Source organism: Amblyomma maculatum, chromosome 10, assembly GCF_055883805.1.
Source record: "Amblyomma maculatum isolate TAMU_Amacu chromosome 10, ASM5588380v1, whole genome shotgun sequence".
Classification (NCBI taxonomy): domain Eukaryota; kingdom Metazoa; phylum Arthropoda; class Arachnida; order Ixodida; family Ixodidae; genus Amblyomma; species Amblyomma maculatum.
In genome coordinates this window covers 27973603-28103471 of record NC_139353.1, presented here as the reverse complement: position 1 = coordinate 28103471, position 129869 = coordinate 27973603, and the positions used below count along the sequence as shown (strand labels likewise).

The 129869-nt window shown below is 44.5% G+C and overlaps 3 protein-coding genes across 3 annotated transcripts; all 3 read left to right on the top strand.

The window, feature by feature from the left end:
• The first annotated feature begins 11250 nt into the window (after positions 1–11250).
• Positions 11251–26227, top strand: LOC146175978 (uncharacterized). The gene is made up of 5 exons (XM_084580892.1): positions 11251–11302; positions 20362–20500; positions 20744–20889; positions 24124–24253; positions 24912–26227. The coding sequence occupies exons 1-5, from the start codon at positions 11251–11253 to the stop codon at positions 25162–25164; spliced, it is 720 nt and encodes a 239-aa protein (XP_084437018.1). The 3' UTR covers positions 25165–26227.
• Positions 26228–29913: 3686 nt separating this feature from the next.
• On the top strand, positions 29914–76910 carry LOC146175977 (protein arginine N-methyltransferase 5-like). Its single transcript, XM_084582334.1, has 17 exons — positions 29914–30054; positions 34409–34527; positions 38112–38197; positions 39131–39262; positions 48848–49002; positions 49889–50102; positions 51121–51204; positions 53871–53942; positions 57940–58017; positions 60147–60202; positions 63880–64002; positions 66880–67055; positions 67525–67634; positions 69303–69396; positions 72977–73093; positions 74234–74298; positions 76630–76910. The coding sequence occupies exons 1-17, from the start codon at positions 29966–29968 to the stop codon at positions 76780–76782; spliced, it is 1923 nt and encodes a 640-aa protein (XP_084438460.1). The 5' UTR covers positions 29914–29965; the 3' UTR covers positions 76783–76910.
• Positions 76911–108497: 31587 nt separating this feature from the next.
• Positions 108498–117778, top strand: LOC146175976 (uncharacterized). Its single transcript, XM_084582333.1, has 5 exons — positions 108498–108708; positions 110370–110499; positions 111896–112041; positions 114462–114594; positions 116240–117778. The coding sequence occupies exons 1-5, from the start codon at positions 108660–108662 to the stop codon at positions 116496–116498; spliced, it is 717 nt and encodes a 238-aa protein (XP_084438459.1). The 5' UTR covers positions 108498–108659; the 3' UTR covers positions 116499–117778.
• Positions 117779–129869: the final 12091 nt, after the last annotated feature.

Genomic DNA, 129869 nt, shown 5'->3' with positions numbered 1-129869 from the left:
AAATGAGAATGGAAAGAAGTAACAAGTTTTAATGAATGTTTAGAAGTTAACAAAAGGGTGTCTTGGTGGAGGTCATACAACTCATAAGAAACTCGTATACATTGATTTCTCGGGTATGTTCTTAGATGCTTGCTTGGAAAGAGCAATAAGGTCGATAAGGAGGCAATAGACCTAATCGGTCAGCGGAATCTCCAAACAAGTAATTCTCCGGATGCACCACCACAAAGTAGAGAGATAATGATCCTGGAATTACAATTCACCTTGTGATGTGCACACTGGTATGGTTTCTGCCCTGAACTGCATTAGTAATGATTTGGGCGCAGAAGTTTGGAGCCCAATAGCTCCATCGATAGCTCGCCCAGCCATGGCAATAACAAAATGTTAAATACTCGTACTCCGCCGTTTCAAGGAGGAGCTCATGGTTGAGATAGGGAACATTTTGACAACTGTCTAAATCAACAACTGTCAACAGAAGCGTTTGATATGAATGGTGTCCATTGAGGCATTTATTTTCTGAATAACAAGCCACTACTAATGGCAGATATAATAATGGCCGATATAAGGAAGTATAACATGGAGACAATTGAGCATGCTGTAAAGAACGGGGGAAGCCTTAAAGCGGTAAAGAAGGAATTGGGCATAGGCAAAAACCAGATGTATGCGATAAGTGACAAGGAGGGCAACGTCATCACGAATGTGGACAAGATAGTAACAGTAGCCGAGGAGTTCTATACAGATCTCTACAGTAGCCAAAGTAGTCAGGACCGTAAGGTGATTGGCGGTAAGGAAAAACAGTCAGACGTTCCACCAGTGACGAAGGACGAGGTCAAGAAAGCACTAGAAACTATGAAAAGGGGGAAATCAGCTGGAGAGGATCAGATAACTACAGATTTGCTGAAGGACGGGGGGGGGGGGGGGGGATATCGTGCTAAAAAAACTTGCCACCCTGTATACGCAGTGCCTGGTGTCATCGACGGTACCGGAACCATGGAAGAATGCAAACATTATCCTCATTTTCTAAGGACCTTAAAAATTACAGACCGATCAGCTTACTGTCTGTTACGTATAAGGTATTTACTAAGGTAATCGCTCATAGAATCAGGACAATCTTAGACTGCAATCAAGCAAAGGATCAAGCATGTTTTCGGAAACGGTACACTACTATCGATCATATCCATATCAGTCATCAATCAGGTGATAGAAAAATGCTCGGAATATAACCAGCCCTTATACATAGCATTCATTGATTACGAAAAAGCATTTGACTCAGTTGAAACCTCGGTGGTGATTCAGGCATTGCGAAATCAGGGGGTACACGAGCCGTACGTGAAAGTGCTGGAAGATATATATAGTGGCTGCACAGCAACCATAGTTCTACATAAAGAAAGTAACAAAATTCCCATAAAGAAAGGTGTTAGGCAAGGACACACAATCTCCCCAGTACTATTCACAACTTGCTTAGAGGAAGTATTCGGAGACTTGGAATGGGAGCAGTTAGGGATAAGGGTAGATGGAGGATACCTCAGTAATCTGCGATTTGCTGATGACATTGCCTTGCTAAGGAACTCGGGGGATGAACTGCATATAATGATTGGTGACATAGGCAGGAAAAGTAGAAAGGTAGGCTTGAAAATCAATATGCAGAAGACTAATGTAATGTTCAACAGCCTCGGAAAAGAACAGCAGTTTACATTAGGTAGCGAAGTACTGGAAGTAGTAGGCGAATATGTCTACATAGGACAGGTAGTAACCGCAGATCCGGACCATGAAAAGGAAATAACAAGAAGAATAAGATTGGGATGGAGCGCATTTGGCAAGCACTCACAGATTATGATTAGCAGCTTACCGGTATCGCTAAAGAGGAAAGTATATAACAGTTGCATCTTACCTGTACTCACCTATGGGGCTGAAACGTGGAGGCTAACCAAGAGAGTTCTACATAAGTTAAGGACAACCCAGAGGGCTATGGAACGAATAATGGTAGGGGTAACATTAAGAGATAGGAAGCGTGCAGAGTGAGTCAGAGAAATAACTCAGGTTACCGAAATTCTAGTGGAAATTAAGAAGAAGAAACGGGCATGGGCAGGACATGTAGTGCGAAGAGAGGATAACCGATAGTCGCTTAGGGTAACAAACTGGATTCCAAGGGAAGGAAAGCGTAGCAGGGGGCGGCAGAAAGTTAGGTGGGCGGATGAGGTTAAGAAGTTCACAGGGGTCAAGTGGATGCAGCTAGCCCAGAACCGGGTTAAGTGGAGAAATATGGGAGAGGCCTTCGCCCTGCAGTGGCTATAGTCAGGCTGATGATGATGATGATGATGATGATGACTAATGGCAGGGGTTGCCAAACTGGTATATGGAACGAATAGAAAATAATCGTTTTAACTCACTATCACAGTAAAATGGAAGTGTGCCAAATTCTCATTAAGCATAAAACAAGCTTGATGGACAAAGCAAATGCCACTCATGTAGTGACTGCTCATTATGCCTCTGCTCTGCACTTGCCCACTGATAGAGCGCGAACTAGATTTTTGGATCGCATCTTTTATTGAACATTATTAAAAGTTGTGTTAAGAGGCACAAATATAACGGAGGAGAGGAGGGGTGACATAGACGTGCCCGACATTCGCTAACCGCACTTGAATCTGCCAGGAGCTGAAATTTGGCTACCCCTGGCTTGACAGTAAATGCCTCCAGGACCTGATATCCACAACCCTTCCTAAACATGTACGGAAAGAACACTCAGTAGACATCAGCGTAAAAGGCGGTTTCTTCAGGCTCTTATCACTCTCAAATAAGCTAGGAAGCACAAGGATATCATCACATTAGGGTCATTGTCTGGAATCTGTTCCAGGGCCAAATAAATCCCGAAGTAGTTCATATAATCTCCGAGTAGTCTGCTCTCGCACGGGTTTTATAAAGTTGTTCTCCTACAAGTACTAACGCCTCTGTGACGAGTTTGACGTTCTGAACGAGGAAAAAAGGATTCTAATCGTCTACTGCACAATGTGGACTTCACATTTTAAGATTCAAAACGGGGAACTGAAAACGCATGCAACAGAGGTGGAAGAAAAAGAAAAGGGAGAAACTTTATTGTCATGGTAAAGTAGCTCCGCCGCTTTAGAGCGCTACCATCAGTCCAATGTCCCACCAGGCTGTAAATTCAGCAAGTTTTTGATATTATGCTGCGGCTAATTGCAGGGTTATATGGTACTCAGTTCGAGAGAATGTGCTGTGCTGTTGCCATGTGTTCAAGGTTTTATTTTTAGACAGAAATTTACGAAGATAGCATCTTATACCGCTTGTCCTATCCATTACTGTACATAAATTAAGAGACGGAAAATTCATCTCCTCAGCCAAAAATCTCACTACTTCCCCCAAATTCGGGAGCGCCCATTCAGGGGCAGAATGTTGGGCGCTAGCAGAATGATGCAGAATGTTGGGCGCTATTTTTTTCCACTGGAGCGAAAGGCGCTAGCGACTCATCGAAGATCATGTGGCTCATATTGCTGAGTGCTGTAGAAGATCCTTGATAGAACTTCTACATTTTAAAGGACACTCGGCTGCGTTACTCTGTTTATTTCTCTCTCTTAGCGACAACCTGCGTTGTACTGTGGGGCCATGTATCGTTTTGGCACAGTGACAACGGAATATTCTGTCACAGTGCTTACTGAGTGTCTCGAGGACAGAGGTATGCTTTAGTGCTGCTTGCAAGCTCAAATTTTCATTCGGAACATGACAAGCTTTGAGGATTACGATTAGTTGCGCTATGGAATGGACCAAGAAGCGAGTTCACTAGGCCATGTGTGTAGCACAACAGTGTGTAACAACGGCTATATTAATGAATTGCCGCTATGCTGCGTAGTATCAATTAGAGACCGACGCCAGTGGAGCGGCTGCAAGTAACACACCTCCACAGTTCAAGCCCTTAGTGATTGCTTCATGTCGTCTAAGGCTTGACACCGTCGATATTGTCCGATAGCTTACTCTGAAAAAATTACAGGACTACGCTTAAGTCTGCTTAAGAGTATAAATGGCCAAGGACTGTTTTTCATAACTGCATCGCCATTGTCATCCTTACTATCATCATCACTATCTCTGCTGTCATTATTATCAACTAAATACAGCGTCATTGTCATCACTATCACTATCATTATCATTATCTGTTTTGATTCCCGGTGGAGACAGATTTTTTAAAAGGCGAAATGGCTCATACACTGTCGGCGTCCGTCCGGTCACACTATAGCTGTCAATCAAATGGCATCATCATTTGAAACCGTAACTTACCTCCTTTTCTACAGTGAGGAAGATAGTTTTGGTTTGGTTTGGTTTAGTTTGTGGGGTTTAACGTTCCAAAGCGACTCAGGCTATGAGAGACGCCGTAGTGGAGGACTCTGGAAATTTCGACCACCTGGCCTGCCTCCAGCGGAAATCGGACCTCTATCTCTTGGATCCTCAGCCGAGCGCTTTAACCAACTCCGCCAAACACGGGATCGTGAAACACACATCAGAATTATCCTTGTCTACCGTGAGGCTGATGTAGCGATGACAATGACGCTGTAGTTAGTGATAATGACAATGACGACATTAGGAGTGATAATGACGGTGCATTTACTTGATAGTGATAATGAGAGCTAAATGATGCACCGTGTGCGCCAGCAACGCTTAGATTTTCACATTTCTGCACTGTAGATTCCACACTGGTCACGAATTTTTTTTTTTAAATTGTAAATTCCACAGCACATGCCGTGAACAAAGGCTGATGTGTATACGATGCAGTCGATTTAGCGGCGGCTTCAGTTCTTGGCGTTATTCTGCGGTGAGCTGATTAGCTACCAAAATAGTAGGACTAACGTCTTAAAAGGACTGTAAACATAGCGTCAAAGCCGCACGCACGAGAACAGAATGTAATGCGAGTCACTGCGAAGGAGAGTTTCATAAGCGATTTCCAGTCTCCCATTATACGTTGGCTCCCTCGAGGTACGGGACCGTGATGTGCCCTCCCGTTCAGCAAAGATCATCATGTATTCCTCTATTTAGTCTGAGACGGGCAACGCAACAAGCCTTCCGTGCACGCGTTTGAATATGTGCATGGCTCACAAATCTTCTTAATTGGTCATGCATATCTTAAAGATGCACCGCTCTAGGAAGCTTCTTCAGAAATACGCCATATCGCGGCCTTGTTCGCTGCCTATCGCATACATTGCACTCATCGTAGCGCGCTGGTTGCATCACCATAGTAAATTGCGTCTTTCTACTCAATTGCACAACGTTGGAAAATTGCCAGTAATGGTCGGTGAAGGAGAAACAACTGTAATACCCGTAGTTTACAGAGTTGATTGGATATTGCGTTCACATCCGGAAGCAACGCGCGCGCGCACGCGCGCGCGCGCACACACACACACACACACACACACACACACACACACACACACACACACACACACACACACACACACACACACACACACACACACACACACACACACACACACACACACACACACACACACACACACACACACACACACACACACACACACACACACACACACACACACACACACACACACACACACACACACACACACACACGCGCACGCACGCACATGCATCCCACAGATTTCAATGGAACAGTTTACTGCATAAACTTAAACGTTACGACAAACAACTGTTCGTTTTTTAAGTTTATTTCTATGACAGTTTCGGGAATGGTATCCCCTTCGTCAGGCCAGCTTACAATAATGAAGTTTTGAGGACATGGCTGAAAGAACGAGGGAGTGTGACTCCGCCCACTCTCGAGTGAGCTGCGCGAGTGGGGTCACACCTCTTGATTGTTCTTCCAGCCATGACCTCGAAACGTCATTATTGTAAAGCTGCCCTGACGAAGGGAATACTATTGCCAAAACTGTCGGCGAAATAAACTTTGAAAACGAACATATATATATATATATATATATATATATATATATATATATATATATATATATATATATGGCACTAAGGAGACAGGCACGGACATGCACAGGCACACCACCAGCCTCATCGTTGTTCTTTTCTTTCTCATTCAGGCGCTCGCGCCTCACCCTTGCATTTTTTTTTATTTCGAAAGCAATAATACTCACACTTTCAAGCCTTCGCATGACCCGGAAGTAGTTACGTTTGACCTTAAGCGGAGTGACGTCACACCAGCTGCTAGATATGGAGGACCTACTCGCTCCTTCAGATCTTTTTTTGCGAACACCTGATGGATATCGCACAACAGGAAACATGCCATTAATTTATTCACAATCATTACGTCACCAGCTTCGCCTTTAAATTTCCATTCCCTCGCCTTGTCCGCCTCATTGTGATCAAGGAACCCGTAGGGGTTCCGAAACGTCTTCTTTTTTCATATTGACTTGGTCAGTGACTGAAACTCTTTTTATTCACCTGATGGATATGTAATAAGCGCGCTTGCATCAGCTGACCTTGAACCTTCATGCGCATGCGCAAATCTTTTCCAGCCTGCCCATAGCGTCAGTTGCTAGGACGCAGCGTTTGAGTGAGGTATATAGTGCGCAGTGCTCTCGTTGTTTTTTTTATTGCAAGTAAAATGGCGGAGCGACCGGAATAGCGCTACTGCATCAAATTTTGTCAGAAACTGGGCGACGGCCAAGTGGAAATCATTCGGAAGATTCAGGTGGCTTTCGGTGACGATGCTATGAGCAGCACACAGATTAAGCTGCGGTGCAACCGGTTTAACGACGGTCGCACATCGGTGCATGGAGAGTGAGCCACGCTCCGATCGGCCATCAGCATGCCGAAATGACCAGGTCATTGCCGAAGTGAACGCTGTGATGATGTGGAACAGTCGTGTGAGTATCCGGGAAATTGCGGAAGAGGTGGGCATCAGCACTTTTTCTGCTCATTCATTATCACCGAAGATTTGGCCATGAAAAGAGTTGCGGCGATATTCGTGCCGAAGTTGCTCACAGTGGAGCAAGAACAACTTCGTGTTGAAGTCCCACAGGACATGCTGGATTCCACAAACTGTGACCCCCCACTTCATGAATAGCATAATCACTGGTGACGAGTCTTGGGTGTACGGTTACGATCCGGAAACCGAATCGCAACCGTCACAGTGAAAGCATTCCACGTCACCAAGACCAAAGAAGGCCCACCAAGTGGGCAGCAAGTCACTGTGATGCTGACTGCTTTCTTTGACCCTCGTTGTGGGGTACGCCACGAGTCCGCACCACGGGGTCAAACAATCACCAAATAGTACTACAGGGATGTCCTCCGTCGCCTACGTGATGCTGTGCGGCGCAAGAGACTGAAGTTGTGGTCAACAGGAAATTGGCGCATCCATCCCGGCAATGCTCCTGCACATTGCTCTCCCTTGATTCAGTCTTCTTTGGGTGAAAAAGGCTGTAGTTCAAAAGGCTCCTTACTCTCCTGATATGGTAACCCTGCGACCTCTGGCTGTTTCCCAAAATCAAGAGGCCATTGAAAGGAGCGCGATTTCAGACAAGAGAGGACATTATGGCTGCAACGACAGCTGAGCTTAACTCGATTCCGAAATAGGCCTTCTCGGAATACTTTCAACAATGGCAGCACCGCTGGGAGAAATGTGTGTAGTCCCAAGGAGACTACTTTGAGGGTGATTAGGTTTCCAATGCTCCAGATATGCCTGCATTTTTTCTTCGCGCCAAAGGTCGGATACTTTTCTAACAGGCCTCGCATTCTGCAATGGCATCAGGAAGCAAGAAAAAATAAATATATTTCACATAAAACATTTATTTCACTTCACAATCAGAATCTCATTTTTACTGATGGAAATGTTTACTCAATACAAAATTTCGATCGCGCATAAATTGTATATTACCTGTCCAATAAACGATCTCTTATGCGCGGCATTGACTGTAATCGAATTTCTCACCATGCACCGTGGTTATATTATGACAATGCGAACTAATGTTTGCTTTTCTTGAGCGATTACAATGTAGCTGGTCGATGGATTCGAGTCTACGGACTGGTTTCTGAGAACCCTGGCAGCTCTTTCAGGATGCTTAACTCACTCTATGCAACCCTTACACAGGAAAGATGTAGAAAACCATAAAATTATTACCAGGTGGAAGCTTTTATAGTAAAGAGGTAAGACGCAAAAAAGCGGTGACCTGCATGTAGGACGGTAGCCGTGAATTGGCTAACGTGCGTACGTTGAAAAGGGAAGAAATGTTCCTCACATGGGGATAAAGCGATTCATTTTCACTAGAATGCACATTAGGCAGGATAGAAAAAAAAGAAGTTAAAAAGAAAGATGTGCTTAAAAGTATCGAGCTATATATAGTACGATTCCCTAGTGAAAAAACCCCTATGAGTCACAATAACCTCATACAAATTCTCATACTAAACTCGTACAAATCTCATATCATCTCATACAAATCTCATTCAACCGATGAGAAATATGAGAATGTATGACATTTGTATGAGTTTAGTATGAGAAATCTGTATGAGGTTATTGCGACTCATACGGCTTTTTTTCACTAGGGAAGTTTTTGGGGTTCGCAGCCCCACTGGAGTTAAATAGTTTATGGATATAATACTTCAGTGGAGGATTTTTACGGTCGTAATGCATCGCGACTGCGTATGCGGTATGTCAAAGCAGACGGCTCCTAAATATCTTTGTCCACGTCTGTTGCATCATAATAAACCCGCTTGAAATCTAAATCCGTAAACTTTTTTCTGCACGCTACCTGAATCGCAACATGGCTGCTGTAGAGATCATGTCGGTAACTAGAGGTTCAGCTTTAAGATCAGTTTTATAGAACATTTGATTTTTAAATACGTCAATGTTTTCTTTGAGTATTTGCACGTATGTGGTCATTGTGTATGCGAAGAATTCCTAGCAAGATCTCTTCTATGAGCTGTAAATGGCATATTAAACTTATTTTGCCCAACCACCCGAACATACAGTACAACATTATTTTCTACATGCAGCAGATCGTTATAGATCCGAGCAGAGGCGAAAAAAATCAACCAAAAGAGAGAGACAGAGCGAAAGAGAGATAAACTTTTATTTTGAGTAAGCAATAGGTCTTCGCTCGAGGTGGGCAGCCTTGTCAGTCCAGGAAGCCATGGACTCGAGCCATCTCCTAAAGATGGTAATCCAGGTTGAGGCCTTACAGCTGAGCCTCCCACTGCTAATGAGTTGGGTATTTGGCGCTGGTGGTTCGATATATATCCGTTCCATTCCCAAACCATATGGGGTGGGGCGTTCACTTTGTAGAATGTGCATTCTCAGCTGTACGCAACAATGCAGTAAATAATGCACTAATACTGTATTCCATGTAGGGGGATGTCTATTTCTTGCGCTTGGAAAGAAATAGTTGCATTAGTCATAGCTAACACGATTGACGAACAGGAACGATAAAAACTTTATTTGTTTATTTAATCATACTGCAGGCCAATATGTTGGCCCAAGCAGGAGGGGCAATACAACAAAAATATTGGAATATAAATTAATACAGAGCAGAAAGGACAAAAAACTGAGGACAAAAGTTCAAACTCTGAGTACTGTAATGAAATGGGCAAAATTCAAGAACACAGTTCAACTTTAGGAGCCTTTGTTCTGAAAAGACATTCCAGTTCTTTTAGGAAGTCGTTTGATTCATAAATATTTGGTGGCAGTTCATTCCAATCGTTCACAGTTTTAGGGAAAAAAACTGTTCTTATAAGAGTTTGTTTTTGCGAAAATGCAGTGTAGTATGTCTTGTTCTTCTAGTAGTAGCTTTCTGAACGCATCTTGGAAGGTTTAGGGGAATTTTTTCTGAACGACATTTATGAAGAAATAGAAGTCGACTTATTTTCCTGCGTATGTCTAGCCTGGGAATCTGATGTTCTTGCATATGATGAACTTACAGTCATGTGAATAATCATAGGAGGATTACGCGCTTAAGGTTACTGCAGAACTTCTCTTAGAATCCGTAAAGAGGAGAGAAATGCCCGACAAGAAATTTTGTTCCATGCCTTAAATGAAGGCCAAATAACGAGGGAATAAAAGGAATCTAAGGATGAAAACTCAGAACAAATATTTTACGCTATTTCTATCACAGTTTCCATTTTAAATAATATTGTTTTTCCACAGGCCACATACTGGACATACTAGGCATTTGCGAGTCTTTACCTTTTAAGTCTCGAGGTGAATAAAATTAGTCCAAATCCTGGACCATAATTATTAATTTCCCTGTTCATGCGGCAACGCGCGAACGTTCAAGTAAAAATTCCTTCGCACGCGGCACATGTTGCATGCTTTATAGGCATTCATAAAAGGCGCTAAGCGCTCGCGCATAAATCCTGGGCCGGTCATTATTCCTCGACACGTGCACAAATTCTGCCTGCAGCAAACCAAACGCTGACCTTCAATTAGCAGACACCGCATAACACGTACACATTCTGCGCGATTCAAGGCAGTCGCGCTAAGAGCCACCAAGAATGCAAGTATAAAATAAAGAAGAAAAAAACGAGAAAAGCGCGACTCAAGTGCAGCGCATCAGCCTTACGATTTGTTTTTCTTTGGCGGCGACCTTGCTACTGTATCCACGCAAAAAAAGTCTGGAGACGCTCCTCCGCGAACCGTACAGAATGACTTTGTGGCAGTTGATGGTCATTGGACGCGTAGCGCTGGCGACGGAGACTGAAGGAAATGAGGAAGGAGAGGAAGAGTGGTTAGTATTTTGAAGTGACGGGGGGAGGAGTTCTAGGCGTTACGGTGCTGGCAGTAAAACTACTACATGCTTCTTCCACAGTAGCGGGAACAGCAGCCGTTGCCTCCAGAGTGCTGTCCTCAAGGCAAACATGTTTCAAAGCCACGAACGCGGAGGGGCGTGGGGGGTGAAGGTAAGGGGGGGGGGACCCATAAGCATCCAAAATATTATACTCTCGCATCTTTTCCCGTCGGTCGCATTGGCTCCTCGCTTAATTCTCCTTTCCCTTCTCTTTACGCTCTTGGGAGGAGATGCGTGTGTGTGTGTGCGTGAGGGATTGGAGAGGCTGGCTTGTTTGTGCAGAATTCGTCTCAGCGGTTTGTGAGTGCGAGTGAGATCTTTTTCAGTGTGCGTTTGTGCGTGCGTGCTTGTGCGTGCGTGCGTTCGTGGGGCAGGCAGCGTTGGCGGCGGTTTACCGGCATGGCGGGCGGCCAATCCAATAAATGGCAAGCGCCGACCACGCCGGCAGTCGAGCGACTTCTATTCCACACTCGGAAGCGTCAAGATGAACCGTGCGATCGCGATCCTGTGCTTTGGCTTGGCATGCGCTGCTGGAGGTGAGTGATGCTTGCTTGAATTGTAGAGGAATGCGATCCGAAGCTTTAGGAACTGTACCCTGGCAGGCATAAGGGTAGTTTAAACGCTTTTCCTTTGAATATGAAGGTTGGGATTCGGGAGAATCGAAGGCTGTCGTCAGGACGACGTTATAAGGGTGTGCGATGGCTGATCAGATCAAACTTTAGCAATCACACACAGCACTTCGAAAAATTGCTGCCACTGATTCGGGCCCTCGTTGACCACAGCTAGTTTCAGCTTTCATTGATATGAGAAACTTCCTCTTGGTTAATTCCATTCAGTTAAAGTTGATAATTCTGAAAATATCGTTAGCGAAAGAGGTACGTGGCCACACGAAATCAGTCTATACCTACAGAAGCACCTAAACATGTTAAAACTCGAAGGCCCCTTTGCCACAAGGAACTCCGAGGAAGTTATTTCGCTTCTGTAGACCAATCAGACCATTGGGTTTGGGTTGTTAGTTGATGTAGAAGACTTATTCTACGCTATTCCACATCAGCCACTTTTTGAAGCTGTGCGTAGTTGTATTGAAGCTAACGGGACAGTAGGCTTTCAAAATTCAGCGGGAATCTCGGTTGACAGTTTGCGCTCGTTCCGCTCTGTCTCCTCTTCGCTCGTGACCGTCTTTTTTTTTTTTCTTGCGCACATACCTTCCCATCGTCATGAACCAACTCACCCAACAACGTATCCTGCTGATCAGAACATGGCCGCCGGACCTGATAATGCACCTTTTCTCTCGGTCTAGGCAGCCCAGAGCTCTAACCGCTTAGCAATCATGGCCGGTCTCATGCTGTTACTGAAACATTTGAGGCAAATCTTATTAGCATGGAAATCAAGAGGATTCTTTTTATCGGTTGGCAAGACCCCCTTCTAAAGATCCAAGTCCTCTTTCTCTAATTTGTCTCGCAAACACGGCTCTGTCGACTCAGTGTAGCTTCACTTTCAGCTTATAGTTAATTCCTGTCATGACACAAAAGCGGGACCGACATGGAAATATCACGCCACTCCTTCATCGGAAGCATTTTAAACCATCTGATCATAGATGCTTTTTTTTTTAGGTAATAATTGCGCCCATAGTCCTAAATTGCGGCTACCTCGACATTCCTACTACAGCAAGTTACCGTTACCAGAGCAGTCCGTGGGATCAGTTGTAACAGTGTGAAGAAAGTTTTACAAATATATATGTAACAATTAACGCTTTAACAAGCTTAGTAAACTGATTTTTTAGAAAGATGCGGAAATCCATTGTGTAAACAATATTTTTCATCCACGCACGCACAAAACAAGAAGCATTGAGGAAATGCAGGAATATAAATATTGAATATTGGGCTGGAATTTTTCAAGGCTAGTTCCGGCATTAAAGGCTGCTGTGCCGATAAATAGGACATACGACATCGTTTACGCCACAGCATAGAACTGGATTTCTTAAATCTTAGAGCAGACTGCCCGCTAGAGGCCGGCAGCCCATTTTAAAGACTGCCAGGTATGCCCTAGCCTGCCGCTGGTGTGATCTAAGTTTCATGCCTGTTATGGCTCCGAAATTCTCCCCTGTAACATCACCTGGGCGTGGTCCTGCATTTTCAGTGTCGCCTGTATCTACGCAGGCAGCAAGTTGTTTCGATTAGAGCAATGTGCGCTTTTTTTTTCTTAGCGAATAAGAAGAAAACGAAAACAGTTCATTTTTGTAACGTCGCATTTTCATGCACTTCCGGCGGTATGGTCCAGCGAAGGCTTTCATTAAGAAGCCGGTGGCCTTGAGAGAAGGTGCGCAGCGGTGTTTCCACTGCGCTCGTGAGTTTCCGTGCTCAGCTGCTTTGATAGGTGTATTTCCATATTACGGACTCGTGCGCGGGAACCTATTTCCTTGATTACTAGCGTGATTTTTTTTTTTTTGTCTTTAGTTGCGTACACTTGGGAAAAACAAAAATCAGAAACTGCGTCCCTTCACCGGTGCTGGTAACGGCTTGTCGAAAAGCACAGGGAAACAAGGACAGGAGCTTATCCCTGAGGTCATATATTTCGACCGAGAGACAGGAAACGAATAGCCGAATTAGCCCCCGCTTGCGTGCAGGAAAAAGGGCATTTGCATAAGCTTGTCTTATTACGTCAGTATGGTCACATAAAGGCTGCTCACGGCGCTTGTTCAGCTTGCGACTACATTCGAAAATGCTAGAAACGAGTGAAGACCTTGCGGTTTTCGTACTTTATTGGTATAAGTGGAATTTGGCTTCATTTTTTATATTTAAGGCGTAACTTAAGAGATGAATCCTTTAGAGGGACTTCAGCTGCTACGTTTTCAATTTCGTAACAAATATAGGAATTGATAAAGGGGATTGTGCACAAAGGATGTGTATCATGTGATGTTTAGCGTTACGAAGCTATACCAGGGCTGGAGCGGCTTCTGCTGTGGGTGACTAAGAAATAATTTCCATTACCCCCGGTGTTCTTAAACGAGCACTGACAGTGCATATGACATGGACGTCTCTTGCGTTTCGCCTACATCGAAATGCAGCTGCCGTGGTCAGGACTTGACTCAGTGGCCATGGCTTAATAAGCAGAAAGACACAATCATTGCGCTAACTCGGCGGTTGATGGTTAAGTGGGAGGATTGGTGCTGCCGCAAAGTTTAGTTTTCTTAGTTGCCAGAATAATGCAGAAAATTCTTAACACCCAAAAGAGAAGTTCTGACTACGAATTTTTAATTCCTTTACCAGTTAATTCTATAGTTTTTTTGTCCCTGTAGTATATGATTCTGTTCTAGCTTTTGTGTGAGTTATGTTATATTTATTGGAGATACTATCGGCGCTGTGAGTACCGAGACCGCAGTGGTATGAAAGACGAAGCAAATATATTATATTAATAACATTCCTCCCCGTTAAAATTGCAGTAGGCTGAGAAAGCTCCGAAAGCAGCTGAAACATATGTTTGGGCGCATGACTTCACCGCAGAGGTATTCAGAAAATCGCGGAGCAATTATGATTAAAAAAGAAAGTAGTGAAATTGATATGTGGGAGGATTACGAAAATAGATATGTATATCAATAGCCAGTGCGAGCGGAGGACATTTGACTGTCATTTTTCAATGCGGAGCAGTAGTTCATGGTAATTGCCTTTAATGTAATGTTCGGTTCACAAACACATTCAATGTTTACATATACAGGACCATGTACTAAACATAAAATAACACATATCGAACATGGTTTTTGTGCTCAACTGCGACACGTTAATGACAAAATGACATCCATGTATGCCATTTTTAGATGGCATACATGGATGTATAGATACCATTTTTTTTTCTTTGAAGACGTTACAGATTACTATTTTAAAACTTACGAGAGATATATCGGTCGGTCTGTGTAGGTATATTGTGCACCGAGACGTTTGTTTTGTGTGTGGCAAAGTATAAGAATTAGACAAAGACCTAATTAGACTACCTAATATAATTCTTACTTTCGATTTTAAGGACAAACATAGTAATGCGATATTCAAAGCCGCCTAAGTAAGAAGAAAATATGCGCCCAGTTCTTAGATGTTTTGAATCGCAACCTAACTAAAAATGTAAAAAAAAATGTCAAAAATGCGAGTTTCAAAGCTTGTTCGGTTGGCATTCCGGTAATGCATTTTTCTAAAATTATGCCTTTAACATGTTTTACGCACCAAACACAGGCGCTGGTAGCCCATTTAATAACGCAGTCATTATTCAGGTGACGAAACAACGTGGAGACATGATATTATAATCCACACTGTGTGAAAGCCGATCAACGAACTTTCAATAGCGCATGCTTTTTTCATCACATACATCGAACTCGCCGCCGACTCAGAAAATTTGAAAACTAGGCTCACCTTCGATAATGACGGTTTTCAGTTTTGCAGTGTAAAACTGCTCCTTAAAATGAGAAATAAGAAAGCTTTAAGTTGAATTTAGGCAATTAGGTGTCTAAGCATTGTGCTCTGCTCCATCGCGGACATAATTTTCGCCTTGCTAAGCAATCCACCTGCGCAAACCACATCGGCGCATCTTTCTTCGGTTCAAAAATACAAAAACTAACAAAAACGACATCAGGCATTCATACACATACACATATCGTGCGTAACACATGCAAACGAATGCACATGTTTGTAAGTATACGCACAAGAAAGACTGTAATCAAGCTATTTTTGACAAATACGATCGCATGGACTGAAGAAGGAGTTGCCCAAGAAACACTAGCTCCTAGCCTTTATGCATTTGACAGTGCGGCTACACGCAGCCTGGTTGCGTCAGACGCTCGTTAAACGTGCTTTTGTGCGCGCCAGGTGACGCAAGGCAGAACAGCGAAGCATCGGGAAGGCGAAAAACAGTGTTTCACTTTTGCCTTTGTGCGTTGTCTCGTACACAGGGCAGCCAGATAAGGACGCTCACAGTGCAGAGAGTAACATTTCTCCTATTGCACCATCGCAGCATCTATTCTGATCGCGCACACCTGATTATTTCGTCTCCGTGGCATTTTCTTGCAGCCGCTTCGACGATATGCTGAGCTTCAGCAATGAATACCTGCTTTTTATTTATTATGAAATCGCTGCCTTCAGCATTGCGGCATGCTTCTTGGAATAGTGTATTGACGGAAGTGGTACTAAATATAGCCATGCAACATCGAAGCGTCCAGAAAACCTGTTGCTCTGTGGCCCCTCCTTGCGACAGAGAAGCTATTCGTGAATGGCTTCTACGATTAGCGTAAGCAACAAATCGCCCGTGATTAGAAACGTTTTCATGTTTGTACAATTACTACAAATTGTGGACGGTCTCCAAAATTTGGCATTCAGAACTTTGTACGTGGAAAAAAAAAAAAAACGCAGACAACGGTTAAACTTAATCGCGCTTCGATGGAAACATCAGAAATAAGATTTAAAGCAAGATATGAGGTCTACCTCTGTAAGTGCATCGGAATAATCTCGCGCCTTACACCACAAAAGCAAAGTGTGTAAAATAGGTTTACGTTTTACATGAGACATTAGGAGGCGCAGCCGTAAGAAAGTAAAAGTGGCAGAAAGTGCAACTGTAACCGTGAGTCTTACTGTATGAGTATGCCGGGCAGAGAAATATTTCATTTATTTAATTTTAGGCAGGCCCGATGGAACCAGTGTAAGTCTATGCCAAATGACAAAGCTTGCCTGAAGATAAAAACAAAGCGTTTACCTTTTTCCGCTACTGCGTACAAGGCAGAAAGATCGAATGCAAATATCGAATAAAGTACGAATCAGCGCGCAGGGAAGGGAAAGTGAAAAAAAAATGCAAGCAGTTATAAAATACATCCAAATAGCAAGAAAAGAAAGTAAAGTAAGGAGTAAGAAGAGTGTAACAATAGTAAAACATCGTTTCATTTAATGGCAATATTCCAGTCCTCTTCATCTTATACGAAGTCGCGAACGAGCAGCCCCAATTCTCGACACTATTGATAAGAATCGGTGTTGGCTCCATCACGAACCCTTCAGGCAGTTTCGCCACGTGCCGGGCTTCTTTCTTGTGACCTCGGTAGGGTTTCTGAATTGCACTCCGTCGGTTGGCTGCTTGCCAAGCTGGTAAGGCATCCACGTTTAACGAATACTCCCGAACTGTGCACTATAGATTATTTGTTTTGTCTTTGGCGTTGAAAAGTGTGTTTTTAGATTCGTCTTAGCACCACCCTGTGCTCTGAAAGTGAGCCTCTCTCTAAGCCCATATAAATAGACGCGCTATCAGCAACGCCGCCTTAAACTATTCCCACGGTTCATACCCTAATCCATCCGATGGACGCTTTTCAAGGTCAGGATACTGCCGTCTTTTAACCCTTGACTTCTTGACTGAGCGCTTAATTGTGGACTTGACTGGTGTTAAAAACAAACAAACAAACAAACAAACAAACAAACAGAAAGCCGTCTTAATGCGGGGCACGAAGGTTACTCATATCACAGAACGCAAAGGTTTTTCTTTCCGATGAGAGCGTACCTGCCGCATACAAGAATACTACATTGTACCATCGAAAAGGAGGCTTGAAACAAATTTACCGCCGATTTAAATGCATCGCCTTTCCAGTGGTGTTACAACGTTTTCACCCCTTAGATATAAATTTCGTTTGCTAAACGGATACCTAGAACAAATTTAAGGTGGCTGCCCAGTTGAGAAAAAACAATGTCGTATTTTGGGCATTGTGCAGAAATTACGGCAAAATGTTTTGTGGTTTTCTCATAACCCCAGAGTATTGTTCAGTACTTTCCTATATACATTTGCACCGATAAAAGACAGTACATTTTTGCGAACACTTCCGCTGATTTTTCAGTTCATATCCAAAACTCCTACATAAACCTGATGCGACTGCCAAAAAATCTTTGTTGTGTTTCGCGACCCGGCTGCACCGACAATTTACAACATCTTAGCGACAAAGGCGGAATTTGCCTACAGACAGACTAAATTCGGAAAAACTTAAAAAACGACGCTGCCACTATCGGCCTGTTTCACAAATAACTGCGATGTGTACATGAAGCGCAGATGCTGGGATGTACTGCCATTGAATTTAAAACAAGGATCACACAATCCTTTTATTTATTTATTTATTTATTTATTTATTTATTTATTTATTTATTTATTTATTTATTTATTTATTTATTTATTTATTTATTTATTTATTTATTTATTTATTTATTTATTTATTATTCAAATACCTCACGGGCTCCGATTGGAGTATTATGTGAGGGGGTTACATAACTGGGGTGCGAAACAGAAGCATGTAGAAGATGGTTATTTTAACATCGTTATTTTAACCTCCTTCTTGGTGTGCACGCCACTAGTTTTAATCTAATTATTTGAAAATTGTTTAATAATACATCAGCAGCAATAAAATAGACTTTTGTGACCTGAACAACATCAACACGCCCTGAAAGAGCCGTACACTGAAGTTTTACTGTCAAGAAACGTTGAAAGAAGTTGCCCTTTAGGACAATCCTTTAGTGTGTTTCTATAGGACAGTGAGGGAAAATCCGTTATTCTTGCTGAACATTAACTAAAAACGATGTTGGAGGTAGCTCCGATGCTATTCTACCAATTAGTATCTATGCTGTTTCTTTTTATAACATGCGGTATATCGTGCAAGTTAGTCCGGCGTAGTTGGTCGGCCAACAGGGTGTTCTCAGAATGACGGCAGCACTTATCTGGGGCCTTCCTTATTGGCTGTAGCAATGCACCGATTGTATTTATAACTTTTCATCATGGCATGCAGCAGCAGCAGTAAGGGAGGAGAAGCTTTGGCGGGGCGACTAAATAAAAACTCTATGGCCAAACAAGCAGATGTCGTGAACGGAAGCCAGTGATGACGGCTGTTATCGACAAGAAAAAGCAGGCTCTTTGTCGACGCACTTTCTTCGAGCCAAGAGGAACGCGACTGACTACGCTATGCGTGGTTCAACCTTGGACGGCCGCTCCTACATGCGAGGCTCGACGCTCGAATATCCGCCTCAATTACGCCGTCCTACCCGTGTTTTCATCAGACACGTGACCGCCCTCGGGCCAAGATCATAAAGGAAAAGCAAGGAGATGAAAGAAAGGGATCGCGCCCACCGGTCTTTGAAGGCTTGTGCGTCCAACCCGACAGGATGCGAACAGCTTTGGCTCATTTTTATCCGGAAGGAAGGTTTAATTCCTTCCTGCCGAAAGCAAATTGTGTACAAAACGATGTTTCGATGCCACCGCCATGGTAGACATTATGTTGCGGCCGCGCAGGAGACAAATAATTAGCGGACGTGAACCGCAGATAGAAAGAAGAAGCAACGATGTGTGTTCTTTGTGTCGAAACACCCGTACAAGAACCTGTACATCTGTGTAAGTAGGTTGAGTACTGTTTTTTCCGGGAACGAAACAATGTCTTTTATGAAGAGCGATGTCCAACACCCCTATTTTGCTTTCAGCATCCGCAGAGTGGCTGCTCACATGTGACAAGTGCTTTTCTGATGCCGCTACCATCTTCAGAAAATAATTCCGCTGCTGGCTTTGTAAAGCATGTGTTGTGAGGTCCCACACCTAAACAAATCGCTTACGCCCGCGCGCATTCTCAGCAGTCTACGGTTCTGTCTGATAACGCGTAATGAATTCTACTAGAAAAACACCCACTGATAACTAAAGATACTAAGAAAGGTTAAGAACCAGATGGTGCCACGAAATGTGTATGATAAAGGTCATTAATGTACTAGTGGACGGCATGTACTTGTAACATGATGATCTAAAACGTGCATTCACACTGTTCATCACAATTTTATTCGCGTAAATGCTCTATTTGGCGAAGCGTACTCAACTCGTTCGTCGAAAAGCTATCGGGCATAGTAGTACTAGTAGTAGTGTTCGATCAGCACATCGGAAATAGTTGTGCGAAAAAATCATGATTGGTCGACAGCGCTATGATGTCACAACCGCATGACTTCATGCGGGCCATTTCAAACATATTCAAAATATAGCTGTATAGCGAATTTAAAAAGGATCCAAATAAAGGTAAAATTAGCGAGGACGGTCTTGTAATTTAAGTATATCATAAATTAGAAGTAATGCAATTAAATAAACTTGTCGCCATTCGGATTCTAACCGAGGTCTTCTGCATCCCGATAGACAAGCAACGAAGCGTCGTTAGTAGCAATCGTGCTAGAAGGGCACCAGGTGAACACGTTGCGGTGCCTATGACGTAATAGCATGTGTTTCCGTTGTGTACTTATATTACAGGAGTAATAAATATAAAATCCAAATGATTTATTCAAGAAAAATAAAAAATGCGCAATAAAAAGGCGATGTTAAAAGCGCTTCGCGTCAACTCTTATCTATTTTATTTAATTTTATTTGGGAGGCCGCATAGGGCCATATCTGCTGAATTCTTCCCTTTACTGCAAACTGCAAAACGTTGGATGGGTAACGGCTGTCGGCAGTAAAATTCTCCAACAGTATCAATTACGGCATCATCCATAACGATATCGAAACAAAAATGTGCATTTCACCAAAGGATTGTATTTTGATCTGAGAAGTTGACGTGTTGTCATCTTCTGTGCAGGTGTATCCGGTTCTGCCATCTACAAGGACGTGAAAGGGTGCAGTTCGGCTGAGGCTGAAAAATGCGGTTATGACTTTGTCCCCTTCTTCCTCCAGCCAAAACTCGCTGATGATGCCAAAAGTCTTGCAACTCAGTGCACGTAAGTGTGATCGTCCATATTATCCATAACATGCAGAAAGCGAAAAAACTAAACTAACTATAAAAAATTGGGCCCGTTCTCGAGCATTGATGGGACATCAATATAGTTATACTTGCTAATGGTCCGACGCTGGTTGATTAAAACCACTCAAAATTTGGCTCTAGTGATTTCGTTTAGCGCTAAAATGAAATAAGTTTTACGTTTCCCTGTTCATTAAGACAACAATTCTCGTTTCTGTTGCAGGCTTTTCAAGGGCCAGCTGAAATGCGGCGAAAACTTTGCGGTCAAATGTCTGGACGGCCTCCCGAAAGGCGTCATCTTGCTCATGCTGAGAGCAGCCGTTGACGAATACGACACCTTCTGCAACACCACTCACCCCAAGCATAAGGGTCAGTATGTCGGTGGACGTTGCTGCATTGTCTGCAGCTTGGGCACATCTACTCTCGACCGGCATGTTGCAACCGCAGTAGTTGCTTGCAGTCGTACGCCTATCCATCATGCATCGTTTGAATGCGCCTCCGGGAGCATCCGTGACCTTACTGACCTCTAACGAGCTCAAGCAGAATTACTAAGATCCCTACTGACAACCAGATTTTCATTCGTTTAGCATCTTTGAGAGAATAGAACATTGCTACTTAATTTATAGTTGTCTATTGTATAGCAGCACAAGAGCAAAATGTATTACAATATATATCTCAAGTTTCAAGATGTATTTGAATGCCAGCAAGCAGTAACTCTCCAGAAAGATATTTAAATGACAGTTAGAAAATAATAGCGACAAGAAAAGACAAAACAGATCAGCATGCGAATCCGAGAATAACAGAAATTCCATGATGAATAAACAGCGCTACAGACAAGGACGAAGGTCAAGAAGCAAACAGGACGGGCGCTGCCCGTCCTGTTTGCTTCTTGACCTTCGTCCTAGTCTGTAGCGCTGTTTATTCATCATGTCACCGTACCAACTCGCCCATATGTCTCTTCTATTACAGACATTCCATCAGCAGCTGCCAATAGAACTGCTTTTGTTCCCTCGGCATTTAACGCATAAAGCACTGTTAAACTCTCCTTTTTATTCGGCATTCTAGAGGTGAAGAAATTAAGCCATAGGGTACTTCACGCTTTCAAGAGTATCTTTAATTCCAGCGTTCGGTTCAGGTCCCGACTGAATGCACGCGGGCATGCCTGCCAAAAAATGAGGCACTTTTCATGAGGCCTTCTGTGTGTGTGTGTAAAACCTTTATTGGGAGGAAGCTTGAGGTAGCCGGAGCAACCTCACGCAAACACTAGGTGGGCTCCTCATTACAGGAGCCCATTGGCGACCGCTGCGGCTAGGGCTCGGTGAACCAGGGCCTTCTGGCTTGCCAGATCGGAGCAGCCGAGCAGGGCTGCCTCCCAGTCCTCCCGGGTGGGGTTGGGGTTGGGGGTGAGGTTCGGGGTTGACTGACATGCCCACACCATATGGAAGATGTCCGAAGACTTCTCCGCACAGTGCGGGCACTTTCCTGTACAGGCAGGATCAAAATGTTTTAAAACTGCCGGGCACAGCAGCGTTTTGGTGTAAAGGCGGAGGAGTGTGCGTTCCTCCACCTTTGTAAGACCCTTACAAGGCTTAGGATAAATTGCATGGCCGAATTGAAATAATTCAATAATTTCTCGAAAAGTGAGAGCCGGATTGGGTTCGAGATCCGTATCATAAGGGTCTGAAGGCGTTGCCCGGAGAGTGAGCGCGCGGGCGGCGGCGTCGGCCGTTTCATTGCCTTCGAGGCCCATGTGAGCTGGAGCCCATACAATCGTTCGAGACGCGGGGGCCCCGAGGTAGTCACTGTTTTGAAGGATGCGGTGCGCAAAGAGAGGAATGTACCCCTGTTTAATATTTCTGCAGGCCCTCTCGAGTCGGTGATGATGACTCGTGAGTCCTTGTCTGCGGCGGCTAACGCGATGGCAACTTCTTCCGCATGTGTTATGTCTTGAGCTCGGAACGTTAGGCCATTCACCGTGATTTTTTGATGGACGACTGCGGCTGTGTACCAACCCCCATGGTGAGGGCCGGAGGCGTCCACGTAGAAAATTCCGTGTTTGTTCCCATAGTGACGGGCCAGTGCCTCCGCCCGCGCAAGGCGCCTGCCACTGTGGTCGTCACGTGTCATGTTGGCCGGAAGAGGGCGTACGTGCAGGGCGTATCTCCAGATTTCAGGAATGCGTACGCGCTCTTCCGTAAATGTTGGGTGGTGGATGTGTAGTCGGGCTAATAGGCGGCGTCCCGACGGCGTTTTTGAAAGTCTTGTGTATTGATTAGTCAAGTGCGCCTCTCGGAGCTCCGCGAATGTGTTTATCATCCCCAGACCCATAAGACGCTGGTTGGATGTGTTGATCGGGAGATCGAGGGCACGCTTGTACATCTTTCTGAGAATCACTTCGAGAGCGTTCTCATCAAATCTGCGCAGGTGGAGGTAAGGAGTCGAGTAGAGTACTCGACTGGTCACGAATGCATGCGCCAGCCGCAAAGCGTCTGTGCACCGTAACCCCCCGCGTTTTTTGGAAACCCGGCGCACCATCCGGCCCACCTGGTCCCCCACCTTGCGCAGTTTTGCTAGTGTTGTATCAGCCCGTCGATGTTTGTGGATAAGGAGACCAAGTACTCTAATCTCATCGTGTTCGGGTATTGGACCGCTGGCCAGGGATAGTTCCATTTTTGTGGTGCACTTAGGCGACGGGCGAATGTGCACAAATTCGGATTTGGACGGTGAGCATTGAAGGCCGCAGCGGCGGGCGTAAGCCTCTACGATCTGCGCCGCTTGCTGCAGGTTGGCCTCAATGTCTCCAACCGATCCGTGTTTGGCCCAGATGGTTATGTCGTCGGCGTACAGCGCGTGCTGGATGCCTTCGACCGTCGCCAACTGAGCCGGGAGTTTCATCATGGCCAGATTGAAAAGTAATGGCGAGAGGACCGCGCCCTGTGGGGTGCCTCTCGTTCCCAGTTTATATGGGCCGTGTTCTTCGTCTTGTATTCGGATGAAAGATTGCCGATCTGAGAGAAATTGCTTGATGTACTGAAATGTGTTATGTCCACAGTTCGTCTGGGAGAGATGTTGCAGTACGATTTCGTGTGTGACATTGTCGAAAGCCCCCTTCAAGTCAAGGGCGAGTACTGCCTTATCGTTGAAGGGATATTCGACAGGGTTGAGAATTTCTCGATCGAGTTGAAGCAGAACATCCTGAGCGGACCTTTGCGGGCGGAAACCGAACATGGTGTCTGCGCCATTGAAAACAGTCTGTACCGCCTCGTCTACATGTTTGCAAACGTGTGCGCATGCCAAATATCCCAGATTCAACTCCATAATCACAATCGGCAAAGTAATTGTACTTGCACTGCAAGAAAAACGTCTCTCGAACATGCCTTCATTAGAATTGTCACATATATATATAAGTTGTGGCCACGCTATTCCCGCAAGCTTAATCTCTTCCGACCACCTGATCCTTTACCACCCTATTAGGTTTGCTTTCTTTTCCCCTTGAGTTCACTCCCTCTCCTCAAAGAACCGCCCAATGCCTGCCTTGAGCATTACATACCCTGCCACTGCCCATGTCGATTGATTGTGTCTAACGCTTCGCATCCACTGCAGAATACCTGGAAAGCATCAAGTGCATCAACCAGGCCGGTCCAGGCATCCAGAAGTGCATGAGCGATATGTTCGTGGCCCTCCATCGTGCTTCCAAGGCCCCTGACCGTCAGCAGATTCCTTACTCGTGCTGGTAAGTCTGTTGAACTGGTGCGTAATTCACATCAGTGGGATAAAATAGCCCAAAGAGCCAAGCGTGCTGCGTTAAGACAGTGCTTGTTGGATTCGTGGCTTCCAGGCAGCGTACGTAGAACATACCGACTGGTTATGGCGCGGAGAATGACAGACGTTCGTACTGCTATCAAAGCAGTGCGTGAAGATAGACAAGCATTCTGAATATCCCATGGCTGTTACGTTACGTGACTTCGCTTCAACAAACGTGATGTGAAAGACATGCAAACGCGAATCACAGCTTTGGTTACAAGCAGTTGTGGTTCGCCAGGTTTTAGTTAGCCAGCAAAGTCCAGGCGTCCAGAGATGCTAAAGCAAGGTTTAATATGCATTACAAAGCAACTGTAGTGCGCATTTCACCTTATATCAGGCTCACATTCGGAGACCTGACAATTGTTGGCAACGGTGTCTTTCTGGTAATATGCTTATAGGCTCTTATAGCATACCACCGAAGAAAAAAAAATTGCTTATTACCAAGTCACTAGCTCTGTCTCTGGTGGGGACAGCTGCCTGTGAAGACTAGTATGATTTAAACCTCCAAGCCTTGCAATGCTTACAGTAAGACGATGGGCCGGCGTTTTATTAATCCGTTTTGATTAATTAATGTGCTCTTTGCGCAGCTACTATCACGACTTCGTCGAGTGTGCCGAAGGTGCTCTCAGCAGCAAATGCAAGCTGCCAGCAGCAAAGAAGTTTTTCAACGACATCATCGAGCACGTATTCGGCGAGGTGCTCAATCTGGCCTGCAGCAAGTATAAGAAGGGCACTGGCGCCTGCGAAGCCCTGCCCGTGCTGCCGACAAAGGATGACAACAAGGCCCGCGACAAGGGGTTCATCGACCCTCTGGCCGTTATCGCCAGCAAACTGGGCTAGACATGTCCCTTCAAGTTTCTAGTGACCTTCGCGGAATTCTAGGACACGCGCTGCTGTGTTAGTATGCTGGTCTTAAGATATAGGCGCACCTACGCCCACGAAGGAGGAGACGCACACTGCGCACATGTGTTGGTAGGTGTCCCTAGAAGGCAACTAGTGTATTTGATTGCGCATACTTATACGGAAGCCGTGCCGCTGGTCTTTCGCTAGTGGTTTAGGCATCGCATTGTTCACATGAAGTCCTTGCCCGGAAAGTGTCCTCTTGGAAGTGTCGGATGGGTTAGGAGCTGGAGGTCAAAAGTATGCATTGTGTACGGGGAAATAATCGACATCGCATGCAATGAGGGCGCGCATGGAGTACATAACGGCATTGGTAAAAATGTTGAATAGCACACAAGCGCCATCTGTGGAATCCCAAGCAAGCTTTGCTGTTGTGAAAGCGCTGTATAATTTAGCGAGTATCGGACAGATGGCAATTTTACCTAATACCCCGGAAAATTGTATGCCCCAGCGGATAGTTTATAAGAGGACCTTTCCTTCGCGAGGTGTTGCCTTCTTAGTTCTTTTGATATTCATTTGTCATCAGAAAAAAAAAAAAAAAAAATGTGTGCGTTGTCTAGCATAGCGATGCAGCTGTTTTCGCTTTCAGCTGGAAAGGGAGGCTGTGCGTTCTGAGGATAACGCCTTTATTCATATGTGGACAGTGGCTATAGTGCTCACTGCCAATATTGAATTAGTCCATTAAGCTGTGAAAATAAGATTAATAACGGAAAGCATACCTTCGGGAACTTTACTTTCAGAAAAGTATGAAATTGAAATATTTAAGAATATGAAGGGACAAAAGAATTAAGTATGTGAATGAAATCCTACGTTTTTCAAAACACTCACCCCGATAGGTCCATAAAATAAAAACGAATGGACTCCTTAGCTATGAGCGTCAGAAATGCTGCCTGAATCCGTCACTCAAACTACTTGTGTTGTGTGAAAGGAGCCGCCTTTGCAAGCTTTGTGTGATGTACATAAGTGTGAACATCATGAACATATTCATCCTCAGAGTGAAACTATGCGAATATGTGCGTGGAATAAAAAAAAATATTTTATTTTTTTGCCGACGTTTCGGCAGAATGTCAACTCTGCTTCCGTTGTATTTCTTATTAAATCAGGGCCCGTATTCCGAGTTTGCATCGTTATCGAAAGTGTCGCTATCTCCCCGACTTTGAGTCATCTGATTAGTGGAAACGCCGGAACATGATGTTGCCACCTTTTCCGGTTCCGTAGTGGAAACCCCCGGTTCCAGCGTTTCGACGACCGATCAAATGACTCGAGGTCACGTGAGATAACGACACTTTGATAACGACGCAGACTCGGAATACGGGCCCAGGGTGCATTATGTGGCTTTCGCCGTGGGCTGAGCAAAAACCAAACATATACGTTATTTAGCACACGACTAGGGACGTAATTTCTGTGGTTACAACGAGCAAGTCGAAAGGTTTTCTTTATTATAGCTTATTATTTTCTCAGTTGCAGATTTTGTTAGGTTTAACGTGGTTTTGAGAAGCCAAAAGCTATACAGGTCTGCAAAAGTGGACAGCCTTTGTTGCCTCCGTTATAGCCTATACAAAACGAAAAAAGAACTCTGTCCAGCAGGGGCAAACAAGTGACAGGTGTAGGTTCACCGACCTTTCACAGCTTCCCTGGAATCGTCACTTGTACCCTATGCTTATACCCAATTAGCATTGAAGCACCCTTGTACGCCGTGCGTATCTTTAGGACGCTTGTATGGCGCAACTGGATTTTAATGGCTGCTTGGTAAAGACCACGCCTACCGACGAATATGGATGAATTGACCACACTGCGTATTTTTCTTTTAAAGCACTCTCCATTCTCTCCATATGGTAAAATGCTTGATAACCAGAAGAACTTGGATGTCTTTGCTGTTAACAGATAAAAAAAGTTAACCTCAGCACCAATGGAGGCCCAATTCTGGTAATAATAGCTTTTTCTCGCGAAAGCGGGGGCTTTGTGAAGTGGAGCTTGAACATAATAGCCGAGTCCTGCGTGGTCGAAAGGAAAGTAGGAGAGAAAAGAGCGGTGGTCATCTGATACGCATTAAAGCTGTATCTCAATTCCTACGCTAAGGTTTCAGAACGCAAACAGTTCAGCTACAATGGATGAGTGGGAGTCCCTCCTGCGTACCACCGAGCTCGCCCAACAACGCTAGCTCATTCTGCGCGCATTGGAGGCCGCAGAGTTCCAAGGGATCCCTGCTGACCTTCTCTAAGCAGTGCAACCAGTCTTTCGGCTGGTACCCCTATTTTGGGAGTAAATAAAGAGCTTATCATCATCATCATCATCATACATGGCATGAGATTCTTGACACGCCGATGCCACTCTGACAATGTTCAGTTTTCCCCTGAATGGACGCCTTAATGCCGTCAAGTTAAAATGTCACCTATATGTGTACTTGTTTATAGTCGACTGCAACCCGAGAAACAGTCAAGTTTCTTTTGATGAAAATTTGTAAACCTCATCATCTTGACTCAGGGCAAAGGCCTCTCCTATATGCCTCTAGTTAACCTATATATCTGCAAACTTCCTAATCACATCCGCCCACCTAATTTTCTGCCACCCCTCACTACACTTGCCTTCTAGAATTCAGTCTGTCACTTCTAGTAACTGTCGGTTATATTGTCTTCGCATCACATGCCTTATTGCCTATGCCCGTTTCTTGTTGATTTCGATTAGAATGTTATAAACTTGCAGTTGTTCCCTGACCCACTCTGCATGCTTCCTGTCTCTTAATGCTTTACTTACTTACTCACTCTATGAGTTGTCTTCAGTTTAAGTTGAACCCTTTTTGTTAGCCTCCACATTTCTGCCCCGTAGGTGAGGACCAGTGAGATACTGCTCTATACTTTGATTTTACTGGTAAGCTGCCATTCATGATTTGAGAGTACTTTCCAAATGAGCTCCATCGCATATTTCTATTTCATGGTCTGGATCTGAGGCCACTACCTGTCCTAGTAGACGTATTCTGTCACCACTTCCAGTGCCTCGCTACCTGTTGTAAACTGCAGTTCCTTTCCGAAACTGCTGAATGTTACTTTAGTCTTTGACATATTAATTTTTAGTCCGGTCGTTTTATTCTAACACTTATGTGGCATGAAACGTCACGAAAGCGTTTTTTTTTTATGAAGTACAACCACCAGAAAAATTCCAGGGGTACACTTACGTCTGCTTAGGTACAGTAATGTGAAAGCGTTTCTTCTCTGCTGCCGATTACGTTGCTGCGTGTTCGTTTCTTTATGTTTTTGCGATTTCTAACATGCATTTTGTGCTATAAATCAAGGATAACTCAAGGCTCATTTGCTCCTTCCTGGCGAGAGCTACACAATTCATTCATTCATAACCCTTTATTCATGAAGATGACCTGAGGCCTAGAGTGGAAGGGGGTGGGTCGGTCGGGGGGGGGGGCGACGAAGGGTGGCTGGTCCTGGCCCTGATAGGTAGGTCAACGCCGCTTGCGGCGGGGGCTAGCCTGCCACCCAATCTTTATCTGTTGTAGGCCGTCATTGCACCCGCCACCGCTTCGGTGGTGGACGAAGGCTGTTGTTGCGGCGCGCGTCTTTCTCTCCCTCTTTTTTTTCTTCTCTATTTTCTGTCTGCACGAGGCAGCGGAGGTGGCTCAGCTACAGAGCCAGTAGCAGGCCTGTGCATTTTCTTTTCCTTCTTCCTGCAGCCGCAACAACATGCAACAACAGTACAGTGGGGTGAAGGGTGGCTCCTCTGACGCCGCTCCCTTCTCTCTCTTGCGCGCAATGATTCTTGGGAATTTAGCTAACATGGCTGCAAGACTGGTACATGGTATTTTTTAGTGACTGGATGTCCCCGCGGAAAGCCTACCGGAGTGGACTGCCGAAAGTTGTGCGTCTCGTCGTAACACATAAGTTACTTTGATTACAATTGTTGCATTGTACTGCGTATTTATAGGCACACTGGTGAGAACTGTAGATGGCCTTTTCATCTTTAGTTTCGTCAGGGAGACTACGAATTCGACATAACGTTGCATGTCTGGGAAACTGGCTTCAGCATAACAATGTGTATTTAAGGTCTGCATTTCCTAAATGAATCAAACGATTTTCGTCTGGAACAATACGTGCACATGCCCTGATAAACAAATGTTTCGTTTCTCGAGGAGTGCGCATAACAAGGATACTCACCGTTGGAGCGACAGCCCCGAGAGGTATACCCGTGTAGTTCTAGCATCCCGGCACGCAGCATTTCGTATGCCAGTACTTGTTGTTGGGCTAGTTGGTTTGATTCCATGCTTGCTGGACTCAGCGCACAAAGACAGAGCACGAGAACACAACGGATGACAGGACGAAGCGATGATCAGCGCTTCGTCCCCTCGTCCTTTTTGTTCTACGCAGAGCCCCTCAAGCATTTCATATGGCGCAGCCGAGGGGACCCAGCCATACTTCGCGAAATACACGGGTGCACTGCGCGGCGGCGGCAGCCCCTATGGGACCGGCCCGTCCACAAGTCCAAAGTTCCATCCATCGCCTGCTTGCAGCTAGCGCCTCAGGTTTCTAGCGCAGGCGTTGCGTAGCGAAGGCCACGCGAAGAGATTCCCTCAGAGTGAAGCGTGCGAAACCGCAACCGAAACCAGCTACCGGCTACCGCTTGCCATATCACGTGATGGCTAATTTCTCATGATGCTTTTCATTATATTTTTTATGACTGGGCTTCAGAATCGCTGTAGCCAAAGCAAGCCAAAGGCAGATCCCCGGTTAGTTCAAAAATGGCGGCACGCCGTAGTGTGTCGTGCGGTGTTGATTTGCATTTTGCGCCACAACTGCGTGAAGGATTAGCTTCTGCAACAAATGCTGGGTTAGTATTTGATTATCTCATTCTGAAGTGTTGTGCGTTTCTTAATCAGCGATATGTATATGTCTATATCGTTGCTGATTCGTGGGCGCGTTCGTAAGCGTTGAATGAATGATCCGTGGAATGTGAGCCACGTGTTAATTGTTTGAACTTTTTAACCTTGCTGTTTTGTATCGAAAACGGAGACAGTAAAAGTAACATCAATTTAAGTTGCTTTATTTGGCCCCGGACCTCTAGCGACGACGTGTCGTTCGCGTACCGCCTTGCGACCGCTTGGCGTTCGGAATATGCGAATCCTTGCTAGCATCGCTTGTAATTCTGAACACGAAGTTACAAGCCCAAGAATCTCGATTCCACCGGGTTAGTGAGGGATCCTATTATGAGATACGTAGAAAGGGGAGCCAGCAGCCGCTGACACAAATGAAAGCATAGGAGACTGTCTTTGTGGTGTTGAAACCGCTCGCAATTCGCGCTGAAATTTGACACACATATAGCACACAGCCATCTATCGTTTTTAGTACCAGCTTGAATGATGTACTTGAGTGGTTCGATCAGGAAATTACTCGCAGTCCGCGTCGTTTGCAGCATCGGCGACCCACAAGAAGCCTTCGGTCACCAGTCCTGCAGGCAGCGCCAATTTCTAATTACTTCTGACCGAATCAAGCTAAACACATCACCTAATCTAGCATTAAAAATGCTATCTGTGTGGCAAATTTCAGCTCGATTAAGCGAGCGGTATAACCGATATTACGGTTCCCATTTAGCTTTGCAACAGTCTATTTCTCTCACAGCGTTGCCACGGAAAGCTATGCCTAAGGTTTGTATTACAGCAGCTGTGCGGCACCTAGCTGCAATGTTAACGCTATTTGCAAGGAAACTTTTTTGAGCCGGAAGACAACAGCGCTTAGTTTCGTTTGACTAAACATTTGCAATGCTAAACGCGCATCGTGAAATGCTTCCTTTGGTGAAAGCGCTCGCATATTTGCGTTGAAATTTGGCACACGGATAACATACAACCGTCTTTCGTTTCTTAATACCAGTTTGGATGTCGTATCTGCCACACGAGTTCGAAATCCTCGTCGACTGCAGCATCGGTGACCCAGAAGAAGCGTTCTTTTCACTGCAGACATCTGCAGCATCGGTGACCGAGAAGCGTTCTTTGCACTGCAGACGACGCGGATTTCGAATTCTGGTCGAATCAGGCAAATACATCGTCGAGTCAGGTATTCAAAAACGGTAGATAGTTGTATACAATCTGCCTGCCAAATTTCAGCGCGAATAATCCAGGGGTTTGACCGATAAAAAACATATTACGGTTCGCGTTTAGCGTTGCAACAGTGGCTAGGTGGCTAGGTGTTTTCTGTTATGGAAGTACAGTCATGTCACTTTTTGCTATGGAATTTTACGATGGTTCGCTCATAATACATGGCTGCTGTGACAGATTTGAAAGTGCTTAGCTTTACAAGCCCACAATGTATTCACTTCTGTAGGATACACGGAAATGCAGAAAATTGGCATCAGTGTGATTCATTCGGGTTGCTGGGCATACTGAAGTTGTTGAAAGGCAAAGAACACAGAGGGCTTCCTAAAATGTTTTTTCGTGTCATCCAGCGTATCCAGTGGCTGCTGTTAGTTGTGGTTTGCATGTCATTGCTGCCGTAACTTTTGTGTTGCGAACAACTCTGTACCTCACGATTGCCTCATCCTCTCTTTGGAACCAACTTCGCATGGCTCTTCTATGTCAAGCAGCACCTTTTTGTCTCTGGTTTGGTTTTGGTTTCGTGGGGTTTAACGTCCCAAAGCTACTAAGGCTATGGGAAATGCCGTAGTGGAGGACTCCGGAAATTTCGACCACCTGGGGTTCTTTAACATGCACTGACATCGTACAGCACACGGACGCCACTCCGTTTCGCCTCCATCGAAACGCAGCTGCCGAGGCCGGGTTCGAACCCGGGTACTCCGGCACAGTAGTCGAGCGTCTTACCAGTGCACCATCCCGGCGAGGTCCTTTTTGTCTATAAAACTGTTGTAGCATATCTTAATGTGGTACAAGCATGCAAAATTTTGTAAGCAATGTGGTAATTATAGATAACTTGTCAGTTCTCACTACATCATTTTGCACTATATTTTGTATTGATGATAAAAGGCGGTATTGTTTCACATATTGTGTCAAGGTTAAGTTATTATTATAACAGTATTTCTGGATAGTTTTAATTTTCAGTGGTCTGAGATGTGGGATGTTAAATACAGTGTTGCATAGTGTTGTATTTTAGCTTATGTTAATGTTACCTGCTGTTGTCCGTCATTGTTGACATTTTGTACTGATGCTATATTATTAGGCAGTTTTGTGCAGTCTGCTCATTATTTCTCTTTTCTAAAGCCTGGTTTTCACTGCGGAAACAGATGCTTAACTCCTTCCTGTAACGACATGTTCGCATGGTGTTGGCGACCCTGTCACACTGTTTCAACACAAACTGTCCGGAAACACTTCTTTGTCGCCTGGTTACACGGAACGAAAACTTCTGTGGGAACATTGCCAAACTGCTTGTTACACCGGAAAAACAACTTCGGCAACGCTTCTCTGTGCCTCTCTAGCATAGCCACTTGCGTGCTCTCTTCTGTGGCGGATTCCTGTGTGCGGAAGAGGAGCGAAACCATGGCGTCCCTCTATGGCTGGTGTAAATTAACTGCACCCTGCCCAACTGCTTGCAAGACGCCGTACCGCAGCATAAACAAAGCGATGAAAGGAAACATCTTTTTTTTTTGTATTATCTGCAAGCACGTAAGGCATTAAAAAATGATCAATCATCGTTAAGTGCCTGCTTTGTAGTTTTTGTTCTGCCGGAAGTTTTGCTCGGCTGGCGCACAAGCCAAACAATGTTGACAAGCACCGTTTGCATTCAGTTTTCATTGCCCAAGTCTCATACCAAGCCAACACCCCAGCAACTCTCTGCTGCTAGCGCAGTGTGACATGCCATTGGGAAGCAAGTTTTTGGCCTGTTGGCAAGTATGTTTTGTTCCCGCAGTGTGACTCAGCCTTAAGGATTGAACAGCTGGAAATGACATACGTAACCTTGGATATTGTTACGCAGCTTTTTTTGCTAAAGTAGGACGCACTTAATATGTGGTTAGGTTTGTTCATGGGGTGTGCATCCCAAAGCGATTCAGGCTATGAGGGACGCCGTAGTGGAGGACTTAGGAAGTTTAGACCACCTGGAGTTCTTTAACGTGCACTGGCATCGCACAGCACACGGGTACCTTGCATTTCATCTCTATAGAAAAACAGCCACCATGGCCTGGATTTGATCCCACATCCTTGGGCAGAGTAGTTGAGCGCCGCAACTACTGCACCACCGCGGCGAGGCCATACTTAACATATAATTGCTATCTAAATTAACTTATGCAACTTGAACAGTTGAGCAACTATTAGTAAAGATTGAAACGGTCATGCTGTCGATCATTGTCCTAGTGTACCTATGCGGCACGAATTGGATCAGTTCAATTCCTGTGATCTGATTAAATATTAGAGGGACTGACTGATCTGATGAAATAGTATAGAAAATAGATGTTAACAGAAAAAGGGAACATGCGTTTCATGTGAAAATACCTTTTCGAAATTTAATGTACGCATATGTGTGCAGTAGCGGTGAAAGAGAAACCAAAGGTAACTCCATCCATCTTGGTAAAAATTGATTTCCTCGCTTTTTTTTTTTCTATATTGACGTCTGTCTGGCAACAAAAGTGCATTTACTAGTGAGAATAGATTTTAAAAATCTTTCCACCAGTATTTTTAAACTCACGGTATTCTTACAGAAAAGGATGGGTTGCCACTGTTTTGATGTCATTGACAGTTCGGCATAGCCTCCGACATCTGCCTTAAAGATGTGGTATCAGCGTACATATTATAGCGTAATCTGGCACTGATGGTTGCACCTGTATTTTATTTCCTGTTTTTCTGTAGCGTATAATAGCTCTGTTTTCAGTGAGTGTTCATTCAGAGCAGTACCATGATTAGAACATGGTAATGTATTGATGTAGACCAACTTCTGTTTGTCCTCTGTGTTTGTTGCTGTTTTGTTGGTGTCTTGGTGAAACAGTAGATATTTGTCATTTGTAGAAATTTTTATTAATGAGAGCATGGCTAAGCCTTTATCAGAACTTCAAAACTTCATTCTTGAATACACGTTTGTGTTATGAGTCTTTTTGTCACTTTTTGTAGAAAAAATTGTCAGGATGCATTTGTCTCTGAATGCAATTGAATTGTGTTAAGTTTACCAGTGTATGTTTTTGTTTTCGTTGCATATGCATAATTGCAACTGTAGTTTTTTTTATTTCTGCTTCATTTTTGTGCATTCAGGTTCAAGTTTGTGGCGGTGGATATTAGTCACCCACGAGCCAGGCGAGAATTCATTGAACATGATGTCAAAACAAACCCGAGGCCATTTGCCCGTTCCGACCTTGTGTTGCCCTCTCAAGGTGAGTGTTGGAGTTTTAATTTTGCACTGTATTTAATGTATGCCCACTTGATATTAGAGTGTGTGTTTTGTATGTGGCTAAAATTTAATGATGATTGGTTGGTTTAGTTGGTTTGTGGAGTTTAACGTCCCAAAGCGACTCAGGCTATGAGAGACGCCATAGTGGAGGACTCCGGAAATTTCGAGCACCCGGGGTTTTTTAACATGCACTGACATCGCACTGCACACTGGCTTTTCACCTAGCTAAAAGAAATTGTGGTTGGCATGAATATGAACAAACGTGAATCTAGAGTTGGCTAGAGTTCCAAGTGAGTTGGCAGTTTAAAATAATAGTACATACTTTTGAGGCGTTCTTCATAAGAACCAGTTTGGAAGGAGAGCCATACTTGATAAGAACCCAGTGCTCGGCACCCAAACATGAAACCCAAACTAGTGCCATGATTGGCTGCCCACGAGGTTGGCCAAGTACTTTGAGCCAGATACAGGCTTTGTGCAATAGGCAGACTGAAATTTGTTACAGAATTGACAAGGCTAATATGTTGCAGTGTAATGTACGGTCTATTCAGTCTGGCTGTTTCCCATGGACCCGAGGTATACAGTACTAGATTCTTAGCTTAGCGCTACCAGTGATCTGCTCATGCGTACTGAGCTCACGCAGCAGCGATGAGTGGTAGTGGTAAACTAAGTCTCTGTTAAAGCAAAATATGAATAGGCTGCATAAAGGTGCCTTCTTATGCATGTATGTTTTTAGCCAGTAAATTTGCAAAATGCCTGCACAAAGATGACAGAGCAAACTTTTTAAATAAAATTATTGGCAACGTTATAATGCCCTCTTATTTTTCTTTTTTTTTCCATCACAAGATGAAAAGTGAGGGTCCAATATGGAGGATAAATAAGTAAGCTCGCTGAAAGTTGCTGTTATGTGTGCGGGCACAGCACGGGAGTGTTTTCTGTTTATAATTATAGCGTTTCTTTGGTGCAGTTTTTCTTCTAGGATTGACACGTTGGACCTGGTCGCCATGGAAATGTTTGCGTTAATTATGTTCACTGCCACACATCTGCTCCTTTCAATCTGTTGCCTTTTAAAAGTCATATTTGCTTCAGCTTTGCAGGATATTCTGAGGGTAACCTTTTTTTTTTTTTCACATAGAACATGCTCTGGGTTTTCCAAATGTTGACAGAAATTAAGCAGTATGTTATTTTGTTCAATCTTTGTTAATTCAAAAGCAGGATAATGTTGTACATTAGCCATATGTCGTACTAACTTTAGTGTTTATGTTACCTGAGGATCTAAAACTGACGTTACATCTAGGCAACGTTATGGACTGGCATTTGAAACCGTTTAGGCACCGTTGCTTGGGTGGGCAGTGTCTGCAAGGTTGGCCTCCAGCATTGGCCTTATGTTGGCATCTTAATGTCAGCCATTGTAAGGCTAATAACTAATCTCGGTGTTGGCCCAACCTTGTTGACCTAGTTTGGGCTAAGGTTTGCCAGGGCGTCTGTTGCCATTGGACCAGCATAGGGTCAAGGTCGTTGTTTAAGGTGAAAGCCTTTCTAGGCTCTTGGAATGAAATTCCAGCGCGAGAATTGCGTGCGAGATCTGTCATATACCGTCAGATTCCGCAAGATGTGTTCTTGTCTAGCGTTCCCGCAATCTGCAGTCCCACACTTGAACGCGCCCCAAGAAACGCCACGCGACAGGAGTGATGGTAGTGCAGTCCACTTATAACGATATTGAGAAAACCTGAAAATCCGATCTTTATAACCGATTATTGTTATATCGAGTAAAATCTCGTTGGTTCTGCCTTCAAGAGACCAGGAAAAATGCTAGAATTATTGTTACTGAATTATCGAAATCTATTTGCATCACAGCAATATTATTTAATGCACACTTGGCGTATGGTTGTCCACGCATTTAAGAAGAAAGCTAAGTGACAGCAACGATTTTTCGCCGATTTGTCAAGTACTGTAGGACCCCTTTATAGTAAAGTCACAAGGACCGGCAAAAATCTTTACTATTTCAGTTCTTAGTGATGACATGGCCCTGAAGACTCTGCCTGGTAATTAAGTGCCTACATACTGAACACGTTATGTTGCTTAATGAAAAAAAAAAGGAAAAAAATACCTTCCTTCTCTCTCTTATCATCAGGTCATGCCATTTTTTTTTAGTAAAGATCTTTTGTTTACATCTTGTGGAAGTACCTAAGCATGAGAGCAACGTGGCTATGAATACAACTAAGTTTGATTTCATGTGAAAACTAAAGCCTTGCATGAGCACGGCATCATCTTCCGCTGTATCTATCTTTTAAAAGGCAATAGATGCGAAGTACAAGCGACAGTCAAGCGCTGTAAAACCTCGCACGCTGTGCTGCGAATGTTGGGCCGTTTCTTCCCTTCCCTATTCCGCGCTGCGCTTTTACTCTTTTACTTTCTGAACGGACCGCGCCACCGTCTTGCCATGTTTGTAGACAGCATTACTTTTTTTTTTTTTTACGCGCCGCATGCTTTTCCTCACGGCTTTGAGGCTCACGTAAAGTTGGCTTCTCCTGAATGCTGCTAAGCCTGGTGGTAAAGCCATGCGAAGAGACGAACAAACAAACTTGTCTCGCGATTTTAAGTAGCGTGCATGCGGCGACGTTATTTCGTGGGAAGTCGTCGCCGCGGCCAGACACACTTTACTATAACCGATTTTTACCAAAAGTGTCTTTGCTATAAAGGGGGAAAAATGTCATCTGTGGAAGATGAACTGGGACTTCAGTTTCCCTTTACTTTATCAGAGTTTACTGTTGCGGGGCTTTACTGTATCTTAATTTGCGCACACTATCGGGAATGTAGAGCAATTGCTCCGAAATAGTAGCTGCCATTGCAGCCCTTTTCGCAGTGCGACACAGTAGCGTCTTGTTACTAACGGCCTTATTGTGTTTTGAGGATGCTTCACTGCACCGATTGTAACTCATGTAGTGAAGCATCCTCAAACCACGAGATAAAGCTAAAAAGTCATTGGCGCACACTAAAAAAAAAAAAAATAAAAAAAGTAAAAAAGCAGCACTGAAACTATGCTGGTAGGGAATGTAGGCAATGGGGGACTTCCTCTTGTCATCGTGCCTGCCATAGTGCACATGCATACCGCAATCGTCCATTATTATAGCCAGCTATCTGGCCTGCGTTTCTGGCTGCTTACGTGTACTAGAATGCACTTGTGGAGGCCGGCGCCACGTGTTTGTAGCTTCCAGTGCATAGTTATAGAATGTTGTCCCCGAGTATATTAAGCTTGAAGCCCGACAGGTGGCCGGTCGGCCTGAGAGGTTGGCAGCAAAACCAGTGCTGCCCACCGGCGGGGGAGAACCCTGGTCATTAGTTATATGATACTGCTTCCAGGAAAACTTTGCTAATTCTCTCAAAGCTCGGCAAGTTCACTTTAACGCACGTAGGATTCTGTATGTAAATTTAGTTTCCACCTGAAATATGCAGAAGTGTTTATTATTTCACTGTGTTTTCCAATCCTGCCTTTTCTGCAGCTACACAAGCGGTATTGAACTTTTGATAAGTTTCACACAGCATTCAACATTGCTTACTGCATTTCAGACTGGAACTCTTTGGTGACCCTGAAGATTTCCAGATGGATTGATGTGGACTCCCCTGTTGAGTCCTTCAGGAAAACATCTGAAAAGGTAAATGTGGCACTCTTTTGTGGTGCCTACAGTGGTTGTGATGTTGTTACTTGCATGTTTTGAACAGCCTTTCTTAAATGCCATTTGGGCGTGAAACCACTATTTGCTAATATAATATGATTAAGATGAGAGGAAATTTTGCAAATATGAATACTGTCCACCTTGCATACTTCCCTGTACTTAACTGATTTGCTTTATACTTCCAAGTTGTTAAATCTTTGTGCCGCCAAATAAATTGATTTTTATTTGCAGCATCATTGGTTCATTTCAGAGACAGGCAGAATTGGGGGCCAGGGTGAATTTGATTCGTTTTGCCATTTGGACTGGACAGGTAGTTCAGAGGGAAATGGATATAAAAACAAAAAACAAAAATTCAAAGGTTACATGTAAGGTTATCCCTGGACATTCAAAAACAGCACGTAAGGCAGGATATCCAGACAGCACTTCCAACAGTGGTAAAGTTTGTTATTCATGCCTGAAAAGTCTTGCGGCCAACAAGACACTGCAAAAAAGGTCTCGAGATACAGAAAAACATCTTCCTCAAGCAGCAAAATAAATGCCAAGCTTATGCTTGTCTCGTCAGTTTTTTTATTCTTTTTTAAATGTGGAGGACTTAAGAAATTGTCTCGCATGTTTATTCCCATACTTTTCCCTGATGCTACAGTTCTATGGTATATATGACATAGAGCCTTGAGGCCATCTTCTTTTAACACCGCGTGGGAGCAGTCAGCTAGTGCACAGCTCTTGGCAGAAAGCACTGTGCAGGCATCACTGAATCTTGAAGTGGTCACATTCAGTTTTGATTTGTGCATAGCTCAAGGACTCTTCTAAAGAAGTGTGGCAATATCACCCCATACCTTTTAGGGTTAACGTTCGACGCTGATTAGTTGGGCACATCATGTCCTTGTTTTTCCTTGTCCGTCTCAAACGCAGGTGCTGATGCAGGAACTAAGCTATGCAGCCCATGTTGGTGTGCCAGCTATTTTGATTGATGTGCGCAGCCGACGTTGTGTGAACCTGGCCCGAATGCTCAACAACTACCTTTTGGCCTCTCATACCTACCAGGTACGCTTTCAATCTTTAAGTTGTTGCGCAAGTGGAGCATGCCTTCCGAGATGTTTTTCCGACAAGTTTTTCAATCTTGTTTTCAGTGCAGACAGTATCTGTGTTTTTCTGACCTGTAATGCTAATTGCAGGAAGTGCATTCACAGAGGCTCTCGTTCCACTAATTTCTTTTTTTCCCTTGAGTCCATCTCGCGGTTGCTACCGTCGTTAACCATGGAAATGGGAACTGAATGTTATTGTCTCGCGCGGTGGGCGCCTGCATTGGTTTGCGGCGAGCATGACATGCACGCCACTGTGAAGCGGCATGATGATGACAAAAGCACGACTGGCCGAGATAGTCTAACTGGAGGGCTGCAGTTGTTACAGCTTAGCACGATACGCTTCAGCGGAGCACTGCTGCGCATGCGGTGACTGCCTTGAGCGAGTTGCATGCTTTCGGCGGCGCGCGTGCCTACCGCGTCAGCATCAGTCAGCACACCTGCACTGGTGGCCGGGCCCGCCGCATCGCATGGCGGGCGTGTGTGCATGGGTGGCACGCGGAAGCCGACCACAGTAGCCGATCGTGCTATGCTATAACTCCCTATTATCAATATATAAACGAAACATGGCGAGCGGCGAAGTTGGTGATTTCTAAAGCTGATTTTTTGCAGTAAAGTGATTTTTTTTTTCAAGTTCACCTGTTTTTCGAACTGTTCAATTGTTCGGATCATTTCCCGTGTCCCGCCGAGTCCGAAAAAACGGTTGGTGGCTGTAGTATGGTTGACTAAATTTTTCACAGCAGACAATACTTTTATGCATTCTTAGGACTTTTTTATTTTTGCTATTATCAGTGTTGAATTTTACTGCTTTCTGCTTCTTTATTCTCGAACAAAACAATTCATATTTTTGTTTATGTGTATAAAACTACATCTAGGGGACAATTTGCCCCTTTTTTTTTTCTGCTTAGACTGTGAGGTTTCTACATGGTTTTTGAGCCCCGTGTCGGGTGCCAAAATGGGGGATTTTATGGGGCTAGGACTCTGTTCTCAAAGCCAGATACTACTCAGATAGCTCAAACCACACTGGTAGCTGCAAGGAACAACATCGAGGTTTTAAGCTTGTGTTTGGCGCATGATAGCCACAGTCGCTTATGCATCATAAAGCTCTATATAACTAACGAACAAACACCGAGGAGTAGACAAAGGCAGTGCAGTCAGGCAAGCAACGGGGGGGGGGGGGGTCACTTTCGGTCACAACTCCGCTGACTCGTCCATGCACTTCGATGACCTCGTTAACACTCTCCTTTGCTTCTTGACTCCCACCAAGTGCTGCCGCCGGTGATGATGAGAAAGGGCGGGGGAGGAGGATGCCCATGTGATGATGTGGTAGGCATGGTGTGCTTGTCTTCCACCATTACAGTGGTGTGGTGGTGGTAAAACGTCTTGAGCATTAGAATAGACCCCTTTCATAAATGTTAAGTCAGCTTCACCTCTATGCTGCATTCCCCTCTAATGGCGGAACCCACTTTCATTCCCACCTTCCTCCCTTCCCCTACGGCGCAGTTCGGGTGTCCACAGAGCAAGTGTGACAGTTACTGCGCCTTTCCCTTCCTGTGAACCAATTTAATTTAATGTATTGAAACATTATATTATGGCCATAATTCATATAATTTATGCATCAGAACATATTCGCATAATTGCTCTATTACCACTACATGCATCTGTGTAGAAGCAACATGCGATTTCAGATCTATATCGCCGTTTTTCTGGCGGCCAGTGACGCCATGTTTGGGGAAAGAAGCAGCGTGGGAAAGCCAACTTAACGATTTTTGCAAGGGGTCCATTACAGCCTAAACTGATGGGTAGGCTTCATATTGCGTAGAGTGGAAAATCTCAAGTGTTTTCTTGGAATGACATACTCCAATGCAATGTTCAGGAGACAACAGCACGATAGTCTCTAAAAGAGTTAATATTAAGGCGAAAGCCGTTTACAGTTCATGACTCGTCAGGCTGTTTGTTTGCAAGTGTCATAGTTCTTTGCGAGAGTCTGCGGAATACTAGCAAGATCCTTGGTGCGGCGCTTCCTTGAATGCCGCAGCATTTAACCTTTAAGAAAAAAAATTGTGCTCCAAGGGAATTGAACTCCTACCTGGTCACCAGCCGATCGTGTTAACAGACTAAGCCATGCTGTGCATGTGAGAAACATATCTTAGTTCTTGTCTAGCGTCATGCCAACGCGGTTGCCACGGAGGCCGCCGCCACTAACGTCATGGCGCATCCTAGGAACAATGTGACGTCATGGGAGAAGGGGGCGGTGTGATGAGTTGTGGGAGAATCCAGAACCCAGAAAGAGAACCCAGAAAGGTTGTGCGCGTCAAATCTACTTCGGGCGCTTCCGGCTTGCATCAGAATGTCACGTGGCTATGACAACGCTGTGCGGTAAGAGCAACGCCGTACCGCACTTTAGTGGTCCAAAGTGCCCCCTCCAATTTTTTATCTTCACTGCAACGAACGCGCACCAAGGAAGGCCAAGGCGAAAGCTTTTATAGGCTCATGAGTGTACGTCTGTGTGTGTGTGCCCGTCTGCAGAATGTGTCACATACATGAATAAACGTTATAAACCTCTAATGTCAGGCTTTGTCAAATCATTTAACAGGCGCTAAGCAGTCAGTAAGCAGTCATCCACAGTTCAGTAAAGACCGTGCAAAAGACTCAACAACCACCGTGCTATAAAGGCTTTTACCTCACCGCATTATAGTGGTCGAAAGTGCCCCCTCCAAATTTTTCATCTTTTTCGACTGCTTTGCTTTCCTGCCCTGCTTTGCATCTCTTTCAGTAAGCTGTATGGCTGTCAGCCTCCTCGCTTAGCCCCTGTATTTTGTGCAGTTTTGTATGTTAGTTCCTGGGATTTTTACTGCTGGTTTCTTTCCTGCTTGCCTTAACACCCTGATATGCTATCAAAATTTAATAAACGGCATTTGGTGACACTGTCGTCGCATATCTGGCAGCAAAAAATCGAATTATTGCTGAGATATTGCGATAAGGAGTTGAGGTTCTTTTTGTTCCCCCCGGCTGAATTCAAACTGTTTTCTCCTACTACATAGTAGGGTAGGATAACGCGCACTATGACGCAAGAGGAGACTCCGTGATTGCTGGCGCGCGGGGAGCGGAGAATGCTGCGTAAAATGTGCGTAAGAATGTCTGATGCTGTCTGCCCGTCCCATCACAAGATTGCACTCCATGAACGAATCGCAATCAACGCTAAACGCAACGGTTCATATACAGATGAGACCTGAATAGCCAGAAAGTAATGGAACTACGAAGTACAAGTCTTACCTCCCTTTTCTTTCTTTAATAACCGCGGTTCTTGGAAATGGTGACTGACCCGACTCTTTTGTGTAAGGAAACAGAAGGAACCATGTCACGGTTCAGCCATGCCTTTCTGACAAAGCCCTATATAAATCGCATTAAGAGCAAACTGCATGTATTCGCAGTCATGAAAATGCTTCGAGGAGAAAGTTTTCTTTGGTAGGCTTGAATTTATCTCTCTTCTCAGCAGCACCGCATTGCGCTGCGAGCTTTTCACACAATGGAAGACTACATCGTCGCATCCACAGATGTTTATGTATCCGAGCACATGCAGAGTTGTGTTGTATCAGCTGCACAGCACTAAGTTGATATGTTTTGTACATCCACAACGCACGCAAGACGAGGAACAGTGCACGCCGAGAGCTCCCTCCGTTGGCTCTGAATGCCTTCAGCTCCTCACAGTGACGTCACGACGGACGGGGAAGCGAGGTTTCTCTCTCCGCCTTCCTTCTCTGTAGCAGTCGCGCAGGGCGCAGGAAATTTGGATTGGACACTTTCAGTTGGCGATTGCGCAGGTGTTTTATGCATATAATCGAAAATATAACTTCACAGACATGATCAACAAATAATCTATAGTATTGACACATTTGAAAATCGCTGCAGTGTCCTTTTAAGGCTATGGCATGCGACTGTTGCAAATTCGGGTGCTATGGGCCTCACACTGGTAGGGAGGGGCATGGTAAGCATTTATCAAGATAGCCTAATCCTACCCGAAACTCACATTCCAGAATTGCACGCGCACCTCTGAAGACAACGGCTGTCGTGACAAAAAAATGGACTGCCTTGCGTTTGAGACTAGGCTTAGCACATAATACTGTCAGTTTTGCATTTTAGAGCTTCTGCGCCACCCCGCGGTGATGGTGGTTATTGGCTGTGCAGCAGCCAGTTAACTGAGCTGAGTTGCATGTTGTCTTGATGGTGATTGGTAGTGCTGCACGTTTTCTTTGTTCCCATCTGCGTGGTTCTTTCATTGCTCTAAAACTGTGCACTCAAGTGCTATTCGTGTGTTATGTGGTAAAGGCCCCTGACATGCAACAGAGATGTTTGAGGGAGGCTATCGCTTCACACCGCGAAAGGCACTGCAGAGTCTGCTTTGATATCCCTGGCAGGATACATGCAGTAAAGCGTTGCTAGAAATGTAAGAAAATAGTTCTCATCTCAAAACGAGGTGACCATTCACCATATGAGCTTACTGTGATGCAGGTGATTCTTGTCAGTTCTTTCCGAGTCAGTCGTTAATTGAAATATAGGACACTTCGAACATTTTTCTATCCCTTGAATTTCGGATTAACGAGCTGTTACTGTATGAAGCCTGCTTCCATATTCTATAGGCCACGTGGTCTGTACAGTGAGCACAACGTGGAAGGTTGCACCCATCACAAATGTGCATGTGCTTTTTGCCTTTTTTTCTGCTGTCTTGCTGCTTTTTCTTCTTTGCATGGCAGGCACCTGTCTGGCTCAACGTTTCCGTTCTGTAAGTTGAGTAGTCCCTTTCTTTTATTATTTGTGCAATCATCACTTTAAAAAGAGTAACTCAACGAGACAGTGCAGGAGGAATGGTGATATACAATACGAGTGTTACTTATAAGATCTCAGGCTTGTTCAGCTCATTCAGATGTGTACTACAGGGTCTGTCCCACACCTTCTTACAAGTTGTTTTTCTGTAAATTATTTATTTAGTATCAGTTTACAGTCTTTTCAGAAGTTTTCAAAGTATTTTCCCCCGGTTTCGGTGCACCATTGCCAACACTTCAGCCAATCGTTGAAGGCGCCCTGGTAGCCATCAACGGGAATCTCCTTCAGTGAGGTCATCTCAGCTACTCGTACTGGCTTCATTTTCCCATGCAAATTTCATATTAGAGTTGTTTGATCCTTAGTTAACAAAAAGATGTTCTGTGGTGCCAGATCAGGGCTGTATGGCAGCTGGGGCAGCATTGCCACACCCATTTTGGCCATGCATAACGCAAGCCAGGCATGTGGCTTGACGTGTTATCATGGTGCAAGATCCACCAGTTGCTGCGGATTTCTTTTCAGATGCGTCGAACCCTTTTGTGTAACTGTTTGAGCTCTTAATGTAAAACTCCGTGTTGGCTGTTTTTCCCTGCACTACGAGTTTACTGTGAGCCACATTTTTTTTCTGTCAAAAAACACACTCAGCATTGCCTTGATTCGTGATTTGTTTATCCTTGCTTTTTGCGGGCAAGGAGACTCTGTGGGGTACCACCTGCTGCTCTGACACTTTCATTCAGGATCATACTCAGAAATCCATGTCTCGTCCCCTGTGATCACTGTCCTGAAATTCTGGGTCTGTTTCGTAGCGTTATGCGATTCCTGGCACTTCAACAGACACTCTTCCTTCATCTCATTTGTCAGGACTTTGGGCACCATTTTCGCGCAGACGTTCCTTATTTGAAGACCCTTTGTTAAAATGTGATGAACGATTGTTTTCGGCATTCCACACTCCTCTGAAACCATCCGAACACTTACTCGTCGGTCCTTGCTCCTTGTCCAAAACTTGGTGCACTTTTTTTATTGAGTCATCTGTTTGTGATGTCGACGGGTATTCCGAGTGATCGTCGTTGGTGGACTATTGACCGCCCCAGAACCTCTTGCGCCCCGTGAAAGTCGAGCTTTTTTTTTCATTGTGTTTTCACTGTAGATTTTCCTAAGCATTTTGAGTGTCTTAACCCCTTTATTTTTACTCAGTTTCACACAAAACTTGATTGCATAATGCAGCTCCAAACACTGCTGGTACATTTTTTTTTTTCTCAATGAGTATGCTGTAGATATCTCTGCGTCGGGCGTGATCTGCCTCAACAACTGCCTGCAGTCAACTGAGACCGGTCTTATTTTGAAGCTTATATCTCCCACTGACTTCTCTGGCCAAAACGCCGCCCCGGCAGCCGCCATAGCCTATTACAAGAAATCATTTTGGGAAGTTTTGGGATGGACCCTGTAGGACAGTGCAAGCATAGGACAACAGGAGACACGAAGGATGCCAGTGCTGTGCCACTGTTCCATTCTTCTTTCCACTCCTATATATGCGCACATATTCTACTTGTGCTTGGAATTGTCATGATTCATGATGATCAATAATTAATAATTGTCACGATCTCAGGGGAATAATTGTTATATCATGACATTTAAGAAAATACTGGATACATTGAAAGTTTTGTGATGAGAGTGTGGCTTTACGTGCAGCATATGAAAGAGACAGGACATGGTGCTATTGTCTGTCACTTTACAATTCATGCTGTTCACTTCTGATCATGTCAGACTGCAAGTGAGTGACAGGACAGGGCACTTTTTGTCTTTCACTTTACGTTTAATTCTACTCACTTCTGATCATGAACAGCAAATGAAAGAGACAGAGCAGGGCGCTGTCGTCTGCTGCTTTCATTACATTCAGCTCATACCTGTCCAAACTCCCGCTCAAGCTAGCATGACTAGATTCGAAGCTATCTTGAAGCTAATGACCAGGTCAAGTACTTGTAAAAAATTGTAAAAAAAAAAGGAAAAAGATGGGCAGTACACGGCAGTGTCTGAGTACAGGAAAGCTTTGTCTGTTGATGCAAGTGGCCTTATGCTTTGGTACAAATGTGGTTCACAGCTAAAAACAAGCTGCGTATGATTTTTCTCGAGTTCATTTTACACGTCTGTTTTGGATTGTTTAGTTTCTTTGCCTTATTTCTTGTTTGTGTGCTTTATTTCTCATTTTAACCCTTTATTGGCCATAAGAATGAAATATTCAGGAAACTGTATTTTGGGTGCACATGATGTAGTTTATTCAGTCCCAAGATACGTGAATAACTTCATTTCAGTTGCTCTACAGCAGGTTCGTGTGGAGGAGTATGTGAGGCAACACCTGTCTGTCCCACTACCTGTGTGAAGGCTCCCCACTGTGGTGGGACAGGGTGTGTCCCGCTGACATTGAGAAGGCATAAAAATGATTTAGCCAGCATAGATAGACTTTCGGGAAGCACTGTGGCACGTCGCACATGGAGCGCGCAAATCTGATATGCACTTCCCTAGACTTCACTGAGCACCACTGGCACCTCTTCCTAGTGACAGACTTCTTGGCAGAGTGGTTGCAGCTTCCACATCAAATTCCATCTAGTATGCTGGTAATTTGAGCTCCACTTCATCGGCAGTTTTGTTTTCTTTGACGTTACATAAACGACCTGCCTGCTTTCCATAAGGTCTGTCTGTTTATGAGTTGCCTTCCAGGCATCAGCTTGAATTGGAGCAGGTATAATTTTTCATCACCTCACTTGACTTTGTACATCATGAGTGAATGCATGATAGTGATAGCTAGAAGAAAATTAAAAAAAAATTTGACGTCAGCCCTTTTTTGATCCGCAGTTAACAGGATATGTATGCTTTCCTCTTTTGATCAAAGCTGTCCACCCTGCCCATTGAGGTGCTGTGGTCCTTCACACATTTTGGACGAGTAATGTTGACTTTTTTTTTTCTACATAGAACCCTTCTTCTCAGTTATGCTTCTTTTGAATCATGGAAGTTCGGCATCATGTGAACATGTTTTATCTCACCACTTATAAGACAATGGTCCCTTCGACTTATATATGAGGGATCTGTACGGCAACTGCTATTAACCTTCACCAGTGAAGGAATGCCTTTTCTATTACTATCAAATGTGGCACATGCAAAAATACTTCTTTTGCACAGTTGAAATACAGCTTTGGAGGTGAAAAGATAGTCAAAAAGCACTGCAGCCTGTCTATGCTGCACATTCGGCAAGGGATAGAGCATCATCTGAGGTTGCGTTCTGCTGGTCGATCGCTATTAAGGCTTTGGTACAAATAAATTTGCAGAAGCAGCCAGTTCCACTATCTGCAATGGTCCACTCTTGTACCTGCATTGTATTTTCGATGTTCATGGGTATACGCTGCTTCAGTGATGGTCTCCTCTCGAAGAATATCACGGACTCGTCAACCACTAGATGTGAAGAAGAGTGTACGTTTTGTTGAATTCGCAGTTCAGAACAGTTATGCTTCTGAAAATGGGCATGAGGGGTCTAACTTTGTAGCACCTGTTGGAACTAGAGAGCCCTTTAGCAGTAGCTACACGTTGTTGAGATGCAAAGATGTTGCCGCTGGTAGCAACTGAAGATTATAACTGAGTTCCAGGAAAGGTATAGCTGAGGCAGGTAGTGAATGCTCATTAGAATAAGAATTCCGATGTAGGCTTTCAGTTCAATGACAGTGAGCAGTGTCCAGTTGAGTATGCCTTCCTGCGCGCATTAGAAGTTTGTCCCGGTGACGATCATGCTCCCATATTTTATAAAACTAAAGCAGGAACACAATGCAGGCACTACTCGCTGACGTAACTTTTGGCAAGCTCACTGGGGTGGTGTCTGTAGGGTTTGCCTATATTTGTTAGTTTCTCGCATGTCAGCTCATTATCGACAGGTTCTTCATTGTTGTCACTGTTGCCAACAGTAGATCCCATATTTGTTCATATTGTTATTGTGTATTTTTATTTTTGCAATTTGTTGTGACTCTCCGCCAGAACTGGTGCAAAAGTTGATGATCCTATAGTATCGTTGTCACAGACATCAGAATTTTTGCTTGACGGGCCTCCTTTGCCTGAGGCCCCAGTAACGGTTGGTATGAGTGAGGCGACAGAAGAAAGTGGCGACTGCATTGACAAATGTTACTGAGAAGCCTAATGAATTCAGACGTGCCACCAAAACATCAGTTAAAAAAAAGTCAAGTTGTTATATTGCTGTAAAGTGCCATACGTTTGCATACATTTTCCTATCTAAAACGGGAGCATGTGGATCACAATATGCAACTCGCTGTGCATTAAAAAAAAACATCACTGCTTTGAAAATTGACGTTGGAAATTAGTTTGCATCAAAAGTATTGGCTATAAAAAATAAACACACTAATGCCAACTTGTAAAAAAAGTAAATGCTATTGGGTAAAATGTTTGCATTGTGCATTTATAGGTACTGGCACAGGGTATTAATGCAGAACTGCTCCCAGGAGTTGTGAAAATGCCAATAATGTTCATAGCCATAGATCCCACTGTCCTTTAAAGGGTTAAAGATGCATGGATGGAATATTTGATATGCATGCATATGCATCGCACTTGTTAATTACTTTGTTTATATGCAGTGCATGTGTTGCATAGCTTCATGTCATTGTGAGTACTTTTTTGCCTGACCTGATACCGCTAACCCGTGAATTTCATTATTTGTTCTTGGAATCTGCAGTTGATGTATCAGACTTGGATTCTGGTACCCATGGAGCCACCTTCTCGGGAATATCGACACCTTTTCTCTCCACTTTCCAAAGAGGGGAATCGATGTGACAACGATGACAACAATAATATTGGTGACTTGAGTCGTGATGAGGACCCTTGGGAATGGTACGCTGTACTCCAGCATACTCGAGCCAGTGTAGGAATTACGATATGCAGTCGCACTGTGTCACGCAAGTAGTTTGTGTCACTGATGATAGTTTTACTTTTAGCTTTCTAAAGAGATGAAACTTCTAAAGTAGGACATAGTAGTGCTCAGTAGAGTTTATTCTGTCACAATAAAGTTTTTAAGAGTCTTTCTAAATACCATAGCGGGCAAAACATTTAAAGTGACCCAAGCTTTCTTATGCAAGTTGCAAGATTTTGAGAGCCTTCACCTGTTGTGTTGGGGTATGTGTGGGGTTTTATTGTCCTGAACCTGCACTTATGCCAGATGCCACTTATTTGTCAGGTCAGAGCACTAAACAGTTTTGTATTTTATAATTAATATGAAAGAGTTAGATTAAAGGAGTTTGTTCCCCCCCCCCCCCCCCCCCCCATTTTTTTTTTGAAAGAAACTTGGCATTCACAGATAGGATCTCTGACAAATATTGGTTCTGTCAATGCAAGAGTGCCCAATAATGAGCTCTTCAGAAGAATTATTGTAAAAAAAGAACATAAAGAACAAGGGTAACTTCTTTTTCTTTTTTGCTACTTGTGTGGGTTCAGGTGAATGGTAGAGGCTTGTGGGATAATGACATATTTGATGCAACAAATTGTGTGGCACTGGCGCAAGGGTCATTTTTGTTGCTTGTTTCATGTTTGAATTAATCTTGGGGATTGCAAAAGTGTATTAAGAAAATTGCAGTGATAATAGCACCAGGATATTTTTGGAAATATTTTTAATGAACTTGTGTTAGCAAAAAAAAAAAAAAAAAAGAAAAGTTGTGAGGTTTAGAAAAAGAAGTGTATTATCGAATTGTGCATGGCTGTAAACTGAAACTTGTTCTTCCAGGTGGAATGTGTTTAGAAACCTTGCTGGTCCAGAGAAGCGTCTTGGCCTAGCACTCAGGCTGACAGCCGATATCCCAGATGAGTCTACTGTGCGCCGTTGGTTGGGGGAGCCTGTCAGGTGTATAGTGCTTAGCACATCAGTCTTCGTGACTAACAAAAAAGGCTTCCCTGTTCTTTCGAAAGCCCACCAGTCAGTTCTGCATCAGTTTTTCAAGGTCAGTAAAATGTGGTCATTGTTCAGTTGTACCATATCGCTGAGAAACTGTGTGCTGCGAAGTGACTGTAACTTCAATCCAAATATTTTGGCCTTAACTAGCATTCAAAACAGTTTTTAGTGTGTGGCACTACTAGCCGCAATCACAGATTTCGCCGATGTCTGTCCGAAGCCGCGGGTCCACTGTCACGGGAGAGATTCCGAAGGGGCGGCCAAGGTCAAGTGGCAGCTTGATGCGAGTTTATTATTTATGATGGTCGCGCAGACAGTCGCACTTCGGAAGTGATATAGAAACACATGGAAACGGGTGACGCCGTCGGTTCGGTCCGTTCCGATTCTCGGAAAAGTCACGCTTCGACCGTGCTGCGAAGGAGGCAAACCAGAGCAGTTAAAAAACACAGCGTAAGTGCAGTGGTTGTGGATTCGGTGCTAACTGCTCTGTCTCTCGGTCACCGCCACCCGCGCGCAACCGACCAATGGCAGCGACCGGAATGTTTGGGGCTTAGGTTTGTGTGTTGTGTGTTTTGGAAGCGCAACTGTCGACGCTGTTTGTCTTTGGGACTGCTGGCCACCTCTTGCGGAAGCTGAGGGAAGATGTTGGAGAGTGTGTAAATCACAGATGTCTGGGGTAATGCACGAAAGGTATAACGGTGATAAGCGGTGCTATGCACCTACTTCGTATTTGATTAACTATTAAAATCGGCCATATTTTCTTTTCTTACTGTAATGTGGACAGACTCGTCTGTGTGGGGGTTTACAGTAGATTTAAGTATAATTTAGCTTTTTCTCAGTTGCCATTTGATGCCTTTTGCTCAGCTTTTGGGAGACAGTGCTGATAATAGATTTTGGATGCTACTTACTTGTTACATATGGCAAAGAGGAGCTGCTGTGCCATTAACTTAATGCCACATATTGGGGTGCAACTTTAAATGCAGAGTAGACTATAATATGCTCTGTGGCTGCAGTTAAAGGCTTGATTTTCTGACGTAACTGTGTGTCGTGTTTTTCTTCAACTCTAGCTAAACGTCCAGTTGCTGCTTGATGGGTCCTGTCATCATCAGCACATGAAGCACTATTACCAGTACCTTGACCATCTTTTTAATGTAAGTTCTTGAAAAAATTGTTTGTGCTGATTATTACAGCCTTCAGAGGAATGTTTCGGGGGCAAGTTGGTTCCTGGCAAAAATTAACATGGCACAAAAGGACACATGAGGAATGGAGAAGGCAAGACAGGCTCCAACTAACAACTGACTTTATTGCGGCATTATATAATTCTTTAATGCATGCACCACATCATTATCGAGTGAGTCATTATAGCAAGACAGTGACCAAATCACGCAACACTGATGGTTGGTATGTACCCTCAACATATATTGATGTTGCTGGGAGCCAAACTTTCTAGGAATGTCTCTCGCACGTTTTGCCTAAAGCATAGCTTCTTGACTGCCTTTTTTACTCAGAGCCCATTTTTCTGATCTTCTGAACTATGTGTCCCTGTTGCACACGCCAAATTTATTGTGAGTCATGCTATGACAAACATACCAGACATTTCGCTTGACCCTCTTCGATTCTTTCAAAAAAATTTTGCCTCTTTATCACACCGCCGAAAGTAATTTCCCTCAGTATTTCTGGGGAAAAACCTTTCCTGTCATGTGACTTGCCTCAGAATTATCAACTGATGGAGAACTTAAACAGTAAAAAGAAAAAAAAAAAAAAAAAAAAAAAAAAAAAAAAAAAAAAAAAATTTACATCATCCGTGCTCGAAAATCTTCCCCAATTCTTCTTAATAATATAGAAGCATTGTAGTATCAGCCAAAAATGTACTTTTAATATGTATTTATTCTAGCCCTAAAGGTACCATTCTTTACAATTTAGTGTGGATTGTATGCGGCACTCGTGAGCAAAATAAAATGCTTGTTTGCTCTCTGTGTCATGCATGGCATAGTAAAAATATTTGTCTTGAATGGAACCGAAAAAGTTAGTGAACAAAAATTCACCATTTGGTAAGGCGCATAATTTTCATACTTTACATACTGAGGTGTCAAGTAAAAATACAAAGTGTAGCTTATTACTTAGCTAATATGGTTATATTTATGCTCAGAGATTTTTATCTAAGCAATTTTTTTTTTTAGATGAGAAGTAAAATATTTACAAATTTCATGCCACCTCACTGCCAGTGGTTGTTGTTTTGTAAAGCTGCTGCACTGCGCAACATTTGCACAACGGAAAAGTGTAATATGCGTAGACTGAGTGACTGCATTGTAAAGCATGAAACAAAAAGGTCATCATGTAAGTCATTCACGCTTTCGAATTGTATTTAACTGGCCTGCATGCAAAGTGCGAAAAAACAAACTACTTGGGTGGGGCTGTAGCTTTCGAATTGTATTTAACTGGCCTGCATGCAAAGTGCGAAAAAACAAACTACTTGGGTGGGGCTGTAGATATTTTGATCTCGTCAATGTCCTTTGTAAAGTAGCAAAAATATGTGGGCCTCAATGGGTTCTATGCATTCCCTCTTTGTGGCGCCCCATCCCGGCAGCTGGTGCACTGTGTCGCGCGCGCGATCCGTCTGCGACAGGACGCTACGTGCGCGCGACTGTATATACATCAGTGGTATTATATATATATATATATGCTCGCGCGCAGGCATTTGTGGACAGTGCTCGGACACTTGCGCGTGAGCGATGCTAACTCGTTGACCGTCTGTACTTTGTAAATAATGTACAAAGCTCCCCCTGTCCTTTCTTTCTATCGCTCCCCTCTCTACTTCCCCTCGCTATCCTCTCCCTACCCCTTTTCCTTCCCGCCGGCTGCTGCTCAGGTGCTTCAGTTCTTTAGATAGCAGTTGCCGCGGCCGGCAATACTCTTTTCCTTCTTTTTGATTATTTAAAAAAAAATAAACCACTACCACCACCACCACCAGTGCCAGAACAGCAAGTTTCCATACTAACAAGGTCCAAGTACATTGAAACATCTTGGTCCCCAGGAGATCTGTCCACATTTCGAGGTGTCCATATTAGCTGGGGTCGTATTAATGAAGCTTGCCTGTATTGATTATAATTGCTCTCAAAAGTGTGATCAAGAGCCATAATTTTCCTGCAAGGAATAGAGGATGGTCGAGCACAAATTCTGGTGCATTTGACATGGAATGGCCCTGTTACATTGTTTTCGTGGCCTGTCTAGGCATGCAGGAGTGAATAGCTAGTTTGCTGACTAGCAAGTGCCCTTAGCTGGTTCTAAAGTGAATAGAATGAAAGATGAGCACATTTTTTATGTTTGGTGATGAATGTTTGATTTGCAGGGGAGAACACTGGTTATTTTGTTGCTTATCCGTGCAAGCCTGCTCATTGTAGACTAGCATCATTGATAGTTGTTACAAAATGCCTGGGGGTTCAATGTATAGGTTCATATATGAGAGTGTGCAATGTAGGTTGCCCTTCCTATGAATGAGTCTCGCTGTATGTTCTTTCTCCTCGCCAGTCAGTTATGTTGATCCTTTGCTGAAAGCTTTCCTGTCTTTATAGAAGCTGATGGATCGATTGGGTTTCTTCAGCACACAATAGGTAGCAGGAACTATTGAATAAACTAAACACAGTTTTTCGCTTCCTTTTTTCAACATCTAGTGAAACAATGTTTTTTTCGAAAATTGATAAGTTCTTTCACCTTTTTTGATTACAAGAATGTGCATAGTGTTACTTGCTGTAGAGCACAGCTTAATTTGTGTTTCTGTGCTTGCTTTTGTTTCTGCAATATTTGAATGCTGCTGCAGTCGCAACCTCCAGGTGACCCTTTATCTGAATTTTCCAAAGGCTTCGAGGACTACCTGCAGACACCGCTGCAAGTGAGCTATATCTTTCTTTTTTGCACTCTTGTTATGACTGGAAAAAAACAAAAATGCACAAGGATACTTACCAAAGGCACCTTTCAATGCCCCTAGAAAAGCCTATGTTATCTGTGTAATGTTTAGCTGGGTACATATAGTAATGTTCAACAGCCTCGGGAAGGAACAGCAGTTTACTTTAGGTATCGAAGCACTGGAAGTATATTAGGCGAATATGTCTACTTAGGACAGGTAGTAACCGCAGATCCAGACCACGAAAAGGAAATAAAGAGAAGAATAAGATTGGGATGGAGTGCATTTGGCAAGCACTCTCAGATTATGACTAGCAGCTTACTGGTATCGCTCAAGAGGAAAGTATACAACAGTTGCATCTTACCTGTACTCACCTATGGTGCTGAAACGTGAAGGCTAACCAAGAGGGTTCTACTTGAGTTGAGGACAACTCTGAGAGCTATGGAACGAAAAATGATAGGGGTAACATTAAGAGATAGGAAGCGTGCAGAGTGGGTCAGAGAAATAACTCAAGTTACCGACATTCTAGCGGATATTAAGAAGAAGAAATGGACATGGGCAGGACATGTAGTGCGAAGAAAGGATAACCGATGGTCGCTTAGGGTAACAAACTGTATTCCAAGGGAAGGAAAGTGTAGCAGGGGGCGGCAGAAAGTTAGGTGGGCGGATGAGGTGAAGAAGTTCGCAGGGGTCAAGTGGATGCAACTAGCACAGGACCAGGTTAATTGGAGAAATATGGGAGAGGCCTTCGCCCTGCAGTGCGTATAGTCAGGCTGATGATGATAGTATAAATGCCTGGCTGTTATTAAGGAAGGCGGGCACTCCTGCTACAGTAGTGTGCGCTAGAGCAGTTGCATTGCACCTTGCTATTATTGGGTATTGATGTGCATGGCATTGGTTTAGTGGCAAAATCAATCTTTGTGCTCAGCTGTCAAAAAATGCATTTGGGCCAGTTTCATCAGTGTTCAGTGCTCAATGCAGAATAACCATTGTGCCACATTGAGAGGAATAAGCCATATTATGGCATACTGAATGATGCCATAATGGATGCTCAGTTCTCCTCGTCCTTAGTTATAAACAAGATTAACGCATGACTTATGACAGTTCTTCAATAAAAAAAAAAAAAAAAAAAAAAATTAAGGTGCCAGTTCTAGCTCAGGAATGGCATTCTTATTTTTCTTTTTTTTTTTGAGGGGGGGGGGGGGTGCATCATGTAGGTTTCAGCAATTTTTTTTTTTCTATAGCTGTGCAATGCGTGCCATGTGAGAATTATGCAAGGCATTATATAGTACTTAGAACATGCTAAATTGTGGCTGTTAATGTGTTCACTGTAGTTAAGCCCCTGAACTGGTCGCATGGCCCCTCAAATTTTGCTCTTAATATGTAAATCATTCATTTTAAGTGCTTTTTGACTACTGCACTACCCTTTTACTCTGAAACGGGGGTTTTCAGCCTGGGTTTCATGGAACTCTAGTGTTCCTTGAGTTCCTTCTGGGTCTCTTAAAGCACCCATGTCCATGCATGCCTTAACCCCCACCTTCTGTTTACCCTTCTTATCGTGGGACTATTCACACTGTAATTGCTCATTGCAGCATGTTTCACTGTACAAACAGCCATTATAATTGAATTTGGGCACTTCCTTGACAGTTCTTGAAAGCTGTTCGGATTCCGTGTTGCTAAAAAGATTGAGAATTCCTGTTGTCAAGGACTAATTAGAAAGTTTAGTGCTTTTATTTATTTCTTTCGTTTAAAGAGTTTGCTTGTTTCACCTGAAATCTGAGACGTGCATCTTGCATGTTCCAAGAAGGCGAGGACACAATGGGGTTGTTCCATGACATTGTGTTGTCATTATGCAGACATTTTTTGTAGTTTTGTTTGTAGACCTGTTTGAGTAGAGACATGTCTAAAAAAGAATGTTAGTCGTGGCTTAGTCTCCAAGTGCCTGCCCCAGGGGTGATGAATTGCGGTCACTATCGTGGCACCGCGGCATGAAACACAGTTTCTTGCTAGTGACAACAAATTTTCAATCAATGTGTACTTTCAAGAACTTTTTCATGCTCAGTAGCTTAAAAAAAAAAATAATTGCCACATCCTCTTCGATGATTTTATGTTTCCCCTTTGCATGAACTTGCCCACATGCCTAAGTGGCATGTCACTAAGCGAGCTTGGCAATAGTTGATGCATCACTTGCATTGGCTTTTGTTCAGCAAGGCTTATGGAATCTCATGCTGCATATTAATTGTGGCTGAAGGTGTTGCATTCAAGTTTAGTCTGTCGTTAAACAGAGATGCATTTTAATGCACAAAAACGTGTCTTACAGGAACTGTAATCTTGGAAGTGCTGTGCCAGTCGTGCCGTTCTCTGCCAAACTGTCCTGTTGTGCCAAGCTGCATTTGAACGGCAATTTACGCTATAATTGACCATCGCAAGTATGCAACGCTAAATTTAGCAGAGTATTATCGTGTGTTGAGCAACACTAGGTGCTCGGTAAAAAATGACGAAGCTGCATCCGCGTACAAGACAGTTTATTCACTCGTGGTGTTTATCCTAAAGCTGTTATCGCCGCGTGGCTTTCATGAAAGGGTAGTGGCTTATTGAGTTGAAATGAGTAGCATTTAATCAGTTCCTCTACTGTTTGTAGTAGCTGTCATTTGTCGATTTTTCTTTCATGAACTCTAGCAAAAATCTTTAGAACCATTCCACTTCTAAATAATTCTGGCCAATGGGATACAGATTCATTTTGCATGCAGTTTTTAGACTAAAGTCTTTATTTCGGCCCCTGTTAAGTCGGAACTTTGGATAATTTGAACTAAAAGTGCAGTCCCGTCCAAAGCCCATGTAAGTCTCCGGCGTCGGACACTTGTTAATTCGGTAATGGGCAGGCTCGTTCTAGTTGAGGTACGACACGCGCTGTCAGCGATCACAGAAATAGGCCACCCCTGACCTGAATCGCATGTAAATATCGTGCCCGTGCACATTATGTGTGCTGTGGCAGGTATGACGATGATCAAAAGTTTGCCTATTCTGAAACGAAGCTCAATCGCATAGTTTTGGATTCACTTTTACTTCATGTGATACCGCTTATTCAATAATCTGTGCTTCAGGTTAATTTGAACATATTTTTTTTATCCATTGGAGGCCAAATTAAATAGAACTTACTGTGAAGAGAAAAATGCATTTAACGCAGTCAGCCTGCTGCAAAGTGCTCCATAATAGCCCATAAATTGCTTCAAAAGTCTTTTACTGCTCCCATTCCTGCTTTAAAAACCTGCTTCCATCCCTGAGAAGCAGCACATCAACATCTCCATTCCACAATAAATCACTTGTGGTGACATAATTTTTAGAGCTTGATACAGCACATTGAAAAGCACCATAGGTGAAAGGCAAGGCAACTATTACACAAAAATGCCAGAGTACAGGCATCATACAAGATTGATTTCAAGGCATTGCACTTCTTCCAGTTTCCAATAAAGCAGAGCATAGTGTGTGTTGACCTTGAACTGCCACTATTATTAAGAGGTCTGAGGTGACATCTCTTCACTTGACAGTTCGTTGTAAAGCATGGATTCTGTGTGTCAAGGCACTTAAAGCTCACTCCGTCCAGAGCTTTAGCTCAGTGTAGGGCTATCGTCTCATTCATTTCTTCTGTACTCCAGGCTGCACTGCACTGTGCCCGTAGCAATCAATCAATGGTAAATATTATTGGTTTCCATAAGCCAATACTATACCACGACTGCATAGGCTCATGGCAGGTGCAAACCATCCGAATAGTGTGGGTGGATGCCCTGAGGCAGTTGTAGAACTGGCTGTCACTCAGTTGAAGGAGAAAGCACGCAACTTATGTAGTATTGGAAAATGGGAGATGGTAATGATGCGCTATATGTGCTCAGCTTAGGGCTGTAGGAAGCCCTTTTGCAGCATTTCTCGGGATTGTCAGAGGTGTCTCAAAGCCTTATCAAGCTGTGAATTTTGTTTCTGATCCTAGCCACTCATGGATAACCTTGAAGCAGTGACATATGAGATCTTTGAAAAAGACCCTGTGAAGTACACTGAGTACCAAAAGGTAAGAGCATGCTTTATTAAAATTTTAAAGTACCATAGATGCCCTGTCGCTTTTTTGTAGTTTTTTTTTCTTTCATTTAATGCTTTATCGATGCTGTCACTGCACATACAGGCTGTAACCCATACAGCCCAGCCTGCAAGTACATCAGCAAAATTATGCAACCATTTCTGGCATGCGATGAACTGAGTGTTTCTGCCCTGCAACTTTTTCCTGGGCGTAGTATCATAGAACATACCAACTGGCTGTGCAGTGCTCATTGCCATTTGTATGATTCTCCGCATAGAACACGGCTGATTCACTTTTGCTTGACTTTTGCTTGAAAGAATTTCGTGCAGTGGCGTCGCGAGGCGGGTGCGGGGGGTGCGGTCTCCACCGGGTGCAAGGCTCAGGGGGGCGCAGCCGAGCAGTGAGAGGGAGGAAGGGGCGGGGGGCAAAATGAATTATATTTGTAAAGACGCGAAAATGCGCTCATTGGTGTCGCTGAGACACTTGACTGGCAAGTGTGATCTTCTCAGAACGAATTACTATCCTGTTGTGAGGAGTGCTTGAAAACGCGTGCCTTAGTTTATGCCAGAGACTCCACGTCATTTTAACGTTGGACCATGCCTACGTAGTATGTGCGTGTACCCTGGAAACACCATCATTAACTCGATACGCATCGGAAACCCATGCGCAGGACCGTGTTAGACGACACCGCTGCCGCATCGCCTCTTTTTGTGCGTGTGCAGTTTACTCTCTTTTCCCAAGTGAGGACCACTGGCAGTATCTCTCCGGCTGTCTTTTGTCTTGATCATTTATCTCTTATGCCTTTCTCGCTCCTCGGCCTAGTCACACATCCTCCTCACACTTTTAAAACGCCCGAAAGCACGCAATGCCTGTTGCTCAGTGGAATGGCAAGACTGATTACTACGCGCTGACAAGAAAAAAAAAGATTATGAGAAGGGCACCTGTAGCAAGGCCAGGTGCTTTAGAAGGGGAATTGAGAGTGAGCGTATCCAAGGGTGCACTCGTGCATTATATGATTGTTACCTTTTCTTTTTCTCTGAAAAAGGCAAAGTCATTGTTGAATTGAGAAACGCCACTGAAAGCGTTAAAACAAATGAGCCTGGAGCTCCAAAAAGCAGCTTCGCACTTAATATGTTTTGTTGGTATGGCATCAGTGCGCATCGGTAACTTTGCAGTCTGGATGCGGAAGTCACCTTGCACCTTTTGGAGGAAAGGAGAAAAGTTAAATGTAGAGAATGCAGCTAGCATAGAACCGGTTTAATTGGAGAAATATGCGAGAGCCTTCGCCCTGCAGTGGGTATAGTCAGGCTGATGAAGAATAATTAATTGGTGTTGAGTTGTGGAAGTTGGCTGTACTTAGTGCAGCTGTTTTTGCTACGTGAGCTTCGCTGATGTGCCGAATCAGTATTTTGCTGTTGTCATGTGTACTGCCAGCTTGTAGTGGCCAGGCTGGTGGCTTTTGAATGATTAGGGCTGTATTGAGGTATAATTTGGAGTTGCTTTGTTCTCAGAATGCTTATACCATAACATGAACTAATATTTCTGGTCACATTAGTACTTTATCAAGTCTAGAAGGAATTAAGCAATAAAAGGCGATATTGAGAATAGCACCTAGTGAACGTGTATTTTTGCCATAAAACACTTGCTATATCTGTTTTCAGCGCTAAATTTGCCATATTTCTAATTCTGTCTGACATGAATGCTTCATTAGGGAAGAAATGCTAGAGAAGGGAGTTTCAGAAAGTGAAGATTGTTTGTTTTTGTAATAATGGAGTAATTGCTCGTTGACATCCATTTTTAACTACGAAGTTTCTAAGAAAGCTGTATATCTTTCCTTTGTAGCTGTATGGCTGTGCCTCGGTGGATGCTAGTGAGTAATTAGTACTCCCTTATATAATAAGCAGGACCTTATGTTTGCATTTTTCAGTGGAGTGCTTTTACTTCAGGCACATTGAAAATTAAACATTCAGATGCAGAAGCTGTTGCTTCTGCACCTTGTACTAGTTTACCTGGTTGCAATGCCTGTATGTTTTCAGCTGTTGAATTATTATGTTAATGCTGCATTATGCAGTCTACTGGCACAGTTAGTTTACAGTGTGGCCTGTTGGCACTTTCTTCGACAGGCTATGTTCCATGCATTAAAGGACAAAGGCGAGCAGGTTGGGAAAGATACTGAAATGTGAGTGCCTGTTTATTTTATTGATCTCTGTATTCGTTAACTAGTCATACATATGATAGTTGCCGCAGTGTCCGATCTCTTTGCAAAGTAGAAGTACATAATTTGTGTCTTTTTTTTTTTTTTCAAGCCATTCAGAAGGCAGCTATTGTAGCTTATTGCGTATGAGTAACAATTGTCTTTTAGTTGCACTTACTGTCTTGGTAGTGTTGTTTCCAAAGTAACAAATGGTGTGTGTAGACACCCATGTACCGTCTTTGCCAAATGTTCAGGCTGCATGTCTTGCTTGTCGTTTGTGTTCTGAAGCCAACAAGGATTCCCAGAGGATCGCAACTTGTTTAGAAGTGAGGATAGACACTTGACTTTACTTTGCAGATTTACGGCTTCTGAAGTGGCATGAATTCTCTACTACACGACTGAGAAGCAGGCCCTTTAGCCTGGTTGTGCTGTTTGTTTATGATTAGCAGCACCTTTGCTCAGAGTGGCTAGCTTTTGTCATTTTAAAAAGCATCCAATTTGTACTTTGGGCAGAGTGCAGCTTCATGCACATCAAGACTGATTAATTGTCATGGGCCTCAAAGACGAAGCGCTAAGTGCTATGGAGAAATGAGATGCGAGTGTGGAGCACACACAGAGCTGCGACGGCTGACAGTGAACAGGAAGTCTCGGACATCCTCTTTTGTTGTGAACGCTCCCCCCACTGTAACAAATTGGTGAAGGCTTGCTGGGTACGACCTCCTCAGTGATGGATCTACCACTCGAACCTCGCCGCAGTTGACACTTTGACGGTTTGCCACCTTCCAGACCTGAGGCGTCCATGGACGGAGACACCGTGCCCAGGTCAGCATCGAGTTATTTTTGGGCCGTATTACCACAAGCCACGCTCCTTCGCGAGTACCTTTGGTGAGGACGTGGATGAGTGGCTGACGAATTACCAGCGCGTCAGCCAATATAACCAGTGGGACGCGAACGTCCAACTTGCCAACATGGTGTTCACACTCACAGACGTGTTACGTGGTACGTGGTACGAGAACCACTAACGCTCATTCATATCTTGGACACGCTTTGTAGAGGAGCTGAACATGTGCTTTGGGGACACCGCTGCAAAGAAGAAGTGTGCAAAACAGACAGTGACACACCGAGCACAGCTTCCTGGAGAGACCTGCACCCAGCGCATTGAGGCGGTCCTGAAGCTTTGCAAAGTCGCTTCATCTCGCATGTCCGACGAGGACAAGGTCGGCCACTTGCTGAAAGGTTTCGCCAAGTACATCTACACCTACCTGATCAGTAAATAGAATCTGGCATCGGTCTCGAATGTGATCGAACATTGCCACGCATTTGAGAATTTTAAGATGCAGAGAATTACTTCGAAGTTTGGTCGCTTGGCTACTGTTCCTATGGTGGCAGCCATTGACTCCACTTCCACCAGTGACCTTGCTGCTACAATTCGCCAGATTGTATGTGATGAGCTAAACACTGGCAAGGTCTAACCTGCTTTCCCAGTGAGCAACCACCTGTGTATCCGCTGCCTCAACCTTAGCCCCCTGTCGTTCAGTGCAGCGCACTATGAGAGGTACCAGGTGCCCCAGCAATCCGGACACTGCGCAGCCTGCCATACCTCACGATCGCACCATGAATCACGTGTGCGCGCTAGATGAGCCGCCGCCAGTTAATTTCGAGGAGGACGTGATACATGATGCCTTCCGTTTGGGTCCTGACAGTGGTGATGTATTCCCGAGGTGGACTTCTGTCCGTTCGTCTGTCCATGATCTGCTACCAGTGTGGTGATCCGGCCACATCTCGTTGTTTTGCAGTTGGCGCTGCTCGCCTTGCTACAGTACCACTACCTATACTGTAGAGTCAGGTTACGAGCAGCAGCATATACCCCAGCGGCTTCCTTTCCATTCACATGCTGCACCTAACCATTCACAGGCCAGCATGAGCACCCCTTCTTCAGCATGGTATCGCAACCTGTCTCCTCCAACATTCCGCACACACCGGTCTCCATCGCCACACCGGTGCTCATCACCTCATCCGGAAAACTGATGGAGATGGAAATGACTGATAGAGATGAGCTCACTGAAAGTCTCCTGTGCACCAGTGCACCTCCGCCTGTTTTCATGCTCAAACACAAAGTTAATGTGTCTGTGGGTCGTGTAGCCACATCGGCTCTTGTGGATATTGGTGCAACTGTTTCCGTGAGGAGTTTAGGATTTAAATGTTTGCTAGGACGTGAAGTGATGTTTCAGTGTGCACCTACGTTAACATTTAATGGAGTGAGTGGTGAATCGTTACGGCCTTTGGGAGTGTGTAGCTTAGAAGTCGAACTGGGCAGATCAGTTTTCCAAGCGGAATTTATGGTCATTGCTCATTTCACCCATGATGTAATTTTAGGGTTGGACTTTCTGAAAATGTGTGGCGCTACCGTTGACTGTAGAAGTTGGGTCTCTTAGAAAGTTTGCGGGATGCGGGAACTGTATTTACTGTCTCTGAAGGCACAGTCTTACCATCGTGGACTGCAGTGTGCGTCCCAGTCCACCCATTGCCTCTCAGCAGTGACACCTTTGAAGCTCTAGTGCAGCCTTTTTATTCGGCGTGTGTTAGGAGGAATGCATTTACGCCTCATTGTTTGATTTCTGTGGTGAATGGTTGCGCGAGGTTGTGGACAATCAATTCCTTCCCTGAGCCTGCTGTTCTGCCAGGTGGATTGAAGCATGTCTCCTGTGGACATAATATGCCCTCCACGGTGGCATTGGCCGAAGCCACTTAGAGCAAACCTCTTTCGCTTTCGTCAAAAGAACCGACAATTGCTCGCATGGTGAACACCAGTCTCGGTAATACTCAACGCCAAGCCCTGGTGGACCTCGTGCTCTAATACTCATCTTTCTTTTTCACTTGCTTTTGCTTACTTGCTGTTCCAGGGTTACTGAAACTGAGTGCTGGGCGTGCGCAGTTTCATCATATTTCGGGCTTCACAACGATGCTTCACCGCGTGGACTGGGCAGTGAAGCATCCTCAAAACGTGAAAAGGCGGCTTTGTGAAGAGGCACCGTTGCTATGTTGCAGCGCCCTGCGAAAAGAATAGTGGAGGCCTTTACAATTTTGGAGCACTTTTTGAATGTTCCCCGCAGTGGGCACTAAGTAAGGCCCTCGACGAAACGGTAGTTCTCAAGTATTAAGAAAGGTCTGCGTGTAATTTATTGATTACGAATCAAATAGGAAACATACTAAATCATTTTCGAATATTCACACACCCCTAGTCACTTGAAAGCTCCCTCCCAAAATATACAGCTGAGAAACACGGCAGAACAGTTCAAAACCTAATTTTTCTATACTGTAGTCTCGTTTCCGCAGTAGTGCACAGTGTCTCCAAAACAGTTGTATTATAGCATTAACTGAAGTGCGCAGAATTTGTTAATACTACAATTGAGGGTACTAAAATAGTTTTAAATAGAACAAGATGAAAAAATACTAGATAAACGCGATGATACTTTCCACAGATGCCAACAGCTGCTCTTGTCTCTAGCAGCTCGTGGCAGATTGAAGTGTTCGTTTCATTAAAGAACATCACCCACATAGTCGGCCAGAGTAAAATGTTTTTTTTGAAGAGCGCAACAGGGTCGTAACATTTGTTTGTGCATCGTGGAATTTTGAAATGGTCCTTTTTGTGTTGTTTGCAGCATTCTAATGGTTGTTGGTGCTGGAAGAGGTCCTCTTGTGAGAGCAGCACTGACCGCAGCTGCAATGGCTGACCAGAATGTTCGCATTTATGCGGTCGAAAAGAATCCCAATGCTGTAGTTACGTGAGTATCTTGTGCATCACTCCTTTTCATCGTGTTTTTGTTGCGCTAACTGTCTTGCAGGACAAAGTGGTGCCTAGGTGTGTGGAAGTGCATGCAAATGATGCTCAAGTGATGTTTGGCAATATGTGTGCTGACTTGTCTTGCCAAGTTGGTGTTCTGTGAGAGAGAGAAATGTCAAAATAATTAGGCAGTAAGAAAGAAAAAAGGAAAGGAAGTGAACAAGTTTAGGGTGCCAAATAGATGGAAAAAGCATTTTTGCCCTAGTTGCTGGGAGGATATGAAATGATATCGCTGCTTTATTTTGCACTAATGGTCTGTGCGGTGCTAACAGCTTCCATTTTTAATTCGGGTTTTTCGTCATTGTGCATACTTGCCTGCTGGATGTGTTACCTAAGCTTGCATTTGTTCTCCCCTTGGTTGTATGTGGCACCAAGATATCATGGCTGAGATACGCATTGCATTCGGTTGAAAGCTGTGATGCAGTTGCACAGTCTAGACTACCACTTCTCTACGGAGCCTAGGGGTGCATGGACAGATGTCCACCAGTGCAGTGATTGTTATGTTTGGCCGAACGCTAAATGTGGCCAATGGAGCACTTCTAAGCCTCCACAGGACACAAAATGAACATCTACTCGTTCGGTTTTTCACTGGCACGTGTAAGTTATAAGTCAGTTTCTTAATTAGGCATGGCAGAGCTCATTTCTACTGCTGCTTTTATTGTCCACTGTGTGTCAATGTTTCATTTTGTATGTGTATGTATTCTTGGCATGCATAGCGTTCTTTTGAAGCTAATGCAGTGAATCCCAGATATATGTCGAGCTCGCTTATATTGGACTGTCGGAACATTCCCTTGATAATTCTGTGGAAAAGTATTGCAGGATTGCTCACGTTTGCTGAACTCGCAGCACCAAAAGATAGTCGGTGCTGCAAGTTCGTTATATCAAGATAAACTGCCGTGACATGTTCGTTACATGGAGTTTTCAAATATGTGTACTTTTCAATGGGAGTGGTGTTGGGAAATTGAAAAACTTTGTAATATTGACGAATCGCTACATGGAGGTTTGTTACATAGAGGCTCAGCTGTAAATTCAACCATGCTTTCAGCTGTAAAAATCATAGAAAAGATGCAGGGGATATTATATTACTCATAAAATGAGAAACTTAGTCTACAAAATTTTTTTAGCTGAGTACAAGAGGATGTCATTTTTATGTGCTGCTTCTCAATACAGATTTGGGAAGAAAGGGATGAGTGATTGACCAGGTGGTGTGTTAACAATGCATGTGAGCTGTAACTTTGCATAGCATTGGTTTAGTCACATTTCAGATGCATACGGGTCAAATTCAACATGCATCACCAAAAATTGGTAGCACAAACATTCTGACAGTTGTCTGCGGACACAGAGTGTCAAGTGGCATTACTCGTTGCCACCCAGTGCTTGTTGTTTTAATGTGTTAGCATTGCCTGTTCATGCTGTAGTGTGCCATCAGGACTGGAGCTTGAGTACTATTTGAGTAAGGTGTCAGTCAGACATCAGGCGTTCCACAAGGATTCATGCTGGGGCCACTATTATTTTTAGTTTTCATTAACAGCATTACCGGGAATATTGATTGCAACATCAAACTCTTCGCCGATGACTGCATTGTCTACAAAACTATTAACGGGTACGAAGATTATATTTCTATAAATGACTCACTGGACAATCTCACCGAATGGTGCCAAAAATGGCAAATGACTATGAATACAACCAAATCAGCTTGCATGACAATAACAAGAAAACAGCGACCTTACGACTTTTTATACTATATTAACGGTGAAATACTGACCAAAGTTCATCAGCATAAGTACTTAGGCATCACACTAACTTCTGACCTAAGATGGGACGCACACATCGCCAATATCACCTCGACAGCATTACGCAAACTGTTTTTTCTCCGAAGACGTCTGCACCTCGCACCTACGTCAACTAAGCTTCTTGCATATACTACTTTCGTTAGACCAGTTTTAGAGTACGCTAATACAGTTTGGTTTCCTCATTCAGTGACTAATGTAAAGAAGCTAGAAAAAGTACAGCGTAAAGCATTGCGGTTTATTCAAAACAAATATGAGCGCACTGATTCACCGACTAACCTTGCAGCTATTTCGGGCTTAGCGACGCTGTCATCCAGAGCGCAACTAGCACGACTCAAATTTTTATTTCGACTGATCCACGACTACTATAAGATAGACCTCGAAAAATGCATATCGATCTCGCAGTCATGACCATCAAGACATAAACACGCGTGTACTATAACAGAATACTCATGCCACAACGGCACGTTCATGTATTCCTACTTCCCCCTCGTGATCAGAGAGTGGAATTGCTTAGATCCTTCCATCATTTCTGCATAATCGTTATCACAATTCACGTTAAGACTGGAATTCATGTTGCAATCAGTAATCCTAACCATTCAAACGCCTCACAAACATTTATTGGATTTCTATCCTGAAGGGAATTTATTTTTATTGTTTCCCTAACACTGTTACTATTATCATGTTGCCAATCTGGCTGTTAAATATGTAATACTTTTTCCAGTGTTTTTGATTGCTTGTTATTTTATTGTTCCTAACCTTATCTGCCCTTTTGCATTCACCTTTGTTTGGCCTATTATACGCAATTCATGAGTGCACTGTTGAAAATACCATGTTGTTTCAATTTTGTTTGCCCACCTGCTTTGGTCTCAGTTGAGACTGGCAGTATTGAAAATAAATAAATGAATTGCTCGTGCATGAAGCTTGGCACTCCAGGTTTTTATGCTGACCAAAGATTTGAGAAATTTGGCTTTGTTGTTTTGGCCTGGGACGTGTACTGAAGGGACTGCTGTCTTATGTTTGTGCAGGTTACTTTCACAACAGAATGACTGCTGGAAAGAGAAGGTCACAGTGGTGTCCTGTGACATGCGTGACTTTGAGCCTCCCGAAAAGGCAGACATTCTTGTGTCTGAGCTGTTGGGCTCATTTGGTGACAATGAGCTTTCTCCGGAGTGCTTGGATGGTGCTCAGCGTTTCTTGAAAGGTGACATTCCTCCTCCCTCTTTTTTGTTTGTTTGTTTGTTTGCATCTTATGGCTTCAAAATCAAGCTGCAAGCTGTAGGATGTCCGCTGTGCACACCTCTTGGCTTCATTATTGTGGTACATAACATGATGGTGTAATGAACAAATTGCATCATCTAATAATCATGCTGTGTGAGAAGCGCTATGACTTTTTTTTTGCTTCTGTGGAATACACGGAAGTGGATGAAACCAATGCAGTTTCTTAACCTATATTTGTAAGTACACTTCAGAATGACATAGTTGTGCACCATGATATCTCGTGGTTGTAGCCTGGCAGTATTTGTAACACGCCGCATGAAAAATTCGCTTTGTGCAAAGCGTTTGGCTTCACTTTCGTTATTCACAGCACCAGAATAGAATAGTTGATGATGTGCAATGGTGTGTCTTGATCACTAACTTCGTTTCACTAAAATTCCTCCTTGTCTCTCAAGATGATGGAATCAGCATTCCCTGCAAGTATTCCTCATACTTGTCACCGCTGCAATCTCAAAAGCTGTTTACAGAAGTGGCAGCATTGAGGGAGAAGGACAAACATCCTCTGGTAAGCTTGATTGCACTTTCCAAAGGAAAAAGTCATTTTCTATCTTTCAGTATTGTTTTCTGTAAGAATATCTACAACTCTTTAACTTGTATGTAATAAGCCATGAAACATTTTTTAATGCACATACAGTCTCAAAAATTGAAACCTTAAGTTGTCTATGCTTCTAGGCCATACTTTGTGGCTCATTATGCATCTCCAGCATTCCGTCTTCCTTGCCCCACCTGTTAGGAATTCCTTGTAAGTTGGGATTCCCATGTATGATACAAGGGCCTCCAATACATGGCATAGAAGCACAAATGCTCGAATTTTCATGCTTTTACTATGCTCTTCTCTTGTTGTTGTTTTCTTCTGAGTGGGCTGATTTAGCTGGTGCTGTGCTATGCCAGTGCAAGTTAAAGAACCCCAGGTGGTCAAAATTTCCGGACCCCTCCATTACTGCATCTCTCATAGCCCGAGTCGCTTTAGGACATTAAACGTCATAAACCAAACCAAACATTTTGGCAGCTCAGATCATGTATTTATAGGAATGAATAGCATACCATCACAGCATGCCATGCCAGATTCTACATCTGGGAAAAGGTGCTGACGAGATTGCACCTGTTGCGTGCTGTTGTATCTTTCAGGCTAAGGATTGCAATAAGGCTGCTTGATTTGCTAAATTTGCTTGTGGCAGAACATGTGTGGTGACTTGAACTGGCAACCACTGGCAACTCTAATGGGTTTGCCCAGTAGTCGGTGGTCATGGTGGCTGGGATGCAAGCAAAAACTTCCTGCCACATTATGCTTGGCTAGGTTTTCTTGCAGTGCACGCATACAGTAGAAATATAAAATTATACACTTAAGAAAACATTGCCGGGCATAGTTGCAGACTGGAGAAAAAAAAGCAGCTGTAGTACAACAGGCATTTGGGCTAGTCTGTATATCTTCAAGAACTTTATTGGCTCTGCGACAGGGGCAAACAAGAAAAGGAAGGACACCCGCTTGTCCTTCTTTCTCTTTGTCCCCTGTCGCAGCGGTGGAAAAGTTTTCGAAAAGCAGCTGATTACACTCAGCAGTGTATGTATCAATGCAACATAAGAGTGCAAGCCTGTAGCATTTTGTGTGTTTTGCACAGAGGTTGGACTTTTCAGTTTCTACAGTGCAGTCTGCTTATAACAATATTGAGAAAACCAGAATATTCGATCATTATAACCGACCATCATTATATCTAGACTGGGAAAAGAAAAAAAAGCACCACCCATGTATTTTTTCATGCATGTAGGCTTGCCTATTTCCAGCGATGAGTGAATCGGGTTGAACAGCGCTGATCATTGTAAAGAGCACTAAGCACTTTATTACAGGACACATCAAGAGGGGGTAATCACGTGACGTCAAAGCTGACGTCAGCGCGCAGCAGACACCATCTTTGTGTCCTGTTCTGACTGATGCAGTCGGTGGCTAACTGCTCTTGTGCACCCGTTTTCTCTGTCAACCTGATGCGAGCACTGATCATGATGAGAGTTCGAATTATCTGCAAAGTCTGTGCAATGCGGACAGAGACCAGTGCATCAAAAAATTTTGTAAACAATTTGTCGAGGCACCTGGCATGTTTTATTGATATTTTGTGTTGCAGCTTTTATGTCTGCATGGAGGAATTACAGTGGCCTTGACGATGTATTTTACTTCCAGAGTGCCTTTGAGGTGCCATATGTGGTGCGTCTACTTAATGTAACTCAGTTGGCAGAACATCAGCACTTGTTTACTTTTGTGCATCCAAACAAAGGTTAGTGTGGTACGCATTCCTTTGCATGATCAATTCAGCACAGTATACATTCTGTTTCCTCACTCGGACCTTTGGAAACAGGCTAACTTTTCTCTTTGTTAGTCTCACTCATTGTTCTAGCCCCTCCCAGTGTTTAAAAAAGTCGGAAGTTCTTTTTTAAGCCCTCCAAGCATTCTTGGACATTTAATCTCTGTTCCACAAGTCATAACGCTATCTAAGCATTGCATGATGACTTGAAAGATAGGACTGTAGAGCATGTTGATATGGAGCCCTTTAACTACTGTATTTGAAATGGAGTGTTGATGGTTTTTTTAAATGATGTTTTACCTGGCTAGGCCTGTGGTTAGGGCATTTTCATGAGACTGGCATTTTATGTAGATAAGGCGATCGTGGTTGTCTCTGGAAAACATTAGAGCTATGCGAGCTGCAGAGGACGATAAAAACCTTAACCAGAGCACATTCACACACCAATATTCTTGCTTGTATCTTTTGTTGGTAACAAAGCGGCTTCAATTAATATGCAATACTCCCAAAAATGAACTGACCAAAGAAGCACCATTACGTTGATTGATGAGGGGTATCTAGTGTGTCTGTGGCATCTGTTTGCCTGCACTCATAGAAAAGGTGATTTTTTTGTCAAGTTGTCAAGCCTTTTATTTGTCTTTCTGTCACAACTTATTGCATACTTGTTGGTGCACTGTCTTTTGTGCAATTATGGTTGTGAAATGGAAGATGCTGTTGCAGTAAAATGTAACTGCGATGAAATGATTCTGCTAGATGCCAATGTTATTAATTATTGCGTAGTTACACATCTAGCGAAGAGTTAATAGAATTTTTTTTTTTTTTTTTTTTGACGTTTTGATTACAGCAACAAACACTCTTTGCCTGCAAAAGGCTTGCCTAAACAACTTGTGTTTGTTTTTTGGAAGGTTAACGCTGGCTTAAAGTAAAGTAAAGGCTGGGTTAAAGTACTGGCTGTATGCGCGGGCTGCTCACCTGGTAGTGCCCCGTGGGGTGGTACCCTTACCTGTGTGGGACACCTGTGTGGGGTGCCACCATGGTCCTCACCTGCCACTTGTCACCTTCTTCTCAGTCACACTTGTCTGCACCCACGCTTTTATGGTGCGAGCTGTTATATGGAGCATACCCTAAAGGCCGCTGGTTGAAGCGGCTAGGAAAGAAAGATAAGAGAGTGGAGGTGAGTGGTGGTGAGAGAAAGTGAGAGAAGAAGTAGGGATAGAAAATGGAGGGACAGTGTTAGCTAAAGAGAGATGGAAAGAAGAGAAAAAAATTCCCCCTTATCGCTGTCGCCCCTCGCTCTTGAAGGGTGCTCTCACCAACACGAGTGTTGGCATATTTTTATTGCCCTTCCGCTTCACTATCCGATTCCTAGCTTTGTAGTGTATTAAAGGGACAGTCTGCTGACTTTTCGAACATTTTTTTTCTCGCTTCATTGAAAGCTCCATCTTCAAATTAAGGAATACCTGGCTGTGGAACTCAGAAACAGGGCAGAATCATTTAAAACACTTTTTAATGTCGTAGTTTCGTTTTCTCAATGGTAGACCGCGTCGCAAACACTGACATCGTGGACACGATATACAGTTAGTATAGTAACACTGTGTAGCGTTATGAACACATCGACTGCCATGCCGTCCAAGCCTCGTGCAGAAATGAAATAAAATAAACACAACATGACAGAGAATTCGATACATGAAACGCAGTCATTAAGTCAAATGTAGCTGATTTCTTTGTCGAGCGGCTCAACAAATGGCTTGCTAGCACAGGTGTTGCCCCTCTGCCGAATGACTGCTGCCTCGAAAGCTTCCCTTTCTTTCTTAGTTTTGCATTTTTTGATCATGCTCATGTGGTCGAGGAAAGGCCTGTAGGTTTTTGAGGGACATTCTTTACAGTGTATAGCTAGATTGCTGCCTGCGCCTGTTCTCTGATTGGTTGAAGCAGACGATGACAATTTCTGGTTAAACTGCGAGTTCTTCCCTCAGTGCTGCCACCAGTCTACCAGAAAATGCCAGTATTTTTATGCTCGTCTCTGGTAGTAGACTGTCCCTTTAATATCTCCATCACTCGGACGAGTTTCTCACTCTTACGTAGAGGGATTGGTTGAGGCAGACGATGACATAGGTGCAGTGGCAGTATGGCTGTCACTGGCTGCTTGCGGAAGAGGGGAGATGTGCGGCAGAGCGCTGCAACTTTGCCATAAGAAAAAACAAAAGCAGCCGCAGCCATAGATTTTCTCACTCTTACCTAGAGGGAAAGCTTGGGCGCACTAAGAATTATGTGCCGGTGTGCTACTTGGTGTGAGACAGTCGCATTTTATCGGGAGCACAGAGTGGCGTTACTAAGATGCTTCCTGCTCCTCCTCATCGGCGTGAACGTAGAGCGCAAAAGCCGTAATAGCGAAGGCGCGAAAGCAGACGACGCCAATAAAACGTTTTTGTTTTCCGACGTGCCACTGGATAACTTCCCAAGTGCCTATTAGGTACGAAATATTGTTTTCCGTGCTGCTCAATACTTAGCCAATAGGAGAGAGAGAGGCATCGCTTATTTTGAACAAAATTTACACTTGCATGCTGTTTCGCTTGCTTTTTGCAAATTAGTCACAAAATTGAATGTTGGGACTTTTTTTATTGTAGAACAGCGTTTATTTTTGCGTTATTTTTGGCCAAAAGTTGCATCCGGCAGCTCTCTGCCCCTTGATACTTTGGTGACTGAACTGGGTCGTCAGGAAGCTCCATGTAAACTCCCATAGATGGCGGCACAGCTTTTCCTTTAGGTAAGAGTAAGAAACTCTATGGCCGCAGCAGAGCGGGTTCTCTAGTCTACAAACGGGGAATGTAAATGGGGGGGGGGGGGGGGGGGGGGCGGAACCGCGTCAGCCTGTAGATAATACTGGGGCCTCTATTGGGTTTATAATGAGGGCCACCAAAATGCCAGAAACAGCCAAGGAACCATGTTCCAGTGGTGGGATTTTCTGCCGTGCCGGTACAACAACGGGCTCATCGCAAATTTAACCACAAAGCGATAACTCGTGCTATCACAGTCTAGTTCTTAAGAATGCCTTAAAGCGACTAGAATTTTTGTTGCTTTGGTTAATAATGTGGCGCACTTTGAGAGCTATGCCACATAGCCATGTCATTAAGGCAGCATTTAATGTTTTCCAAGTATTTCTTTTCATTGGCACATTTCTTTTTCCGACTGCTGTGGCGGCTAAGGGACTATGGTGTTAGATTGCTGAAGCCAAGGTTGCAGGGTCAAATGCTGGACTCAGTGGCTGCATTTTGATAATGCCTTTCTACTACCTGGTATAGATATATGTGTTGCCACGGTCAAACTTAATCAGGAAGCCTGCACTACACCATCTCATTGCTTGTGTGCAGCTTGGGGGAACCTCAGATAGCAAGGCATACCATATATTTTCTTGTGTCTCACATCCTTTAGAATATTGCAGCATAAAAATAGATTGAGAGCTTTGACTCATCTTGTATTTTAATAAAGAAAGCTTGCATGTCTGCCAGCGCTGAATGAGAATATGAAAGCTTATGAAAAATTTAATTATTTTCAGACAAGATACGTGACAACAGTCGCTACAAGGCCGTACGCTTCAAAGTCGATGACAACTGCATTGTGCATGGATTTGCAGGCTACTTTGACACAGTACTGTACAAGGATATTACTCTGAGTGAGTATTTTTTTTTGTCATGCATTTTTTTTTCTAACGCTGTGAAAGATGTGTCAGTCTGTGTTGGATTGTATGGCAAAACAGATATGCATGCAAAATGATGTAAATAAAAAAAAGTAGTTTGCTAGAATTAAGTAATCAACTTCCTGATTTTTGGCTTTGTAAGGTGTAAGGCGAGAGAAAAATTCTGAACCAGCATTGCGGTTCCAGGTACTATAAAATAGATCGCTTTCCAGCGAGCACATTGATCAAATTGTGCTGCTTGAATTTTTTATACAGCAAATAAAGGTGCAGGTCATGCGCATTGTGGTGCAGGAGATACTGACATGAGATACTGGCAGGAGATGCGCAGCGTAAAAAGCTAACTTTGACTTTTGAAAAAAAATTTTTGCATTCAGTTTCTTAAACCATGACTGTTTCAAGAAATTTAGAAACTAGACTTACCTTCAGTGTTGGCATATTCATTAATGTGTGGTGAAGGGCCATCAGTGTGGACCATGCTTTGAACGAAAATGTTTCGACAGTGAAGATAGCAAAGTCTGCTACTGCGAGGCCCCTGCAAAAGGACTTGTAAAATGTTGCATGTCCCCCTCCCCCTCCCTTTTCGCTGCCGCAAATAAAAAAGCTCCTGATTTTCAGTCCCTCTTGCGTGTTGGCAGGTATTGATTAAAGAGGTACTGCAGGCACATGTTTTAATAGTTTTTTCACCTGCATCAGCATTCATGTTTTTGAACTAAATAGTACAAAATAGCTAGGTATTAGAATGGACAGGCAAATGGTGAAAAAAATATTCTTATGATATGCGCTGCGTGTAAACAGCTTCTTCATTGACAGATTCCACCACCATCCTCGTTCATCATTGTTCACTTGCATTCAGTCATTCAGTGCCTCGTTGAGAAAAAAAAGTGACATGATGCCTGTTGCCAACCTGTGACATTTATGCAACGGCTGGGAGACCTGTAGGCTCAGTACACAGCTCATCAAATGTTTTGTGAGTGACCACAAGTTGCGTGCTGCACTTTGCTGTACCTTGTTATGGGAACACTCGATGTACAAAACAGCACTTGTTCATCTTCCATGTGCTGTTACCTATGTCTAAAGATGTTGCATGTACATGCATGTTCTTTCCTCACCTTCCAGGTATCCGTCCAGATACTCATTCACCTGGCATGTTCAGTTGGTTTCCCATATTCTTCCCCCTCAAGGTAAGCCTTGCATATTTTGGCAGAGCATTAGCACCACATGCTCTGTAGTACCACTGATTGCAGCCTTGGCAGTTGTGGTCCGCATACTATATTGTTAAGAGCTGAAAGCTGCAAGTGTTAGGCGCAGGAGATTGTGGTGCATGAATTGGGAATTCTGATTGCTGTGCCTTTAGCCACTGAAAGAAATTCACTGCAAGAGAGCATAGCCACTCTTTGATCAGTTTCTACAAAAGAGCCATTTTATATCCCTTGTGAAGTCAGAGAAATGTGAGAGAAATTATAGCATTACGGCATGTTTTTACAAGTGCTTGAAAACAAAAGGGTCGTCATTTTATGACGTATGTGAAGCCAGGCAATTCTAAGAAAATATGGATCGTACCAGTACAATTCAGTTCATTTATAACGAACCGACGGCCACACAGATTGTGTTCGTTTTATTCTATATTTGTAGTAAGTGGACTTCCCATATTAAAGGCAAAAATATTAAGTCTGGTAACAGTGATGCTTATTTCTTCAAAACTGCGTTATGTGCATCTGTTGCTTTTAACCCTATCGCGGTATTTCTCAAGCTCCCTAGAGCTGTCACATTGTTGCCAAGGCCTTTGCTATATAAAACCTGCCTTAGTAACAGCTTCTAATTAGTCTGAATCAAGTGACATATGCCACTTGACCAGATAGGCCTGCTGGGTATTTAGGCTTCACATATCGCTGCAGTCAGGTGGTCCGCGACTGCGCACTGTAGCTTTGCTTCCAACGCTGCCCCCGTCTCGTGCCTCGCAATGGGTATACTTCCTTCGGTTTTCGATCGCTATGCATGCACTTACACAGTGATTGACCTCGCATACCCTTGGTGCACGCTTTTTTCATTTATTTGCAGTTAAAATCCCAGCTTTTTTCTTCTTCACCATTTTCTTTTTCCGGGGTGCTGTTACAGGGACCGAGGTGCTATTGAGTCTTTCACAAGGCCTCTCTGCGCATGCATGCCTCTCCCCTGGTTGAAAACAAACTACCAACCCAAGCTGCGTATGCGTGGTTCTTGGCCTTCGCAATCGGCGCAGCCGTAGCTTATCTCGGAGGCCATGTGTAGTTAATATTTGCAACAGGCATATGCGATAGATGGCGGTAGCTGTCGAGAACACGTGCCGTCATTTCGCTGGCGGCTGCATCTCCGAAGGACGTTTTCAACCAGTAGGAGACGAATTTTCAACCACTCCCAGAGGGCGCCACATTTTGTGAAAAAAAGGCGGATTGCAGGGAGAGCAAGTTTTTCAACTGTGGGGGCAAGAATATGGTGCCTTCTCGTTCACTGTAACTAAGTTGTTCAACCACAGTCCACTGTATCAGAGACAGCTTCCATTGCCCAAATGCATGTTTTGACAGTGGGGCACCCTCCTAATTCGTGATAAGTGGTTGTGGGTTATATTTGCGGCTGTTATAAATTAGCTTGGCTGTATTGAGGCAGGTATCTTTTGTGTCGCGCTTTTAGTGCATCTGGGAAGTGCTTGCGTTATACAGCGACAGTTGCAACCGGTCTCATTTTTTTCTTGCATGCCGAGATGCGCAGAGTTGAGAGGAGCATTATTTTTTTATTGCTGATATCTTTGCTGTTTTTGAAGCCAGATTAAACGGTCTAGTGTTGTGGAGATGAATGCCGGAATACCGATTGCTTGTGTGCATTATCTAGTTTTAGCAAACAGTAAGGGCTTTTTATTTTTGTCATTGTGCATTGTGTATGCACACAGCAAATAAAAACTGTTGGCAGGAGAGAATGAAATCCTTGGTTGCCTAATATAATAGTGGCCTTGCTTGACTGAGCAGTATCCTCATCATGATGCAGTGTCTGTCATTCACACTTTGATTATGTTACTTATTTTCCTGACAGCATTATATTGCATTTTGCTTTGTTTTGGGCAATGATATTCTATGTTGCTGTGATACTTCCCTCCATCTCTGCAGTCCTCTAGGAAGAATGTCCTTAGGAGTTTATTGAATCAATCAATAGCAATAAGTGAAATAACTGATTAGCATTTAAATATTACCCAAACTTGGAGAACTAAAATTAATAGTTTTCAGTAGAAAGGGGTCTTTTGGAATTGTCATGGAATGAACTCAGCGACTTGTCCCTTAAACTCCAAGAGTGTTATCGGCATAAAATAAATTTTATATGTCAGACTGAATATTAGGTGCTTGGTATTACTCTCTGGGCATATACGGCCACTTCCACATTGCGACTTTCTTCAACTGTTGCTGTGTTCAGGTGCCTTAAAATATACAAGGTGCCTCATCTGACATGAGGAGGGTTTATGTGAACAGCTGTCTTTCTCTCAACAGGAGCCGGTCCGTCTTAACAAGGGCTCAACACTGGAGGTGCATTTTTGGCGATGTGTCACTCAGCGAAAAGTTTGGTACGAGTGGCTTGTGACGGAGCCAGATGTTGGAGCAATCCACAATCCTTGTGGCCGCTCATATACCATAGGGTTGTGATTACCTGAAAGTGCTGTGCATGTAAGAGTGTATGAATTAATTTGACTGCTTCTGTGGAAAGGAAGCATTTTGTTTCAATTTTTCTTTCTGTAAAAAACAAACAAAACAAATTCAATAAATGTATGTTCATAATAATGTGTTGTGTGAATTTCAATGCACTTAGTTTAATAGCAGTCCTCCTCTGAATGTAATCTCATTTCTTTTGCAACTGTGGAGCGATAGTTTTAATGTTTTTTCGTTTTGCATGTGTAAGCCAACAAAAGAATGGTGACAGCTATTCTGTGGTTAAGGGCAGTGTTATTTAACGGTATGCTTAACAGGGTCGCATGACAAGTTTTCTCAATCCTGTGCTGCTGTGCGATGTTGTAATGTTCATCCAGAAGGAAATCGTTATAGTAGCTCAGTGGCCATGGTGTACTGGTACTGCACACAAGTTTGTAGGTACAATCCCAGCTTGGTGACGTTCTCCTCGGAGGTGCCCACAGCTAGCCCACATGCGTCACTTGTGGCTCAGGCCCATCAGGGTAAAGCAAAACGGTCTAAATCTCTGCCGCCGTGGTGCTAAAATTTGTTTTGAGCGGCCGCAACAATGAGTTTCCAACAAGTTGGAAATTATCAACTTGTCACAGAAATCTCTCAGTCATTTGTATGTGAAAAAGCCTGGGCATTAGAATGCAGGAATTTTCAGTCATGAAATGTTACATGGGATGCTATACATTCTGCAGAAAGTTCCACAAGCAGCACTTGCTATCATAAAACACCCGTGGATTGGAGATTTAGTGTTGGCTATAACCTTGGGTGGTTGAATTTACTGGAGTCATTGATAATATCCCTCGTGGCCACAGCATTGTTTTAGTGCATCAAACTTTTCTTATCCCAAAGATGTATTTAATGCTATGCGCTCATGCAGAAAGGGGGATGAAGTAAAAAAATTACACAGATAACGGACTAGAAAGGAGGATGGCAACGTGGGCAGAAGCAGCAACCTCAACACCTCTGCCTAGTCTGTTCTCTGCTTTCATGAAACTTTGTCACGTTTTCTACCAAAATATTTTATGCGGATATTTTATTTGAACAGGCCTTTTACTCCACTGTACAAACAGTGGAGGCCTTTACTCCACTGTAAGCAGCTGTAATTAAGAAGAAAAGTCTGCTTTCCATCCTGTTTCAAACCAAGAATTGGTATTAGGTCTGAGTAGGGGTGTGCAGATATTGAAATTTTCGAATATGAATTGAGAATGAGTATAAAAAAGGTATTCAAATATTGAATCAAATATCTGATCAGTGAAGAAAACAAAAATATTTTAAAGATAGCAAACGTTTTTTTTTTGTTATTTTGGAATGGGACATAGTATTTGCAAATAAAATTAAACTAGAATTGCATGAAAATGTGTGCCCTACTTTGAAAAATTCAGTATAAATATTATACAGAATTCCACAAACTGCTTTTTTTTTTTTTTTTTTTTTTTTACAGGAAGTCCGTGCATGAAACCGGGTGGAGGTGTATCGCTGCTGAATGCTGTAAACTCTCGTTCATTCAGTCCTAAGAGATCAGAAAAAAATGTCCCAATTAGTCAACAGCTCTAGTTTTTGGGTAGTCCTGAAGAATCTCCAGAAAACCGTGTGCATCACGGAGAGTTTATCTGACCTGCATGATGATTTTCTGCATTTGAAATGAAACCAAAGTGAGAATGACGTTTTGTCCCTAGCTTCACAAAGCCCTCCTCACAAAACAGCTCCTTCGTGTTTTGAGGATGCTTCACTGCACAATCAGTGCGGTGAAGCATTGTGGTGAAGCACACAGTGCAGTGAACTTGAAAATATTTAGTGTATTTTGGTAATTTTCGAAATTTGGAAAATTCATATACGGCGTATGAACTAAATTGGTTTACAGAAAAGGAAAGGGGGAATATACGGTCAAATATTTAGGGGAATCCCCCGAGGCGGAGTAGATTTGTAATAAGGGAGTAATTACTCATTTGCATCCACCCAAGTGCAGCCATACGGGTATAAAGAAAAGCTGTACAGCTTTCTCAGAAACTTAGTCAACGAAAAATTCGTCCTAGTCCAGTGATCGAACCTGGGACCATCGCCTTTTCGGGGCAGTTGCTCTACTAACTGAGCTTTCTTTCCCGCCGGCCGCTGCTCAGGTGCTTCAGATTTCGTCGGATAGCAGTTGCCGCGGCCGGCAACACTCGTTTCCTTCTTTTTGATTATATAATAATAAACCCACCACCACAGTCAGCAGAATTGATGGTAGGGCGAGAGCGAATTGATCAATAACTCGAAGTGGGGATGTTGGTCAAATATTTAGGCGAATCCCCCAAGGTGGAGTAGATTTGTGATAATTACGGCTGCGCTTGGGTAGATGCAGACATCGCGCGGCGGTTTTGAAATCCGCTTGGCGACAGCGCGGAACAGCAAGTGCACTTCTCACTCGGCTCAAAAACACCAGTCTGCAGGTTGCGCGTATGATAGCCAGGATCACTACCAACGACAGGGGTATGCTCGAACAAGACACCATGCGCCTGGTTCAAGCATTCATTAATAGAACGAAGTGTCTAAAGGTACGTCATAGTACGTCCGACGTATCCATTCGACTCTCGTAAAGATACGGCGGACGTCGATATACAGGCTCATGGCTATATGCACGTCGAACGCGGCCACATTCCGCTTGCTACGCGTGAATGAACCTTATCCTCTATGATATCAGCTAGCCGCGACTCTCGATGAATTGCTACGAAGAGTGCATCCGTTCTAACATAGGTCACGGTCTTCACTTAAGGGTTGTGTACGGCAAGCATCGCTGTCACGCACATAGCTGCAGGCGATGCTACGTACTGCACCAGCTCCACCAGCTGGCATCGAGATACGCACATTCACGAGCAGCTTTCGCTTCGCACTAAACTATTACCTCGATCTGCCCGTAATGTAAGCGAGCTACTCCTAGCATTTACGCTGTCTTAGGTCCTGCATCGACCTCCGAAAATCTAGCGCCGGTACAACACACACACCTCGCCGTGCAGAACATTCGGCAGTCCAAAGTATGTATGTGAAATGGCATTATGCTCTTTCCTCGCATGCAGACCGAGGAAACAGGATGTTTCTAGCCAAATTCTTCGTTTAAATTCTACCACAGAGCCGTGGCAGAAGACATGCCGAATCTACTAGAGGCCCGCGCTGCTACTGCGGCGAGCTACACATCGACTCGTCGAGGCTAAGACCTACTGCACCGCACCGCAAGAGTGCACAACCGGAAAGCCGGAAGCGCGAATGATCCGAATTCCCTGTGAACAGCAATGTTCTTTGGTATTTAGGGGAAGACTAGACTAAAGTGCTTAGCCTGCATCTTTTTCTTGTCGTTGAATTTTGCGTACATGTAGTTTAAACCCCCGCATGCTCGAGGTTAGCATGACCCGACTGAACGGCCGCGCAGCTTTGAAACGATCGGGATCGATATGCATGCATCGGCGGACTTGGGTACGCGTTAAAAAATGTGCGCTGCACATTTCGTTGCAGAAGCTGACTCTTGGAATTTTGCAGAGTGCGCCACGCAAGTGATCGTTGCTACAACCACGCATCCATGTTCCAACGGCTGGCCTACCCCGAGGCGCATAATGTTCAACCGTGGACGTATCAATGATCGAAGAGAGGACAGATTTTCACAATATTGGGCGCGAAATCGATAGCTACCAGTGCTCAGTGTTAGAGAAATTCTGCCTTGATCATGCGCAATTCAGTGTTTCAGGTGTGGTCAGTAGCTGTAAGTTTGAACAGTTCGCCTGTCAAGTCAGCGGCGCCAGCGATGGACCGGTGGAGCGATTTTCCACGCTACACCGCTGTCTTGCTAGAAAGCCTACCTAGGCGGCGTTTGACATTCAGCTGCTTTTTGTGGGCCCCGTAATTGAAAGCAACGCCTTCAGAAACGCGTTAAATGTTCAAAACTGTATTCTCTTCAACAGTTTCACTCCAGGCTGTCAAAGCAGGCGGACGTTGATAAAACAGTTGAGCACTCCAGTCTTTAGATATCTGTAGAATCGCCTTCAGTTTGTAAAATTATTGGAATAGGTCACTTTCCGATCGCTGGGACATAGACCCTCATGACAGCGCTTTCACGTGAATAAGGACCACACCAGACCGAAAGCTTGTCTCATATAACATAGCTAACAGAGGTATACCTTACAGCATTGTGTTGATTTTTATGGTGCATAAGCAACTAATGCTGCCATGCACCAAGAACAAGGTTTAATGTATTTATTTGTGTGTAACGACTAAACTGTTCTTTAGGATGTAGCTTGTTTAGGAACATTTTAAGAAACCAAAAATGCAGGAAATTTGCACGTCTCTCCTAGGATTACAGTTCAGAAGAGCGTGTTGTCGGGCTAGTTGGTTCTCCAGCAATGCAGCCAGCGCGCCCGATAGCCAGCCAATCAAGCTATCATGTAGCTAGCCTACTAGCCTGCCGCAAACCTGATAGCTAGCCTGCTGGCAAGAGTGCCAAGCAATATGCAGTCTGTTCGCCAGCTAGCTTGCAGATAGAACACCAAGTGCCAGTCAGATGGCTAGAAGGTTTACCTGCCAACTAGGCAATCAGCTTTGCCTGCCAGGCACCCAGATAGCCAAAAACATTAAGAGCCTACTATCAAGTCATTGTTCCAGACAGAAAGACTGTCTTTAGGCCCCAAATTCTGGCAGCTAGCAAAACTGCCAGCTGGGCATCAATCTGGCCTGCCCGTCCACCAGCCAAGCTGCCAACTAGGCGGCCACTCTCCTGCCTGCCAGCCTGCCAGATTGTCATCCACTCCATTTTTCAGCCAGCCTCCTTTCTAGCCAGCAGTCAGCCTGTCAGGTAACCTGCCTGTCACCCAACAATAAGCCAGCTTGTCTACCATCAAGTATGACTGCAAGACAGCTACCACACAAGCCTAGTAACTACCAAGGTGGCCTCTCAGCAAAACAGTTTGTCAACCTGCCAGCCAAACTGCACACAGTTGCTTCCCAACAATACCCCCAGCCATCAAGCCAGCCTATTCAGCGGCAGTAAAAACAAGTGCTATCGCACCTAAAAAGCAATTAGTCCAGTCATGCCATATAGACCGTAACCTATTCTTATTTTGATGATGCCCGTTGTGTAAGCACCATAGAAAACTCCCCCTTAGCACTGAAAAGTCACTGCCTGAATAGCCAGTGCCGCGCTTTCTCTCAAATTAACTCCAAGTGTGCGTTAATCTGAACGCATGGGAGAAGAAAAAGGCTGCTGTCTGCCAATCTGCTTGGCTGGCTTCCTGCCTCTTATTAAGCCTTTCTGCTTTCCTGAATGACTGGCTGGCTGTCTGTTAGGATAGGTGGCAGGCTGTCTGCCTTTCTTACCTACTTCTCAGTGGGCTGCAGATGTAACAGCAAGCGCCCTATTCTTAGACGACGAGATAGTTATGCTGTCAAATAAAAGAATCTATGCGGTGACAGGACTAGTATACCGCATTATTATTTCTCATGTATGGTTCGGTGTCTGTCTGTGCGACATGTCTGCATTTTGCCACACACCCCAAAATGCCAGTTCACCTTCCTAGAGGTATGCATAGTTTGTGTAGCAAAATGTGTACTGGAAAGCATACTCCCGAGCAGCCCGAAAAGCGCCGGACATACGCTACCTACCTTGACGATTGCCAGTCCTTGCATTCGTGTATCTATCATGCCTTTTTCGTTTTTATTGCCTTGTAAATGCGTAGATGGTCTGGTACCGCCAGAATTCGAGACGTATTGTGCAGCGCTTGTCTCAATTTTGAATAGGGGCGTTTACTTAGTTAGTCAGCGGCTGGTGCTTTCATACTGAAGGCATTCTGCACCACAGCTTTCTGTAGTCTCCATATGATACTCCGACATTTCTTGGCCTGCTGTTATGCTGCAACACTGCCCGCCATATTTCAGACTAACAAATGAATCGGTATCAGGAAGGCAGTTGACAAATAATCGTGTATCTTCTACGCTTCGCCGCATACGTCATATATCTCATCACTGTTGAAATATCAGCTCATGTACCGTCGTGGCTCAGGGATTTAGTTCGGTAGACTCTTGAGCATGCTAGTGCAGGAAAAAAGCCTGGGAGCTGGGAGCTGCCTTTTGATGGGGCAAAACACAAAATATGCTCGTATGGCTCGTGATGTAAATAGCGCACAAGACTGGACACAAAAGGATAGTGGGACGCATAAGCTCTGCGTTTAATGGGGTAGAGACAGCAAATTGCAAGTTTGTGGAAAGCTTGTCATGCACTTCCTTTGTGTGTGAATACCATTACAGTCAAGTATTGATTTCAAGGGGCTGAAACGTGGAGGCTAACCAAGAGAGTTCTACTTAAGTTGAGGACAACCCAGAGGGCTATGGAACGAAAAATGGTAGGGGTAACATTAAGAGATAGAAAGCGTGCAGAGTGGGTCAGAGAAATAACTCAAGTTACCGACATTCTAGTAGAAATTAAGAGGAAGAAATGGACATGGGCAGGACATGTAGTGCGAAGAGAGGATAACCGATGGTCGATAAGGGTAACAAACTGGATTCCAAGGGAAGGAAAGCGTAGCAGGGGGCGGCAGAAAGTTAGGTGGGCGGATGAGATTAAGAAGTTCGCAGGGATCAAGTAGATGCAGCTAGCACAGAACCGGGTTAAGTGGAGAAATATGGGAGAGGCCTTCGCCCTGCAGTGGGTATAATCAGGCTGCTGCTGCTGCTGCTGATGATGATGATGATGGTGATGATGATGATTGATTTCAAGGGAGTCACAGAAAATATTTTAATCCTATTTTAAACTTTGCAGAGACACTCGTTGTCATACTCTGGACCCATCGCTAGCGCATTGACTGTGACGTAGGTTCACCGAAGAAAACATAATCAGGTATTTGTGACGTCATAACAAAGTTTTCTGACGTAAGATTATTTCTTTATAGGTTTGCAAACGTTCGTCCACCACCGCCACCGGATCCTAGCTTAAATAATAAAGAGGCCATAGCCTGGCGGCGATTACAAGCCGGAAATTTCCCGAACCCTGTCTGGTTGTTTCAGAGAAAAAACGATAAATGTAAAGCCTGCGAAGCGAGGGGGACCCTCGACCATATAATTTGGGAATGCCCTAAGTCTCCGGGCGCTAGGGACAACATTAAAAGTAGAGAAGCCTGGGTAACCCTGCTGCGAAGCGACGTCCCCGCTGACCAGCAGAAAGCCGTCCGCCTGGCGGCTGAGGCCGCGAATAACCAATGTATATTCGCCAGTCCTTAGTCGCGGAGGTTCCAGCCCCCGTTCCTCAGGCCTGCGTGCGAGGAGCGGGGAGTAGGGGGCCTCCTAAATCGGTGGAAATTAAAGTTTTAATCAATCAATCAATTCTGGCGTAAGAGAAGAAATATGCTTCGTCGTTTGACACCGCTTTTGAGATATGTTGCCATCAGCCCAAGCAACCGTGCTTCTACTGGTAGGCTAGCTCATTTCGACTTTTCCATAACGTGACAACGTTCTAACCGTTCTAACGCACAGACGACATGACGGCACTGTAGTCAAAACTATACTTGATGGCCATTCTCAATCACTAAAACTTCCGAAGGTTGCTCCGACGGACTAAACCCCCGGCGGGCGATGTTGTTGTCGGTGGCTATAGCTGAGACCAGAGTGCAGCTCGGGTGGCGCAGCAGTGTAGCGCTCCTTGGCTTCGTACCAGAGAATAACTGTTATCAGCACTTCTTGCTAGTTAGTCATGAAATAGTAGCATGCCTGCATAAGCGCGGAGCTTTTGGAAACGGCGCCTCCCGCGGGTGCACCAGGCGACGGACTGCGCTGCTTTACGTCTGTCCTATGCTTAACTGGCTTCGCCAGACGGCCTTCAGAATGGGTCAACGCTGCAATCATTAAACGTTCTTCTTTCATCACCGCTTTATTAGCAAGCCGAACTTATAATTAAAGCTCGATAACATGTGTGTTTAGCGACAGTTCTCAATCGGCTATAACTTAATTGCTCTTCACAAGCGCCGACGACTGTTGCGGGCCGCTGGCAGCATTGCTGGGCGCACTGGGTCACACCGGCGCTCGGTGGTGATCGTATGCGCGTCTTGCGATGCAATAAATTATCGATTTTAGTTCTCTGTTGCCAAAATTATACTCGATAGCCATTTTCGCTCGCTAAAATTTGTGAATTGTCTTTCCATGACCACTAGATTCGGACATATGAAATTAGTAGCTAGACGGTCCACGAACTCACGAGCATAAGCGCCCTTCTTTATAGTAAAAGCCTCTTCCACTGTTTGGTTTTCCAATCCCCTTGTATAGCGTAGGAGTTTTGTCGAAATTTGCGAAGCCAGCAGCTCCCGACATGGACATGCACTGCTATCAGCAACAAGTTTGCGCGATGTGATACGATTGTCAGATAGCAAGATGGTGACAAATGTTGGCGGATGATAAAGACTCGTTTCTCAGTAGTTCGTGTCGGCATGTTGTGACAGGATCGCCAACACGATGCAAACATCATGTTTGTGGACGCAGGTGACCAATTGTTTCCGCAGTATGACTCCGCCGTGAAAGCATGGCGGAGCCATATTGCAAACAGAGCAGACATGCGCCAACTCGTTGACGTCACGAGTTTTTGGTTCACGTGACACTTTAATGTTATGTCTTGTGTGTTTTGATGGGAAGTAAAAACCTGGAAATTACGAACTGAAACCGAGAATGATGCTTACCAATAACACAATAAATAATTATGTTATGCAATTTCGTGCCGCTAACACCCTGTTCTGTACTTAAATAATCACTGCGCACTATTTACAACACTATAGTGCAACGAAAAAAAATTGGTGTCCCTACCACTTTAAGGATATGACGCGACAGTGCTAATGCTCTCGTATACGGCTACCCTGGCGGATTCTGGTTTGCACATGCACTTTTCCGCTCACGTGTTCACTAATCCCCCTCATGGCTGTTATCTCACGCATATATTTCAACACATTCAGTCGTAAGCTACCAGACTATGTGAAAGACCACTCGACCTCGACCTAGAAAGCCCTGTTTTATCTAAGCTGCTCAATATATTTCTGCTTGGCAAACGAGTAGCGTGACTTTGAATTCAAGGGTCTCGGTGGGTCCAAGTTTCAACCCAAATGAGCTAACCCAGTTGGCAATCCTTGCTATAGTATGTGGTCGCTCACGGAAAAACACCTTGATCAATCAGTTCCCGGAGACAACACCTGACAAAGTCACGCACATGCTTTTGTCGCCCCAAGAAACGACAGCACCGACGCCGGCAACGCCGGATTTTCTGATAAACGAATCTTTAACGCTATCATGAATTCGTGGTAAAAGAAAACAAACCGAAGGCGACAACTAATAAACAGTCAAATAAAAGGAAAACCTCCGCTTTCTATGGCGAGCACGCTGTCTTTCAGCACGCCGTACAAAAGTAAATGCTAGACATAAAAACGACGCATTCACAACATAAAGGTGAAAGAAGGACAGGCCTATGTCGAATGGAAGCAACAAATGTATCTATTGCATAAATTGGTATTCAGAGCACGAGAACGCAGGTCGGAAGGAACACCAATGGAACGCCTATAAATCTGCTCTTTTTTCCAAGTGGTAGAACTCACTTTGTACCTAATGTTTTGTATTCGGCTCTTTTCTAGAGAAAGCAAAAAGAAAAAGACAGGGTCCTTACGCAAAAATAAGGGCGATAAACGACCGTATACTTTGTTATTATTTTATTTAGTCTTGCATAAATAAGGATTTCTTAATAATGTGAAAGTGTGAACGTTATGTACAGATCTCTCCTTTTTATTCGTTTAATTTGTTTCCTGCTGAACCGAATGTGGTACTGTCGCAAGTTGGTATGCATTTATTGCTCTCGTTTTCAACTTTATGAACATAGGTTTACATCATTCAATGTTTAGTTACAGTTTTGTACACTCATATTAATGCATTTATGATCGATATTAATAGACCGCTGAAACGCGCCGCTGTAAACATGCCTAGGAAGGGGTCAAGGGGTGGAAAATAAATTGTAAAAAAATGACGACTTCAAAGGCTGTTTTCAGAGGGGCTAAAATTATTATAAAGCGACAGCAGTAAAAAATCCGTCAAATTCGTTCCAAAGAAAATCTGTCATGAAAAACCCTTTTCTAGTTTCCAACAAAAGCCGATTTGAACGAGGAATACGCGTGATTAAAAGCGCCCAGCTAGGTTTGCGGGTGTAGCTGGTATTAGATCTAAGCTGATCCCCCTTATAGCATTTCTGTTTCCAATGGGTCAAAAAACGTTGCCAAAAGGCGTATATTAGTGTCTGTAAAATACACCTTTGTCTGAATGCATTCTTTCTCGGGTGGCTCAGAAGAACAGGAAAATGGCTGATATGGCTCGTTTCCACAGTTAGCCTGACGTAGATACAGAGTGTTACGTATAGCGTAGATTACTGAGTAATGACGTCAAAACAAACGTCCGACTAAGCACTAAGAAAACAGGTCTGTTCTTCTTAAACTTCGGCACCTCGAGTTCCAACTCTCATCTACGCTTGGGTACATAGATGATTTGTGTGTGCACATATATTCGTGACTTCCTTATGCTCGAATCGTCCCCCTACTTAGCGTTCTCCCTTCTCTATTCACCATGCAGAGAAGCGTGCCAGAGGTTCATCGGTAGGGCTCAATTGCCTCACTTTGTATCACAGCATGCATTCACAGCATGACGAGAACCTCTGACCATGATATACACTAAGCTGTGGCTTTCCCTCAATACAACCGTCCCATCGTAGGGAACCTACCAGCTTCATACTGCATTTAGACCGTCGGTTTTCAAGGCATGCAGGTATATATACCAATAAAATGGCAGGGAGCAAGCTAGCTTTTCAAGAAAGAGAACTATATGTGTGTCGCCTAGCTATCCAGTCATCTAGTAATTATTCATGCTTATGAAGCATGCATGTCTCTCCATGCTTCTAGTTTTTTCACTGAACTGGTATGACTAACCACAAAGGATATACGTTTGCAAATCCTCATCTCGCACACATTTATGCACGTCTGATCTGCTGTTTTTGAATCTGTGCTATTTACCTTGTCCCCCCTCACAGTATATGTCACTCACACGTAAGTTAGTTTTTCATCTATTATCTTACTTTGGAGTATTGTTAAGTGAAATATGTTAACTAGTCCATACTTTCGTTTTCGTTCGCACATATTTTCCTTCCATACCTCGCCGCAGTGTCTTCAATTTATTTGAAAATGATTTGAAATCACCAGAATCTCGTTAATACGCCACGTACTACCAAACTTTCGCTGTCTTGATGACCACCAGCTATTGTAAACCTGAATTACTCAAGGCCAAACTATATTTTTGTAACACGCAAGGTATCCATAGCCCACCACAGGTTGTCCTTCATTTAGTGGTGACCGCAAAGTGGCGTTGTGCTATCAATCGCAATAGAATGTATTCGCAATAGATGGTTAAGACTTCATAAAGAAGGATGGAGTTAAAAGGTGAAAATGTGTTTATTGTTAACCTTCTCCGCTCGTCTCTGTGGAGATCAGTTATGCAGAAAAGGCGTGCTAAGTTTGGAAAGAATAATAAAGTATAACAGAGCCGCCTTAGTAGATATCGTTCTATGCAAGGGCAAACCAGAAGGGAGAGTGTAATAAAGCATAGCGCTCACGCGCGTGTCTGCAAGCGAATTCGTGACTCATAGCTGGCCACCATTCTGATAAGAAAAAAATTACTCAATCCACCGCCTATCCTTGCCATTCGTCACAGACGACACGCTCGCTGGAGCATGATAAATATCTATGAAAACTTTAACGCAGAGCACCTTCCCTCTTTGCCAATGTCGCCATTCTTCTCACGCTTTAAGCACGAGGACCATGACGACATCGTGCTGTCATGCACGTCGCGTTTCATGCCTACGGCGTATCGCATCACTGCCACGTGCACCTGACTAGTCCTTGGTACTCATCCGACGCGGAAAGAGAGCTGTGAGTATCGCACGCAGTCACGTATTTGCCGCTTGCACCCTTCTTACGGAACGATCAAAACATCTCTACATATTTATTTCTGATGTTTTCCCAAAGTTCCGGCTCGGGGATACAGAAGGAAAGGGTAGCAAAAAATAGAAACGTTAGAATGGGAAAAGCGATAGATTGCCGGTGCCATTGTGTGGGCGTGGCGCAGCCTCAAGCTGGAAGCCGTTTGAAGCCCAATGCCGCTTATACTCGAAGAAGGCTGTGTAATGCGTGTATGTAATTCTGTTCCCTGTTCTTTCTGCTTGATGTTTCCGTAACCCATTCCGTGAAACGCTGCTCTCGTAACATGTGGGTTACTGAAGGATTCTTTTCATTACTCAACATGGAATCCGCAATTCGCGATTGTGTGGCCCATATCTTCATGCCCTTTGAAGTAAACGAAAAGAGATGCAGTCGACGTGATTGGGAATTGCTGAATATTCGCGACACATATATCGTAGCAACCCTGAGGATGACGTTATACACGAGCGAAAGAAAAGGACAACGACGGTGGGCTCAGCTTTCGTGCCGGAGGCGCAACCGTTTGCCAGCCGAACTCTCTGCCTTCTCTATAAGTTCAGCACTACGGCAGCAAAACGCCGTTTGTCGCAATATGATGCCTGTTGCTAGACGCCGCTTTAAAAGAATCCAGAGTAAACTCTACCATGTGGGATTTTGTTAGTCGCCACCAGAACAACTGCCCACAAGCAGTGATGCATTTCGAACGCCTCTGTAGAAATGCGGTCGCCCCTTAAGGATTTTCCGACTCGAACCTAAACTGAGGCTCTAAGTTATAAGAAGCAGCATACATAAATTCACTACAGCAGGAAGCCCTCTCCTGTTCCTTTCGAGTTGCCAGGTGAGGACCACCTAACCTCGCACGTTAACTAATCTCACCCGCCCTGATCACTATCTGACTGTCCGTGTTACGCTTAGCATTTCTTGAAGACCCCTTTTTCGCAACCTATAAGGTATTGTGGTTGGCTAAATTCTGAACACTTATCTACGATCTGAATTAGATCTTGAATATCGTGTACTGCCGAATAGCTGTTTCGAATGCCAGCATGGTCGTTTAGTTTATTAAAAAAAAGTGACTGTAATTTGATTAGGGATTACCTTAGTAAACCTCTTGAATGCAGCGCAGAGTAATCAGATTGGCCTATGCTGAGATGACGGTAAATAAATTTGCATTGACTTTTAAAACACATTTAGTGCCAGAGTGAAGAGATGGGATACTGGAAAATTAAGCATTCGCGCTCTGCTTTTTTTTTTCTTCCCCTCGGTAATCGTGCTAAGTAGACATTCAAGCATCGGGCTGTGACTAAGCTCCACCGGCGGAAACTGCGAGAGTGGCAGGTGTGACGTCTATCCCGACCTCCGCAGCAATGCTACCATAGGCCAGCCGGCGAGAAGCATTAGAATATCAATCGCACTATCGAGAACGCCTACTATAGATCGCAGCTTCGATATCACTTTCAAGGACAGCTATTTGAATAGAGGTTTTTGGTCATGTCAGTTGGAAAGCTCCGATTCAAAACCTTCCTGCGCCCTGCGGCTGCTTTGTGGGGCTTAGACGATGGAAGAGCTGGTTGTGGGTGCTAGATGAAAAGTTTTCACGTTTCACACCGTTAAGCTCAGAATCACTGAACTGTGTTTTATGTTTCTGCTTTAGATTTACATCTATATCACGCAATTTTATATGGCGCATATTTGCTCCTGCATCTTTCTTGATATAACTCCGTCGCAACGATTTATCATTGACCGTCTAGGAGATTGTAAATTGCACGATGTTTGTTTGACTGCCTACAGATGCTGTCACACTCCAACAATTTGCCCAATCGTGCCTCATGATTCCCAAACATGGGTGTTATGAGGAATTTTCCAAATTAGTACAATCAAATAGGCCTCGTTATTGGAAGGGAGTGAGTCTTTTCGATTTTGAGAAACGACTGCGCCAACGCCAACTTCCAAACTGATTATTGAAGGAAAATAATTTGTGTGGTTTTGCTACGAAACAAATGGGGCGACTTGTCGAGTGCGCTCAAAATTCAAAGGTGTGTTTTTAGGGATATGAAGGTTTGGACTCCCGCTGGTATCACTTTTAACATGTTATTTCGAATCCCTATCATTGTTCTCAACCGGAACGACAAGAACTAAAGAAAAATCTTTGTTATTTTATTAATAAGGGGGCAAATCAGCAATCGTCTGTGTGTTGACGAAGACAGACCCTTTAGTCCAAATGTTAACTACAGCACTGAGGCTTCTTCTCTCTCCTTGTACTCTTTATCTTAATAGAATGAAGCTAATTTCTCATCCTTCTTTCCACTACAGCTGCATTTCATGCATTTTAAGCAACGAGATAAGAGGAACGCTGCCTTTCATAGGGTTACACATGAACTAATAAAAAACGGCGTGTGGAGTTACCCAAACTTACTATACTGATCGGTAAACAAGTTTATTGGATTCAATAAATAACCATACTGTATTTTACTCTCAATGCGAAACCGCTACCTGGCTGGAGGTTTAGAGGTGATCAAAATTTCCCAACACTTGTGTGCCCTCTTTTATCGATTTCACACACATACACACAAAAAAAATAAGAATTGAAGTGGGGCGAATTCGAACATAGCGATTTCTCATGGGAAACGAGTTAGGAACGCCATCTATCTCCTATAACCTGTCGCCCGCGCACGCAGGGTGCAACACACTCCTGCGCTATGCGTTGCACGTCGCCGTGTCCATCAAATTCCAGCGGTGAGCTAAAGCTTTCGCACGTCCTAGTGGGTTTAACTGCGTTAAACCTCTACCATATATAACGTCTTCGAGGCAAAATGTGTCGCAATTTTAACCCCTATTTATAGAGTTCAAACACAATGTGCATTTTAACCCACTTTGTATAGTTTTGTCACCTCGGGAATGAGACTCAAGCCTCTTTTTTTGTAATTTATACAGTTCAGTTCAGGCGTTCAGTCGTGTCAGACTCTTCGTGACCCTATGGACCATGTCACGCCACGCTTTCCGGTCTCTCACTATCTTCCTAATATCACATAACTTCATCTGCAGTGCCTCGAGGATGCCATCTAACCATCGCGACCGCTGCCTACCCCTTCTCCGGCGACCCTCAACCTTTCCCAACATCAAATCTTTCTCCAGCGACTCCTCTCTTCTCATCAGATGACCAAAGTAGCTGAGATTTAACTTTAGAATTTGACCCTCCAATGAGCAGTCAGGGCTTATGGTCGACAATATCGACTGATTTGATCTTCTGGCAGTCCAAGGAACTCTCAAGAGTCTTCGCCAGCACCACAATTCAAACGCGTCAATTCTTCGGCGGTCAGCCTTTTTCACAGTCCAACTCTCGCATCCATACATCACAACTGGAAAGACCATAGCACGAGTTATACAGATCTTGGTTGGCAGACTAATGTCTCTGCTCTTTACTAGGCGGTCAAGGCTAACCATTGCTCTCTTTCCCAGAAGCAGGCGTCTCTTAATTTCATGGCTGCAGTCTCCTTCCGAGGTAATCTTCGTGCCCAAGAAAAGAAAATCTGTCACAGCTTCCACTTCTTGTCCCTTGATGCTCCAGGACTTCATAGGGCAAGACGCCATGATCTTTGTCTTTTTAATGTTCAGTTTAAGCCCAAACTTCTCACTCTCTTCTTGTACGCGCATCAGAAGTCTCTTGAGTTAAACTTCACTTTCTGCAATTAAAGTGGTATCATCCGCATATCTAAGGTTGTTGATACGTTTTCCGGCAATCTTCACTCCAGCTGAAGACTCGTCCAGACCGGCCTTCCTCATGATGCACTCAGCATATAGGTTAAATAGGCAGGGCGACAGTATGCAGCCTTGTCTCACTCCTTTCTCAATCGCAAACCAATCAGTAAGACCATGCCCAATTCTGACTGTGGCCTCTTGCCCTTCATACAGGTTCCTGAGGAGACAGATGAGGTGAATTGGAACTCCCATCTCTTGGAGAGCTTGCCACAATCTGCTGTGATCTACGCAGTCAAATGCTTTTGCATAATCAATAAAGCAGAAGTAGATGGGTTTCTGGAACTCTCTTTCTTTTTCCATGATCCAGCGAAGGTTGGCAATTTGGTCTCTAGTTCCTCTGCCCTTGCGAAACCCAGCTTGCACGTCCGGAAGCTCCCGATCCACATACTGCTGCAGCCTACCTTGGAGGATTTTCAACATCACCTTGCTAGCATGCGAAATAAGCGCGATCGTGCGGTAGTTGGAACAATCTTTGGCACTGCCTTTCTTTGGAATGGGGATGTAAACTGACCTCCTCCAATCCTGTGGCCACTGCAGGGTTGTCCAAATCTTCTGACATAATGTATGCAGAATGTTAACAGCGTCATGGTTGAGGTTTTGAAGTAACTCAGCTGGAATGCCATCAATTCCGCTAGCTTTGTTCTTAGCAAGGCTGGCTAAGGCCCATTCAACTTCACTCTTCAGGATGCCCGGCTCGAGATCAGTGATCACAACCATCTTATGTTGGGTTTGCACATTCTGGTCCTTCATGTACAGTTCTTCTGTGTATTCCTGCCACCTCTTCTTTATCTCTGAGGCTTCAGTGAGGTCCTTGCCTCGTTTGTCCTTTATCACGCCCAGCTTAGCACAGAAGCTTCCTTTGATATCTTTGATTGTCTTATACAGAGCTCTTGTGTTCCTTAATTGGCAGTTGTCCTTAACTGCTTGGCACTGTATGTCCAGCAAGGCATTCTTATCTCTCCTTGCTATTTTCTGAAAATCCGCATTGAGAACCTTGTATCTTTCTCTTTCCCCCATAACTTTTGCCATCCTCCTTTCCTCAGCTATTTGCAAAGCCTCTTCAGATAACCAGTTTGCTTTCTTGCATTTCTTTTGGTTTGGAACTATATACAGGCGCCATAAAATGGAAGCACGTTGAAGAGCAACCACGGCCAAGAATTTAGCCCCCGTAAGTTCATGCCTGAAGGTCATCACATCTGCTTCTTCCGTGACATTCAGGATAAGCTTCACTATTCTCTTTTGCAGATATCAACGTATCTATGAAAATAGTCAGTAGCGCTATATGTCCACCGGTACAGGTGTACTAGGCCTAAGTGTGAATCGATGCGCCGTTACAAGATTGCTAACACGCAGGGTACAATTACAATTTCTTTTTTAAAATGACGTTATTGAAAACACTGCTGCACTCCCGTGTTCTGAGGTAGTGCATTTTAAAAAGATGCTGATAAGAAGCCAGATTTATATTTTTATACCTGCTGGACAACCAGCTAATCGATTGGACTGCATTCAGGCAGCGAAAAAAATTATGTGCTATTCAAGAAGGAAAAAAATTTGGGGCACTTAAGTTACGCCTTCAAGAGCTCAGGACGCGGCGCTGTTCAGTTTGCCATCTTCAGGATCCCGTTGAGGATCCTTGCTCAGATACATACTTTGTTATGCTCATGTATCACCAACCCCTATTGTGTGGCTCTAATATATCTCTCTCGCATGCTTCAGTATATACTGGTAGGCGACCACAATATGTTAAAGATCACACAACACACATAAAGCCTCCTTTTAAAGAAGCTTTGCGAAAGAAAGTACTTGTGTGGACTACGGCTGGGGTGTCGATCTAGGGAATCCAAGGGACCTGGTTTCAATTCTCATTTCAAAGGAGCTACCTGATTTGTTATCTGTTTCGAACAACTCACCCATGTAATGTTGCTCGTGACGTCACAACCCGCCCTTCATTCAGTCCATAGCAAAGTCACCTGCCAAGTACAACCAGCCTGAGATACGCTGGTGAGGTTTCGCTCACAACGTCGGCGCTAGCATCGACGACGCCGTGGGTAGAAGAACCGTTTGTTTAAGGGTGTCGCGGTAAATTAATGCGTTATTGGAGCTGAATACCTCCTTCCGGGATGCTCGCCGGCAGGAGGCGCCGAGTTGGTCTGCATTAACTACGATTGTAACGCACGGCTGATCCCGCTCGCGGAGTTCATTTGTTATTTGCATCGTTTCAAGTAGGGAACAATTTTGTTCGGTGTTCCGAGGCTTATACTTCAAGGAGAGCCAGAACAGCTCTATATAGGAGCGGCCATCAGGGGCGCAGCCAGGGGGAGGGCTTATGGGGCTTCAGCCCCCCACGAAATTTTTTCGTGCTGTCATATACTGTCCTATACTGTCATATACTGTTTTCGTACAGTCATGTCGGAAATCAATCTGGGCTTTGTCTCCAGTATGTCTTTTTCACGCTCAAAAAGAGATTTCGGTCGGAATAAAAAAAGCGAAAAGTGCATTTAGTTTTCTGAAATCGTTCTTCGGACCATACAAAGGATACAAGCCACACTATCAGACAAGCTGACAAAGCACGTAGAGACGGAATGTGTGGTGAAATAAAAAAAAAATTCTAAAAGGGAGCGTGACGCCACATGCGCAGCCTCCGCAGGCCAAACTCGATCTTCTGGCGCTGCACTGTCTTCTCCCTCTTGTTCGTACTGAATATTGGTGTCTTTAGCCGCTATGTGTGCTCCGTTGGTAAGTATGTCGAAGTGGACTGCTGAGAGTCCTCGTCTGTTCCTAACACTTCAGTTTGTTAGAGTGCAGATGTTGCATTATAATCAAAGTTATTAGCGCACTTTAGAGTGCAGGCAACAATTTCATCGGCGGGTTTGTCAGGAAGACTTCGTATTCGGACTAATGTTATTGTATGGCTGCCAACTGTCTATGATGAATTTTCAGTTCTTCATTTGCTAAATTAAACAAATAATTTTCACCTGAAACAATACATGTGCAGCATACTCGATGGAACGAAAGCCCCGGACGGTGCTATTCTTCCGTGCTATCTTTGCATCCCAGCATGCAGAATTTATGGCGCACTTGAGAGGTGACAGGTATATCTCGATAAGGAGGAGGCTGGGCAGCAACGTCAGCCCCCCTCGATAAGAATTTCTGGCTACGCCACTGGCGGCCATGTAATTCAGTACAGATATTTGACTCACTTTTTCATTAATGGTAAGAGGTGCACCAGCACTAATGCGTTGTCGTAATACTCAAGCCTCTGCCACCGTTCACCTGGCAAGTGGCATGGACCAGCTCTCAGCTACCATGCCTCGTACACGAAAGAGCCACCTGCCAAAATTAGGATAAGCGTCACGCCACAGTGACAGCGGCTGTCACCAGCCAAAGGGCACATGACAGTTTCCAAGCACCTCAGGACGCCTCACCCCCGAGATACGCCGCGATACGCCGCGCCAAACGGGCGTAAACAACAGAGGGCGAGAAGACAGCGATAACGTTATCTGTTATATACAAAGATAGACTGCTCCGATCTAGTACTTTGTAACGTTGTATTAGGTTCATCCACGTTAAGCCTCTGCTTTTTCTTTTCACTTGGAAGCAAACCTGTGCCTGATTTATCAATGTGAAACCAACGCGAAAACATTAGTTATGATGAAAACGTTCTATATTAGAGGCCTATTCGATTTGTTCTATTGCAGGAAGAAAAGATATCAGTCTTTAAGAGAGATTCTGGTCATAGACAATACATTCGACACATTCACCAAATTTTCTTAGGCTCTGCATGAACATCAGGTTTCACCAAAAAGCCTTTTGCCATCCCCAAGAATCGTCTTACTTTCCATGTTGAAAATATTTTAGAATATATATTTTAGCATCTGGAGCACCTTGGAGTTTCTTACAGTTTTACCCGCGGTTGTACGGTAGAAAATGTTTATAAAACCTAAAGCATCCGCACTAAACAAGCAATAGATTACAAGTGCGTCACCACATGTGACAGCAGCGCTTGCCACAGTGATGAGAGTAAAGCATCCAGCCTATTCCTGCAATGGAGCTTCTCGCTTCGTTTCGAGAGGTCCCGCTACCTCTAACGAAATGTTGAGTGTGCCGAAACAGCCCAGTGAACATGCAACGAAACTTTACTCAGAAATTGCCGCTTCGTTTTGTTCGCTGAGGGGATGGTCTACCGCTAGGAAACTTCATCAACAATTAATGAAATATCGACGAAGTTTATGCTTTCATTAGTAATGGGCTCAATCTAGGGCGGGGCTAAATTGAGAGATATTGAGTTCACATGGCTCACATTTGGAAATGCACAACAACCTCAAAGTCGTCGCTAACTCCTTGGTAATATGATGAAAGGCATAGTGAAGGATTATTTTGGCCTACTCCTTGCGAACCTTCTCGCAATTATTTATTTAAGCGTTCACAATACTTATGGTTAACGTGCCATTCTTGATTTCTTGCTCTCCTCTTTTTGTCATCTATTTGCGATATGCCTTCATATTTGGGCATTTCAATGGACTGCTGCATCTGTGCACGTGCAGGTGGTGTTCACAAAAGTCTCCTGGACAAAGAAGCTCCACTCGGTAATGATGCGGTCTATTTCTAGGCGATATTGCGTGGACTCTTCTCCGCGAAGTAAGCCCCCTATTCTCTCTTTCACGCCACGCCTCGTGGAGAATTAAACTTTTCAATCGCTTCAGGATTTTAAGCTCCTTGTTCTCATTGCTTTCGCTCTGGTAACTGTGAGCTTTCTGTTGGATTCGTTTTCTAGGGGCACTTATGCGTTCACGACATAAAATGTACAACTAAGCGCTACAGATTGAAGCTAATGCTGCAAGCCCCCAAAGCACGACGTGAACTTTGCGATATCATGAAAGCGTCCATTCACTTTTATCCATTGCGTGCTTAGTTCTCGTTAGGTACAGACGACAGGCCATGTATCTTTTAACGCCTCTGGAATCGCCCCAGAGTTTCAAAGCACCGAAGCTGCCAGCAGCTACGCAGGGCGACATAAAAAGATAGTGTAACGCTATTGGCGGTTACTGAGAAAAACACCAAGGGCACGTTTAAGTACTAAACATCTTTGCGTGTGCGACAAAATCAGGATATCTATAACTATATAAGAACACATCTTCGTAAGTGGCTCCCAGGAGCTTACGCTGAAGTGGTAACGTTTCTTTGCCAAAAAAGAGAATGCGTGAGAGTGAAACTTTTATGCGCTTAGAAAGCAGCGACAAAAAAAAAAAAGAGAGAGAGAGAGAACCGAGTTTCGTCGATGTTTTCGCGGGCTTCGCTTGAAGCATTCGCACGGCTCAATGCTCATCAGTCGTTGCTCACCACGCTGCAATCTAATTGTCTATTTCTCCGAATCCCGTAACGAGTGCTTGTGACCGGTGTGGGAAAGGAAGTAATCCGCTGAATCCGCCTGGCGGCGCGCACATGCTCCGAGAGCGTGTAGTTGGGGTTCTCGGTTCCCCTTCATAGCAACTGCGTGCAAGGACGCAGTGCCGTCCTTGTTGCTGGTCCCAAGAACACTGTGCAAGAAGAAAGTGTGGTGCTTATCTGCAGCGCTGTTGCTACGAACGTCGACTGGGCTATGCTTTATGACGCCACGATCAGTACTAATATTTTGTAAGCCATCTCTCTCTCCCTTTCTCTCATTTCTATCTGGAGTAAAGAGACAGAGGGATGGCAGACGACCGTGCTGCAGCAGGTGACCTCGAGATGGTTTATGAAGGACAGAGAGAGATGTTCTTAATATTCAATAAAATATTTTTCTTTCGCCACTTAGGAAAAAGCATTTCATTTTTATTAAGCAAAAAAATTTTGCAATTTCCTTCCCACTTATTTCAATATATCTATGTGATTAGCACATGTCGATTTCAAATTGGGCGATATTAGGCTGAAAACAGTTTTTTCTGAAGGAGTGACCTATATGTAAATTTTGTCTCTTGGTTGTTTTCCAAATTATATATATATATATATACTTATCATAAGTAAGTAGACGTACTTAGTTGCTAGAGGTTACATACAAGTGAAAAATTGCTTCATACTGTTTCCAAGTTTATTTGGAAACAGTATGAAGCAATTTTGCACTCATATATATATATATATATATATATATATATATATATATATATATATAAGAAGCCTAGAGGTTTTTATTCTTGTTCGCGTCCCAACCATTGAGACAGGTATCAACTGAATTTACTCCGTTCTAATCAATCCATTCATTTGAAAAGAACTACTCGCTCTTTCCTCCCCGCTTGTGGTTCTCTTCCTAGCGGAGGAAAACCTCTCTCTCTCACACACACATAGGCAAGAAAACCTCCCTCTTTCTCTCTATCTCTCTCTCGCTCTCACACACACAAACACATACACGCACACACACACGTACACGCACACATGCACCCCCCCCCCCCCCCACACACACACACTGATTTATTTTTCTTCTATCTAAGAGCTTCGTTTAATAAAAAGTGACGTGGCTATTCCAAGGACAGCCTATAAAGTTAATAAAACATTTTTCACCATTCTTCAAAAACCACATCCGTGGGTCGCCCATGACATTGAGTGAGAAATTGAGGGGGAACGGACGGATAAAAGCGTCGAACTAAACAGGGTGTTGCATTCCATGTCGACAATCACGTGAATCGACCAATGCAGCTTGACGTCGCTAAGGTACCATTTGCTTTCCTGGAACGATTCCGACATCCTAGTATTTTTGAGAGTGATGTTGTGCACTAAGAGGGTCTCTTAGTAAGTGTAATGCGCAGTTAAGCATTTCATCCTTATACTTTCGTTCTCACGTCACTTGCGACCTCTCCCACACTTAAACTTTTTCTGGCATAGAGTCAACTTCTTAGAACCTAGTACGTGAGGAACATTTTATATCGGCGTAGATCAAGACGTGAGCAGGTAAACCTCGAATGGTTTACGCGAGCATCCCAAAGTTCTAAATTCCGGTCATATATTTGTTCCAAACCTGCACGCGAAAATGTATACTGAAAAAAACAACAAAATCGTTGGAGTCTCTCCCTCTTCGGTGCGATAAGGTTAAAGCATTTCCTGCTACTCTTTATACACAATTGCACCCTATTCAATCACTTGCTTTCGTTCCCTTGTTTTCTCTGTTGTTGTTTTTTTGCTATTTTTCTCGTTTTCTATCTGTCTTTGTTTTTTCCTTTTTCGCTACTTTTTTTCCCCATTTTACTCTTCACTTTTCGATGTTGTAACGCATGCGCACAATGACGAGGCCTATCCTTAAAGGTTTGCAACCTTTTTTGCATGCTTTGTTTTCACAAGCTTTACGCAATTTGCACAATTTCGACGTTCGTGGCTGTTTTGACGCCCACACACTGTATCGACGTTCATCGCTTTTTTAACGTCGGGTTGACTTTTGACTCTAAATAAATATTTAATTACTCCACATCAACTAAATTTTTCACATAGAGGAAATTTTTGATCCTTTACCTCATACAACCTTTATTTTACTCATCAATCATTTCATTCTTCAACAGGGACGGTGTGATACCCTCTGCGGACGGACACTTCCTACGCACACTCAAGTGCCTATAAAGACTTTCACCTTAAAAGTGTTTTACGACGTATGAATTAGTCCGCTGTATGATTAATTACCGCATTAGCCTTAAATGTCCCGTTCTACAGAAAATGCTACACCGATGTTATGAAGAAAACTGACGGACGTGCCTCTGACAGTTTCTGGCTTCCAGTTGATACTAGAGGGCCTTCATTAGTCGTAACCACGGTGGTCGTAACTTTGTGTGACGTCACGCGACCACGTCACGTGGGCGATTTGGCTGCAGTTGCCATCTCGGAGTTTTAGTTTCATCGAAGAGGGTACGGCAAATCGAATCTTTTAGGACTATTTCATTCTGTGTCAGGCACGCTGATCCAAGGCCAGGCAGGCCCGTTCATTGGGCTTGGCTGAAGCGAGGCTCTATATTTGTCAGATGGTCTTTGATATAATTGGTTACCTATGATTGCATGCTACTAAGAATGCGTGTGTTAAGAGACTATGAAATGGGTAAAAAGACCACTGATAAACGTTTTGAATGTGTGGCACGAATGCTTCAAAGCGTTCGCCCAAAGTACACCTCCTGGGAACAAAGCCATTGATTTATTATTAATTTTTAAAAGCAGCGTTTATTGACATTCGCAGGCTGCTCAGTTCTCGAGTAGCGAAGAGATTTGGAGCTATGCTGCCGTGAGATCATGCGTCACAACTTCAGAGAGCGACAGATTGCCATTGACTGTAGCCACTACGGCCCCACTAGGTCACGGATACACATTCAGTATCTGCGAAAGTCGTCTGCTCGAGTGCTGCATGCACTGCATGCATGAACCCCTGAGCTTGGCGCTTGGGTTCACACATCCAGTATCTGCGAAAGTCGTCTGCTGGAGTGCTGTATGCACTGCATGCGTGAACCCCTGAGCTTGGCGCTTGGGTACACACATCCAGTATCTGCGAAAGTCGTCTGCTCGAGTGCTGCATGCAGTGCATGCGTGAACCCCTGAGCTTGGCGCTTGGGTTCACACATCCAGTATCTGCGAAAGTCGTCTGCTCGAGTGCTGCATGCACTGCATGCATGAACCCCTGAGCTTCGCGCTTGGGTTCACACATCCAGCATCTGCAAAAGTCGTCTGCTCGAGTGCTGCATGCACTGGATGCGTGAACCCCTGAGCTTGGCGCTTGGGTACACACATCCACTATCTGCGAAAGTCGTCTGCTCGAGGGCTGCATGCAGTGCATGCGTGAACCCCTGAGCTTGGCGCTTGGGTTCACACATCCAGTATCTGCGAAAGTCGTCTGCTCGAGTGCTGCATGCACTGCATGCATGAACCCCTGAGTTTGGCGCTTGGGTTCACACATCCAGTATCTGCGAAAGTCGTCTGCTTGAGTGCTGCATGCACTCTATGCATGAACCCCTGAGCTTGGCACTTGGGTTCACGCATCCAGTATCTGCGAAAGCCGTCTGCCCGAGTGCTGCATATGTGTGAACCCAAGCGCCAAGCTCAGGAGTTCATGCATGCACTGCATGCATGAACTCCTGAGCTTGGCGCTCGGGTTCACACATCCAGTATCTGCGAAAGTTGTCTGCTCGAGTGCTGCATGCACTGCATGCATGAACCCCTGAGCTTCGCGCTTGGGTTCACACATCCAGCATCTGCAAAAGTCGTCTGCTCGAGTGCTACATGCACTGCATGCATGAACCCCTGAGCTGGCGCTTGGGTTCACACATCCAGTATCTGCGAAAGTCGTCTGCTCGAGTGCTGCATGCACTGCATGTGTGAACCCCTGAGCTTGGCGCTTGGGTTCACACATCCAGTATCTGCGAAAGTAGTCTGCCCGAGTGCTGCATGCACTGCATGCGTGAACCCCTGAGCTTGGTGCTTGGGTTCACACATCCAGTATCTGCGAAAGTCGTCTGCTCGAGTGCTGCATGCACTGCATGCGTGAACCCCTGAGCTTGGCGCTTGGGTACACACATCCAGTATCTGCGAGTCGTCTGCTCGAGTGCTGCATACACTACATGCATGAACCCCTGAGTTTGGCGCTTGGGTTCACACATCCAGTATCTGCGAAAGTCGTCTGCTTGAGTGCTGCATGCACTCTATGCATGAACCCCTGAGCTTGGCGCTTGGGTTCACACATCCAGTATCTGCGAAAGTCGTCTGCCCGAGTGCTGCATATGTGTGAACCCAAGCGCCAAGCTCAGGAGTTCATGCATGCACTGCATGCATGAACTCCTGAGCTTGGCGCTTGGGTTCACACATCCAGTATCTGCGAAAGTAGTCTGCTCCAGTGCTGCATGCACTCTATGCATGAACCCCTGAGCTTGGCGCTTGGGTTCACACATCCAGTATCTGCGAAAGTCGTCTGCTCGAGTGCTGCATGCACTGCATGCATGAACCCCTGAGCTTGGCGCTCGGGTTCACACATCCAGTATCTGCGAAAGTTGTCTGCTCGAGTGCTGCATGCACTGCATGCATGAACCCCTGAGCTTCGCGCTTGAGTTCACACATCCAGCATCTGAAAAAGTCGTCTGCTCGAGTGCTACATGCACTGCATGCATGAACCCCTGAGCTTGGCGCTTGGGTTCACACATCCAGTATCTGCGAAAGTCGTCTGCTCGAGTGCTGCATGCACTGCATGTGTGAACCCCTGAGCTTGGCGCTTGGGTTCACACATCCAGTATCTGCGAAAGTAGTCTGCCCGAGTGCTGCATGCACTGCATGCGTGAACCCCTGAGCTTGGCGCTTGGGTACACACATCCACTATCTGCGAAAGTCGTCTGCTCGAGGGCTGCATGCAGTGCATGCGTGAACCCCTGAGCTTGGCGCTTGGGTTCACACATCCAGTATCTGCGAAAGTCGTCTGCTCGAGTGCTGCATACACTGCATGCATGAACCCCTGAGTTTGGCGCTTGGGTTCACACATCCAGTATCTGCGAAAGTCGTCTGCTTGAGTGCTGCATGCACTCTATGCATGAACCCCTGAGCTTGGCGCTTGGGTTCACACATCCAGTATCTGCGAAAGTCGTCTGCCCGAGTGCTGCATATGTGTGAACCCAAGCGCCAAGCTCAGGAGTTCATGCATGCACTGCATGCATGAACTCCTGAGCTTGGCGCTTGGGTTCACACATCCAGTATCTGCGAAAGTAGTCTGCCCGAGTGCTGCATGCACTGCATGTGTGAACCCCTGAGCTTGGCGCTTGGGTTCACACATCCAGTATCTGCGAAAGTTGTCTGCTGGAGTGTTGTATGCACTGCATGCGTGAACCCTTGAGCTTGGCGCTTGGGTTCACACATCCAGTATCTGCGAAAGTCGTCTGCCCGAGTGCTGCATGCACTGCATGCATGAACCCCTGAGCTTGGCGCTTGGGTTCACACATCCAGTATCTGCGAAAGTCGTCTGCTCGAGTGCTGCATGCACTGCATGCATGAACCCCTGAGCTTGGCGCTTGGGTTCACACATCCAGTATCTGCGAAAGTTGTCTGCTGGAGTGCTGTATGCACTACATGCGTGAACCCCTGAGCTTGGCGCTTGGGTTCACACATCCAGTATCTGCTAAAGTCGTCTGCTCGAGTGCTGCATGCACTGCATGCATGAACCCCTGAGCTTGGCGCTTGGGTTCACACATCCACTATCTGCGAAAGTTGTCTGCTCGAGTGCTGTAGGCACTGCATGCATGAACCCCTGAGCTTGGCGCTTGGGTTCGCACATCCAGTATCTGCGAAAATCATCTGCTTGAGTGCTGTATGCACTGCATGCGTGAACCCCTGAGCTTGGCGCTTGGGTTCACACATCCAGTATCTGCGAAAGTCGTCTGCTCGAGTGCTGCATGCACTGCATGCCTGAACCCCTGAGCTTGGCGCTTGGGTTCACACATCCAGTATCTGCGAAAGTCGTCTGCTCGAGTGCTGCATGCACTGCATGCGTGAACCCCTGAGCTTGGCGCTGGGGTTCGCGGCGTTAACCGAGAAGGTGGTGGCGTCTGACTGAAAGAGCGCGTCGGCGCCTAAGTTCGAAAAGCGCACGACCTCCTCCAATTCAACACAGTACCGACTGTACACTCTGCGTCAGATCATATTTCAGGAGCAGCACATAAAATAGGCAGCATCAACCATCGAGTGCCGACCGAAGCCGCTGCAACAGCTTACTGTAGTCCCGTCTCGTCTTTGCAGCATCAACCATTTGTGCGGAGTGTTAATAATGTAATGGAACGTGCGCCAAAAAAGGTCTGCCCTCAGTTGTATCACGAAAGTGCACAAATGTTCACTGGTTACCGGATGCCACCAGGTTACCACAGAGATGCCATTCTTCAGCTCTACGGCCGACGGCACTCCGGCCGGCCGTGGGCTGCTGCCTGGGCGTCGGTCTTCTTTATTTGGCATCGAAGCCACGGCGGACGACGTTTTGGAATCGGCCGCTTCGCTGCCTCTCTAGCGTAGCCACTCACGTGTTAGCGATTCTTATGTGCAGCCGCGAAAATCGGTGACAATCTGCTCTGCCGAACTGCATGTGCCGAGCTGCTTTGCTGATGTTTTCAGCCGTCGATTCTGGCTCGGACGATGCATACACGTGAGATAAAACACACGTACATGACGTATTGACACTTCCCAAGCGACGTGCGAAAGGATTAAAAAAAGACTACACTACCCTTTTCTTAATCTCAATTCTTAAGATTTTCTTCGTTTTTTTCCTGGTATGTTGGAGTGTTGAGTTTAGGGGGGACAGGAGGAGTGCCATATTTAATCGCCTATATCTCCGGTGATAACGAAGCTAGCTGATAATGAAGCTAGCATCGGACGCGATATTCGGAGGTCGTGGGTTCGGTCCCCACCGTCGGCACGTTGTTTTTTCTTCTACTTTGTGTTTAATGATCTTTCTCCTCAGCAGATTACATTACTCCTTTCTGTGATTATCCACGTAAAAATAAAAAAAAGACATAAAACATAATCTCCGATGCTTTCCTTGGCCTCGCCGACTGTTGGCTTCTTTCACACACACACACACACACACACACACACACACACACACACACACACACACACACACACACACACACACACACACACACACACACACACACACACACACACACACACACACACACACACACACACACACACACACACACACACACACACACACACACACACACACACACACACACACACACACACACACACACACACACACACACACACACACACACACACACACACACACACACACACACACACACACACACACACACACACACACACACACACACACACACACACACACACACACACACAGACACACACACACACACACACACACACACACACACACACACACACACACACACACACACACACACACACACACACACACACACACACACACACACACACACACACACACACACACACACACACACACACACACACACACACACACACACACACACACACACACACACACACACACACACACACACACACACACACACACACACACACACACACACACACACACACACACACACACACACACACACACACACACACACACACACACACACACACACACACACACACACACACACACACACACACACACACACACACACACACACACATATATATATATATATAAACAGGATGTCACACAACTTTGCCGATTATCTATTTTATTCCAACAGTTTCGGACGGTGGACCGTCCCTTCTTCAAGGTCCACCGTCCAAGGACCGTCCTTCTTCTACCTTGAAGAAGGACGGTCCACCGTCCGAAACTGTTGGAATAAAATAGATAATCGGCAAAGTTGTGTGACATCCTGTTTGAATTTAACTCTGGCCCATTAGTAACAAGCAATCCATGTCTATATATATATATATATATATATATATATATATATATATATATATATATATATATATATATATATATATATATATATATATATATATATATATATATATATATATATATATATATATATACATATATATATATATGTATATATATATATTCTTCACTGAACTTTACTATCTAGAGAACCTCATCAGAAGGTATTACAAAATGGGTGTGACACACAGAAAGGAATATTGAACAAAGTACATGATAATTATAGAAGAAAAATGTTATAAAAAGATTTGTGTTATTTAACACACGCATAATGTGGTCAAGAAACTTAGATGAGAAGGTAATGACAACAAGGCTTGGGAAAGGCCCTTCCAGTCGATAGCAGTCCGGTGGAAGAATAATGAAGCGAATGGGGTAGTGTGGGCGCGATGTCGTAACAATTTTTACGATGTTGATTCGTGTATAAAAATGTTCTTATGATTACGCTCTCTTAATTTTGGTGAAATAAGTAGCCAAAATGATTGCTGTCTTTTCCAATCTCACCTTAAAACTATTTCTAACTGATGTGATAAGTGGTTATTTGTTAACTAACAAATGTAAGACCATGACAATCTCATGATTCTAATCACCCTGGCGGTCCCGGTTACATCATTAACAATGATAATCTGGAACAAGTTTCTGTGCGCACATCTTCATCTTCAGATAAGGAATATAATCTCGTATGTACTATGTAAATCAATCAACTTCACAACTGCTAAGAGAAATTTGGATATTGGCATCACAAATTTTCTCAAGCAACAAGGCATTTTAAGCTCATATTATGTCAAACTCTAGGCAGGTTAAGCTAAATAGGCGTCGACAATGTGGAATCAAACTCTTAATAAGCCTCATTGAATCTAGGCAAGACCAATCTACTCATTTGATTGCTGACAGCCATCATCGCACAGCTAGCGCCACTTTAAAGAACTCAAACCTTATGCTTTCAGATTTGCTTCAACCTAGAGGAATGTGTCCCTTACCACTTTTCAATAAATATTTCTTTCTTTCTGATAACTAAAAAGCGAATTTCGTTGTCGGATTACTCAAATTTGCCTATGACTTTTCAATAAATATTTCTTTCTTGCTGGTAACTAATAAGCGAATTTCGTTGTCGGATTTCTCACATGTCATCGCTAACTGACCACCGTTTTAAGTTCTTCTTTGCATGTTACCATGTTACCATGTTACCGTGTTGATGTTCCAACTAATTTCTACCAAAAATAGCACAATTTGCAATCGACTTCTGTACTATTGGGTTTCAGACGTGGATGTACCAGCTTTCATGCTTTTGGAGTCAGCACGTTCGAGACCCTGAAGGTATTACAGTAAAAAAATAATAAAATAAGAGGCCGTAAAGAAAGCGTTTCCGGGTAGGCTACATGCAGATTTATCAGCGTGTATAAGGAAAATAGCTTTCATGACGTCAGCAGGGAAAGTGAAAGCGAATAGACGAGACCAAAAAAATAAAATAAAAATAAAGTAATGCACACACAGCCTAGGCGCTGCATTTGGCGCTGTTTTTCCGTTTGTCCTTCTGTACTCGCGTTCCCTTCCTTCCGCCATGCAATACGAACCAATACAATCCGAAATTCTGATTCATGACGTTAGTCGGTCGAGACACAACAGCCTCGGGGCCCTCGCTGTGAAGCCTACGCAAAATACAAGCTGGTGCTCCGAAGTACATTCAGTGCTCATACGCACGCTTTTATGACGCAGGACGTAAGATATTTAAATCTCACAATCTTTCGTGACCGCCACACCTGATCGATCTTTAGACATTCCCAAGGAGGCCGCGCTTTGCGTTCAGCTTACGAGAAGCCCTTGGGCAATGAAAGGCTGATCTCAATTACTCGATCACAGTTCCCTCTTCCTCGTCTCCCAGGCCGGCTTATACGGCCACAGCAGTTCGTCTTCTCACCCACGGCCGCCACTCGCAAAATATCGCCATCGCATCTCTGATATTGAACGTTACACAAGACCACCGTATTCCAGGAGAGTACGCCGACTGCACATTTCTTCCTTCCCCGCCTCTAACAAAGGCAGAAGAAAAACCTCTCCCAAGCAACCACCTTGCTTCTTTCTCGACCTCCCCTTCGTTAGCAGCGTTCACGCAACTCTCTCTCCTACCATAGTCCTTACTTATGCTGCCACGCTCTTGCCTACGCTCGGTCACTGATGGGATTGCGAAAAGTGCACTCTGTGAGCGACCGAAACACCACTCTAATCTATTCTTTTTTTTTTCTTTTTATTTGTGTATTTTTTTCACACACAACCGTGCTCGTTGAGTTCCGTTGTGTCGAATCGACAGGAAACGAGGGTGCCCAGACGAAGACGACGACACGCGCAATAAACGACTACGTATGGTCAAGGTGAACCACCACCGCCATGAGCAACACCGGGCAGGACTCAAACAGGCGTGCAATACTCTCTCTCTTTCTCTCTTACATCGCCATCGTGTCTTTCTCTGCACCGCTGCTGTTCGTTCCTTCTGTGTGTTTGTGCTTGTCGCCATCTTGGCTACTTTTTTTTCTCGCCCGGCGTGCGGAGGCGGCTGAAAGAAGAGTGCGGCTTTCCTTTTTCCTCGTCTCGGGGCGAGGTATTAAAATGAATCGCTGTTCCGGATCGGCGCTCACTGGAAGCGGGATAGGGTCTCAGAGACAAGCAACGCGACAATGGCTGCTCACGGTGTTTTGGGTGTTCTACTGGTGGCGTCTTTGCTGGGTGAGTGAATGCCGCACCCCCGTTCTTCGAGTCTATTGTCCCGGCTCACTATCCACTGTTTCGAAAGTTAATGTATGCAAACGATGGCTAATCCTGAGCCTCATTTGTTTGGATCCCCTCAGCTCTGTCTCATTTTCAAGATGTACTGCAACAATGGTTTGCAATAACAAGTTGTCTGTTATATATTTTCCCTGTAACGCAGCGGATAGACAATTGGGGAATGTACTTTTAATTCTCGCTTGTTCATGCAAGGAGATCAGTAAAGAAAAAAAAAACATCAATGATAGTGCCGCTTGCACTCAGCATCTAAGGATTATTAAAGCGAAACTGCTTTCGGGAAAGATCACACGCCATAAAGTCTGTTTGAAAACTATTCTAAGAAAGAGACTCGAAGGAAAGCGCACACCAGAAACATTTGTTTTAGGGGCAAAATATTTATACGATTGTCATATAGGAGCAAAACCTTTCATGTGTAGGTGTCCAGTTTCCTCACCGAGAAGTGAGAGTGATACTGATCCTTTCTTTCCCTGAAACCAGACCAGGTAGAGATGTTTTACAGTTTGTTATAGTTTGTACCAGTCTCTGAAAGCTAAACCGCCAAGGAAAAGCCATGCCAAACACTGCTTTCGCACGTTGTAATTCATGCAAGCGGAATTATACCTCGCCAATTTCTTTTTCCGCAGTTTTGAGAATATTTCAGCGTAACCACTGAAGACACAAGTAGATTGAAAACAGCACCTTGGGTTATATTTTAGTGTTTTATCAGTTCTGTTTGTGCATTCTAGTCGCTTGTGTTCCGGCTTGACGTATGAGCCAAACAAAACATCGGGACGGAGACCATGGTTCACTATCTGACGATTATATTACCATTTGTTTTCTTATAGGACCCCTTTTTTAATAGAAACAACAAGGAAAAATTTGAGCTTCTGAACTTATTTAAGTTCGTATTGTTTACAATCACCAACAGAGACCTTCTGTCGCTAGCCGCACAACGCGTAGACGGAACCACCGATGTTCTTGATGTGCGACCAACAACAAAAAAAGTAATAAAATAAAAATTTCAATGTAAAAGTATGCATATATAATGGAAACAATATATAATAAAACTCCATAATTACGACTAAAGAAGTGTTTTCAAACTTTAATGAAGATTGCGCGACTACCCCTGCTGCGTTTATTTTATGACACGATGTCCTAACCTGAGCATAAAAGAAAATGCTCATGCACCACTTTATAAAGACAGTGCATTAAAAGACATTCATTTGCATACAAATCTTGCGCGTAACCTGCATTAAAATATCAAAGCGCGGATTAAAACTAACAAAAACAACATTTATAATGCACTTTATAGCTCTCTAAAGGTGCGGAAAACGAGTGCTTCAGTAGTCTTTGTGCTGAGATTGTGCGTTGGCTACCGTGGTTGGTAACGCTGTTTGGTAGATAAGAAATCTGAACCATCTAAACCACAAATGCAGCGCTAGAACAACCCAGTAACAAGAAGAAAATATTTTGTTCATGCCTTGCGTTGCGCACTGTGGTTTGCACATCGAATACATGAGCTTTAATTGGAAAATTAGAAAACAAAGACGAAAATGCCGTGCTTTGCTTAATAAAAAGGAAGAAAAAACATTTTCGATTGCCTTCTACTTTGGTCTCTGCAGGAATCTCCCTGGCTCAGCTGAAGCCTGAATGCAAAATAGAGCAGCTACGCGCCTGCGGCTCAGATTATGTGCCCTTTGTGACCCGCACTTACCTGCACGAGGGTGGCGAAAAGTTCACGCAAGCTTGTGCGTAAGTGCCTGCTGCTTTCTCCAGTCCGGGTCCATCGCCTAGATTCAAGAGCATCATTTTGTGGTAACAAAAGACATGTTGTTCTTTTCCGGGAAACGCCATGTAAACATGTAAAACTAACCATTTTCTAAACTGTTAATGAAGAGAGTTAAATTGGCGTCTTCTTAAAGGTTACCACTAAGAGAACCGAATTTTCTACTAGTTCATATTTAAGTCGATAATTCCTTTATCGCATGTCAATGCAGAGGGCAAGTGTAACCTTTTACGATTTAGAGGCGATCTATTAGTAGCAGAATGGTTGAACAAAAGAGCGCTTAATCTCAGATGAACCAATTGGTTTCGAATCCTTCAGAGTAAATTATTTAAAAAGTACGAAATAACAACATCACCAGAAAAAAGGAATAGCTTTGAATCTCCTTCACTGAAATCGTCAAATAATCGCCAATAAATTAGCATTGGTCAAGGAAACCTGTTTCTAAATGCATGTCACGATGGCTTACGCTACCCCATAGATCCCGCTCAGGCTTAATATATCTTACTTAAATGATAATGGTAGATTCGTAAAAGATATTTTTATTTTTATTTATCTTCATAATTATGTCTTTATCGGCTACTGCTTTCAAGGAAGGCCCGCCGCTGTACTGGTGGTGCCACGCACACTGTAACTGTTTAGATTACACTTCTATTTTAATATCAGCACAGATTTGTCTAGTGCTTTCATGACTTGTAATTAGGTGCAAGCTCAATTTTGTAATTATCTTCAAATGACATTGTTGATAAGGCAGGACATTAATTTCAACGGTGGTGTCGTGCACATTATAACAGTTTAGTTTACACATCTATTTCTATATCAACACAGTTTTGTTTGATACTCAATTGACTTGTATTTAGGGAAAAGCTTTATGTAGCATTCAATCTTCAAGTGGCATTGTTAAGGCAGCATATTTTAGCCAAGCTTTACAGTTACGCAGTCACTTTACAGTTCCTCGTCATCAGCGACAGAATATAAGATTTAATTGATTCCTAGTAAATTAAGCGGATTTCATTCACCTTTTATTAATGACAAAATTTGTTGATATATTGTTAATTGCTAAGATGGAAAGATAGATAAGCAAGCTGTTGATAGCCATGCGATAGGGTTATGAAACTTGCCACTAAATCCTTGACTCAGTCAACAGCTCCCATAGTCGCTCACTACATGCACAATCAGTCAAGCGATTCATAGGTAGTCTTCAGCCTTATGTATAGCGACAATAGGTCATGGCGATTGAAGTGAATGTCTGATAGAATGGTTCAATTTAAGTCATTCTGTACATGGCAGAGTGAGGCATGCTTTTAATCAGGAGATGTTATAACTAGCCTGTTAAGAAAAATACACGAATCATTTTTATCCCAGGTTGGACAATAAGCAGATTTCATGCACGCTGAAGTTCGTTGAAGACTGCCTCGAGGGTCTGCCACGTGTGGCAGCACAGCTGGCCATCAAAGCCATGGAAGAGAGCTACGAAGCCACATGCACCGAAGGAACGGATCAGAACAAACGTAAGCACTGCCGCTTTTCACTTCACGTATTCGAAGGCGTGGTGCGGTACAGCCACTAACTAGCCTAATAATGATTAGAGCACAGAGAACGACGTCATATGCTCTGTTACTTTCGTTGTTCGCCACCACATTCACGCACTGTAACCTGACCTCTGTTTTAAAAAGGTTATTGGCAGCGCCATTGCATGGTTGTCTACAAGCTGAGACAAAGCTGGCTAAGCATAGCTGGGTAAATTTATGGTGCGAGTAATATTTAAGGAGCACAGGGCAGGAACTATAGTTAGATGTGAACGTTAGGAGAACCATGCACACATACTTAAAATCAGGCGCCGTGACTGAATTTATAAAGAAAGCATCGCACATGTAAATAACATCGGCGGAAAAAACGGTGTATGTATTGTAGCGGGAAAGAATGTATTTATATCTATCAACACTAGCGAAGACAGCATAGGCTGCAAGCAGCATCGAGAACACAGAGATCTTCATCTTCGTTCGTCTTCGGCCCGTGCTACAACTCATCTTCGTCGTCGTCTGCCCGCTGTAGTATAAACAAACTAAAACAGAGGTGTAACGAGCACTTTTCAGGTAAGAAGTGCTTTTTGCTCGACTGCCTCAAAACTGCAGGCATTTAGTGGTTGAGCATGTGGAGACGGGGTGCTCCGCCATCCACAAAAGGAGGTTGTTGAATGTAATTGTTATTTGTATTTCGTGCTATTATAATTATTGGTGCACTTCTATCGCCTTATTCGTTCACTTTAGCACAAATGAGCCGGAGAGATGGGCGCTTTCCACCAGAATTAAATATAACTGAACAAAAAAGTTGAATCTCAGTGGCCTCACAATCATTCCTTGTCTTTCATCAAGTGAACACGGACACACTAAGGGTACAAGCCAGCGCACAGAAAAAGACGGCCTTAGTGGGGTCACTTTCCAACTTTAACTCATACGATTAGCAGACTTTACTCGGTTTTGAATGAACGTCGTGTTTTGAAACAAAGTCTTGCTCATATCGTTCTTTACAACCTAGTAAGAAAAACACTACGGGAGATGTTTGCAACTTTCTAAGAATGTGAAGGCGAAAGCCTAGTCATACGTTTTGCTAAGTTTTTGTATCTTTTAATCACACTCTATGACATCCAACCCTTCTGCACGCACTTGAATCACCACAGTAGATATCTTCCACATCCACTTGTAACGACAAATAATTGTCCATTTCATTCAATGCACAAGTCCCCACACCATCCTCGGGAACTATGCGGGCGCTCGCTATCCACTTTCCCACCCGTGACTAGGGTCTGTTGCGTGATCACCTATATATCGGTGCGAACTGAAGCTTTGAGCTCACGCGGTGGCGAATACAAGGCGGTAGAGTGCGCTGCGAGCGTGCTGCAGCCTGCCGCCGTCTCTAGAACGTTACACAGGCGTCGCCATTTACATTTTCCTCCATATACCGTGCCCTTCTTCGCAACCGCTGAAATCTTCCTCCATAACCCAGCGTTGATGTTGGCCTTTCTCAATGTTTCGGTCGTTCCTTCTCAAAACATTCCTCCGGCGCTGCTGTTTCCCTTTCCTGGCGTGCTCCGTTTTTCTGTACCTCGCAACGCGACTTTGAAACATAGAAGTGTAAGGCTTTCATCTTCAAATAAGCAACGAACTAACGTAATGCCTGGTACAATACAAAGACCATTACGTGTTACTACATCCTTATTGTCCACTGCGATAATAGGCAGATAAAACGAGGACGTCGCGTTGCACGGCAACTGGCTGTGGTAACAACTGTGCAATAGAACATAAAGCAAAAAAAAATATCTGCCAGTTTACTTATTTGCTTACGCCTAACACAAAATCAGTGCGCTATCATATCGGTTTCATTGTCACTTTGGTTGCGAGTCGCACGTTTTCATTGGCATAGAGTCGTAATATAACATAGTACGTGATCAACAACCCCACATAAATATGAAGACCCGCTCTTACCAACACGTACCATCGGGCCTTATAGCCTAGGATTAGCCTGTCTTACACGGGATTCAAGGGCAGCCGAGTGTTCAATTTTTCTCTGTACAGTGCTGCCCAAGGGCACCTGGTCTCGTGGCGGGACACACGTCACCGACGACTCACTGCGCGACCTTGTCACTTGCCAACTACCGCCTGCCAGATGCATGTAGCATTGTAGCAGTACTGGAATTATAAACATGAGCGTAATAGTGAAGGTTACGTGAGTTTAGTGCGAGCATACTAGAAATGTATTACATGGCGGGGTCCATAAAGACTACTTATGGTGTCAATATCGCAGCCGAAATAGACTTTAAGAGAATAACCATGACAGATTGTGATTAAAAGTGTGCGTGAACGATGGATCCTTTCATTGAGTGTCATATTGTTTATTTTTACTTTTGTTTTCTCTGCATGAACGCGACCAGTGTACAAGAATGCCGTTAAGTGTTTGAACGCGCACGGCACCAAGCTGCACAGCTGCATGGAATCGCTCAGCGACAAACTGCAACGAGGCACTACCAAGGCTCCAGCAAAAGACGTCATCCACTATTCGTGTTGGTAAGGATGAACTCCCACTGTGTTTGCGGTCTGACTGCTCAATATCACTTTTAAAAAGCCCCACGGTAGTGATGCAGTGGTTACAACGCTCGACTACCGTGCCTAAGGATTCCCGGCCGCGGCGGCCACTTTTCGATGGAGGCCAAAAGCAAGGCGCCCATGTGCTGTGAGATATTAGTGCACGTTAAAGAATACCAGGTGGTTAAAATTTCCGGAGTCCTCCACTACGGCGTCTCTGATAGCCTGAGTTGTTTTGGAACTATAAACACCACACACGGAACCAAACCAAATCATTTTAATAGACTGGGACATACTTGTAGCGATAAAACTGTGTGTGCGTTGACTGGTAGACTGGTAGACTGGTAGACATTGACAGTCGTTGTACATGCACAATGTTGTATCTAAAAGACCAGGGCTGTTTAACGGGAAACGTTTTATGCGGTCGACATTTACATGCTATAACCGTGAAAGTAATCCCATTGTGCTGCAATAGAGCACTCGCAGCTTTCCTACCCCTGCGGGAATCCGTCCTCAAATCCTTCGTTTCAACCGCGGCAAGCACCTTCCGCGATGTACACTGGATCTTAGTAGCGCTTTGACACCAGGCATTTGTGTCAAAGCGGTTAACAGTGAACTTGATAGAGGTCTTTGAGTTCAGGACGAAGGGCGCAGAATGTAATTCGTCGCGTGAGGTGGATGTGGAAACGATATGGTGTTCTTTAGGATGATAAACTTATGTGTTATGGTTGCACGTTCATTATTTTTTCTAACATTTGTGCACAATAAAATCACAGACGTGGTAAGGCGCGTGGTCAAAACAGCAACGATTCAACTACTCTTGATTTACACAGAGTCATTTGGCGCACTCTCGTATGAAGGCCGGTGCAGCCCCAGTTCTGTTTTCTGTTTAGTGCATTGGAGAGCTTGTCACGAAACGTCTGCATACAAACTAGCATCTTTCATGGTTGTCGAGACGTAAAAACTACCCTGATGTGAAGTGTGCATACGAATGTTCTAGAGAAATTGACTCTCTGAGCGGTCTCCTTGGAGCACCCGCTCCACTTGTGTAAACGAATGAAATTTATAAGCCCTGGAAAACAACCTAGGCGATCTTTGAACAAACTGCGCTCAAATGGCAATCAGGTGGTTCGTTCAAAGCATAGAAACACTATGCCTTTAATTCCATTTGCATCTACTTGTATGCGTTTCCTAAGTACTTATCTTCAACCACATTGAAGTGAGATAATGTACATTGTTCAGTTCAGTGAAATCACATTATGAGAAGCAAAATGTGCTCCCCATTCATCTAGTAGCTGTGCTTCACCTTGAACAATACACTGGTAGCGAGTTGTTTTTCTGCCCAGAAAGCTTGATAAATCGAGCATTTTTTCATGTAGTCATATGGCTATGCTTAATGTAGTGTTAAATACTGCTGTAAGAATAACACGTTGCAAAAAATATGCACGGTATGAAAAGAAACTTAATGACGAAGGGTGGTGGACTCCATGGTTTCCTGGGTCAATACAACGTGCGTAATGCATCATATTGTTTAGCTCTTTGTCAACCGTCTTGAGGTATTCTGCCCAGGACGTTCAAGTGTTCGACACTACTAAGAAAAAAAAAAACTTTCTACTTGTCCCGTCAGCACGTATCACGAAGGACTGCAGTGCATCGAAGAGTCCTTGGCCGGCTGCGACACTGATGCCGGCAGGGAGTTCATGGCGGGAAGCATGGAAAGCATCTTTGGCGAGACACTCAGCCTGGTATGCGGCGAATACACCCGAGGATCCCGCGCCTGCCAGGAGCTGCCCAAGCTGCCGGAGCTCGGCCCCGACGAACCCAGGATCACCAACGTCATTGAACAGGCCATCAGTGTTGCCAGTTCGCTTGGCAAAAAGGAATAGGCGCTCTGTACGCCAGCACATGAAGTAGCTGACTCGTATCGCGTTGCTTATAAGTCTTATTGTACAGTTTACGTTTGTGGTATGCAAGTAATATCGGCATCCGACCCCCAGAACCTTAGCAAGCCTGTTTTATGGGCACAACAACGTACCCGTTGGTATACGATACAAAGCGCACGGCACCTACATTCGGCGGTATTTTATTTTCCTGGCGGCGTGAGTGATCTTTCCCAAGATTCTGGAGGAGCACAAACATCAGAACATGCGCGAGGTATCTAATTGCTTGTCATAAGCAAGACGCTGCGTCTGTAGCTTTCTGAAGCTTTTCTGCTCCATGATTTATCGCTCACATTGGCTGGCTGAAGCATGATTTGCAAATATTTATGCAATATATGCAGAACCCAGTTTGAACAGAGTGACTTTCCTGCATAATTACTCAGCCGCGCAATGCAGCTTGAAACAAAGTAACGACATGTTTGTGTTTGGGAATCGCTCAGCGACAAGTTGCAACGATGGCCCTACCAAGGCTCCAGTTTCTTATTGGTTTTACGCTCTGAAAACATGGCCGATATCTTTTTGCGTGTGTGAAAAAAACATATACACTTGTTACCAGCTCCACGATAATGCATACTTTTGGTGTCCTTTTTACTTACGTCGTTTTGTCAGGGGCATCCACACTTATGAATTTATGTCGAACGTAATGTTTTGCAGTGTTCTTTCCAAGAGTATGAACGTTTCCTGTTATATGTACTTAGGCGCATAATGCCGCTCAGTACAAGCTTGCACAGGTGTGCTGTGATTACATTGCTGATGCTCAATATCTTTGCAGTGATTTGCTGACCACCTGTAAAAGGCTGCCTGAAAAGTTTTTGTGGAAGCATTCCGCTTTGGCATTTCTCTGAGTGTCTTCTTTGGCACTCTTTTTTTGCTAGTCCATATACGGCGTCCTTGAGCCCTCAGCTTTGATAATGGGTTCATTATTGCCGATAATTGTGAGTGAGTGATACTTCGCATATATGCATTCAGCACTGCACCTTTTCAGGGATTCGTTAGCAGCAGGGTGTGCTGCATTGTAGTCCATAATTCGCTGATTTTTGTGTGCGTGTTTTTTTGTCATGAGGACGTTGTCGAAGGTTGTATTTGCATCTCCGGTGTGTTTCGCTGCAATGATTGCGACAGTTCAGATGACTTTAGAAGAACAATGGCATCTGATACGAATGAAAACAACAAAGAAACGGCTGCAGCTTATAAGCAACATATTCATGAAAATAAAGTTTTTCACAAGCTTTCTTCATTTTCTTTGTAACATTTTCAGTACGGATAGTGGCAAACGCTTTTTGTTTTCAGGACTTTGGGAATGCTTACTCGGCTGTGACTTTGCCTTACCAAAAGCTCTTACTACTTTCATTTTAATCTTTACATCATTACATGCTTAACATCCACCGATAAAAAATAGCATTAACCTCTTAATTTATAGCATAATTATTTTCCTTCTGGTGCAGCCATGGCCTCACAGCGCGAATGAGGCTGTTGTCGTTAAAATCTGGATCCGTGAAGCGCAAGGATGGACATCAGACGGTGCCAACCTAGTACTGTAAAGAGAGTGCCGACGTATAGTCAAGTCAATTTTGGGAATTGTCTCTTGTTTTTAGGCCGCTGTGAGAGGGGGGGGGGGGTATTGTCACCCCTGTGGGTGCTGCTAAGGAAAAAAAGCTGATACAATAGGGGCATGCTTGCTCTACTTCACCAGGTGCTCAAAGCCGCCTAATTTTAACATTATTACTTTGAAAATTGGTATAGGTACGCCTCATATGCCGCTGAAATATTTTGAACAAACAGTATATGGGGGAGAAAATTAGGGGCAACAATGTTTGAGCACTGCCCGTATATCCATCTCAAGCGGTGGCAGCAACACTAAAGGAAGGCGCACGATGGCTCAGGTCATCACTGGATTGCAGCGAAATATTGTCACGACAGCCCTTCAATACTTTTGCTGGCCATGAAAACTTTCCGCGATGCTATGAGCGAAATTCGTTCACTGCCAGCGAATGCCGCGCTGCAGCGCTTGGAGCAGTGTAAGGCATCGAGCAGATGCCAGTAAAGGTGTTTACCGTTGCCAGTCATGTTTTGATGGAAGTTTCAGAGCATTTGATCCTAGCTCGCGCTGCGGCGCTTGGAGCAGTGTAAGGCATCGAGCAGACGCCAGTAAAGGTGTTTACCGTTGCCAGTCATGTTTTTAGGGATTGTCGCAAGCTTCAGAGCATTTGATCCTAGCTCCTTGCTTTTGTTGAGACTTCGTGATCGTGGCTGCCACTAACCGTGGCCCAAGTCACCTGCTACAACGGGGGACTTCACCAACGGGTAAGCACTGCCAAATAAGTTCCGTGTCAGCATAATTGTTTCGACTGGAAACATCGGTTGCGATGGCTCACCTGGAGAAGTTAGCAGCTCGCCTAGAGATACAGGGACCAGTAGACTTGGCACGTCGTGTTTCTCAGTTTCTTCGCTTGGTCCACAACTAAACCTCTATCATTTGCGTTAGTTACGCCCTCGTAGCCGTCCTCCTCACCGCGATGGCTCAATGGCCATAACGCGAGACAGCTGGGCCCGACCGCAGTGTTTCGGTAGAGGCGGAACGCACGGCGCCCCTTACTGCTCGACCTGAGTGCAAATTTAAGAACTCCAAATGGTCGGAATTGTTCCAGAGCCCTCCACAACAGTCCGTACCATACCATACCATACCATACCATACCATACCATACCATACCATACCATACCATACCATACCATACCATACCATACCATACCATACCATACCATACCATACCATACCATACCATACCATACCATACCATACCTTACCATACCCCCCCCCCCTACTATATCATACTATACCATACCACAACAAATATAACATGCAATGTCGATGTTATATCATAATACCCCACTATGGGATGAAATTGAAGGGAAATGAGTGGCTCGCTAGATGAATGAAACAAGCCAAAAACGGCGAGGCTTAGGAATGAGTAGAGAACTGTTTTGTTTCTAATTTTTGGTGTTGACCTGTAATCATGGCTGAATGTTGGCTTCTTTCATTCCTGTATCATAACGAGCCCCTCATTTCAATTCTATGGTTGTGAGGATCTCGGTTCTGACAGTCTTGAAGCTACAAGTAAAGTAAGAGGATTCTCGCAAAGCTTCGACTCTTTCTGTCGATCACGTTGTACGCGATACCTGCGCTGACAAAGGACGTTACACGCCCGCCGTTATGGATGAGGGTGGCGCTGTGGGTGACCCCGTTTCAAAGGGGACGCTCCTATATTCCATCCATCCATCCATCCATCCGTCCATCCATCCATCCATCCATCCATCCATCCATCCATCCATCCATCCATCCATCCATCCATCCATCCATCCATCCATCCATCCATCCATCCATCCATCCATCCATCCATCCATCCATCCATCCATCCATCCATCCATCCATCCATCCATCCATCCATCCATCCATCCATCCATCCATCCGTCCGTCCGTCCGTCCGTCCGTCCGTCCGTCCGTCCGTCCGTCCGTCCGTCCGTCCGTCCGTCCGTCCGTCCGTCCGTCCGTCCGTCCGTCCGTCCGTCCGTCCGTCCGTCCATCCATCCATCCGTCCATCCGTCCGTCCGTCCGTCCGTCCGTCCGTCCGTCCGTCCGTCCGTCCGTCCGTCCGTCCAAGATTCAATTACAGGCAACATTAGTGCCATCGTTGTAGCTCCGTTGGCAACAGCATCGGACGCCATATCCGGAGGTCGTGGGCTTGATTCCCAGCAGCGGCGTGTTGATTTTTCGTCTATTATTTATTGAACATTCTCCCTCCAACGCAGTGGTTACGGCGCTCGACTACTGTTCCCAAGGACGCGGGATCGAATCCCGACCTCGGCGGCAGCTTTTCGATGGAGGCGAAAAGCAAGGCGCCCGTGTGCTGTGCGATGTCAGTGCACGTTAAAGAACCCCAGGTGGTCGAAATTTCCGGAGTCCTCCACTACGGCGTCTCTCATAGCCTGAGTTGCTTTGGGACGTTAAACTGTACAAACCAACCAACCAACCAACCAAAAATTACAGGACGAATTCAGGTCAAAAGCAAAAATAAAAAAAAAGTCCACGACCATTTTTTTTGCCTCGCCGACTATGGGCTTCATTTATTCGCACCATGTTATATATGCTCATAACCGTGTTCCGCAAGGCTGGTATCCAGCTCAACTCTGCGAAACGTCAATTTAGTCGCCGCCACCATACAATCCTTGGTCATCTCGTTGACGCCTCTGGAACACGCCCTGACCCCATCAAAACTCGTGCCTTCAAAGGATTCCGTGTTCCACAATCCGTGAAGGATGTACGCAGCTTCGTCGGCTTATGTTTATACTTCCGTTGTTTCATTCAAAATTTCGCCAATATCGCTCGTTCACTGACTGACCTGCTCAAGATAGACGTTTCGTTCTCCTGAGGACTGTCCAAGTGGAAGCGTTTTCATCGCTCATCGCACTGCTGACCACACCGTCGATTTAGCTCACTTCGACCCTTTCGCCCCTACTGAACTGCGTACCGACGCCAGTGGCGCCCCACCGGTTGCGTTCGGATGCCTCGCACGAACTCCACGACCTACCTATCGCTGAGCATCCCAGTGTGTACCGCACGTACGACCGTGTGTACCGCCGCTTCTTTTGGCCAGGACTTTACCGCTCCGTGCGGCGATATGTGGCCGTTTGTGACCTGTGTCAACGCCGGAAAAAGCCATCCTTGTTGCCGGCTGGTCCTCTTCAACCGCCTGACGTACGCCCCTTTTGATCGCGTTGGCCTCGATCTTCTTGCCCCCCTAAAACGCAGCGCACGTTACTGCCTTTCGCGTCGTCATTGGCGTTGGCGTCGGCGGCGTTGTCCCTGTAACCAGCTCCGCAGATGGGGCCGCCGCGCGCGCTCCTTCCCCCACCTTCCTTTCGCTTGCTCCGTGGCGGCGACCGCGTGTGCTATCGGATTTTTGCGCGCTCTCTATCTCTCCCCCCCTCTCCCTTCTTCCTGTGTGGTTGCCGAAACGCCGGCTCGCTATCAGCGGATAGCGGTGTGTGCATCCCAAGCCGGAACGCAGTCACGTTCTCTTCACTCGCCAGCGGCGTCAGCGGCATCAGTCAGTCGCTGCTATCTGTTGGTCGCGCAACGTTCCTATGGGCCCACGCACTGCCTCTCGCAACCTCGCAATAACTGAATTGCTCTTTGCATTTCTCCGACCACAAATATTCTTTCATGCCAGCCAAGAACTGTTAGTGGAGTGTTTCTTGAAAGAATGCGTGTGAAAAATTAAAAAAAAAGTTTGTAATTGCACATACGTGTCTTCTATAAGTCTTTGCCTCAATCTATAGAAAAGGTGAAACAGCTGATGAGCTGCGCTCAAATTTCGCATTAGGAAGTAACGTAATCGTCGGCAATTTTTTTCAATGTCTAGTTTAGGCAATGAGTGGATTGCCGTTGCCACAGATTTTGAGACAAGATACACAATCACGCGTCTGTTACCGACCACTTAGGCTATTGATGTTTCTGACTTTCTAGTGTCATCAAACACGTCAGCCTTCATCATGGCGCTCCTCGACAACTTCCTGCCGGCGGGGCCGCTACTTTTTTTCACGAGTCATCGATGACTTTCTCGGTTCTTTAACTCAGCATAAACTCACAGTGCTTATCACCTCCAGACTAACGGCTTAACCGAACGCTTCAATCGTACTTTGACAGACATGCTTTGTGTGTATGTTTCTGGGGGCAATAGCGATTGGGGCCTTACACTTCCATATGCCACCTTTATTTACAATTATTCGCGCCACGACACAGCTGGATTTTCGCCTTTCTATCTCTTGTTTGACCGGCACCCCCTAGCCCTTGGACACGCTGTTACTAGACGCTGCTACTTTAACCACACTGTAGGTCCAGGACGCCATCGCACGAGCCGACATCGCCCGCCAAGTACACCGAACGCTCCTCTTTCCGGTCCAAGTCCCCCAGAAGCACATTCACCACCGCCGACATCGGGACGTCAAATTCACTCCGGGTCCCTCGTCTTTCTGTGGACTCCCACCCGCCGCTTTGGTCTCTCTGAGAAACTGCTGTCCACATACAGCAGCCCTTACCGCGTGCTCCATCCGGTAACCGACGTAACCTACGAGACTGCTTCTTTCAATATTCCACACCGTATGCCTGCCTTGCGACTGACGTCATTCATGTGGTTCGCCTTAAGCTATACCCTGCTCCTACTACGTCCTCCTCTTGCGCCAGGATGGTGCTTTCGTCCCCGGCGATTGTGTCACGGGTGGAGAACGATGAGAACGAAGTGGCGCGGTCGTGCGTGTAAGGTGAAGACAAAGGAGGGCGTCGAACGCTGGACCCTCATTGCCAGGCTCCTTTGCTATCTCTCACTGTATATATATTTAACGCTCTTTTGTAAATATATATAGTCCGTTACATTACCTCGCAAACACACGACGTACTGGACTGGAATTTCAAGGGCTATCAGTAATACCCTCTTTGTGAGGCACAGGATGTCGAAATATTCTCTCACTCCAAGAAACTGAAGTCACAACCACGTTTTTGAACAAAATACAAAGACATCTTGTCGCGATGTACTTTGCGTGCTCCTGGACACCCTAGTGATGCAAGTGGAACATAGTGATGCAAGAGCAACCAACGCTTCTGGTTTACAAGGACGCGCCGATTTCCAAAATGGGTATGGCCCAACCCAGACTGCAGCGGCACTAAGAATTAGCAGCTGTATCGAGCACGATATTGCGCAAAAACATGTCAAGGAGATTTGGAAATCGAGCGCGCGATTGTAAGTTTCAACAGATCTTCCTCAAGGAAACCTGTATAGTGGCGATATTTCAATGCAGCCCACGGGGAATACTCAAGCATTATTCCACACAGATGAAACGAGCCCTGTGAACAGCGGCATTGCATGTACGCGTCCAGCCTCATGGCAGCACTCTCCTGCGGTACAGACAGATCAGATAAGCACTACGGTAGTGAGATCACTCATTGCACCTGACGGAACTGTCGGACAGGTAAGTACTGGCTCGGAGGTGGGATGGTTCGGAAAAATGTCACAAGTCATAGCACAATCGTGTTCGGTTTCTTCCATGTGCAAGGCTGGGACCTATACCAGACGGACATAGAGTCAAAGTGCTGAGGCTGTTTGAATAATCTAAAAGGGTATGACGGACCAAAGCATATTCAGCGCATGCATATTAGCGGCATTGGCGCAATATGAACGATGAAACATGACTGAATTTACTGCTCGTATTGAAGCTGCTGTGGCGTCCGGGACTCTAGTGAAAAGGTTTCCTGGCAGTCGTAAAAACTGAAGCATGTTGAAATACGACAGCCAAGAGAGCAAAGCAAGCATGTGGAAATGGTGTATAATTTGGCTCCAAGGCTTTTGATCACTGGAAGTGTACTGAACAGAACAAATTCTATCACTTTGTAGAGAGCTGCTGAGGAGAGAAAACCTGAAACAAAGGTTTTTAGTGCGTATTACTACTAGCCGTAATCACGGTTTTCACCGATGTCTGTCCGAAGCCGCTAACTCTCTCTCCGTGAACTAGAAGTGGAGAAAGAAGGTGGCAACGCGCGCGTCGCGCGGCTTAGCATTGAGGAGGCGGTGCGGCCGCACAACTGCAGCACAAGCTGCTCTCTCTCTCTCTGTCCATCCGTCTCTCCTTGAACTTGAGGAGGAGGAAGGGGAAGTGGCAACGCCCGCATAACGTGACTTAACCCTGAGGGGGCGAAGCGGCCGCATAGACGCACCCAGTGAGAGAGAGACGTGTCAGTTGCAGACGTGGTGGCTGTCACTGTGCAGTGTTGCACAAGCGTGTGTTACACAGTAGTGAGCAGTCCAGTGTCGCTCGGGCGTCCTCAACTTCGTCATCTCTGCCCTCGCATCAGTCACTCTTCAGCTTTCACGTACAGCAGACGTGCACGCGCGGTGCTCCCTGGACCCGGCTCCGAGCCGCTTGCCGCGTCGTGAAGCAGCTTGTGCTTACCTCTGCGCCTAAGCAGTGCTACGCATCTACTTCGCATTTGATTAACTATGCAAATCGACCGTAATTTTTTATTCTACATCCCCGAGCGCGCCCCGCCGGGGTGGTGCAGTGGTAAGACGCCCCACTACTGTGCCGGAGTTCCCGGGATCGAATCCCGGCCTCGGCGGCTGCGTTTCGATGGAGGTGAAACGAAGTGGCGTCCGTGTGCTGTGCGATGTCAGCGCACGTTAAAGATCCCCTGGTGGTCGAAATTACTCCGTAGTCCTCCACTACGGCCCCCCTTTCTCTCTATCCACTTTCACTCCCACCTTCATCCCTTCCCTTACGGCGCGGTTCAGGTGTCCACAGAGCAAGTGTGACAAATACTGCGCCTTTCCCTTCCTATGAACCAACCAACCAACCAACCAACCATCCCCGAGCGCCACTCCCCCACAGCCCGGGCTCTCCCAGCCCGCGGATCCTGTCCCTTATTCTTCTTCCACCGCTCTCCTGAACTGTAGAGATAGCGCTGCTGCTACATAACTAAGCGAAACATCCACTCAATGTCAGGAAGATCGGATAAGTGAATTTTATTTAGAATTCATGCATACTCATGCAGGGCTACGCACGACTATCCAACCAGTGTTAAGAAAGAATAGGGTTCTGTTTCTTCCTGAGCGGCTGAGGCATGCAAATACTTAAACGCTGACTATTCATTTTTGATAAAGGACTGTAAATTTTGGTGCATACAGTTACGTGTAAATCGTTACGCAAGAGGTTAGAAATGGCGGGTCACGCTGTGATATACCATACAAAATCACAACATTCGCGAAGGTCAGTATCGTCGTAATGTTCTTTACAAAAGCAGTACACGATGCCTAAGGGGCCCTAACACAGCGTGCAACCCCTCGGGACTATCATATTACCCGACCTAATGAACGTGGTGATTAAAAATGCTGCAAATTGATAGGATATGATACAATACAAAAGTTTACTATCTTTGCCCGCTGGTGCACCGCCGTTTAAACCACGCATTAACGTTTCCATTAACGACGGGTGAGTGCGCCTCTGTGCAGAACCCAACAAAATTGAACCTGGTTTAATTCCGCCTAAACCGATTAAGATGTGTGGAAATAAGCTTTGTCATGTTTTTTTTTTGTTTTGTTTTTTGTGGCTTAGAATTGAGGGACTGGCAGATTTTGGAAAATTTTAAACGCAAAGGCTCAAATGTATAATGTCAAAGTTCAAGGGGTCATCACTGTGGATATTGAGGAACTTAGTACCACCGATTACATGGCTCATATTGTGACTTAGCATCGTATCCCCCATGGCTAGGTTCGCCTTAGCACAGATAACACTGTTGACGTGGGAACCCCCGAGACGCAAGATATTTTTATGACGCTTCTATTAAAATTCTATGAGTGCATGTTGGCGGTGAAGTGATTGAGAGAAATGGAGAATGCAGTGATGATGCCTCGTATGAAAGCGTCTGGCGTGGATTCAACTGCCGCTGAATAATTACGAAAAGGGCAGTAACATGCGGGTGATTGGGTGGATTCATGGCTCAAAGGAGGTGAACCCTGCCCAAAGGGACAGTTAGAATCTCGGATTTCATTTCGGTTTCACAGTTACTTTTTTATTTTTTATTTTTTTTGCCGGGGTGTGGAAACCACAAAGGAGTGAATGTACCCCTGAGCAGGCAGGTTGCTGCCTATGTCTACAGCAGTCAACTTTTCATTTGTTAATTTTTCGCGCCTTCAAGGAACGTGTCACGGCAGATAGGAGAGCGAAGACGAGTTAACAAACGAACGTGCCAAAAAAAAAAAAAGAAAAGAAAAGAAAAACATGTGGTACGTAAACTTTAAAATTATATAGGGCGTTAGGAATCAATATGCAAAACAGAGAGAGTGGAATACCACACGAGAAATGCGCATCCATAGGCTGCAGCAGCAAACGCGGAAATAACAGAACTTAATGTGTACCCGTTTACTTGCACACCATTTACTTGCACATTCTCCTTTGCCGCAAGCCTATGACACTGTTGTTCAGTACATGTATTGTGGGCGTAATCAGTGGACTAGCGGCAGCCTTGCACATACCTTCAAATGCAAAAGAAAGAGAAGTCATTGCAAATCGCACAAGTAACAATTATTTATTTATTTACTGCAGCCTCAGGATGAAATTCATTACAGACAGAAGTGAGTTATTTTAATACAGAACTATGAATAGAATACAGTTAAAACATTACGAATTCAACCTTCTCGAGAATAAACAAAATTAGCTAGTGCGTCGTGAAAGCGTTTGTTATCTGCTATGGCTGCAATATCGAGGGGAAGGCGGTTTCATTCCACAGATGTTTGGGGAAGATATGACTGAAAACAAAAGCTTTCGTGTGGCATCATATGATGCCAACCTTGTGGCGGTGATCGACAGGATGGGACATGTATTCAGAGGGGTGATATTAATTTTTGGTGTAGCTTAACGTGATGTGTGACATTATTTCACACTTTGTGAAATAGTGTCGGAAATTGAGGCAGCGCGCCAAAGCGGTATATACGAATAATAAGAAAGGCGATAGAAGAATATTGCCAACCAGATAAACATACACGAAACGAAGATTGAAAACGGAGCAGCAAAACATACAACTCATACCGGCAAGGCAATAAAGTGTATCGTCAGCAGCACGAGTTATGGCTCCTGTAAGATAGCTTCACCTATTTGATTTTCGAGGAATGAAAGAAAAACAAATAAATGTTCGTGGGATAAAAAAAAAGAATAGATCAAGCCTTGCGCTTATGGTCGACAAAGGAAGGTCAATTGCTGTTGTGTCGTCCTGAAATGAGAGGGAAGTGAGGGACCCCAACGAGGTCTCACAAAAAATAAATAAGTGGTAAAAATTTTCCGACGTGTTGCTATGCAACGTAACAAAATGTTAGATTTTCCTACGTAAGCAGATTTCCCTACTAAGAAGAGAGAATCAATCTGCTTTTTTTTTTTTTTTTTTTTCTGAACCAGTTCCAAAATTGCATAAATGGCGGCCTATAGCGAGATTCCGTTTTCTCAACGGTATGGATGGATGGGATGGAATATAGGAGCGTCCCCTTTGAAACGGGGTGGTAGCAGTAGCTATCATGCTCAATTTTCCCCCTATATCTTAATTATTGTTTTAGATTGGTTAACTATACCATCATTCTATTTATTGAATTTTTGTTTCTGCATTACTAACATTAGGTCACTTTTCTGCTTTTAAGCCACCAATCTTCCAGTCGTTTTTTGCTAGCTTCCACCGCCGGTTTATTCACCCGGCCACTGGTATTTCTAAACTCCATAGCTTCAGGAAGAGTGACTGCGCCTCCATAGACTTCTGGATGGATACCATTACATTCGAGTATAATGTGGTCAATTGTTTCACTGGAGTTACCACATACAGCACATGCATCATCTTCATTGTTAAATTTCTTTTTGTGGCTGCGTGTTCTAAGGCACCCTGATCTAGCTTCAAAAATTAGGGAACTGCCTTTTGAGTTTTCAAAGAAAGCTTCCTTCCTGACCTACCTTTTCCACTTTCGGTATAATTCCACACTCTGTTTCCTTTCCATCAAATTTATCCCATTTTTACCTTCTGTATTTTTCACCTGTTGCTTAACGCTCTGTATTTCTCCGTCCTTGTGACTAGCATACTTACTAGTTAGTTTCCTAGTTATTTTCCTCCATTGTGAGTCAACGCTTTTTAAGTATAGGTATTTAAATACTTTATTTATTTATTTATTTAGTACATACTGCAGGCCGTGAGGCCCAAGCAGGAGTGGATTACAAACAGTTATTACGAGTGAGCAATAATACCAAGATGCGAACAAAACAAAGCACAAACAGCGGTAAATGAAAAAGATAATGGCACAGCATAACCAGAGCTAAACATGGTCATAAATCAGGTCAAGAGACTGTAGGCAGGTAGCTGGCAAGTTATTCCAATCACTGATGGTCTGCGGAAAGAAAGAGTGTTGAAATAACCTAGAGTGTTGAAATAACTTTAGCTGCCCATCTGTTGCTGTCCAATTTCCTCAGGCGTTCCTCATATAATATTTTACTCTGAGCTTCCCGTACTTCGAAAGATGCCCAGCCCATATCTCCCTGTACCGCCTCATTTGTGGTTTTGCCGTGGGCACCTAGTGCTAATCGTCCAACGGCTCTCTGATTTATTTCTAATGTCGACTGTACCTCTGCTTTTAGGCACAAAACCGCATTTCCGAAAGTAAGTCCGGGCACCATAATTAATTTCCAAATACCCCTCAAAACCTCATACCTGTTGTATCCCCCCAATGCCCCATGCTTCATTATCCCGGCATTTCTGCCCTTTGGTCTTAAGAGATTGCTCATGCTTTCCAATGTATGCCAATCCTTCGTTTACCCATACCCACAGATATTTATATTCTGCTACTCTGGGTATTTCATGGCCTTGTATTTTAAGACTCTGATCAGTTGAGCCTTTGAAAGTCATCAGACCCGACTTAACTGCGCTAAAACTGCAGCCTAGAGCGTCCCCTTTGTTTCCGCAATACTTAACTAGAGTTTGCAATTCTTCCAGACTCTCAGCTAGCAGCACAATATCGTCTGCATACATCAAAGGGTCCTCTGAGTCACCTGGTGACAGATAGCGGAAATATTGTAAAAATGATAAGAGCGCATTTAAAGCCTGCTGTACTCATTGCTTCAATGGTGCAATGCACATATGACACTGCACCATTGAAGCAATGAGTACAGCAGCAGAATGTGTCAAGACCAGGCAATAAAGAGGAGTGTGAGTGAGTGAGTGAGTGAGTGAACTTTATTAACTGCTCGGGGATCTTTTTCTTCGCCTCTTCAACCGAGGCTGACGAGCGGTTGGCGCCCCCAGTCCAGGGCACCACTGACTTTCGCCAGTTTGCGAGCTCTTGTGACCAGGTAGAGCTGAGCCTCCGGGTCAGAGCTGGCCAGCAAAGCCTCCCACTGTCTTTCATTTGGGTTTTCAATTTTTTGTAGTTGATGTCAGCTGCATTCCCATGTTATGTGGTACAGGGTAGGGGTCTTCCCGCACCACGGGCACTCGTCTCTGAATGTCGTGGGATGCATCATGTGTAATATGTGTAAATTAATGAAGGTGCCCGTCTGTAGGCAAGGGCAGAGTATTATGAAAAAACAATCGGCCAACAATACACGTCAAGGTTCACCGACGCAGCCTTATACGAAACCAACGCAAAGAGAGCGATAGCCACGGTCACAGACTGCGAAGGCCGGGAGGTAGTTAGCGCCTCGATCCAAAACTGTACGGTCACGGAGGCAGAGGAAGTGGTTATCGCG

What these genes read in the sequence shown, in the direction of transcription:
- LOC146175976 (XM_084582333.1), top strand. Translation starts at nt 108,660, where the DNA reads ATGGCTGCTCACGGTGTTTTGGGTGTTCTACTGGTGGCGTCTTTGCTG. An exon ending in AAGTTCACGCAAGCTTGTGC is followed by an intron (nt 110,500 to 111,895) that starts GTAAGTGCCTGC and finishes TTTTTATCCCAG; the next exon opens with GTTGGACAATAAGCAGATTT. An exon ending in GTCATCCACTATTCGTGTTG is followed by an intron (nt 114,595 to 116,239) that starts GTAAGGATGAAC and finishes TTGTCCCGTCAG; the next exon opens with CACGTATCACGAAGGACTGC.
- LOC146175978 (XM_084580892.1), top strand. Translation starts at nt 11,251, where the DNA reads ATGAACCGTGCGATCGCGATCCTGTGCTTTGGCTTGGCATGCGCTGCT. An exon ending in AGTCTTGCAACTCAGTGCAC is followed by an intron (nt 20,501 to 20,743) that starts GTAAGTGTGATC and finishes TTTCTGTTGCAG; the next exon opens with GCTTTTCAAGGGCCAGCTGA. An exon ending in CAGATTCCTTACTCGTGCTG is followed by an intron (nt 24,254 to 24,911) that starts GTAAGTCTGTTG and finishes CTCTTTGCGCAG; the next exon opens with CTACTATCACGACTTCGTCG.
- LOC146175977 (XM_084582334.1), top strand. Translation starts at nt 29,966, where the DNA reads ATGGCGGCACGCCGTAGTGTGTCGTGCGGTGTTGATTTGCATTTTGCG. An exon ending in TGCTCAGCGTTTCTTGAAAG is followed by an intron (nt 67,056 to 67,524) that starts GTGACATTCCTC and finishes TTGTCTCTCAAG; the next exon opens with ATGATGGAATCAGCATTCCC. An exon ending in GTACAAGGATATTACTCTGA is followed by an intron (nt 73,094 to 74,233) that starts GTGAGTATTTTT and finishes CTCACCTTCCAG; the next exon opens with GTATCCGTCCAGATACTCAT.